This window comes from Ixodes scapularis, unplaced genomic scaffold (genome assembly GCF_016920785.2).
Source record: "Ixodes scapularis isolate PalLabHiFi unplaced genomic scaffold, ASM1692078v2 PGA_scaffold2__306_contigs__length_199485367, whole genome shotgun sequence".
Taxonomy (NCBI): Eukaryota; Metazoa; Arthropoda; class Arachnida; order Ixodida; family Ixodidae; genus Ixodes; species Ixodes scapularis.
The window spans coordinates 77549096-77693274 of NW_024609857.1; the positions used below are offsets into that span (position 1 = coordinate 77549096).

The 144179-nt window shown below is 43.9% G+C and overlaps 1 protein-coding gene across 1 annotated transcript; it reads left to right on the forward strand.

The window, feature by feature from the left end:
• Positions 1 to 14549: 14549 nt before the first annotated feature.
• On the forward strand, positions 14550 to 121162 carry LOC8026575 (glutamate receptor ionotropic, kainate 3). Its single transcript, XM_042291461.1, has 15 exons — positions 14550 to 14568; positions 14664 to 14855; positions 40087 to 40347; positions 43537 to 43724; positions 55835 to 55888; positions 57691 to 57867; positions 64056 to 64220; positions 79088 to 79192; positions 80806 to 80919; positions 82421 to 82624; positions 85961 to 86352; positions 96320 to 96518; positions 97319 to 97532; positions 103934 to 104210; positions 121096 to 121162. The coding sequence occupies exons 1-15, from the start codon at positions 14550 to 14552 to the stop codon at positions 121160 to 121162; spliced, it is 2628 nt and encodes an 875-aa protein (XP_042147395.1).
• The last annotated feature ends 23017 nt before the right edge of the window (positions 121163 to 144179 follow it).

Below are 144179 nucleotides of genomic sequence, written 5' to 3' on the forward strand. Positions count from 1 at the left end.
CGAGGATATACAATACAGTTCCACCGAGGCCAGACGAACAAGCCGGGCCCGCGATTGATCCCTTTACGACCGCGAAACTTTACGTGTTGAGGATCTATTACACATCCTGCCCAGGCAAGACAAACAAGCAGAAAAACAAGCTGGGAAGCTAACGACGCCATGCTTAGTGTGCCTTCATGTGCCATGCTTACTTGTTCCAGTATTCGGCCCGTACAAATGGACGAGTTCACGAGTATGAAAAGCAATCTCGCTGGAAAGTTTGGGTTTAAAGTAAACTCCAGCGGTGAATTTTTTAACTCGAAGGAAGTCCACTGCATCATCTGCAAAGAGCCGTTTTCATACACTGGAAGCGTAAGTTCGCTTCGGTATCACCTACGACCGAAGCACCATGTACGCCGCTGCAGCAAGGACATCCGCCAAAACGCAGACAACAATCAACGCCTTCTCATCGAGGCCCCTTTCCCTGCAAAAAGAAGAAAGCATCACCCAAGCCTTGACTTCTTGTCTTCCTGTCGGAAAATGTGGACAAACTTCTTTGCCTTCGGAAATGAAGCAAAATTATATGTCTTTGAATCGTTGAACTATATGTATCCTCAATTGTAAATGTTTTTTGCGCCGTGTAACAGAGAGCAAAATAAATCTTCAAAGGCAAGACGAGTTGTTTCATTTTTTTAATATATTATTTATAAAATCAACGCAACCGATTAATCGATTAATTAATCGATTAAAGGGTGGCGATTAATCGGGTTAAAATTTTTAATCGACGCCCAGCCCTATAAGGGACCTCATCACTTAATTCCAGAGTCAAAAACCATATCCTGCTTGCGCTAATAAAAAGTTCCTTTTTGAATGTACGCTGGAGAAGGGCCCAGAAATATTTCGCATCCCAGCATAAAATAAATGTATGCTCTACGTTCTCTGGCTTTTTTTCAAAGTAAGCAATCCACTCCCCACTGTACAAGTATGCCCTTTTCTTTGAGCCACACTTTGACGGGGAGGATGGCGTTGAGCAATTTGAAAAAGAAAGACTTTGCAGAGGCGGGCACGTACATCTTTACGCTCACTAGAACGTTTTCGCTATTCCAATTCTGGTACACGCTTCTATAGAGTGGTGGCGGAAAGAGACAGTCAACAATATCCCGCGTTAGTGCTTTGCTATTAACACCTGAAAGGTACACGCGTGAAAATTGTGCGATGAGAAAACGCACGGACTCTGCGCCCTCTTTCAGAGAACCTAAAACATTTGTTTCGCCATGACTATATGCGGTACCAAGAGCAAAAGGATATGGTGCACCGGTATAGTTTGAACAATACAGCTTATAAGCGGATACTCCTGATCGCGCAAGAACATAAAATGGGATACAAGTTGCCTCACGAAGAGGTGCGAGAACCCAAGCCAACCTTTAGAAACACGGCAAAACAGATTTTCGCGGCGCATAGACTCCAGCCGGAACACCAAATAAAGGTTGGAAATACAAACTGAAAAGTTTTAATAGTTATGCGACCGCAATTAAGTACTTGTAAAACATACTTGAGCTCTGCCGTGGGAAAAACATTACAAACTGTTGCTCGGGCGAAGATGGACAGATTGCGGTGCTTACCGCACGCCTGCCCAGGGGCCCTAATCTGGACAATTGGCGAAAAATTCGGCGAGAAATTTGGCGGCAATGACTGGCAGGTGCCAAGGTCAAGTGCAGCGTTGGCCAATGACGGCCGCCAGATTTCTTGCCGACTTTCTTGTCAAGTGTTCAGATTAGAGCCCCAGGTCGGCAGCAACCACCGACCAATACACCCTGCGGTTACGGAACGAGCTTAGTGGCGTGCCGAGGTACCTGTCTGGCTCACAGGTTCAACTGATGCCCTCAAAAGCCGAGAACGTCGTGGTCCTGAAGCCGCGCCAGAAACCGCAGCATTCGTTCGCTGCACCAAGTTGCATCACAAGTGTATCTGGTCAATTCCACCGCCATAGCAACACTTTTCTTATCGCGGCAAAAAATAGCTACATCATCCGCGTACGACAGTACCTTAATATCTACCTTTCGAAATATGTACTCGCAAAACACATTGCACAGGTTTACGCGCAACTGAAAGGGTTCTAGGTATAAAGCGAATAATAAAGGTGAGAGTGGGCAACTTTGCCTTACGGATGAACGGACGGAAATGTTGCGTAACAATGTTTTGCTTACAATTAGCTTAGTGTGGCAATTGGCGTAGGCCATTATGTAACCGTCAATTATGATCTGCCCTCAGTTGACCCAGGACAAGATTCGTCGTAATATATCAAGCCGCGCCCGATCAAAAGCTTTTTCTAAATCTATTTGTAACATGGCCACTTATCCATTTCCTTCCGCACAACACTGAGGTATGCTCCTCGCATAATGAATGTTAGTCTGAATAGAGTCCCTTGAATTCCGCACGTCTGGTAGGGTCCAACTAATTCGCAAATAATGAACTGAAGCCTCCGTGTTAGTATTTTAGAAAAAAAAGTTTGTAATCAACGTTACACAAAGTTATCGGACGGTAACCGCACTCTTACAAAAAAGGGTATGGATAGTCCTCCAGAAGGGGAGGATCGGTCTTGTAACCTAAAGGGAGAAACCTTCGTCCCTAAAGCAGGGGAGCAAATAGTTCCTACGTCGCCTGCATCTCATTATGCCGGCCCTGAATCGAGCAAATGGAGCTCAATAAGGCTTAACGAGGACGCTACGTTTCTTTTACGGGACGAAAGGAACAACTAATAGAAGCGTAACACGAGCTTTCCGCAAACTGTGTTTATTTCCGAAACCAGGTTCCCCCCGCAGGTACAGAAACTTGCGTTTCGAAAGCAGTTACTCGGTCTTCTCGTCGTCAGCATTGCCATGTTAAACGGAGACAACCGATACCCAGTTACTTCGAGCACTTCACGTCTTACCTTTGCTGTTCCTCGAGCCACAATTATTTCGCCAACCGCACATCACAGAGAAATGGCAAACCAATCCGCGAAACGAAAAGCCGCTCTCAAAAGAACCAACTCGAAGCTGCTGTTTACCGCGTAGCGTGAAAGAAGGTTAAATCGCTTGCCACCAGATGGCAGTGTCAAGCAGAGTAATTGCAAGTAGCTAGACTTTGTGGCGCTAGGTACCGCCCAATTCACGTTCTACAAAAACATATTTTTTTTTTATTTCCTTAGGCTACCCTAGCTTGCGCTTCGGGTAGCCTGAGGACCATGCGCACATGTACACACATTACGTAAACGACAAGCACCTGGTGAACATATATTTAGGACATACACACACATGGCACATATAAACGTCAATACAACGGCGCACTAACCCGAACACTACACGCGAGCTCTGCGTTTCGTTCTTTCATACTGGCCGTTTTGAACGTACGGAACTTTTCGGTGACTCTCTAAGCAATAAAACATATTCCCAGCATGTTGATTTTTTCCCAGCAATGTGACACCTCTAAGAGTATTTTTAATGGCTCAGGGGATGAATCTCTTATTAAAAAGTAAACACTCGATCAGGCCGTAATTATTTGAAAGCCAATAAATCAAGCCGCTCCAATACGATTCGAAGCCATGAGCCGCACGGCACGTCGTAGGCGGTATTTCTATTGTAGTGTTTGTTTTTCTATTTGTGCTGTACGCGCACGGCTGGAATTACCGTCTTGAGTTAATCTCTGGAAGAGCGGATATTCAATCAGGTGGAAGTGATGCTTTACGGGCACAGAAATTGCTTTTCAATCAACTTGAATGCAGTCAAAGGCGCGACCTGCGGCAGGTGTTAAGTGTACGGAGCTACGCCGTGGCGAGCTCGAAAACTTCTAGCGCTCATCCCAGCGAGCCACTTGGAGGGCAGTTTCTCCAGGAACTGTAGTATATTTAAACAGCAAAATAAAGAGTAGCTTTTTTTCGGTTTTACGTACTACTCTTTTTTGAAGCTGAAATTCCACACTGTAAATATACGTAATTTCCGTCTTAATTTTGTACTGTTCAGTCCTTTCCCCAGAGCGCAGTCGCTCTCGGGGACCGACAGTCACATTGTCCACTGTACGATAGGAGCTTACCGTTCAAACCAGCGTTCCAACATGACCATCCGCACGTCGATCGATTGCATCTAATCCCTGAAGTGGTCTTAAACTCTTTAAAGTAATGTAAAGCTGCGACACTCGGTCCCCTCCGATCACGGCCTGACCAGCGGCATCAATGCCCAACAGTTTACGTCATCTCATCTTATTGTTACACCACTGATACGCGAACACCCGGTCACATCGGCGATAATTGCAGTCTTCTGTTCACAACGCGCAACACTACCATCACGATGTTACTGCTATGTTGCTGACACGCAGAAATAGGGAGCCACGATGATTGCCGGTTGGCTCTCGGCATCGAAAAACAGAACCGAACTCTGCTCGGAAAGCACCCAGGCAGCCGGCAGCAAAACCTGCCGGTCTTGGACGCAGTTCCTGCGATTTCCATCACGTCAAAAACGTCGACACAGTTCGGCGTGGTTTCACTACTGTAGTTCCGCGTGGCTTTCGCAATCCGGAGATGGCCATGTTACCCAGTGTACGTAGCGCTGCTGGCACTGCTCTGGAACTTCGCTGTTTCTAGCGGCTTCGTTCACTCGGTTCATAAAATTAGAGATAAAAATGACCGCATCTCCATGTGGTGAATGATGTTGATTGGGGCGAAGCTCTAGTGGTGCTGATGATACTGATTTTATTGTTCATAGGTAGTGCTGATGGTGCTGATTTTTTTCATTGCTCATACGTAGTGCTGAGTTCTGGGTTACGTTTCGACTTCATTATTACTGCTTTATGGTCGGTGAAATGCAGAGCCAGTGGTTCTTCTAGCGGGTCAGCTTGGATCCGCTAGAAGCCGTGGAAATGCATCTCCACCACTTAAGTCAACGGTCCATGTCAGAAAGAGAACGTGTGGTGTGGAACGTGGTTATATACGCATTTGACCACAGCGCCCTCTCGTCTGTAAACGTTGAGCCAATACATGCAAAGTTTAACGCGATTATATACGCATTTGACCGCAGCGCCCTGTCCTGTATAGACTTTGAGCGGCTACATGCAACGTTTCATCCATGACAGAAGCCCCAGCTCTTGAGGTACTACCACATCTCAGAACCCCCTACTCGTCCCGCAGTCGTGGCCGAGTGGTTAAGGCGTTGGGCTAGAAATCCTCTGGGGTCTCCCCGCACAAGTTCGGATCCTGTCGACTGTGCAAACATTCTTTTCTGGATAAGGGTGGCGATGTGGGTTTGTTGGTTCATACTGACGAAAAGGCAAGCAGCGCACAGTAAACGGGGACTAAAGGAAGTGCTAACAGGACAAGCGTTGACTCTCAACTGAAATTTAATCACATGAAAACAAAACAAAGAAAATAGCAACTCCGCCCATGTCACATGATACATTCACCACGTGTCCAAAAAAAACATCTCTTTACTACTCAAGCCCAGTGACGTTTGGCTTACGCAGTTCGCGCCTGCTTTTATAATTGCATGCGCCTCTAAAATTTCTCGATTCACTCTGTCCCTTCCATAGCCAATGATACCCGTCTTACTGAAGATAGGTTCACACCAACATCCATGACAATGCAGTGGCAGATGCCCCCCTACAGCTCCCACCACTGATCGCAACGACAAGTCATGCTCCCGCAGTCTGTGATTAACACATCGGCCCGTCCGACCGACGTAGGCTTTCCCACACGTTAGTGGAATCGTGTAAACAACTCTTTTCTTTTGATGTGAGCACGGACGCCGGACGGACGGACGGACGAACCGACAAGACCCTAAGGAGCTTCGCCCCTAAAGCATTAATGCAACCGTGATGTTCTGCACGTTTGGACAAGAAGGCGGAATTACAGGCGGCCTTCGCTGCCGCTGAAGCTCAATTCACTCAACAGCATTTATTAAACAACGTGCCCGAGGTGCTCGAAAGACGAAACCGAAAGAATAGGAGCCGGGACGACGAAAGCTTTCTCCCGTCTGCCTGGAAAAGGAGAAAAACGTTTCGTTCTTCCCTTTTTCTCGTGTCCGCTTGGGGGCGCGTCAGTAGAAGGGAGGAAGACGCGCCGCTGCTACCTTTTTCTTCATTTTTCCTTAGAGTGCGTTTACCAGGGGCAATTGGGCCTTGTCCTCTGATTTATGAATCGGCACCGAGTGCGTCTTTAAGAAAGTTAGCGGGAGTGCGTTGATAGCATATGCTTCGCGAAAAACATTCAGCACAAATACACAATGAACAGTTTAAAAAAATTATAAAATTCCGATCCAATCACATCGGGTCTTGGCGTTTTGCACATCGGCAAATCGTCTACCGCTTGCTCCATTGCATGCAAAGAAATCGGCTGTTCCAGGATTGTTTTCTCGTCTTCCGATATCTGGATATTCTCAGATACTAAGCTGCCGACAATGTGGAAATTCTGTGGTTGTACTTTGTCGCTTAAGAAGGTTGCTGTAATATTCAACAAATATCTCTTTGATTCATTTTATCTATGGTAATGCCGTTGCTGCGCTCGATCACGGTTATTTGCTGCAACGCGGCATGTCTCTTTTCATCGGCAAAAGCGAGCTTCGTGGGTTGTTCACCCAGTAGGTAACGCTGCAACCGTGACCGTACGATAGCACCTTGATAGCGCCTATTGTTAATCTCTTCAAGTCGGGTTTTTATAAAGTCAATATCATCTATGCCGTTTCCGGGGTTTTCGCATTCTGCGATATAAAAATTTGCAGCTGACGCGGCAAAATATCTTCCTCTGCTGGCACAGCGAACATTGTTTCACTTGATCTTTCTATGGCTTTCATTTTCGCTTCTTCCTTGAAGATTTTCCATTGTTCGAAAGTGCTGCGAAGGTTCACTTCCTTAACTTTTGTTAGTAGCTCTTTTATACTTTCCACGCACTTTCCATCTTTTAGTAGTCTTGTGTTAAGCTTTCAAAGCTTCCAGTCTTCTGGTTTTGCCCCCAAGCGTGACGGCTACGAAGCGAGAGCCCCTGAAGGAAATATACTTAACACCGTAAAACGGACACTTTTCTCTCATAGGGTAGTACACGTAAATCCGATCATGTTTGAACGTGACAGTGACTGAGGGTGCGTGTAGCGCATCTCGTTAGGCCGACCGCATATCAATCCTACGCCAATTAGGTTATATTCCTCAATGACTGCTTGCAGGAGAGTGACGCTCCTATCGTTTCGTGAGCTTACAGACATCCTGTCATGAGCCTCGCACACGCAGTTGATGTCGCCTATTAAAACGTTCTCTCTGCGGATATTCAAACGTCTCCTTAGTCCTTGAAAAAAAGCAGCACTCTCGCAGGTTTTACAGGGAGAGTACACACAAATTAAACGTCATTGCATGGTACCTATTACAAAATTACAAATAATAAAACGGCCTTCCCCGTCTGATGTAGCTAATTCGGAGAATTACGCAAACCCTTTGAAAAACATGAAACTGCCTCCTGCCGTACCGACCGCGTGGGTAACACACACTTCATTATTTGCCAAGAAAGGCATTATTGCCCTAGGCACTGGCTCCTCTTCACTCATTTTTTTTTCTTATGCAATGCAAGAATGTCAAAGTATTTCATCTGACAAATGACGTTCCAATGGGAAACGCTTTTCCGTTGAACTTGCCCTATAACTTTGAAAATGAATACGTGGAGTGGCTACAGCATACTGTGAGTCTTTACATGGTGTGTTATGCTAGCAGAAAACCCTTAATAGTGACCACTCGCCTGTATTTTCTTCCCAGGACGCAGTCCTTCCATTCCGGACTGCGTACATAGCCTCTTGGCGTGAAACGCAACATAAGAAAGCGAAAAGACAAACATAGGCACAGCTCTCTCGCGTTCCTCTGAGATCCGCTTGTTCCTGGTGATCTGGTCGGAGGCGGGGCGTCTGGAGGTACCGTCCTCGCTTGGTGACCTCTGGAAGCGGTCGTTGGTGCGTCGGGCAACGATCCTGGACGCCCGGTGTGTCGTCAATACCCCCTGTTGAATATTAGAAGAAGAGGAGAGCCCGGCTACAGCGCGGGCTCGCGAGCCGTCGCACCGGCGATCGAGTTGTTCTTGTAGATAAAATGGACGCAAACGGTACGGAGCGGTTCTAGTCCTTCCTTTAACACCCCCCTTGGTAGACTGGCTCGCGGAATCCATATTTTCGCAGTCACTCTGATTAGGGGCATTCTGTTGGTTGTGTTTCTCGTTCTTTGCGCCAGCCGGTCCCGCTGCCGCCTCGTCGGACGCTTTGGGAATGAAGGTGGGCTCATGAACAGGCTCCTGAAGCGGTCCCTTCTCGATGTCGTTTGTCGTCGCTATCAGAGGGACAACGCCACCCTCTTTAGTCACCGTTGGAATGGTGCCTTCAGCGGCGCGCCCCACCATGCCAGCGTCCGAGTCGAAGATGTTCGCGCCTTTCGACTGCGCTAACATACGTTTTCACACAGTTGTTCGCCTGATGCCCGAAACGGCGGCACTTGGCGCACTAGGCCACGTGGCACTTTTGCCGTATGTGTCCCGCATGCATAGCGGGGTGGGGCCAGGAATAACGAGGAGAAGCGCTGCTAAAGTGATATAGCCTCAAAAGTCGCGCCTTTCTTTTGCTTTATTCGAATGACTGTGCTTGTCGATTAAATGTCTTCAAAACCCTCAGATCGCCAGGTCTCCCTAGCTTTATCGTTTACCTTACCAAAGGGCTCCAGTGCTCGGCGTACTGCGTCATCGGGGATGTGATATGGCACCCAGTAAAGCCTGAGGTGGACCTTGTTGTCATCGGGGTCCACACCTTGAACGGGACGGGGTCTCTCACCTTCAACTCGCGGCAATCCAGCAGTCGCCGCTTCCCCTCTGCGGTCTTGAGCGTCAAAAGTCACAAATGGTTCATATGGAATGACCTTAAACTCGCAACCACCTTTACCACGTCATTCTTCAGCAGTTTTTTTTTAAATTTCATATGCGATGTGGTCGACTTTTGAGGTCACAGTATTATAATTTAAAGCAGCAATACCAGTGGGCATTGGCGGGAAAATAAGTCGATACTCGTCATTGGACAAAGACAAAAAAAAAACTACGGCTGGCAAGGTCCGTGGTCGACGCTTCAGAGGAGCTCATGATCATGCGACCGAAAGCTGCAGTCGGGAAAACATCATAATCGCTACTGCCGTCATCATCATCGCCATTGCCGCCGGGTGGCCCTCAACTCTGCCCGCCGCTTCCGCGCGCGGGCCCTTTCTTCATCAGATTGCGACCAGACACGGCACGACTCACACCTGCCATGGCTATGCTAGAATAAACCTATGCAGTTCAATCGATCTTATCTCGAAACCAGTTGTTCTTCAAAAGTGGGGGAGGTGTCGGGAGATCATCGTAATCGCTACCTCCGCCGGGTGATCTTGGACTCTGCCCGCCGCTTCCGCGCGCGGACCCTCTCTCCACCAGTTCCCGACCAGGCACGGCACGACTCACACCTGCCATTGCTATGCCTACGCAGTTAAGTCAACCTTATCTCAACCACAGCATGATGGCAGCGGTGGGATCTGAACCCAGCTGTTCTTCCAAAGTGGGAAAGGTGTCGGGAGATCATCATCATTGCCACCTCCCTCATCATCACCACCGAGCCGGGTAACCCTGGATTCTGCCAGCTGCTTCCGAGCGCGGACCCTCTCTCCACCAGATCGCGACCAGACACGGTTTGACTCACACCTGTATTGCAACGCTAGAATAAACCTACGCAGTTCATACAACCTTACCTCGACCACGACAAGTGCGAACACAGGAAGCAGAATTCGGCCAGGTACGCGCTCGCTCGGAGACGCGCGTGGCATTACTAACTCCTTTAAAAGAGCATCGTCTCGACGCACGGAAACAAAAGAGAGCAACGTTCTCGAACTTACGAGAACGCCAACTTAAAAGAGTAAATAGAAGAGCATTCTTCCCTTTGGAATCCAACGTGGTACCTCCACGCAGCAAACAGCAGTAACCATTCGGCCACGTATACGCTCTCGCTCGGAGACGCGTGTGGCAATATCATTGGCTCGTTAGCGATCATAAGGGAACGCGTCACGCACTGTGTTCCTTAAAACTATCAGAGATTATAGACATCGAGATGAGCGCCTGCCTTCCACAGGACTCAACCTCTTCTATGGGTAACTATAGTGGACTATCCTAAAAAGAATAAGCGTCTGCTAAATTAACAAGGAGTGAAGGTATGCAGACGAGCTTCATGTTTAGGAAACATTATAATCTAAACACTTTTTTACTTCCTGTTGTCTCAGGGGTGTAGGTTATGATGGTTCTAAATTAAAGCTTTATTTCTTGTTCTAGTCTGATACGTAGGTGCGGTTTATGTATACTATCAAATATTATGTACCCTGCAATTCGAAACACGAAAAAAAAAAAGTGAAAGCCGTTTCCAACTCCCTGTAACGCCAAATTAGAGCGCAGCTCTTGAGGAGGAGGAGGGAAGTGTACTGAGGGTCACGTGTTCTCGGGGGGGGGGGGGGGGGGTCACGTGACCTTGGGGGACACGTGACCCCCCGAGAAATTTTTCCGCTAGATTTAGCGGGGAAACTTTTCCGCTAGATTTAGCGGGAAAATGTTTCCGCTAGATTTAGCGGGGAAATTTGGCCTCCAGATTTAGCGGGGAAATTTTTCCCCTATATTTAGCGGGGAAATTTTTCCCCTAAATTTAGCGGGGAAATTTGTCCGCTAGATTTAGCGGGGAAATTTTACCGCTAGATTTAGCGGGAAATTTTTCTGCTGGATTTAGAGGGGACATTTTTCTGGTTAAATTTAGCGGGGAAATTTTTCCACTAGATTTGGCGGGGGAAATTTACCTCTAATGCAACGCGCGGTTACGCCGACGGCGACGCCGACACCGACACCGACGCCGACTGCGACGGCGCTCAAGCCGGAGACGGGCGCCGAAGAGCTGTGCTCTAATACCGTATTTACTCGAGTAATAGCCGCACTGTTTATGAAGAAAATTCGAGGTTTCACTTTTCCGCGGAGCACGCAGATTGCCAATCACCGGGATGGACAGCATGATTCCAACACTTTACAGGACAGAAAAAGCGTCTTCGTGCGAAGGTACCATCTGTGAAGATTGCATTTGTATTGAGAATCGTGTTCTCGATCTGGTTATTCGCTATGTTATTTATGCGCAACGCAATGATTGGCTGTATATGTGTTATGTGGGAAAGTATACGCAAAGGCCTTGTTCATAAATAGTGCGGCTAGGTATTACTCGAGTAAATACGGTAGTTTTCCTACATCACGTTTCTCCGAGACTCGCTGTCGGGGCAGTACATCGTGAAATCTCGCCCTCTCCAGGGTTACATTTGACCACATTATTATCAGATTCTCTTAAAAAATATATATATTGGAGAGTTTGTACGTCTGGGCAGTGTGGTGAACGCTGAAAATGCGGCAATCACCGAGTGAGTCGCAAAAAGAGAAGTTTTGGCAGACTTTTAGGAGTGTAGAACAATTAGATTATAGGTAGTAAAATATTTTGCTCGAAATAAATATAACTGGTAATTTATAACCCAAAAGGGTATGTTCTATAGCAGCAGCGTTTAAACATTCCACAATATAGTAAATTCGTGTCTTTAAACAAATGTATTGGTGAACGTCGCGTTCAAAAGTATATTCAAATTACATAGTATCAATATTAGCATGATACTCGAAAAATATTGTTATAATATCAATATCAGATAACAACATCTAAGTCTGTGTTTGCATGTCTTTAATACCTTCAGTCTTCTCTAGGCAATATTTCATAAAACTTACTTGCTCCTCGTTATGCGGATGTTCTTGTAAACATGTATATTGCCTCTACATATCGGTCTTAAAGTTGGCCCAGAGAAACCAAATATAAAGCCGGCATTTATAGTGCCTGTTGTGTCTTCTGTTACTTAAAATAAAGCGTTTTATGATCTAGTGTCAAACATCGACTAAACATGGGCTAAAGAACTTCATCTTTACCCTATAAGCTTTGCTCTTTCGAATAGTAAAATATTAATAAAAAAACATACTCGACTTCCTCCCATATCCCTTGCAGGTAAGGCAACCCAATAAATGATATTAATATACAAATATCTGGGAGAACATGATTGCAGTTTATTTTATTTTTATTACGACAGCCAACTGGTGAACATTTGTTAGTGCGTTCATTAATAGGACGAAAGTTACAGGCAACAGAATTTTACCGAGGCGCTCGGTGAACCCGTTACATCAAAAGCGACACTAACATTATGCTCTGTTTTTACTTCTAAAGAGAAATTCGATTGATGACCCCGCAAAAATAGTCACAATACCGCCGCGCCCGCAGCGAGGTTAGCAAGGCATTCGGCTGCCATGTGGAGGAACAAGGTTCGAGTCCCGCTCGGCCCGTTGCTCTATAAAGCCAACCAACCTCAGAAGCCGCGCAAGCACGAAATGTGTAGGACGGTCAGTCCGTAACCTTTAAAGGATTTTAAGAAAGAAAAAAAAAAAAAGACGGCAATCGGTGCAAGGGACCGAACCCCGGTTACCGGCGTGGAAGCCGAGGGTGCTGTTCACTGAACTATAGACCCAGCACGCAGGAGTGGGAGGAACAAAAGCAAGTGGTGTAGGAAAGCGCACAGAGCGGAGAGCGTGGAAAGGGCAAGAAAGAGGAGCAGAAAAAGTGGGCGCAGACAAAATGCGCAGGACGAGGGGGAGTGAAAAGGGGCAGGAAAACGCGCTTTCCTCCTCTTAGTGACCCAGGAAACTTGGTATCCGGTCGGTGCTGAAGGAAAGCTCGTGAAGCGTCACAAAGAAAGAATGGTGCGAAGAAATCTGTTTCCATACAAACCCCTGCCTTAGGCACCACCCCATCTAAGAGCACCGCCCACGCCAGGCACTATAAGATAAAGGGTCATCACGCCCTGGGCACCACCGGAACTACGAGCACAGCGCCTCTTATAATGCATTTAAACGGGTTTGGCTGAATAATGACATATGCAACCATCTTTCTTTCTTTTTATCTTTCTTTCTTTTTATCATTTTTTTTTCTCCTTCTCTTTCCCTCTTATCCTCTGAAAAGTTCCAGCTCACTTTTTGTTCCAATCGTGTATTCTGGTTCTGAATGTACCTCGTTTCAAGTAGCAGCAACGTGCAGCTTCAGGTTAATAGCCCTTCTGTCACAGTCTCAGGATGTACTCCACCCTTCTTGTTTTAGTATATAGCACAATTCCGCCTTGTTAAACTAACTATATATTGAGGCTTACATCCATCACATATTTTATTCGGGACATTACTGCGTTACAAAGGGGCATACCGTAGAATACTCAGCAATTCGAAGGTCAATACAGTTGTGCCAGAAAACCATTCTATAACGTTTCAATTTTTGATTTGCTATAAAGAAAACTAGACGCTGAAAAAATGCGCCGTCCAACAAAGATGTAACAGATTATACATAAAAATAGACGAGAGCAACGCCATAGATTGTCCTTGCAATCTATGGCGTTGCTCTACAATCTCACTTTGGAAAATGTGCTCAGACGAGACACTTATCCCAGTGTAGCTTCCTCTCTAAAAAAAAAAAAAAAAAAGATGAGTTTGTTTTCTAGCAGAACACGGAGACAACCAGTCGCGGCTAACAATAGAAGAGTCACAGCGAATGCAGTGATGGAGCTGGGAATACGATGAGACCAAAATAATGAATGTGCACAGGGACATTGAGTATGACGTTTTTCTTGCTTATCTTCCCAGCGCACATCGCTTTTTTGAAGTGTAATCGTGCTCTCAGCTTCGTCTTTCGCTGGGGTCCCTCTAGAGCTGCCCATGTGTTCTACATGAATGTGAACACAATAATTTTTAGAATTTAGTTCTCTCACTCTTCGGAGCTCACTGTTTGAGAGGATAACAATACTATCAGATAAAATACAATTGATTGCTATGTTGAATTACCTTGTGCGAAATCTAATCTTCCAAGCGCTCCAGATTCGGGAAACACAACTGGTTTAACTCGCGCTTGCTTATTTCGCATACCTGATAATGTATGTAGTGGTCACGAATATATCTTCATTGTCCGTACGCCCGAAATAATATTCATGCTTATTGAGTATTTTGAAAGTAAAGGTCTTGGTAAATCGAAGCTCGTAATGTTCTACGTAAGAAGCAGAGTTGGAATAGCGTTGTGAAATAAACAACTGTCGAATTATAGACAAAAAAAAAGGGAAAAAAAGAAACATATTCCCGCTCCTCTCCTTCATAAAAGAAGCGATTCGAAAATTGTTCACATCTGTAGTCCGATGCAACCTAAGAACGAAGGGCGAGGGTAAGACGGGCCGGGGAGGAGGAATCAGACGGAACGCTCAAGAGAGAAGGAGGTTTCCCCCTCTCTTCTCCAGCGTTCCGTCTGCTTCCTCCTCCCCGGCCCGTCTTACCCTCACCCTTCGTTCTTAGGTTGCAACGGACTATAGTGCGGTACATATATTCTTCGTCGAGGTTTCCCAATTTATTACATAAAAAATCCCTAAACGGTTAGCAAAATACTTTTCGCGTTCACGTCCAGCCTGCCAATGTGCAAAATGTGATGCGACAATTGTATCTACGCTCGTCATGTTTTCTAAGATAAAGAGTGTCACACTTTCGGCTGCAGAGTTCATTTAATCACCTGCGCCTGTCGGTTGTCTTTTTTTCGACGCAGGCGTCTTTTACGACGACACTCAGACGCCGGAAGAAGAGCAGCTGCTACTGCGTGCCGTGGACAGAGCCAACTTGAACGCCAGTGACCATAGAGACGCCTCTTCGGCGGAAGCTGGGGCGTCGAGGATCCCGCATTTAAGTCTAGCCGTGCAGCGGCTGTCTCCAGGCGACGCGTTTCGCTCTTCGAAGAAAGGTCAGCCTCAATCAAAATATTCTAACCCTAAGAAAGAGTTCAGACAACCGTATATACAGAATTTTTTTTTTTTAATTCACGTTTTAATTGCAAGTTCAATAAAACTTCTATATCTAATTTCACACTAACTCTGAGCGCAGGCGGCATCGTCACGACTCTCGTCGTTTTTGAGCGTTTCCTGTCACAGGATAAAGTAATCACGTTCACAAGGAATTAAAACAGCAAGATCTCCGCACATTCACTATGAGTGAGGTGGTTTAGCCGGTCATAGCTTACATAGAAAGAAGACGAGAGCCTATAACATTGAAGGCGCACTTTTGATGCGTCTTGATTTTTCTGTATGAAATCGTATAGTGTCCGCTGTGCTCGAACTTGGTGCGAAACGAAGAGTAGTCTCAGACACTTCCAAACTGCGAGGACGAAACGTGAAAAGCTGAGATTTTGCTACTGAGTTCTTGCCCCATATCGTTGGTGTAATGTTTAACTAAGTAGTTAAACATTTGTGTAAGTTATTTTTTTTTCTTCGGTTCTTATAACATGTTTCTGTGTAACTGAAGCGTTGTTTTTTTAATTGAACGCAAACATGTTTCGAATACTTCGTTTCAGGTAACGTAGAGACGTAGCCAAAGTGCGAGCTAATTAGGCCAATCAAACACCGTCTAAAAGCGCAAGCCACAAGACCCTCTGTGTTTATGATAGGTTCAGCGATGACAGAACACGTATGAAAACATCACGAACACCATGATTGGTGGGCTCTTAACGCTGTCTGATTGATCCCATCAGCACGTAGGTTCGCCGGCAACTGGACTTGAGGTGAAACGAAGTGTGGAATTGAATGATACATTCGAAAAACGTGCTCCATATGTTGGAGATTTTCCATGCACATGAGGCACGTCTCACGCATTTTATGAATGATCGGCCCGTATACTAGTCGCCTAATCTCGTTTCATATCGAGAAAGCCCGATTTCTCCTTCAGACTTTACCGACAAAAACTACATGCACCCCTAGGATGCATATCCCGTAATACCAGACCAAGGACTATTATACAGTAAAACATCTTATAGTAAGAGAGTCTACGCAGAATTCACAATTTGAAATCGGTCAAGACAATCTGGCTTTTCTTACGCACCTATTATAACCATAAAGGAAAATACTGTGGGTGCTGTGCGGTTCTATTTAAATAAGATATAGCTAACTGTATGAGTATTAAATCAGATGGAGGAAAATAATACCATTTATTTGCTATCTGTCAGGAAACGTTTATTAGTAGACGCCATACATCAATTTTACTTCTACATTATTTGTTAAAAAATGCATATACGAGTAGGACCCAAAAGTAGCCGGAATAAATTTCTAGAGGGCAGGGTGTTCGTGGTTCCAGCTTCCGCTACTAGCAGAGCTAAGCGGCACCCCTTCCGAATCAATTTGCCGACCGGTAGTGGACTGCTAAGGTTCTAGCGGCTTGTTGTAATTTTTTCTCAAAGCGCTTCGAAATCATTCTTCATGTTTTGCTTTGCCTGATTTTAACGAGCTTCCCCATTTGCAAAACGATTTCCTTTCAAGACTTTTTTTTCATAAGGGCGAACATAAAAGCGATACACGGGGCGATGTACGGTGAATCGGGGGGTGGAGAAGCGCTGTCATGCCACCTTTTGTTCAAATAGTGTTGCACTGACAGGGCGGTGTGTGCTGGGGCATCGTCGTTATGGAACCACCGGCCCCTCCTTTGCCACCAATCGGGACGTTTCTGCCTCAGTGAGTCGCGCAAGCATCGCATATTTCCCAGGTGAAACACCTCATTAACAGGTTCACTAGGAGGAACAAACTCGAAGTGAAAATGCCCGAACGTTTCGATTTTTTTATGAGTTGAGGAGGTTGGAGTGTCGTCCGGAACGAGGTTGGTCGTCGATCAATAGTTCACCGGCTTTGAAGCGAGCAAACCACTCGTACACCTGTGATTTCTTAATAGCGTCTTCTTTGTACGCTGTCTCAAGCATTGCAAGAGTGTCTGCCGCCGTTTTCAGTAAAAAAAAAAAAAAAAAAACATTTTACGGCCACACTTTGTTTCTTCAAATCTAACATTGCAAAAAAAAATTAAGACAAAAACAAAAAAAATCCCAAAACCACGAAGGTTGATTTTGAGGTGCTTGGGAAAAAATTCACAACATGCCGCTAAAACTTTAGCAGACAACTCTAGTCGGCACACTGACTCGGAAGGGGTGCTGCAAAGCGCTCGTAGCGGCAGAAGCTGGTTCTGCGAACGGTTCGCCCACCAGGAATTCATTTCGGTTACCTTTAGGTTCCCCATCAAATGTCATATATGATTGTTTCATATGGTATAGGTTACTGGTCGCATGGACACGTATGTTCTTTTTTCTTCTAGCCGGCTACTGTGCTAAACCTTGCCGGCATTATTTTAGATACAAGTTCATTTTAAACTTACATTCCGCGTTCGATAATACAATTCACCAAATAACGTAAATGAAACAGGATGACTAATTCTGTTTTTAAACGCGTAAAAATAAATACTTGGGCAATAGAACGGTAAACGATATCAGTGCCTAAAGACAGGGTTTCTCTTTGTAACTGCCGTGTCGGCATCCGGTGGCCTTGACGTCTCGATCGGGTTAACCGGCAGCTACGCCTGTCACACTAATTCCCGAAAAGTCGGTCCCTCTCTTACGCCAAGACGCGGGTGTCGACGTGAGTGCCTTGCTTCGTCGTTGATCTCGATGCGCCGCCTTGGCGGATCGATACGAGAGTTCCGATAGAGGAAACCCGATTTGCCGGGACCTACGCCAAGCGTGACGTCGGATCAAGACGGGAAAGGAGCGGAGTGGGTCAGCCATTAGCGTCCAGTCTCTCGCTCAGTGAGAATTACGCCAAGGGGATAGTTACAAGTACGAGTTGTGAGTTTGGAAGTGAGGGGAACATTGCTCAAGAAGGCCCTTGGTTTGTCACTTGACACCTTTGACTGGATGTTGCTAGCGTTGTAGCGGAGTTTTATGTGCCTTTACAGAAAACGTTTATATAGCTTTACCATTAAAGGTTGCTTCCTAATTACCGACAACTTAAAAGGGAAAAAAAAAACGCTGGGTGTCGTGAGTTTTGGTTATTTTACCACCGCTCAGCAGCAACTGAAGTTGCAGCATCAGTCGATAAGTACACCAAGAAAGGATCACAAAGCAGTAACATCATAGACCACGTAATTAATTTCTGAAGCTGTCAGTGTCTCAACTCATATCTCTTCCATTTAGGAGCAGTTTTTAATATTATAAAAAACGTATTAGTGCGTCTTATATTTCTTGACCACAAGAAACCTGTACAAAAATATACAATGTTGAACGTTGTAATAGTGACTCTAAAAATTTTGCACCTGAAAGAAAGTACGTCGATGTATTGCTGCTCTAAATGACACGTGCGTATTCTAAATACATTTAACGCCGCCTCCATATTGCTTATTTCACGCGGCTTTTCCGCTACCGTATTGGCAACTGCTCGAAATACCTCGATGCATTCAAAATTATTAGTTCAGCCGGTAAGACGATATACCTATTCACGTGTTCCTGAAAATCGTAGAGTATTATCGTGGTTTTGTGTCAGCGCCAAATTTGGTTCAGTCTAAGTTCGTTTCTTTTTTAATATTTTTTATTCACTATACACAGTTAAGCAAAGGATATAAACAAAGATATAATTTGAGTGTTAGTGAAGGTATATCTTGAGAAGACGCGTTCAACCAGCTTTATATACGAGAGAGCGTTTAGATAGTATACTGGCTAGCTTTGAAATTATTATAATACAAAAACATTGGATGCATTGCGAAACGACTGCCGATTTTCTATTTGCAACAGTCGAGTGAGGCATTCACGCATTAAAATAAAGAGCGCCGTAGGTAATATACGTCGTGATTGACGTTCAATATTTGTTATGCGTAGGGGGGCAAGTAGAACAACAAAAAAAATCACGAAACCTAGAAAGCATAATATTTAAATAAAGAACATTAAATGCATTCGATTTTGGCTGGTCTTCATACAGTGAGGTGGTGTCTAATAATATTTCAAGTTAGGCTTTTCTATAAAAGAAACAATATTGGTTTTAACCAAACTGGTGAAGGTTAAAAGGCTGCTGCGCAAACTAAAGCAACTTGACTTTACGAAGCCTTCTGGAATCTATGATAAAGTCATATTTTATTTAATCAGATAGTAAAGAAATCTTTACAATATATACTCACAGCTGAGAAGAACACAGGATAAGGTTAATACACCCCTAGACGTTACGTCCTTGAGACGGTGCAATTTCTTGAGAGTTTTCTAAAAACGATGCCTTTGGCATCGTTATAGCTCCTAAACAATGCCCCCCCCCCCCCCCCCAAACCAACCCCACTATTGTTTTTCTGTTTTTATTCGCATTTTGTGGTCCGCCATGTTGCAGGTCTTCGTGGTTCATTATCCACCATAATTTTCCATGATCTGCCAAAAAGGGTACAAAATATGCAATTTTAGTTCATGCCATGAACTAAAATTGCATATTTTGTACCCTTTTTGGCAGTCTCCAGAAAACTGTCTGTGTTTACAAGGGGACACAATTGTAGCTTAAGTTTTTTTCAATTGATCAAACGACCTTATGCCGAATTAAGTTTTACGAGGAATGCAGCGGACGCTGTCTTTCACCCTGGGCCTTTCTGACACAGACTACCGCGTCCTTTAAAAACGTCGCCGCGTCGCCGTTTTTTCTTTTTTTAGAGCTTCGTTTTGTGTAGTTAACACCGTCTTCTCTTCTGCCTCGTTTGTTTTCTCTTTAGTTGTTGTTTCCGAAAGTTCTTGACAGCTGACCAACTTTATACCCCGTGTCACCTGACGACGTACCAGAACAGACGCAATAAGCCACCATTGCCAATCCAATGCACTACTCGCGCCACATGACATCACACACCGCGCATCGGTCCGCTCAACGGGAAGGTCACGTGACACCATCCGAGCTATACACTCTGAAAAAAGGGTGTCGTCTTACACCCTTTTGTCCTATATAATGCGCCCCCAAAACTTCAGTTCGACGTACACCGCCCTATAGTTAAACAGACGGCCCCAACTTTTACAGTGGTCTTGATTACAGTGCGATATAATTTAATAAACTGCAAAAGTACGTGTCATTGACTACAGAAAGAAAACATTGAGGTTTTGCAGTATCGCCCAGAGAACTCCGATTGTTTTTTATAGTCACTAACACGTACATTAGATATTTTAATAAGTAGTACAACCCGGCTATCAAGCCGCTTGTGAAAGTTGGTACCGCCAGTTTGACGTCAGCACGCTGTACGTCAAACTGAGGTTTTGGGGTGCATTATATGGGACAAAGGATGTAAGACTAAACCCTTTTATTAAGGTTTTAGGTTGGCTCCGGTGCCTAGTAGCATCTGCTGCGGAGCATCCTGATATAAAATAGACCGTACTTCTTTTCACTGTTCCACGCCATGCGCGGAAGTTGTGCTCGAGTTATCAGATTCAGCATCTGCACTCATGTATTTCTGCATGAACAAAATTATGCACTAAAATAAATTAGACAAACGCAATGGTTTTCGCGTTTTCAGAAAGCATATGTTACCAGGCTGCTTCGAAGTTTGTGCCAAGGTTCTAAAAAAATTTGAAAAAAACATGCACTGAATCATAATTTAATGTGGTCAGTGCTAAAAGTTACCACATATAACATTTATCTATCACAAAAGCAAATAACGGAGGAGAATTATGCTCCTTTGCTGGATCAGATACATAGTATTTCTCTCACGACACAAGCTGACGGTCTAGTCGGTTAGACATCCCAAAAACAGTTAGCGCGAAATACAAGGACAAGTAGAAGGCTGGACAGGACAAGCGCTACTTTGAAATCAATCTCTAATTAAAAAAATATGAGACAGAAAAGTGTATGCTAAAAGTTAAAACGGAAAAAAGACGACGAAATATTAGAAGAAAAATTATGAAAAGGTAGCTGAAGTTTTTAAATAGGGGTTGTTAAATAAATTAATTAATAAAAATAACAATAACAAAAAACTAAAGAAATCTAAAAAATAAAGAAATAAAAAAACAGAGAAAAATCAGTAAGTTCAGAAAAATAATTTGCAGGTACTGTAGTTTCTTCGATGACAAGGTCAATGACGGAACACTGGTGCAAGTATCCCCTCAATTAATGTGATGGGCTGTTTCGTGTATTCCGCGTTTTCGCTTGTCATGATACCGTCTTAGGTTCCTTGAGTTGGTAAACAACGGGGTGCATCCACGTGCACGGCGAGATGTGCCGGCGGGTAGGATTTGAGGGACAGAGAAAGCATTGCTCCAATAGCTGAACGTTGACAGAGCGTCCGGACTTGCCACGTCAGAATGGGATCTCATAGACAACACCGCAGAAGTAGTTTGCGGAGATGTGTGCATGTCTCACGCCGCATGCGTCATTTTTGTCACGCTGTGAATTTATTTTGGGGCAGTGACCTTTGGGTTTATCCGTCGCAGAAAGCAACACCCGGAGATCATATTTTAAGGGGACTCTCTTGAAGTTGTGGGTAAATTTGATAAATGTACGGTACGACCTGCGGTCGGTGTCGTTTCTCTGCATTTTGTTTTGTTCCGTTAGATTTATAGAAACATTCAGCAAACATCTGAGAGGATGGAAATAGGGTAACCAGAAGCTTTGAGCCGCAAGATTTGAGCGTCAAAGCTCTCCCTTGTTGAATTAGTACACGACTTTTTCTAGGGCGGCGCTCATAAAACAGGAAACATCTCCTCTACTAAGTTGTTTTGAATGCGCCGTATCATGTTGGAGTAGTCGTTTCTTACTCTTAAGTTTGGTGAATGCATCCAGCATACATGCTTGTTTTGGAAGGTGAACGGATGATTAGTGGGACTTGCTTTATGGTGTTTCATTTAGAAGCACAAGGTTATCGACATATCTAAATACGTGTGTGACCTGGCAGAGCAAATATTATCCTGCCTGATGACCCTGTAACAGCTGGAAAACATAATGGCGCACACAACGTAGCCACGCACGAACCTATATAGATTCCTTTGTTTTCCTTTGCTTTGTTTTCGATATAGGTATCTCCTGAGAACGTGAAAAAAGTGGTGCTCAGGTAAAACGTCAAACACTATAGAAAGGATTTGTCCTCATATGTCACCGTAACTTGAAAAGCAAACTTCTCCATTATACTAAATACACTCACTTAGTGCATCAAACGACTATCTGTGAGGGATTGGTAAACTTCCACGTCCAAGTCCAAAGTGCACTTCCCAGAACTTGTCCCTTAGGTGTTGAATGACGATTCCAGAATTATTCCTCAGGTGACGTCGTTTTCCCCACTAAATTTAGCGGGGAAACTGGATTGGTTCTGAGGTCACGGGGCGTCAATTTTCCAGCTACATTTAGCGGGGAAACTGTGGGAAGTGGGAGGGTATTGAAGAATATAAGAGAATCTGTGGGAGGGGGTATGGGTGTATACGAATGCCTTCGCATTTCTACACGTAAGCAGTCTTAAGTGTCCTGCTGTAATTTTTTCTTTCAATTTTTATTTTTTACTTTCTTCTTTTTATTATTTTATTAAAAAGTTAGATGAAATTATGAAATTAGCGCGTGTCTCGTGCAGTCTTCTACATGTCCTTGTATATTGTGCTAATTGTTTTTTGACGCCAAATAGTATAATCCGGGTAATATTGGTAGGGAGAACATCATAAATATTTTAAGAGCCTAACACAAATGCTATATCTCTTTTATATATTAAGAAAAATACGGGCCACTGGCGCATCGAAATATGAAAGAAATATTGTGGCCTTATAATTATCACGTAATTAAGATGTTGCCTTCACTGGCGCTTCTTACTTGAAGCAAATCGCTCGCAATTAATATGGGAAGATCAGCATCTAAACGTGTCTGCCAGGGAAAAGAACGCAGACAAAACAACCAAAATTAAATTTGTTTTTATGCGCTATCGTTATCGCAATGGATTATCTAAGGCTTTTCCTATAAACTCATCAGCATAGTACATGCCCTTTTTTGGTCCACCAATATTCACTCTAGGGAAGTGTTTTCATTTTTGATCATGGTATTGTGAATACTATAAAAAAAGATAAATTCAATCTTGAAGCGCATACCCTTCCTTTGTGTTCTCCAATTTTGCAGGCACATTCCTCCCAGGAAAGAGAAGTAAGCATACCGGACAGAGGCAAATAAGTGTTCAAAGCGGTCCTTCATTTATATTGTAAAGGGTGGTATGAGAACGATGCTTGCGGGGTTACACTGACTATTTCAGACCCATACGTGCATCCTGGGGAATTCAAATATGTTGCCAGGCAATTTACAAATTCCACAAGAAGCTTCAAAGCAACGTGTTATGTAAAACAGCGCCTGCTTCAGATGCCACAAAATTCAACATAAACTCGGGCAGACTTTTCTGGGCTTTATATTTATAAAAAGTCAGAATTTAACTTTCACATTTGTTTTTGCTGGAAACATCGTAAATATTCAATTTATTTCAAGGCATTTAGAAGTGGGAACGTATGGCTTTGCATACGGTCTTTTATTTGCGAAACAATTACAATGAAAAAAAAATGTTTCTTTTTCTCGATAGCTGCTTTAGGAGGGTCCCATGCATTTTAAGTATTAGGAAGTTTCTTTTTTTATCGATATGTTTCAATTTTCGTGCCTAGGTCTGATGATAGAGCCCAAATTGCTGGAATAAAAGTAGATACCTTATTAGGGCTAAAACCCAAAGTTACCAAAATGTTGGCACATCTATCGGGCTTTACCCTGAAAGACCAGAACGCTCAAGTTATTATATATGAGGTGGAGTTCTTTCAGACTTTCAGAGTCAAAGTATTAAAACCCAGGAAATACAGTCACGAAAAAATTATCATACAGGCTAATTTGAACATAATTTTTTTTAGCGAATAAAATGTTCAAGAGCACGAGTGGAGGGGACCTATCCAGCCTGCGTCTGAGGAATCGTTTAATGCCATCAGGGTGCAAATGGAGGTCCCTAGCAAATTGGGCACATGCAAAGAGCAAGGACAGAGATGCCGTAATTTTTGATAAAAAAACATAGTTCGCAAAAATGCCACTTCAAAAATAGGTGGAAAAGAAAAGGAAAAGTTCTTGAAATGTAAAAAAGGAACGATGGAAAAAAACGACTGTGCTGTTGAACTTACGAAAAAAAAAAAAAAAAACGGAGCTGGTGCAGGTTAAAGAGTATTAATTTACCCGACACTTAATATTTCTAAAAGATAACACATGGATCACTTTCAGGCAAAGGTCAATTTTAATGGGCATAATGAAACCCCTAAAAGGCGTCACAGAACAATAAACAGAAGGGGTCGGCAAAGAAGCTCCTTTCATATGTACTATCACGGACAATATGAGCTGAAACAGCGCTCCGGCAGACGCATGGTACTACCTGCGCCGCCTGTCGCCTTGCTCCGCACACATGGTGCACTCTGAGTACGAGATAAATTCTCACTTGAGCTCGCTGCGCCACTATGCTCTTCCGGCCGTCTGCAAGTGGGATGGCGGGTGCGACAGCGGCAGGTGTATGGTAGGGCGGCTGGAGGAACAAAATATTACACTTGTCGTCCCTCTTTCGGAATTCATTTACTTTACTTTATCGCACAAAATCCCGTAGAAAAAGCGCTAGCTGGGGAAGAAAAAATATTGAAGTGTCTTAAATTTCAGCTGCGATTTTTGTTTTTGAAAGTCACATGAAAAGACGTCGCAGGTTGCTTTTGTTTGATTATAGGTGCATGCACAAAGTAGGACATCGTAAAATATAGGTCAAAATCTGTATGCCGGATTTAATTCGGCTCTAAAGCTGTTTTTTTTCTTTTTTTATTGATTAAAGACGTTTAAGAAAACGGTAGGCGTATACATGTTTTTGAGAAGGTTTTGCAACCTTGATCGGTATGGAAAGGGTCAAAAATATTATTTCTTTATTACTGGACCCACGTGGTTGTTTCAAACAAAACAAGTTAATAACCAAACACCAGTTTTTTTTTTTGCAGGTTTTTAGTCGTAATAAAGTGAGAAAAAAAACAGTAATATATTTCCCAGGAGAGGAAGATTGAAACTTAATCTAAAGAATATTGGCATAGTATAATGTCAGACAATTATTAGTCGGCTTGGAAGGATCGGAATAAAGGAGGCACCACACAAAGTCTGCGTGGTTAACGGTGCCAAACTGTGTCGCAACCGTAGCATCAAGCTTTGTTCCAACCGGCAGAAGTCCGCTTCAGGGGGTCCTGACGCGCGATAATACTTACACTGTAAGTTAATACCGCGTCATTCTCCCCTGACCCGTGACCATGGCTCCCATCCTGTCTGGTAAGAAATCATAGAGCGTGGCAACGAAGTCTCGCTCAGCCCAAAGCCACTCCCATTCACCTCTCATTGCTTTCCAGAATGTGTGGGCAGTTAAGCGGTGGAGGGGACGCCGTGACAAGGCTACCTTGATGCGCCTCCAAATGTTTTCGATGATATTCAGATCGGCTCCTTTTGGAAGCCAAGGCAGCTTCGTCAGGCAGCGCTCCTCGAGGAGATACGAGCATGACAACGCATTTTTTTGCTTCGGCGCTTTCTTGAAATGCACTGAAATGCATGTTAGCTGAAAACCGTGAACATTGGGCTACACGGCACACGCATCTTGAGGGTGGTTCCGTCTGCCAATATTTTCGCTAGCAGACGGCCGGAAGAGCGCAGCGGCGCTGTGAGCGCAAGTGAGAATTTATCTCGGCCTCAGGGTGCGCCTTGTTTAGGGATCGATGCGACAGGCGGCGCAGGTAGTACCGTGCACCCAGAGCCGTTTATCGAGAGAGTTTGGCCATACATTGGTTTGAATAGGCGAGAATCTCGGGGCCAACCACAGGCCGCGAAACAGCCCCTAGTGGTGGTCGTGAGCTCTAAATTTGTGACACGACTAATTCAAGCCGTTTTAGCGTCGCTAGAGTTAAAAGGTGTAACTCTCAGTGACTGAAAACTCTGTGCGTGCGAGGTTTTCGTCACGCCAATATTCAAATGTAGAATAAACGAACGTGCGCTCCAAACCAGGGCCAACTTGCTAGAAACAGCGTCTCAGCTGAGACGGTGAAAGAAAGCACTGCCAAAGCCAGCGCACGAGCCGAGCGGGACACCGCGTCTCCAGACGCTCACGCGCCCCACCCTTTGCACTGTTTTCTTTCTGCCAGTCACAGGACGCTATTCTAACAAGCCAACATGAGCAGTGCAGAGAAAGGTATGGGCACGAGCGCGTGGCTTTGGAAAGTGGCTCCTATGCACGAGTTCTCGTACAAACAAAATCGTTTTGCTGAGCTAGGTTCACGCGCCTGTACCTTTGTCTTCACTGCCGACATTTGTGAGATGGAGCAGAGAGGCCGAGATTGAACGCCTCTATTTCACGCTTTGAATGTCGTTTGCAATATTCTGACATCGCGGTCTCCTGATTGGTCGACGCTGTGTCACAAATTTAGTTTACGCTCTAAGCGCGGGGGGAATATTCGGCGCTGGCGGTGGCCTTTGCTCCGCCTATTGGCCAAACTCTCCCAATACACGGCTCTGCGTGCACCGACCGGAGCGCTGTTTCAGCTCCAACGAGGTAGAGGGGCTTAGAGCGATAAACCGGGGTTCCGGTCTGCACTCGAAAGTGACCCCCATAAGGAGGCTGCCATTGTACGCAAATTTGACCACACGTCACATGACCAAACCAAATACGTGACGTCACAGAAAAGATGGCAGCGCCCATGCAGCGGCTGGCCTCAGCTGGGCCGGAGCTTGTCGGATGCTTTGTTGGTTGTCGTTCGTCTCGGCGAGTTGATTTCAGACGCGGAAGCCGTCATATGAGACCGGTCGAAAGCGCGTTCAGAGTTCAGCGTGGTGTTTGACGTAGGTATAACGTGAAAATACGGAGAAACGGTGTGCATTTCGCTGGTGACCGACCGGGATATTGCCACGGAAGAGACAATCTGACCTACGTTGCTCGGACCTCGGATTGATTCGGATACCACTAGGATATAATTTAAGGCGACGTTTCTGTGCTCTCGTTGACCATCGGAATCTTCGAGGTTTGCAGTGAAGCGTGTGCAATATATTTGGATACACAGTTTAGCGACGGAAATTGCGTGAGTAGTGCTTGGCGGTGTGTAATCGCGGTGCAGCTTCGATCAAATGACCGAGGGCTCACTTCGGCTGTGCGGCGCACCGGAAGACTGCCTTGAAGCTGGTAGTTCCCGTGCCGTGCTGAATGATGGTGTGCTGCTTACAAATTGTTCCGGCGTAGAAGTGCACTTTCACGGAGCACAGGTGTGCGGCGCACCGAAGAGCTGCCTTCAAGCTGGTAGTTCCTGTGCCATGCTTTAGGTGATGCTGTGCTGCTTCCGAAATTGTTCCGGCGTAGACGTGCACTTTCACGGAGCACAGGTGTTGCAGTTGGTATTGATCCCGCTGGTCTGCCGCACGTTTCGTCAACACAAACTTTTCATCCACACTCGTTACGCGAATTGCAAGCTGTCCGGACATTTCACCGAGCGTGTTACGTACCCAGCTCACGCCGCTTTGTGGCAACAGTCTGCAGTGGCTCATTACCAGAAAAGTGGTCCCACATCCATTTTAGTTCAGTTCGTCCACGGCAGTCGCCAAACCCCGAAGGAGAGGATTTATTCGGACAGAATGCCACTAAAGCAATGCAGCTTCTTCAGTGGTCAGGATAGATTCTCTTCTGCTAGTTTTGTTATACTGTCACGGATCCTTGTTCCAGTCCTATCTTCTATCAGTATTCACTATTCTGGGACACTGCAGGTCATGCTCAGCTGTAATCATATGTTCAGGTGGAGGTGCTGGGCACTTTACCCGTAGCCCTTCACTCTGTGTGAACCCGGCGGCTCTTCAGCCGAGTTACCCGATAATGGGACACGGCTGGCGGACTATTCTGCGTCTTATACCCCTGTCGAGCCGTAGGCAAAGTCCTGACCCGAGCCTGGCAGAACAACCGCAAGACGACCGAGTACCACAAGGAGTAACCTCGGAAATACACCACGAAGCACCTGAAATCCGAGCCAGTTGCTGCTACCAGGAAAAACCACCGGAATTCGGTCTCCTGTCAGAAAATCCGAAGCTGACTAAGCCAACAATGACAAACTTGTAGCAGCAAACCGTGTCCCCTCCCACCATTGTTTGCATGCCCGTCGCAAATCACACTCCGACGCTTTTTCACGCAAGCTGTATGAAGACGTCAAGGACTGGATTGAACAATATGACAGTGTCGCCCGCCACATTGGGTGGACAGACAACCAGCTCCTGCAGAACCTATACTTCTCGTGGAAGCAACTGCCGGCGCTGGTCTGAGAACCATGGATCCTCCTTAACGTCATGGGAAGTTTGCAAGATCAAGCTGAAGCGCGCATCCGTCAGCCAACATCAACGAAAGAGAGCCGCATTCTTGATTCTGTCCAAGACACTGCCCCAATGAGAGCGCCACCGCACTCGTGGAGGATGTTCTGCGCTTGATCGAGCGCCCACGCCCACGCCGGCCTTGATGCTACAGAAGCCAAGAACCTAAGAATCCCATGCGCCTCACGTGAGGGACGACACCTTCGGCAGCCTTGTCCGCAACCCCCCAACAACAGTCGAAGTGTTCATATCACTGAGGCTTCCAACATGGAATGTGCACTGCATGCCCGAGCCTGCCACTATGAACAACTTCCCGGCGTCTCGACACTCGAGTTGTCCAGCTACTACTTCGACGCCAGCCTCCCAGGCATCCACGACATCACCCACGACGTTGTCTGGGAGGAGATCAGGACGCTACTTCCTGCCTTCAGTTGCCCGGCTTTTATTTTGATTGCCGAGATTGTTTCAGAACAAGTTTGACAGGTATTTCAACCGAGACTTCTGCGAGCGAAGCGGCATCTGACAAACCAAGGGCAACTTACGCCACAATGGCACGACGACCGCCACCGGCTGCCCCTTAGTATTCAATGCCAATTCAATGAGACACTCTAACGCCGAAGCATTCCCGACATCGTGTGTAGGACTGTGCTCAACAAAGTACACCGAGGAAAACATAGGTGATGCGAATGTGCGACCGAAAACCACTTTGCTACCACTGCATGAAGCCGACCATGTCTACCAAAGCAGCCCGTACCAATGAATTGGTCGGCGAGGGTTCGTGCCAAACGACCCTCGATTACGTCTCGAGGAGCGACCACGGGAGATTAAGGATTACCTTCGGCGATCTTTGTCCCTGGTGCCGAAGGTGCTGAATCGAAGATTCTGAATCCCTGATTACCCCAAAGCTCCTCATGTCCATCACCTCAACAAGAGGTAAGCACGACAAAGCAGGTGAGTGGCGATGCAGTGACAGTGGATTTGGTGTCGGTTGTCGTCCAAGGACAATACCTAAAAATTTGCTGACACCAATTTTCTGTGTCCACTCCACGAAGCACACAATTTCCAACTTTGAGGGAGAATGCCCCTGAGTGACTTGAAGGAATAGAATGGTTGGTTGCCCTCAAAAGTGAACTGCAAGCATCACCAGACTTGGATAGCAAACAAAAATTGTTGCCAGCTTTCAAGTCAACGGTACAGCGAAAGGCACAGCCACGTAAGCAATACATGCCCGAGCTTGCTACATTGATGCCGAAAACTACCAGGAAAATTTTCGGACTAGAAGCCAGCCCTGCAGCTTCAGTGCACATGACGTATGATTACAAGACAGCATCAGTCGGTCAAAGTTGCCACTCGACCAAACTGAACACTGACGTGCCAGGAGCGTCATCCGACAACAAGGTCCACAGGTACTACGACTGAACGCCTGACACGAGACTGTCGCAGAAAGAACTCGTTATGGAACCATTTACTAAGAATCAATAATTATGTAATCAAGTGGAAATAAACATATTTGATACACTAACCAGATAAACATATTTCCGCTTGCCTTCATGCCTTGAGAGTCTACACACCGAGAATTGTGTCCATTGCACGCTCTGGACCTTACGAGGACACTCGCTTCTCTGACTCTTCAGTATTAATTAAGCGGTCATACCAGACTGGCAGACTTCTTGCAAGGGGCTGCACTCGTTCAACCTTTCCTGAACATGTGGTGCATCCGAAAACCAACTGCAGTGATGTGAAAATGTTATTCATTAATTTATTCCTTCCAGGGGCCTTCGTAGGCATTGCAGAGAGGATACTTAAAACGACACACATGATAATAGCATTAAAGCACACTGCTGTAACTTGTTAATTGGAAAAACAAACACACCTCTGAGCATATAGTTTAATAGTATGTGTTGATGCATTGTTATATAGCATGACACTTCCTATATGTATGACACAATAGACCCTTTGCAGAACCTTTTCAAGCAACACAACCGTCACCATTTTTTTCGGCGCAAAGCACACGAATGGGCCCCAGTTCATGTCGAACGCCAATGCAGCATTCGAGTCCAATAGTTGCTGAGCCGAATTCACAGGGATGGCGGACATAACATTCTTGTCGAGCAAATACCCAAAGTATGAAAGCCTGGGGTAATTACAGTAGTAGCTACTGTAATTTGTTTTATCAGAATTTGGCAGACAGCAAAGGCTACGGTCTCGGTGAGTCAATACACACATTGGAGAGAGGCACATGACAGCATATCACCAGAGTGCTCGTCTGCACAGATTTGTCACACACCTTCGCTCCGTCTCTCTGATTGGCTCGAGGGGGCTGTGGCGGTTGGCCTTTTCCAAGTTACGGTGATGCGAAGTATAGACAGCCCACACTTTTAAAAAGAGTCTATTGAAGAGACCGAAAGGAATGGTAGTCAACATTTTTCAACAAGACTGCTCTCCAGGCAAGGGATGAACACAAATATGAATCATCTTATCCAGGTAATTAGAACAATTAAATAATTGACCGACTAATACAATGCACTCTTGATGGAAAAGAGTATAGCTGCAATAAATCCTACAAAACGGAAAAAATGCGCTGCATGCACCAAAACAGTTGTTCTTATAGCAAGTCGAATAGCTTTGAAGCAGGTGCCTGCAACGATTTATTCTTCCCCATACTCAATAAAACGCCAACCTCGTAGCTGAAAATAAGGGTGCACTTCGCACTCACACACACAAAAAAAAAAAAAGGAAGAAAAGCGATCGAATGCAGAATCGTGGATTAGCACAAAAGGTTAAAATCGCAGGAGCTTCCTCGCTAAAAGTTGCTATGGTTGTTCGGTGACGGAGGGCTGAAACAACTTCCCTTAGGCCCTAACGCGACGTATACATTTCGCGTAGATTCTCAGATATTTCAACGTTGAAACAAAGCTAAGAGAATGCGAAAATTTCATGTTAAAAGCACTCAAAGTTCTATCGATCCTCGGACACATCCCGGAATCCAAGCACCGGTACGGCGATGCAGAGCTGATGCTGTCTCACAGGCGTTAATATCCAGATGATCCAGGGCGATCTTGCGCAAAAACGGTATAAAGTCTCATTCCTTCATATTTTCACATTATACCTGCGTCAGCGAGCACGAAGAAGCCCGAAGTCGTCGGAAAGCAGCTGCACATCACGGCTACCGCGCACTGAACAAACTCGCATCCGCCAGCTCTGGGCGCTGCCATCTTACCTGTGACGTCACGGCTCTTGGGAGGTCACGTGACGAGTGGTCACATTTGCGTAAAATATGGCGGCAACCGGGGGGGTGCCACTTCCGAACTTCCGGTTTATCACTCTAAGCCCCTCTACCTCGTTGTTCAGCTCATATTGTCCGCGATAGTACACTTCCGCTACAGCTGTTTGAGACTTCTCTGTGTTTCTGGCAACCTTTAAAAAAAAAAAAGTCTGGAGTAAAGTCGCCACTGTTGTACTTCTTGAATTCCAAGTAACCAACTTGCTCAAGCTTGCTTCTCATCTGAACGATACTGCGGAAGAGTTTGAACAGAGCAGTGGCAATGTTGTCGCCACTCTTTCTCGGTGGTTCGATGAACGCTTAGATCTGTTGCCAAAAATAATGTTTACTTCAATTACTGTGAGGAATAACACCGTGCTCGTTTAATGCTTTACGCTAATTGTCAACCGCTACCGCAAGTAATTTGCGAAATTGTTTTAAAAATGTTGACTGATTACCATTCTGCGCAGAAGAGTAACTTTAATAGGTGGGCTGGAAATCTCAATAAAAAAACCACATATTAATATGGATCGGAAATTTAAAAAAAAGGTTAGCAATATTTACACTATTTCTCAAGCTGGAATGGCTTACCTCGGACAGATAATGCAACACATATCAATGCAATACCTCCCAGGGATGGAACCAACGCTGCGTTAGTAAGACCAGTTTCTTCATAGTCGTGTCGAAAACTTATGTGGCGTTAAGGAATTTATGACTCCGTTAGTAGGAGCTTTAAACCTCGCAACTTTGATTGAAACTATGACTCAGCACATTGAACGCGAGTTGCTTCCAAAACACTGGCACTTCTATTTGGAGGGCACTACAAAGAATGACTCAGCCGTCCCAAATTCACGATCACGACATTTATCGTTTTCCTTCCCTGGCTGTAATGTTCTCATAAAAGAACTGTAGTGAAAATAAGGTATGAGCGGCATTAAACTATACTCTTAAGTTTCAAAAACGCAAGTCTGCCTAAAGATTAGGCGCCCAATGTTCTGTTCCGACTAGCGGTTTCCCCTGTCAAGCAGCGCAAAAATAAACTTTTTCACGACAACGTGTACCTCATCGTTTGCTAACGTCACATGCAAAAAAACAAACAAGAAACACTGGGTTATTTTAGGACAACCAGTTCATTCTTTAGAGTCTTCATTTTTGGTGAACAAATGGGCAAGTGCTAGCGGCCGAGTTGAATTAACATTTATCACAAAACACCACAGGTATGGAAAAATTTTAAAAAGTAGCTTCCTAAAAAGACATATATAAGAGACGCATATTTGTTATACCATAGGAACTCGGCTGAATTCGCTAGTGACCGAAAGAACGAACAGAAATAAATACACTTAAATGATCTTACAGATAGTCACACAACCACAAAACCTAAGTGCTGGAGCAAATTGAAAGCAAGAGCGCCGATGCGGACATGCAGCGCAGTGCATGTTTCATGGCTGTCCGGGCACCGGGAACATTTCTCGCCATGTGCCCGGATAATCGAGTTGCCGGAGCGGATCGGACCGGGGCTGTCCGGCCGGGGACTTGGCTGCCGAGCCCGGCCCCAGAGATGCCGACCGCGGTTTCTACCGGATTAATGGACGGGACCCGTTACGCGGACAGACCGGACCGCCGAAGCCGAGGGAACAGGGCCGCGAATAATTGAGGACGTGCTGCCATACACTGGCCGTACATCACTCCTCACCCCATGAAGAGTATTAGCCTCTTTTAGACGACCTCATTGCCTACTAGCCGAGTACTGCGCCGCCCACAACGAATTTGGTTAGTCTTGTTTTGAGAAATGGGTTTTATTAGGTTACGTCACTTAAATTTATATAATACGAAATATATACACCATTGGAATGTACTACGTGTGTCTATGCGCGACGTCAACAGCAAATACAGTCTGTTTCTTCGCTAAAACGAGTTTAAAGCGGTTATGCAATTTCGAAATATCAAATACAATAAAATTAGGCAACTGGATTATGCCACGTGGGTTTTTTATGGATCTTTCTCTTATAGTAAGAAAAGACTTAGGTTTAAACAAAAAATGCTTTATTCGTAAACGCCCTTCACTTTAACAACCCGCGGTAGTCCTATGATTGGATATGCGTGATGCCACCTGGCGATGCTTTTTTGTCTTTCCGCTTTTTTTTTCACGCTACACACCGACACTTCAGATGTACATATGGTAGCAATAATATGTCAGAAAAGGCGAACGGTAGATCAGGCGTAGCGAGTGCCCATGGTTGAGCCACCCACTGACTGGATTAAGGGTCGGGAGACTCAGGGTGCGCTGGTCACACGATGATAATTGAGAAAATTAGCAAACATCATATTTGAAACCAATAAACTCCAAAAATTGCAAGATATAAATTTGGAAAATGTTTACCTTAATATTTGCAATTAATATATGTTAATAAGTAGTGAAACTTGAATTTTATGTTAAATAACGTACGTAGGAAACATGGGTATTAAGAATAATAAGATTTAAGAAAAAGAAATATACATATATTTCGAATCTTCATTTCATAGTTTTGCTCCATGTAAAATAACTCGCGTAAACTTTATTTCCACTCTTAATTCAGTTCTTTTTGACAGCTGCGCTCCCATTGACATTTTAAAAAAGAACGCACGCAGAAAACCGAAGCTCTTCTACACTGGACTGGAAAGGCACACTGATTTTTTAGAAACGCCCGCCGTAAAAAAGTGACTGTACAATTTCAAATTATACTATTTCTTTCGATAGACTGCTTCGACTAACACCTTATTGTTACTGTTCAATAAAATAAAAATTGACCTACGACATGAAACGCAGCATTGAGATTGCGAAATGTTTATGCTAGACCCTGAGAAAACAAAATCCGTTCTTGAAAGGTTCTTCGACGTTTCAGAAACGCTTTCAGCTCGTGAAAAACGGTTTCACCTCAGGCACTATCGCCCCTCGTGCGATAGAAGAGCAACTGGCCGATGAAGAACTCTTTCGCATAAAAAATGGAGCTGTAAAATGGACCCCTCATAGGTTTTTTTTTTTTTTTTATTTATACAAAACCCTTTTATAGGGTGATTGAAATAACTTTTAGGGTGCAAAATATGGACATGCTGAAAAAACCCTAAAAGTTCTTTTAGGACCAGATTTTTTTTTTTTTTTAGATGGCAGACTTTGAGTGATATGCCAGGTGAGGTTTTAACCCTAACTAGTCCGATCACTAGATTTTTGAGCGACGCGCCAGCATTATTGGTGATAATATTTGCGGCGATTTTACGTACAGAACCCATAAAGAGTATCACTCTTGTTTTTTATAGGCAAATATATAAGCGTGAGAGGGAACGACCGAAGAACAAAGAACGCTGTGAAACAGTTCCGTGCCCGGTTTATACCGCTTTAAACAGAAAAGAAAGTTTCAGGAGCTAATGGACTCGTCCAATTGTTAGATTACGACGTGTTTAGTAAAAGCAAAGCAGGCTATTTGTAACGCTTTTAGCCTTCTCTTTCCACAGTGTTGTATTTCAGGATTATGTGTTCAACTGAAGTAAATTTTACACCACGGTATAGTGTCGGGAGAAAGTGAATGCCGGCAATTTTTGGATTTTGAACGGGATTTCCCTTTATCACCCATTGCTGCTTACCTCGCTACAACTCGCGAACATGAACGCATAAAAAAAAAAAAAATTGCGAACGGACACAAAAGGTGTCCTAGATTTGGCAGCGGAAGCTGCTGCAGTTTTGCAAAACATGGTCTAGAACATTTCTTTCTAATCGATGTGCTTTAGCATATTTGCATGATGACTTTTTTCTTAGTTGAATAGTTGTAGAAAAGTTGTGCTCTAGAAAATGTATGCTTTCTTTTCGTTCTATTTTTACAAGTTGCGGCTCTTCCTCGCAAACATGGGGGTCTTGACGTCTTTGACGCTTTTCGTGCCGCTGTGCGTGTATCCTGCTTAGCGCAGCGCGCTTGCCATTCTCCCTCTTGGAACGGAGAGCGAAGTATTCATGGTCAGACCATGTCCGGGAATGAACTGAGCGAGCGCTAACTGGGGGAACCGTCTTCCTATAGATGACGTGGCGGTGCGAGAGGCGTTCGCGATAGGGCGGCGCGTGCCCAGGGATCACGCGAACTTTTCGAGCGGAGGCCACCGGATTTCGGCGGAGAAGGGCACTAACAGCTACTGGGATAAAAGCCCACATCCCGTTGTTCTGTTATACGCCCCTTTTCGATGCAGCCTTTTGTAAACATCCTAATATCTTTGTGAGCCGCCTCGAAGACTCCGAGGCAAAGCGCCGGCCTACGGATCCCCTGGTGGCAGGTTCGAATCCCGGCCGAGGTGCCCACAATCTGACGGAGGCTTATTGCGGAGAATTCGCCGAGAAACCGAGCTTTTGGTTTCAGGTCAAAAGATCCCCAGACGGTCGACATTTATGCTCAGTCCTCCGCTGGGGCGGGCCAAATACCCTTCATTAGTTTGGCACGTAAAGCCCCAAAATTTCGGTTTAATATCTATGTGCCTCCCAAGTATCGATCATGTCTGATGCGCTCTACAGACAAAATAAACAGAAAACTTCGTTTCTTAGCATTATTTGTGTTCCGATAATCAACTGTTAACCTCGATTTACATACTCTCAGAGGAATATCTTTAACTACGCCGTTGGATGTAGGTGCGAAAGGGGGGAGGGGGTGGAAGGGTTTCGGTTTCTCTTATTATGTATGCATTGCTATGCGTAGTTAGTGTAAGAGAGGAACTGGGCGAGCTGTGAGTGGTTCCAATCAATTCGAATGCTACGCACTGCTGGCGCCTAATTGGGTAGTTCCTACGGCGAGCGAAAGGTTTTGCAACAGATATATCACCATACGCATTAGTTCAAGGCGGAGTAGAGGGTGGAAAAAGTACGGAACTAAGCGAAACCTCCAAGCCCTTGCGCTATGATAATATACAGTTAATTGTCACTGGATTGGAAACTCGTGTGTATCTAGCGATCTTTTACTTCACATTTTTATTGAAATGCTAAACAGAACACGTACGTGCTACGTAATTTTCTCACGAATCGAGTAAAAAAATGCATTTAAAAATTGCAGACATTAATTTTTTTCTCCGGGAAATATTTTCTATAACAAGAGGTCGTCATGTATTTTTCTTTTCTCGTTCACTCCTAAAGATGTGGCTCAAGATTAGAAAGTCTCTTTCCTGATCTTCTTCATCAAATGTTCGGTAGTATTTCTAGACTTTAGATATAAAATACTGATTACAGGACTTACCAGTGTAAATACCGTGCTTTCATACCGACAATAAATTTTGGCCGACGAAATTTTGCTAGCTATCCCAAAATGGGCACAAGGGATAGTGTCGTATCATATTTGAATTGAGATAGTCGTATGTTTTAGGTTGTCATAAGAAACGGAACCTCTGAAATGTTTTAATATATATAAAACGACCTATTAGCTCTTATTAGAGCACAGCTCTTAGGCGCCCGTTTCCCGCTTGAGCGGCGACGTCGTCGCCGTAGCCATCGGCGTAACCGTGCGTTGCATTATGGGACGTTTCCCATATTGACGTCACGAGGGTTACCCTCGTGAGGGGTACGAGGGTTACCCTCACCAGGGTCAGGAGGGTTACCCTCACGAGGGTCACGAGGGTTACCCTCACAAGAACACGAGGGTTACCTTCGTGACGTCACGTGTGACGTCAATATAGGAAACACCTGACGTATGACATCACGTGTAACGCCACATGCATTTAACATTGCCAATATTCCCGCTAAATTTTTCCGGTAAATTTGGCGGAAACATATTTCCGTTAAATTCTACCCTCGTGATCTCACGTGTGACGTCTCGAGGGTATAAGTTTCCCGCTAAATTTAGCGGAAATTTTCCCTCGCTAACTTTTAAGGGGAAGGAAGAGGGCCTACCCTCCTCTCATCCTTCTCAAGAGCTGCGCTCTAGTTCGGCGTTATAAAAACTTTTGAACATCTTTAATTTTATTAAAGAATGTATAAATTAATAGCAATTATAATGACCCAGCATTAAAAATGATCTGCAATTTAGCCTAGTTAATCCCTAAAAAAATTTTATATTTATCTTTTTCTTAAGATAGAATATATTTGGTTCTGCTAGAATGAAGATGAAAATATATATGTGATTTATAATTGCACATTCGAAGTTCTGACCAACACAAATCAAATTATTGCCCTTTAGTTTTGTTTAAACTTTCTGAAACACCACAAGCCGTTCAATTAAAAATATAGGGCATTTTTCATGCACAGCGATATTACAGGAGGCTTCATTTTTATACAAACAGATTACACAAAAGGGATGAATTTAAGACGAGCGCCGTCGGCACCATGCATTTAACAGACCGTTATTTAAGGGAATAATTGTGATGGCAAGTTGACTAGGTTATTAATTTTTTAATGATTGGTTTCCGGGGTCGTGCTGAAACTGCAATCTGACGGCAATTAAAATGAGCGTCCAGAGCAATAAAAGGATTTTGCAAAAATGTAGTATTTTTTTTTAGATATTGATTAAAAAAAAGTACACGTTTTTTTTCGGCCCGATTTAAAAATTGTCCGCCAGAAACGCGCCTCGAGCCCTGACCAAAATGACGCTTAGAAGAGTGACGTAGGCGTTTCAGTAACATCGTCACTTGCGTCGTCTGCAAACCTTCGAAGGACACGCTGCCGGCATAGCGACATCATGATTGAAATAACTACGCACTCTTCTAGGCGTCATTGTGGGCAGGGCTTTAACGAAGTATAGTTAATTAGCCTACTTTCTGTGAGAATTATTTCTTCATCTAATGTCCGTCAAGCCTTATAAAAACATAGTGAAAACGGCACTCATATAACTCTCAAACCTATGAAAAACAAAGTATTGCAAATTACTATCAATCATTGTGTTTATAAAATATGGGCATGCATGATCTTTATGCAGTCATTACCTCATAATGCATCAAAAATGAAGAATAAAATACACCTATTCAAAAGTACAAATTTGATTGATTTCCATAAAAAATAAAGTATACCAGTCCCTCCTCCAATAGTTTCAGGGCAATAAAAATGCATATTTATAATAATTTTGTTTCAACACATTTATGGTGCAGTAAAGGTCGTTCTAAATATTATTGCATACAATTATAAGTTCTCAATTTACAAAAATGTTTCTTGTTTTATTATAGCGCCATGTGTTTAATAAAACCGCGTTTAAACACACTTTTTAGTGGTGTATGCACATTAAGTCTAGAGTGGAGAGCAAGCCGAAATGGCATGTTCAGAATGAATAAAATATAATAACTTGCAAGTTGTTGCACAATTGAATGCCTTTAGTGTTAACGGCGACGGTGACGACGACGGTACCTTCACGGTCGCCGTCATCGTCGGCGTAACCACCCGCGTTGCATTATGGCACTAATGCAAGCGGGCGTAACCGCGCGTTGCATTATGAAAAAATTTCCCGCTGAATTTAGCGGAAAACGTTTCGCGAAATTTCAACACTAAATTTGGCAGGAAATTTCTCCCGCTAAATATAGCGGGATAATTTTAACCCCCTGAATTCCCCTGCGAAATTCAGCAGAAACATTCACCCGCTAAATTTAGCGGAAAGATTTCCACGCTAAACTTAGCGGGAAATTTTTCCGCGAAATTTAGCGTGGAAACTTTTCCGCTAAATTAAGCGCAGAAATAGGGAGTTTTCGTAGGCCGCGTTTACCCCTCCGCTAAGCCTTCCGCAACGAAGAAGCCACTACCGCGGCTGCGCGCCGATCGCCTTGACTGTAGAATTCTGTGCATCGTAGAGGGTTGCGAAGAGCGTTGCCAGACGGCAAAAACCATCTACGAAAACTCCATAATTTTTCCCATAAGTTTAGTGCGAACATTTTTCCGCTAAATTTAGCGGGTAAACGTTTTCGCTGAATTTATCGGGGGAAGTGTTCTGCTAAATTTAGTGGGGAAATTTTTCCGCTACATTTAACGAGAAACTTTTCGTGAAATTTAGCGAGAACATTTTCCCTCTTAGTTTAGAGGGGGAACTTTGCGAAAACTTTTCCGATAAATTTAGCGGGGAAATTTTCCCATAATGCCACGCGTGGTTACGCCCGCTTCTATCATTACCATAATGCAACGGGCGCGGTTACACCGACGCCGACGGCGACGCCGCTCGAGCTGGAAGTGGGAGTCTAAGAGCTGCGCTCTTAAACGCTATTAGAAACACGCACAAGGCAGGCTGCACTGAAAAGTGAGTTGCGGCGTACACAACACACATTAATACGCACAGTACTTATTAAAACTGAATATCACAAGATCAATCGATTGGCCTCAGGATATTCATTACCAAATTACAACTACTCCAACCAATATGGCAATACTAATTCGCCTAGTTATCCTCATAGGTGTCAGGTTTGTAGTACTTTTCATTTCGAATTCACATACAGCGTAGAAGTTAGTTATTTTAGAACATGTGTCTGCTAGATATAATAAGCTTTTTTTCCGGGTTTCTTTCCGTCGTAGAGAGTAGTCGATGCGGTAAACAATAAATAAAAGCTAAATAATTCACGAAGTGACGTAGTTTTTGCCCTTGTCTCAGTTTGCAGTCTGCTGCAGCAAGGCGTCATTGCAGTAATGGGTCCCCCTGATCCGACGACCGCATTGCTAGCGAGAAAAGCCTGCGCCGCACATCGGGTGCCCCACGTGTACATGCACCGAGAACAGCATGGACCGGGACCGCCCTTAGATGGGGCCTCATTTACGCTGACGCCCAGCCCGGAGGAGATAGGAGTGGCGATTAGGGACCTTGTGACCGCTCAGCGATGGAACCATTTCACAATCGTCTACGACAAGCCAGACGGTAAGGTGGGAGAGTGCTATTGTTGAATCTCTAAAACGACATTGTGAAGAGCCTCGTTAAACTCTCATCAATTTCCAATTATTGATCTTCTGTCGTGCTGCGGCTTTCTTTCTTTCTTATGTTAATCGTTCTTGGAACTAAAAATTTCAGCCATAGGTTATGTTGAGGGAACGTTGGGAGCTCTTTAATATATATTAAAAAAAAAGAACGAGTTGAAGCGCGATCAGTAGGATCAGTAAACCATGCAATCAATCGAGGACTGCCTCAGTAATCAATTTAATATTTTTAAACTTACCATGTCTTCCATTTAAGTTGCTTCTGATTAATCTCTATTTGTTTCGGTGTGCGTTCTTACGAAAACGGAAGCTGTTTATGTCCACAGGAAATGAACGAATGATCGAAAAATAAATAAACTAATAAATGAATCAATCAATCAATGAAAGACGTGCTCCAATGTACACGATCCTTACTGTGTAAAAAAAAATCTAGAACTGATCAAAGGCACAGCAACAAAAAAGCAATTGACATAACCGGAAAATAAATTTTAATTGGAATTCCGTCTTTCACACCCACTTGTCAATGTATGATAGCCAGAAATATTTAGGCGATTGCACAGCACCAAACTCCTTAAAATCTAAGATTTTGTGTCGCACAGCCAGATGGCGTCAGGATAAATTACAAAATACACCTATTGCAGGTTATAATTATTCTATCTACATCAACTCATTAGGGGTGTGCGAATAGAGGTTAGAGTTGACTAGTGCTACATCATTAATACTATTTACACTGGAAGGGAAAGCAGCGACGTTTTACAGTGCTGAAGCTAGAAATGGTGCCGCACTTTTTGTTTCTAAGAGATATTCGCACAGCCCTGCAACTAATAAAAATTAACGACGGACCTCTAAAAAGCCAAATATGTTTTCGTTAACAAAATACAGTTACGTGAGAAAAAACTTCTGGAGGCGGCAATACGTGAGGTACAGCTTCGGAGCCCTGTATGTGTTTCCTCGCGCGTTTCTAAGAATTCAGTTATCAGCTTGATTGTTAAAATAAAAATTATAGATTTAAAAATCACGACGGGACGCGGTCAAGGAAGATAGACAGAGGCACGGCGCTATATTTATCGATCATCAACCTGCCCAACTTTCCACCTTTGTCAACTTCCTTTCTAATACATGGGGCTCTAACGTACTGTTTATCTACCTCGACCGTGTCTCGTTACGCTTTTTAAATATTATGAATCACCAACTGGCCCATCTTTCCACCCTTGTAACATTAATTGTTTCAATAAAACAACGGTTGTTATTATGAACTCTGTTTCACATTGCGCTTTATATTGAAGATTAAACTTATTTCACGCGCAAGGTTTTATTAAGCTTTTTTTTTTATATATATAAAGAAAGAGAGAACAGTCTTTGGAGAAGAAAAAAACGCAGATTCTTGCACAAAAATCAACTACGAACTGCGTACAACAAATTTGCTAGAGAGAGAAGCCAGCAGAACATGCCCACATAGAAGTGAGTTGTCAATTTTTGTGTCTACAGTTCTGTTTGCAAAATATGCTCAGTCCGTACGCAGACGCATGAATAAACATAGGTCTACATCGGAGACGTTCCACGCGTTCGTTCGCCAGGCTTTATTAACTCACCTGGAGGCCTACGTGCACAGAAACTAGCATTTGCATATGCAGGGCTTGCATAAATATAATCTCATGTAAAACTGTAAGAGACTTTCTTGTCCTCCGTCGAGTCGACATTATAATTATACTTTTCCCTGTTTTCCGACAGGTAAAAAATGCACGAAATAGAACAAAATAAAAATAGACGACAGGTATGAAATATCAGGAGAGCCAGGGTACCGGTAGGTATTTGATGAACGGAATTAACGGGGTAGGGGGAGTTCAAGGATTGCTTTAATAAAGAGTCAAGCCCACAATGGGGAACAGTTTGGTGCGCAGGAAGTTTTTTAGCGCGAGACAAGAAGAAATGGGGGGAATTCGGGCGTAAGTTTTAATAATAAAATGTACAAACAGCGTATCCCGACATTTTAGTGACGTGGAATAGTCAAAAACATCCGCGTTTAAATATTTTATTAGGTGAGAATGCTTTGTTTTAATTACAAATGTGTAATCGCCATTGCAGGACAGACAGGCGAGAGGGGCATTGGACAGCGTAATATTGAAAGCTATGCTGTCAGAAAGCAAAAAGCATTCAGGGATTTTAGATGCATATTTTTTAGCCAGTACTGTTATGTACAAAAACGCTGTGTGAACGTTTCTTCTTTTCTACTTTCGTGTCTAAAGAGTTTGCACCATACCGTATGTAACTGCGGGTACTTTTTATCGACTACGGCGTATGCATTTACTTTTACACAGACTACATATTTTTAAACATACTTCGCAAACACTTCCAATAATGCTTGTTTTTTTTCGACTAGTTTGTGTCCAACCTTTTACTCGTTTATGATGACTCTATTTTATCTCCACCAAATGTTCAGGATTAATGCGAAATGTATGTGTCCATCGGTGACCCCTTCCATCGGTTCACGAGCTGTTTAGGGGCACCAGAAAAGTCAAATAAATAAATATCGTGTACCTGGTTGTAATTTAACCCATGGGTTTATTGCATTACCCCATAAGATGAGAGACACGAATCATTTTTGACACTATTAGTTATGTTCAAAGCTTCGTCCAACGAATAAAATGGTGACTTATACGGACATATTCTTATCAGCAATTGCATGGTACTCAGTCCTTACCTGACAGATTAATTGTGGAGCAATTACTAATTCTATAAATTTTTCGATACAATATTGGTTAGCAGCGGAGCAGGTTAAATTCTTTCAGATACTGAAGCAATTGACGCGTTAGAAGTTCTTGGGAAGCGGTAATCTCAACAGCACTCATATTTCCGTCAGAATTTCATTATGCTGGCAAAATATTACGATTATTAGGTGTAAGTGTTCATTGAGTGCATTAGGTGCCTTAGGCATTGAGTGAAGTATGTAACGCTGTATAAACTTAATGGGCGAAGTTGAATTTCTGGGGAAAAGTGAGACTTGCACTTTACTTTGCTGCACTGAAAATTGGTTTTGTTTATCCACCTTCAGGAAGAATATAGCATAACCTTCATCACGTTTACACCCTGTCAGAAACGTTTATTGTGCTAAAACTTATTGGTCTTCTGACAGCTCTAATCAGACTTCGAGCCACTGTGGCTCTCTTGGCACCAGCGTCTGGCCCAGCTGTAACTGTGAGCCTTCGAACAATATTCCGGGACCAAGATCCAGCTCCCGTGCTACGAGACATCACCAAATCTGGCGAAAGCAATATCATCCTTGATATTGACGCCACCCGGTTGGGCGACGTGCTCCGACAGGTGAGTGAATCGCCGGCTTCAAAGAACATCTTAACGCTATAGGCATTAAGGAGCTCGTGTCGCAGAAAAGCCAGCGTCGGCGTCATTGGTGTTGTGACGGGAATCCCCTGATTGATCGGTGACGACATCCACATGACCTCGTGCGGGAATTTCAAACAATCAACAACGCTTACTTGAAACGTGACGTCACGCGTAGAATGAAAGTGATTGAAAAGCATGACATTCGATACGAATTAAAGGCCGGCGCATGTCTGAAATAATTTTACTTTGTAAAGTAATTTATTTGACTTAAAGAAAATTTAAAGAATTTCATGCGGGATTTGAACCTACGACCTTTCGGTTGCCAGCCAGAGACGCCAATGACTAGGCAGTGTCCGCCGCTATTTTTTTGTTGTTATTTATTACAAAAACGGAACACAAACAGTCCAATCACTTTAAAAATAAATTACCACACTTTTTGTAGAGACCATTAAAATACTTTTATCCCAAGCAAAGGTTCATAAAGGACTAGCCAGTCGGGCTTCGACTCACAATTTGAAAGAACACTTTCCACTCGCCTCATGAGGCTGAAAAGTAATATCTCAAATCGTTTGCATTGGGTTCAACATGGCGGACCACCATGCGCGACCTCCACATGCTACATAACCCAAGCAACATAATCAAATCAGAAGAAATGCCTTCGTCATTCGTTCTGTTCAACAAGCGAATGCCGGTTTGCCTAACACACAACTGTTTCTTTAGTGTACGCTGGAGGACGTCCTAAAAACGCTGCATTCTAGCAAAACATAACATTTTCGATAGTTTCCGGTTTGTTAAATAGAAGACAGTCAACCGACCCTGTTACGTAAATTCCTTGTTCCCTGAGCCACACCTTGAAAGGCAAAGTGTTGGTGTCGAACTTAAAAAAAGAAGGTTTTAACGGAGGGAGGGATACACATTCCCTTGACCCGCTTAAGCGCGCCTCGGTCACCGTGACAGATGACAGCTCTATAAAGTGGTGTTGGGAACAAACTAATCGATCAAATCACGTGTAAGCGTCTTCTTGTTCGCAGCAGACAGCTAGTCTAAAAGAACGGGTAGACAATAGTTGTACTACGTCAACCACATCTTTAAGATATCCCACGAGGCATTTTGGCTCACTGCCATGTGAGGAAACAAGGAATGACGGCAAGTGTGGTTCAAAAATTGTTTGGATAAACGCACAAATAAATAAATGCTCCGGCTGTCGCAAAAGAAAAAAAAATTGGGAGACTAGTTTTTTAACGAACAAGTGGGAGAGTCCAAGGGCGCCCGTTTGGTGCCCTGTGGGAGAGGTTGTCTGGCCTCATTCGCTCCCAATTTCATCCCCAAATGAACACAGCAAAGACACAGTGGAATTTCTGCACATTGATGCGCGCACAGTGTGTGACTTGCAGAATATACCATAGCTTTGAAATTAGAAATACTGTAAACGACTTAATTTTCGCGGGCTGAAGTTTTCGCGAATTGGGCCAAAGATGAAAATTTTAAATTATTCGCAGGTTCTAATGTTCGCGAATCGAGTGTATTTTCAGTAGCGTTCACATATTGCCCGAATTGTTCGTGGGACGTATTTTTTGCGAATTGTAGGCGATTCAGAAAATTCGCGAAAATTAGGTCTTCGCGAAACTTTTGTCATTTACAGTATATTGCAAACAGTCGTTCTGGCTAATATGAACAGATCGCACTGCTTCCAGAGGGAAGCGCGTGTGCCCAGGTCGGTGACAACTCCCGACCAATATGTTTTGTTCATTAAGGAATAGTGTAGGGGCATTTCGAAGTACGTGCAGGCCACGCAATGCCAAAACACTCCTTCAAATGCTGACGGCGTGGTGCCCCATGCACCGGGCCAAAACCAGCGGCACTTGCTTTAGTTTATGGCTGCAGCGGTCAATAAAGATTTTGCAAAATATAAAAAAAAGAACTGTCCGCAAACACTTCGCTTTTTGCCACAGAAACAATAGAAAGCCGTGTGTATAGCTCATAACTTTTATCTCGGCATCTTCCTGCCGAAATTCCTAACATTGCTCACTATAGATGACACTTAAACGGAACAACTCTAAATACATGTAAAACAATAAAGGCGACATAGGACATCCCGTCGCCCGGACGCTCGCACGCGAATCGGCTTTTCAGTTCCGTTTTAACAATGCGCCTCGAAGTGCAGTCTTAATAGGCCATTTTGGCTTCCTCCTAAATGACCTCGCTCACATTTATGCGTTATAGAACAGGAACAAGAACATCATGCTTTACATGATCAAAAGCCTTCTTGAGGTCAATTTGGAGCATAGCGATATCACGCGTGCTATCGTGACATGCCTCCAGAACGCTGCGAGCAACATGAACATTGGTCAAAATCGATCTGCCTTGAATGTATGGCGCAGGTTCGGTGGTCACCGATAATCCGACAAGCGACGCTCTAGACTCGGCGTGCTAAAATTTTAGCGAAAGCCTTATAATCTGCGTCGCACAGCGTTATTGCGTGGAACCCGTTGATTTGACGTAATTTTGCAACGTCGTCACTTTTAGGGATTGAACAGTGAAAGGACGCACGAATGACACGGCATTTCTTTCCGTTCATACGCTGTACAAACGACTTGAACCAAAACACCAGAGCCGACACTCGTACACTTCTTATAAAATTCAGTACATAACCTATCAGGCCCGGGAACTTTTCAGGTTGGCAACTCATCTCTGGCCGTCTTGATCTCTTGAATGCTGATTGAATGAGCAACACACTCCTGTTCTCCTTCCGTTAGTTGCGGCGAAGACTTTTTTTTTCACATACGGGAAACTCCTTCCGTGACCTTGGCTCTCGAAAAGCAGTCTATAATGTGTCACAAACGCTTTCTGGATAAAAAATTTATTTGTGCTAGTCGTTCCTTGATGCTCTATCTCGCCTATTTCGTTGCGGAGAGCGTATTTTGTCTCGTTTGCTAACGTCCGTTTTGTCGGCTGATCGCCCATTTGATACTTGTCCTATCGAACTCAGACAATGGCTCCGAGATAGCGCTCTTTATTCAGGTCTTCTAGTCGTTTCTTTACTTTTTCTAAAACTTTAGCAGCTACCCCGGGCGTCTCACACTCCGTTCTTGTCAGCGTTTGTAAATCAGCGTTCAAGTTACGTTCTACAGAACGCGCTTGGTATGCTAAAACCGACAACCTTTCAATAGTCAACATCTTGACTTCCTGCTTGAAAGTCTCCCACGCCTGAAAAATATTGCCTTCCGCGCTTTTAAAGTGCGGTCTCAGTTGAGCTTCCACGACTTCCACTCAAACTTCACCTTCGGTAGCGCTGTTCCGCGGATCGACGTAAAAATAAAACAATAGTCAGAAAAAAAATAGAAAACTAGAGTGAACCGTTAATTTTTAGCGTAGTTGCCATGGGGGCTGAAATGTAAACCCCGTCTAAGCACGCGGGCAATGAAGACTGAAAATGAGTAAAACGAATCTCGTACGTTTCGTTCTGCGCGGTTCAAGCGTTCATCAGAAGAAAATCTTCAATTAATTCGGCTAACGCTGACTCGCTCTTATCGTTGTACTGTCTGCATGGCGTCCTATCTATTGCTCTAACGACGGAGTCGAAATGGCCCAGAAGTACGGTTGTTCAATCACAATCCAAAAAACGGCAAAAGCCAAAAAAAAAAAAAAAAACGGTAATTTACCGTATTGAGGGTTTATACGCTGATACGTCGCCAGTGAACTGCTTAAAATAAACAAAATCACACGAAAAGAAAACTACCTTCCATATCGATGGTGACAGCTAACTCCGACAAAATCAACGACTTTTTAATAAACTAAAAATAGCCAGCCGAAAAGCTGACAGTGTGAGAAACACAAATTTTGTACGAAAAAAAAAGAAAAGGTCTTAGCGCGCAAGCTGCCTGCTCATCAGACACCGTGGCTTCTTCCACCGCTATGAAATCGGGTTTGTCATTAGCTAGTAGTTGATATTGTTTTTTTTTTTTTGGCGCACTGAAACCTTGAAAACTCACACCGTCAATCCTGATGAAAACCTATTATAACAACTCATGCCGTGCTTAAGTGGGGCAGTTGCCTTAGCGTCCGCGCGAAATTAGTCGAGAAAAGGCGGTGACCGTCTTACTTTGAGTCGCGTTGGGTCCGCACATCAGGGCGGGGTCAGTACCTTCTTTGTCTCGTCCTTCCTCTTTGTTAGGCTTAGGAGTTACACAACCCCGAGAGGGCCCGAGGTCGTCGAGCCCGCGCTTGATGGAATTGCTGGTCTAATCCATGACACTGGAAAGCTCGAGTGCCTCTTCCTCGGATCGCGGGGAGCAGCCAATGGTTCGGGCTTCGAAGTTCGCGGGTGACACCGCAGCCCAGGAAGCTTGAGCGCCAACCGTCACAGGGTATAGAACCGCCGATTCGTTTCCACTTTTTGCGACCCGGCAGCTGACTTGAGTTCGAAACCACATACCGCAGACTTCGCCTCCCCTGCATCCATGGTGTGCGTTAGACTTCTTGCGTCGCCGGTGCTCCGGTAGCCCGTGCGTAGGCCTTCGGGCATTCTTCTTTGTCGTGTCCGTAACGGAAGCACTCGGAGCACCTCGGCACACGGCATTCGCGCCTGATGTGCCCGGTCTGCTCCCAGTACAAGCAGACCGACGCGCGTCCTGGAATTACGATGAAAGCGCCGAAGACCTGGAAGCGTAGCTGGTAGGGCATCCCGTCTGGCGTCACGACGTTCCTAAGCGTCATGTGTACGATGCGCGTGGTCGACTCGATTCATTCATATCTGCTAAAACGCAACTTCTTTCTGTTGACCTCGATGACCTTGCGGAAGGACTCAAAGATTTGCCGAACAGTGTCGTCCGGCACATCGAAGGCATCGTCCGTCACGTGAAAATGAGTGGCTTTTCTAGAAGCTGTTCATAACAGAGGAATCTGCCGGCGTACAGCAAGGTCACGAACATCGATGAGTGCTTTTATTCAAACATAACGTAATGAAGACGGCAGGATTACTGATGCTTAGCGAAGCGGGCACCCAAGAGGAACGACTGAAGAAAAAGCCCGATTAATTTTTGCTGCAGTTGTGGCAGACCCGTTTCTAAGCGCGAAATATATCATGGAGGCGCTGGTTCTTGATGTGCCTTGCGAGACAGTACAAAGACGGCTAAAAGATGTGAGACTTAGAAACGAGACAAGCACGGCTGAATGTTTTCACGGGAAGTGGAACAGTGGACGGTTGAAGACTGGCGTGAAGTAATTTTCACGATGAGTCTACATTCAGCAGTTGCTCAGCCAAACAGGGGCGCATCTGGCGCCCGATGAACACAAGGGATGGAGAACATTGTCAATTCCGACCAAAATGACTCGGTGAAAAATTTACTGAAATAAAAAGAGGCATTTATTTAAAAATGCTACGATTGCTTGCATACTTGGAGATTTGTGACAGGCAGTATTCTCAACGGCATTTTCAGCCGTAGTTGAAAATATTTATGAACATCTCGCACAATGAATAAACCCCTGCACTCGAGGTTCTACTTCTGTTTAGTAAACATACCATCGTATGTTGATAAGACAACTGCTCTTTACGTACTACCAAAAACGTTTGTGGTAAATCCGTGACTTTCAGATGGCTTAATTGAATATTTCCCACCCTGCTATTTCTCTTGTCTTTAGGGTTCAGCCACGCTAAACTCAAAGCGTGCTCAGCAGTTGCCTTTGTTAGGTCAGTTTTTGGGGCGCAAATATTAAGGATGGTGATGGGTTACTCGTAGGAACTGAGGGACCCTTCACGGTATCGTGGTAGTGCTACCCGCTACCTGGTTCAACGGCACCGCTGCCCCGTCCATACAACTCGAGCAGTGACCATCCTGCTTCAAGAGTGCTCTCTGCGACAGGTGGCGTCGTTGCCGAATGAAGCGGACCTCAACGCCATTGAGGATGTGTGCGGCTACATCAAGAAGAAGCTTTCAGAATAGAGGATTGTCGGTGGCACGGCGGATGCGTGGTGGCTAGCAGCCGCAGATGAAAGGGAGGCGCTGCGTGCACTCCCGAAACAAGTCCCGTCTCTTCGCGAGTCAGTGCCAAGGCCGATTCTTCAAGTCATTGAGAACGACGGCAATTCAGCTCATACTATTCGTAGTTTCAGTTCCAAGAAAACTATTTATTTTAATGCAGCGTGCATGTTTTTGTTGAAGTGTCCCGCGTGTAGAATGGGTATTCACGATGTATTAATTGTATAGAGAACATTTCGTCAAAAAAGTAAGTTTTTAGTTTGTTGGTTTGTTTTCAAGAAATAAACTCACACAAAAGACTTTCACTTTTAAAAGATTTACGTTCTGGTCCCTTAACTAACTGCTTAACAAGACAACCAGCAAAAAAAAGGAATTGCGGTTCTTTGGTTTCTGAGCTGGGCAAAACGATAACGTGCCAGACGGCAGGAGAACAAATTGATATCGCGATTTCTGCCACTCATCGCGCCACCGAGATACAGCTGTGGCACGGCGGCCAACAGCGGCTACCGAAGCGGCGCCCGGTGCCATACTCGTGAAAATGAGAAGACGTCAGCCGGAAGCAGGAGAATTGACATGTCTGTGGATAGCGAAGGACGCGCATGAGCGCACGAGGGGTCTCGACAACGGGCTCCGCACCGCAAGGTAGCATAATGATGGAGCTCGGCCACGGCTCGCGTGGTCCGCAAACCTTTTGTGGCCGACAGTACCCCGGAGCAGGTCGGGTCGATGAAGATGCCCCGCAAGTCTTGACCTTGAGCCTCTTTGTCTCGACGAGGCGCTGCTTCGCCTCCGACGCCCGCAGCGTTACCAACCGCACATGGTTCATTTGGAGATCTCCGAACGATACTATCTCGTTCGAAACATCGAATCGTTTCAGCTCGGTCCGAAGTCCTGGATACGATAGGCACGCCCCTTCAAGTCGCCGTGCACGAGAACAGAGCTCAAAACAGTCGTCCCGTTTGGCGTCGGCGGTAGCACCACCTTATATTCGTCGGCAGCAGCCGCGCCATCAAAAAAGGAACAACGGCCGGTAAGGCCCGTTAACGCACTCCATCGGAGCGACCGTCTCAAGGGGGCGCAGATGCAGAGGCGTCATGTCCGCAGCACTTCCTGCTCATGGGAATAAAGGACGTGAGAAGTGAATGGAGAAGGCGATGTGAACTGGACTCAATAACAGTATTGCTGTCCACTCTTAAAGGCGAAGCCTATGCGTACTCCAAGTTTTGTCAAATACAGCGTCGATAGATCAGCCAAAAACAATGCCAAGTCAAAGGGCATATTAGCAACCTTGGTCTCAAGATTTTTCTAACTCTCGCGTAGGCAAATATATTGCACAATGCATTTCCGAATACGACATCATAAAATAAGGGGAATTGAGACAGTGTTTTTAAAATCGTATGTATTTATTAATGCTGGTCAGAAAAAGGAGCATTAATCATGCTGTATACAATATAATTATGATCGTGATATGTGACCCTATTAAAATTTTGAGTTGCGCAGAATACGTTGCATGAGCTACGGAGCGCAAGATGCCGCAAAGTGGAAATCTGGGCCAGTTGGTTCATGATCAGAATATAAAGCACCAAAAAAAACGACAGGACGAGGAGGAGAGTAAACAGTACGAAGCGCACTCGCAACTAAAGTTTATTTATGAAAGAAAAAAACACATACTATATAGGCCGTTAAAGACGCCTATTCATCACATCAATCGATAAGACCCCTTGATAAAATCAAGCTCTTTCCCTGAGAAAGCAAGGGAAGGTTCACTGACGCATTCGTCTCCCTTTGCCCTAATCTCAAAGGCCTCGTGCACTTCTCGGCATGTTTTATTTTTATCTTTCGCCAGAAGCTTTACATCATGCAGAACTGGTGAGCACGGGCACCGACTACAATGAACAGCTAGATTACCAGACGGGCTTGCCCTCAGAGCTGTCGCATGTTCCCGTGCACAATCATTGACACATCTACCAGTTTGGCCGATGTACACGGAGCCGCAAGTCAGCGGAATTTCGTACACCATTCCGACGGCAGATTCAGCTTATTTGGTCCGGTGTTTTGTGCTGCAATGCTCCATATCTGGCTGGGGATTATTGATTTTGCGGCACCAGCGTACCATTTTTTCCGGGGCTGAAAATACTACGGGTACTCTAAATCGCTGTGCAACTTTCTTTAAATTATGGGACATGGCATGCAAGTACGGAATAATTACCGGTCTCATTTTTGGCTTCTCTCTCGCCCGATTAGTTGCCCCTTTGAATTTTTTTTTTAACAATCCTTCCGCAACCTCAGTCAGGCATCTTCGTGGGAAACCTGCCTGTTGCAGGCGCAAAATCTGTAAATTAAAGCTATTGCGCAGAATGTTCGCACGATCGTTTTAGGACCGCCTCCAAACACGTGCTAGCAATGCCCCATTTTACTAATTTTGAATGGGCAGACTCGTACGGCAGGTAGCGTTTCTTAGATCTTCTGGACGTACATATCACCTTGAAAGGAAACATACGTGTGTGATAGATAGAAAGATAACAGTTCCAAAAAACTTACCGCACTGATGGCACTCGAGTTGGCAAACGACACTTCGCGTTCTGCTCTACGCATTTTCTAACCGCCGAGAAGATATGGTCGTGCGGGATAGAATAAATAAGATCTTCCACATCCAAAGAAAAATCACTACGCATCCCACTAGCGTCTCCCTTCAAATAATCATTAATCGTTTCCGAATTTTTAACCAAGAAAGGGTCGTGTAGTTCCAAGCACGACACGTGTTTGGCAAGTAAGCCGGACAGCTGGGGTTGCCAAGATCCCCTTTCGGTAACAATCGCTCTAAAAGGAATACCCATGTTATGCGTGTTGGCAGAAAAGGAAAGGTCTAAATAGAGTCCCTTGCTAGATTGCACAGATTTCAGAAGACCTGGGAGGTTCATTTCACTGCAAAGTTGCTTACCGCGTGTCTTAGGTTTGGTAAAAGGTCCCGGACTCACTTTCTTGAAGTTCTTGAGAACAGCCTGTTGAGCCTTCTCATGGTACAAGTCCCACGGAGCCACTACAAAGCCACCCTCCATGTCTGACGCGAGCCGTTTTAAGTCTTGGTCTTAAAAGTAGACTACGATGTGCGACGTTTTCTGGCACCTCACAGCGAGGTGCCAGAAAAAACGAGGGGAACCATGGCAAGAACAGGTTGCTACAGTGGGGATGTTGTACTTCCCCCTAACATCAAGTCAGCACTGGACAAGGGACCCAAGTTCAGCCAGGAGCCCAACCTGCGACCGGTCGCCAAGCTGGCACTCTTAAGATGTATAGCGGAGAAAGCAAGCCCTGAATACAAGGAAAAGTGCGTGGTGGACGGAGTTGATGTGCTCTTGCGTACTTCGGGGAAAGCTGTGAGGTGCCAGAAAACGTAACGCATCGTAGACTACTTCAAGAACCAAGACTTCAAAATTGTTTACGTCAAACATGGAGGGTGGCTTTGTAGTGGCTCCGCGGGACTTGAACCATGAGAATGCTCAACAGGCTGTTCTCAAGAACTTCAGGAAAGTAAGTCTGGGACCTTTGACCAAACTTAAGACACGCGCTAAGGAACTTTGCAGTGAAATGAACCTTCCAGGACTTCTGAAATTTGTGCAATCTAGCAAGGGACTCCATTCAGCCACTTTCTTTTCTGGCAAGACGCATAAGACAGGTATTCCTTTTAGAGCGATTTTTACCGAGAGGGGATCTTTGCAATCCCATCTGTCCGGCTTTCTTGCTAAACACCTGTCGTGCTTGGAAAGGGACACGCTAGTGGGATGCGTTAGTGCTTTTTCTTTGGATGAGGAAGATCGTTTTGATTCTATCCCGCACGAGTCACGACCATATCTTTTCGGCAGTTAGAAAATGCATAGAGCAGAACGGCGAAGCGTCGTTTGCCAACTCGAAGTGGCATCAGTATGGAGAGTTTTTTGGAACTGTTATCTTTCTATCTATCGCACACGTATGTTTCCTTTCAAGGTGATATGTACGTCCAGAAGAAGGGCGTCTGCATCGGGTCGTGTGTCGCGCCGGTGCTATTCGATATTTTCTTAAGTAAATGTGACAACAACGTTGCGGAGAGGCTGGGGCACGACAACAGGATGAAGATTTATAGGTACATTGATGATTACCTTGTGTTCAGCGAATCGGCAGAGGGATCGCTGGATGGCGCTGTATCCCAGATGCTCGACGTGTTTTTCTCGTGTTCTGGAAGGCTGAGGTTTACTCACGAGAAGCCGGTAGAAGGGACACTATAGTTCCTAGACCTAGAACTACGCTTTCTGGAGAGCCACATATGTTGGGCGTACGAGCCAAGATCTAAGAAACGCATCCTGCCGTACGAGTCTGCCCATTCAAAATTAGTAAAAAGGGGCTTTGCTAGCACGTGTTTGGAGGCGGCCCTAAGACGACCTTGCGAACCTTCTGAGCAATACAGCTTTAATTTACAGATTTCGCGCCTGCAGAAGGCAGATTTTCCATAAAGATGCCTGACTGAGGTTGCGGAAGGATTGTTAAAAAAATTCAAAGGGGCAACTAATCGGGCGAGAGAGCAGCCAAAAATAAGACCGGTAATTATTCCGTACTTGCATGCCAAGTCCCATAATTTAAAGAAAGTTGCACAGCGGTTTAGAGTACCCGTAGTATTTTCAAGCACAGAAAAATATGGCACGCTTGTGCCGCAGAATCAATAATCCCCAGCCAGACATGAAGCATTGCAGCAAAAAACACCGGACCAAATATGCTGAGTGTGCCGTCGGAGTGGTGTACGAAATCCCACTGACTTGCGGCTCCGTGTACATCGGCAAGACTGGTAGATGTGTCAATGATCGTCCACGGGAACTTGCGGCAGCTATGAGATCAAGCCCGTCTGGTAATCTAGCTGCTCATTGTAGTCGGTGCCCGTGCTCACCAGTTCTGCATGATGTGAAGCTTCTGGCGAAAGATAAAGATAAAATATGCCGAGAAGTGCACGAGGCGTTTGAGATTAGGGAAAGGGAGACGAATACGTCAGTGAACCTTCCCTTGCCCTCCCAGGGAAAGAGTTTGATTTTATCAAGGGGTCTTATCGATTGACGTAATGAATAGGCGTCTTTAACGGCCTATATATTATGTGTTTTTTTCATAAATAAACTTTAGTTGCGTGCACCTCGTCCTGTTTACTCTGCTCTTTGTCCTGTCGTTTTTTTGGCGCTTTATATTCTGAGCGCAAGATGCTTATGATGGGGCAATGGTTAATAAAGAGTATGTGCTAAAACTTAATTGCCTCTAAATTGCGGTTTGGGGCTGTGTACTGGAGCATACTGAAACAAAATACTTATTTTTTATTCGTAGTTAGCCTAAAAAATTAAGCATGTTGAATAATAGCTATCTTCTCACATGATATTTATTCGTGGAAATTTATCGTTTTTATTTTTTTGCGCTCGTTTTGTTGTGAGATTGCTTGCGGCACCGTAGCACTAGCATGAACTAAATATATTTTACAGTATCTTGAATATTGTAGGCACAATGTGTTTACTAGGATATTCGGAGTGTGTCACTTAGTATAATAGATCTAACTCAATTAAATATCTTTACTGAATATCTGCCATACACCCCAAGTGCGAACACGATCTTGAGTTAGGGGGTTCTTAATTGCTAATAAAACTTCCATCAGTTTTTAATAGGACATATGTGAAAGAAATGTGAAAATGTATCGTGAAACTTTAACAGTCAGCGTAGAACCTTTCCAGAATAAAGCTTTGAGTAAATTTAGATTTTATTAGAAAAACGGAACAAAACTCTTAGTAAACATGAGGAAGATACATAACACGCTCGTTTTGTACTTAGAACTCGAAGTATTTCTAAGACCAATCTAAACCAGAAAAACTACCTTACAAGTAGTTTTTTGTAACTATTTTTATTGATTGATAACTCTAATACTCTCGGTTTCAGTTTGGACCGTATGAGCCCTGTTCTGTCAGAAATGTCAGGAAATCTATATTTGCCAGAAAAGGTTCCGTGCTTGCCCTTATATATTTCAGGGACACAATTCAACAAATGAACCATAAAATTAGAATTGTATTAGAAGTCTGTTATTTAATACATTTTGTATTGTTCATTGCTTAGGCTCAGAAGATTGGAATGTTGACGGAATACCACAACTACATTGTAACAACCCTGGTAAGTCTACTTTCTGTGGCAACAAGCAAAGGCTATTGTGCTCTTCAAAAACCCTTTCTGTAATTTACAAGGGAGGCAATTTGGCAGCTATAAGAATCTGTAAATGTTTGACATGAGGAGCTGTCTTTCTTCCGTATTAACAGCTATGATATACTAAGTAATAGTAACAGTCTAACCTGTTCTGCATGCTTAAAAAAACAAAAAAAAAAAACATTGAGAACAGGAGTCATTTTGAATCTCGCATTATCGAGATAGTATTAGGTCAATATCTAAGGACTTCTTCGGTACATATTCTTGCGAAATGAAGTAATAATGCGAAAGCATTAACTGTTTCATGGAGCGAAGCCGGCGTTATCTGATATCTGTAGCAGCGAAAAACGTTGTTCGTTGTTCTGTTCGTTTTTTTTTTTTCTCATTCCTACGTCTCAGGGCTACTTTGGATATCTAAATACCGATTGGCCGAGCGAAGCGGCACCTAAATTCCAATTGGCTGAGCGGAACGGCACCTAAATTCCCATTGGCCGCGAGGCGTCATCTGGTTTCATAGCAACGGCGTCACCGTTGCTAAGCAGCGAACCGAACTGCTCACCGCGCGGCGGAAGGGGGCGGGGGGACGCGGGTATGCGCTGGGCTGACGTAAAGCAGGGAACGCATGAGCGGTAAAAACGGGCGTTGCGCGTTGATTCCCATAGAAACTGCCCATGACGCTGTGACGTGGACCTATGCCAAGCCGCCAGGTCACAGCGTGCGCGCAAGTTGCCGTGGAACCTGCCTCGGGGGTGACCGTTTTTGTTGCTCATGTGTTCGCTGCTTTAAGCATGGAACACATGAGCGGGTAAACTATGCGCCGCGCGGCGTTCGGCGCTCGTCCCTAGGCGCGTCGCAGGCGCACCGCGCGGTTTTGTATCCACCAGATCCGAGAGGCGCGGCGCCTCGTGGAAGCGACGTAGGGACACCAGCACCGGTTACTATGATACTGCCGCGCGGCGCCAGTTTTCATCGCTCATGTGTCCCCTGCTTTATGCCTAACGTTAGTCCTATCATTACGCTTTGAAGTCTAACATCGTCAACCGGTACGCGCAACTGTTTGACGTGAGGGGGGAAGGAGGGAATGCGCTGGCCTGACGTTAGGACTAACGTTACGCTTTGAGGTTTAACGTCGTCAACCGGTACCCGCAGCTACGACGATGATGGTGATGACGTGAAGACACGTGATTTGAGCACGCGCCGCGCCGAGCTTCGCGCTCCCGCGGCTCCGTCACCCAGCGGCGCAGGAGTCACAAGCGAGGAACTCTCAGCGTCGTTCAAATGGACATTAATGCGTTCGCATTCACAACTCAGAAAAAGTGCTTAGGTTTCCTCGGATTCTTTTTTTTTTTTATTTCACCAGAAGTAAAGAAAATAGGATAAATACAGTGCGATGATTATCATTGCGTTCATCCATTGCAGAGTGCAGAGTGTTCCATCTAATATGTTCAACATCTTGAAAATCAGAGACTTAGTAACAAATAAAAAACAACACACACAGGTGAAGTCTCAGATTTTCAAGATGTGAAAAATTCAACAGCTAGCGTATATTTTTTGTTATTTCTAACCTGTTGAAATTTTTGTTCATTCCACTTAGCCTTCCAATGGGTTGCCTCGTGAATATCTCGGAAAATATTACCAGCAGTGTAAAGCGAATATTCTCAGAGGCAATAGGAACATACAGTCTCTCGTATGGATATAAGTGTGGTAATTTTTGTATTTGACGGTTCATTTAACTATAAATTGATACAATAATTCCTAAACTGTAAATGTAGGACCTCCACACTGTGGATCTCTCTGAGTTTCGTTACTCCCGCACCAATCTGAGCGGATTTGAGCTTCTGGACCGAGACCTCTGGCAGCAAGATCTTGGACTGACCAAAGAGGCTTACGCGAAGACCGGCATTTATCCACTCTTCATCAGAAGCAGACCAACGAGAAGGCCATTGAGTGTGAGTAGCCGCCATATTGATTGCAGTACAAATGTAGTGATGTTTGTTTTCCTCCCCTCGCGATTGCTAACGGTACTACCGCATAATCTGATCTCTAAGTCGCAATTTTGCAGAAGTTGCACCCTGCTACAAGCGGCTGTTTTTTTTTATTAAAGGAGCTTTGCAACAATTTTAGCGTTGAAAGAATTGGCATCTTCTACTTTTGACATTGATCACCTTGTCACAAATGACAGAAAACACACCTGTTTTAATCGAAATGTTGCGATTCCGCCGCGTAATAGCGAGGCAAAAATTAGAATATTCCCCGACCTGCAGCCACGAGCGGCGGCCCTGAGAAACACGCGGCATGACGTCAATGGGGGTCTTGCAGAAAGACATCAAGTTGTGCGAATACCTGCTCGATAAACGGTAACGTTTCTATATATCTTGTCGCTCCAACATAAATATAAATGCGTCAAACACCTGGTATCATCGAGAAAACTTTTATTATACAGGGTTTTAGTGGCGCCATCTATCCTAGGTCCACAAAACAGTCAGCTCTATCTGCTACCGCGAACAGCCGCCAGAAGCCGGCGGTGGAGGGGGACAGGGCCGGACGGGTAAGGCCGGACCCGGATGAGACATTCCCCCTTTCACCACATTGTTCGCGCAGCGTCCGCCAGCACGTGGTCACGCGGTCGCGAGCGGATGAGTTCTCGCTGCTCACTGATGGCTCTAGAGAGAGAACTTTACGGGAACCCCGCGCCAACCCCATCGACGTCACTGCGCACGTGACCCGGAAGACGATGAACGAGTTGAGAAGTGGCAAAAACCTGGACCTTTTTCATTTTTTAAATAAAAACTAGGGTATCCAGGCGAAATCTGTTTTCTGTAGTTCACTTCAGAACTGTCAGGCATCAACTTCCACAATTACTTAAGCAAAGCCCTGAAATTGTTGCACAGCGCCTTTAAAAGAAGAGTTGGTACATAGGTCGCACGTATATATATATATTTGTATGGTCGGCGCGTCGAAACTGCAATAAAAACCCCTATGTATTGTAATCGCAAAGTGTGTGCAATCGACAGCAAGTTTCAATATTATCGCCAACAAACCGAACGAAGGGTATAACTTTAGTGGCAAATTTCCGAAATTAAGTTTCAAACATACGAAAAAAATCCATATAAGTCACGCCGTTGTACACTACACACGAACAAAAAGCTATGAAAAAAAGCGCGACTCATACATTGGAAAGTGCAGTAGCTGTGCGCGATAGCCTGGAAAGATAACGCGCGGACAGTGCTTTCTGCCAGACAGCTCTTTTTCAATGTTCGTCTCTTCATTCGTTCAGACTCTCTAGCCTTTTTCCATGTAGCGCGTGCGGGAGCTACTCCAGCGGCTTACCGCATAAAGGGAAGGGTGTTTTCCTTCCTTGGGAGGGGGTGGGGATGGAGCAACGAAGTGGCTCTTCCCTTTCTTCTGCCGGCCTTTGCTATTTATTGCTTGTTAATACAATTAATGTTGCTGCTAATTTAGGTAGAAAAAAGTTCACGCACTTAGACGGGTCAATACGCCAAAAAGTAAAGCAAAACGCTGAGGTGGAGCTCATACAATGTCTACCCAAAAGTGATCAATATCTGCGAATTTACTAAAATCCAACTGCTAGGATTTTGTTTTGAACAAAAATGTAAAAAAGAATAAAAACAAAACAGTATCAAAATTTTCACATATAGCATTTCGAAGCAAACACTAAAAAACGCTACCTACAAAAAAAAAAACACGTCTGTACGTTTGTGCCGTTCCTTCACGCAGTCAGCACGATCGAACCAGTTATCATGCTCACTCAACGTTTTGCAAAAAAAAAAAAAAAATGCAATGCAACTTTTTAATGGCGATGTATCAAACATACTTTGATCCGACGTACATTTTTTTTTTTGAAGGTTAGTATCATCTTGCATTATTTGTGATGACGGATCAATACAAACCACATCAATTAGCTGTTGGTTTTAACAGATTTTTAGCAGTGTTTTTACTGAGAAGAACGTGTTTCCACATCCTGATGCCATTATCTCAATTACCGAAAATATAATGAACGCTCTTGCCATTTATAGTTACAGAGTTGAGTGTGCCATAGTTCGCTTGGAAACTAACTCTAGCCCAGGTCCCGACGGAATCTTTACTAAGCTTTTAAAATTAACCAAACAAGTACCTGGAGTTCTACTGTGCAGGCTGCTCCAACAGTCCCTCTTTAGTGGTCAACTACCTGATGTCTGGAAAGTCGCTTCTATTATTTAAATTTTCAAAGCCTGAGATATAAATAATTTCGATAACCACACACCCATATCGCTCACTTCCGTTTCATGTAAAATTTTAGTACATATACTTTCATCCAAGTTTCTGACCGGCACATCTAGTAACAGCCTTATTTTTTCCAATCAGCATGTGTCCTACCGATGCTAATTTTTATTAATCTTGCTAAAGCTTTTGATCGAGTTCCCCATAAGAGACTAATGTACAAATTAGAAACTGTGAATACAAATGCTTGTGTTATTCAGGGGATAAGTGGATTATTAACGAACCGCTCTCAATTCGTTGTAATTAACAACTGTGTCTCCTTTCCTATGCCGTTAAAGTCTGGCACCCCTCGGTCCGGTATTGTTTCTTCTATAAAAAAACGACCTTCACTGTACCATTCAATCTACCATACGTTTCTTCGCGGATGATTGTGCCATTTATCGGGTCATTTCAAACCCTTTCGATTTTCGCATCCTCCAGCGGTACCTAAACATAATCCAGCATATGTGCACCACATGGTTAATTGAAAAAAACACTAATAAAACTAAAGCTGTCACTTTTACAACGAAATTACACATCACTCGTCACGTGTACATGATTGGAAAGGACCGCAATAAAAACGCTACGCGAATTAAATACATCGGCGTCCACCTAACAGCTAACTGATCATGGAACCCTCATATTGAACATATAACCCACAAAGCATCCAGGAATCTTGGTTTTTTTCTACGCTCTTTATTTCAAGCTATCGAAGAAACAAAACTCATCTCCTATGCTACTCTCGTCAGGTCGCATTCTGAAATTTGCATCCAATATATGGCACCTTCATCGGCTCTACTTAACTAACCATATTGAGGCACTTCAGAATAAAGCTGCAAGATTTATAGCCCGCGACTTCTCCCGCGCTTCCAGTGTGTCTAACATAAAACGTAACCTCAACCAAACCCAGCTGTACTACAGAAGAGGTATTGCTCCCATGTCATTTTTGCAAAAGCTCTATCATGAATTATCTCCCTTTAGGGCCTCATTCATTCAGCCTGATTATCGTATTTTGTCTCGCACAGATTATCACTTTAAAGCATCGCCCATCTTCGCCCAAACTAACTTGCTCAAAAACTCCTCTCTGGTTCTTCCCATCTTCGTATGGAACAGCCTGCCTAGAGAAATCGCGTTCATCACTTCACCTGATATGTTCATTACTTATTTTAGTATATGTATAGACTGATCAAGTGCTGCTTTGTGTTATGTTTCCACCCAGTGTTCTCGTTATTCATATCGTTTATTGCTTGTTTGACTTTGTCTATGCCAACGATGTAATCGTTTTTTTTTTTCTTTTTTTCTACTTGACCCAATTGTACCAAACTTTATACTATCGCTTTCCCTTCTATTTAAGGCCCATAAGGGCCTTTAGGGTAAATAAATAAATACATACGACTGAATGTATGGTGTTATGTTAAAATATGCACGTATTTAATTTTTTTTTCTGCTGAATATTTACTTTATAACATTGTACCACTAAGAGGCGGAGAAGGCATGTATTTATCATTATTGTGAGACACATAATATTATAAGTTGAACGCATGAGTGGAAAAAACATCCAGTATATGTCGTTCTGAAATTGCAGAACAACTAATGTCTCGTTTTATTGAGTGGCCTTTCGCATACAAGGATCGTTATTTATGCTTTAACAGTCGGGAGACGTTTCCATATTTCTGCATTGCAAACTTACTGCTAAATTACTCTGAAAATATGATACCTACATTTCTAACGAGGAGTGCCAGATTTGTATTCTCTCACTAGGTTCAAGTGAAGGAAAGTTTGAATTGATATGATAAAGCAGCCATAATTAACAAGGAACAAGGAATAACAAGGTTCAAGTGAAGGAAAAGAAGGAACAACGAACATAATTAACAATTTTCTAAGAAATCTCAGAAATGAAATCTGAACCACAATCGCGCATTGTGATTCAGTTTGGATGAAGTAGGAAATGAGTTAACGATATTTTATATTACGCACTACTAAATTCAATTAAGAACTCCGCGAGGGTTGAATAATGTAGCACACACTCTTAGCAAAAAAAAAATTGAGTTTTCTTTGCTCGCATTTATCCTAAACGTCAAACGATTTCTTGACCATGCCTGCAATGCATGCATAAAAAGACGGTTTTACATCAGAAGTTTATTTATGAGTATACAGGGTTTACAGTAGCGATAGACTCGTGTCTTATGAACAAGGCCCGCCCGCGCGTCTACTATCCCGCAGAGAACATCGGCGCTACATCCACTCGTTCGGTAGTAAAATCCTCGCGAAAAAAGGGATCTGCGCGGATAGCACTTTACGTGAGGACGCTATCTTTTTCCAATAAGTCGCTGGAATACTTCTGTCAAGCTCAATGATTGGATATTCGCGTTTTTAGTCTAGAAAGTGGATACGCGGGCTTTGTTCATAACACAGTGCGTCTCTTATTTAAGTAAATACGGTAACGGAAATAATTGATGCCACCTTTCACAGGCATCTGTCAAGCTGAGGCTCAATCTCGTCTGCAATCTTCAAGTGGGCGCACACTCTGTGTCCGACCACTCCTTAGCGGAGGAAGTAAGATTAAGTCCCTTTCAGTCACGGTCGTTGCTATAGCTACGCTGCAACGTACGCATTAGGGCTGATGCCACGCTTATCCGCTAATGGATTTATGGCAAAGCTTAGGCTTAGGCGCAATCAATAGCGTCTGCGTGAAAGGGCAGCCTTCGTCCTACTCATAATGAGGAAAGCAAAACACGTTATTGGGGAAACACTCGAACGGTCATTATATCGCAGAGGAGAACTGCTGTAAAGAGATCATGTTCATCAAAAAGCCGGATACAATTTTTTTTGTTGTGTGAATTATTGAAATACGGACGTCGTGCTTTTCAAACAAAATGTCTTCTTGCAGATGCAATCGCTTTATTTGAAAGGAGTGGCATAAATCGGCGATACTTCGGATAAACATTAAGGTCTCTTTTCAAAACATGCTACATGGTACATGTAATCAACAAGATATGCGAGGCACATAGAATGCAACGATATACGTGCAAATAATAGAAGGAATGTGTAAAAGGACACAATAGAAAAACCCAATACTAATTTATAATCAATATTAAAGATTATGCCACAGTAGCATATTGTGTGACCTACATTCGACACAATATTTGAGTTTGAGAAAGCAATGATGTGTCTTTAGTCCACAATAAATGAATTGTCGATCTCCCTAAAATAATTTAAAATAGTTGTCTATTAAAATGTGAAAGCCTGACGTCTGCACGATTTTTTGTGTTGCAAAAGAGTGTAACATGATTATTTCTCATATAATTAAACAGTCAGTCGATCATGGTTTCCACAAGCCAGACATATTGTTTATGACGTTAATTATGGCACATGTTTTTTCTTTGGCTCAAAACAGTAACAATGGTATTCTATCTTGTAAACTAAGTGCAAAATAAACAAAAAAAAAACTTCTAGACTTAATTATAGACAGACCATTAAAAAAATGTCCATGCTTAATGGGATAAAACGCTCGTCCAACAGATAGTGGCAAATACAAATTGCTGCCGAGATGTCGATCGATTGGATATATACAATATCTAAATCCTAGAAATGCGGAATGCATAACAAGTTTAACTAACACCGATACGCAATTCAAATCTCTATCAGAATTAAAAGAAACATGAAACGTTATTTTTTCTTCTAATCTTTGATGATACGGGTGATTTTGCAACTAGCTTTAGCGTAAAATAAGACATGTTTGCATTTTTCTACAAAACACCATAAATATATAACCCATAGGTTATATATTTATGCCTTGTTCCCCACTAAATTTGTATCTACGCGTATAAGTATGTAACAATCACAGTATTGCTTAGTTTTTTGTTTGCCTTTGCAGCTTAATTCAGCGCTGTCCCAGGATGCCCTGTATCTGTTTGTGGGTGCCCTACAAACCCTGGCAAGGAAGAAATCTCTAGAAAATCCTCCCGGCGTGCGTTGCGATGCCGAGTTTGTTTCTAGATCTAGGACGCAAGCTAGGTCACTCGTTGAAGTTGTAAAAAAGGTAAGTTTTCTTGTAAGCAGTGCAGCTATTGTCGGTCGATTCTTATTTAAACGATAATTTAGTTTGCATAGCTTATTTCACGCGGCAACGTTAAAATGTTTAGAGCCATTATGATTTTAATGGTACGTTTAAAATGTGACCGAAATGCTCAGACAACTATTCAACAAAGAGTATCTCACTTGACTTTACGATTCAGTTCGGCTAACTTTCGCCATTTGTGTGTGGTCGTCGTGATCCAAGCAAAGGCGAACTGTGGCCCATTTTTAACTAATCGCGGTAGCACTCTGTCGCATGCCGTTCTCGCTGGTCAATTTGTTTTCCTTATGCTTTTCGCTTGTTTTATGTGCGGCAGGTTATTAATATGTGTATTTTATTATCTTTGTGAATATTCTAGTAAGAACAAGAACGGACTGGACGGCTCCGCGAGGAATCGCGTGAGCGACAGATTTATATGTACTACCGGAGTCCAAGAGTGGGCGCTGAATCATGTGGAAATGAAAAGAGCGTTTCTATATGTATATTATGACCTCACTATGTTGGTAATAATATGCGTAATACATGTTTGTTCACTTGGTAGGCTGTACACGACAGCAACTGGAATATTTCGTTATCAAAGATAAATAACAATTAAACAAACATCTATATCTTATAGACAAAATGCACAGTCCAACATAGTTGAAAAAAATAAACGGAGTAATATGTAGCGTCCAGAAAACAAATGAAATTTTAAAACCCTCTGCCCGGATCTGCAACCTCACTATGTACAGAGAGGCAGTTCTAATGGGTACGAGCACATCGTAAAGCGTTTGCGTTGCGCTATGGGTTCAAGTATAAACACCTCCGTTTGTTGACACCACTGAATGTATTCATCGGAACAATTTGGCACGGTAGCATTTAGCGAGGTTCATTCTTTTTTTATTGACATTTGGATTCAATAAATACTCGGAGAATGAGGCTGTTTGCGGAGGTATTTTATATATTCGTGTATACTGCCAGGATACAACCGAACGGTAACGAAGGATAGCATGAAAATAAACAGAAGGCACGAAATTTGATAAACTATAAACACACAGCACTGGAATTATAACTACTGAATAATAAAGTTCTTCATAAGCGCTTCTCTATTCAAATGGTCAGTACCAACCAAAGCCGAGTTAAGGAGTCATGATAAAAAACATTTAAGATAAATATTATTATTAAAATCTTCGTAACTGTTTTAATATATACACACCACGCTTCACGATGTTTAAGACTCTAGTTATTCGAAGAATGCTTGTATGAACGCTAATCAATTGAGTCTGGTAACAGAAAACACTTAAAGGAATCTAATGTTACCCGCCCATAGTGACCCACGCAGGTGTCTATAAGCTCCCTGATCTAAAAGACAAACTATCTTATTATTAATTGGCTTGCTACCCCTACTTGTCAGGTGTATTGATACTAATCGTGAGGAAAGCTAAGTACTGCTAGTTAGAGCGGAGCTAGGTGGGGCATATTTTTAAGTGGTGCCAGCTGCACACTAATAGACAGAAATTTACAACCGCAGGACAATCCACTATATTGATGCCTTCTTCTTCCTTCACCATTATCAGTGTTTACAACCTGGACTGAAGCCCTCTCCTTCTTTATTTACAAACAGAATTTAAGCCTTCTTCCTCTGCTTCTATACCTATTTACAAATGAGGAGCTAATTCGTGCCCTTCAGGACCCCCGCAGAAACTTTTTTCTCGCTTGTGCAGCTCCAGGGAAGGCGCACTGACACATTCATCTTCTTATCGATGGCCAATCAGGGAGACATCTACCAATCCATTGTCGATAATGCCGGTGCACGGCAGTGTAAAAAACATCAAGGTTTCGGAAAAAAAGAAAAAAACTGGCTCGTGAAAACTTTGAGGCATTGGCCATCGATGGAAAAGAAGATGAATGTGTCAGCGCGCCTTCCCTGGCGTTGCACAAGCGGGAAAAACTGTTTCTGCGGGGGTCATGAAGGACACGAAGCAGCTCCGCGTTTGTAAATAGGTACAAGAAGAAGAAGGCTTTAATCCAGTTTGTAAATAAGGAAGAAGAGGGCTTCAGTCCAGGGTATAAATACTGATAGTAGTGAAGAAGAAGGCTTTAATATATATGATAGTCCAGCGGTTCAAAGTTTGTGTCTTTTAGTGTTGAGCTGGCACCACCCAAGGAAGCTAAGTACTCTCGCTGTCTGTACCTACCAATTGCACCAATTTATTTATGCACCGATTTTTTTTTCTGGAGCATTAGGTGATTTCTTATTCCGTGAGCCAAGCCCAACTTTCTGCTGGCTCAAAACATGACACAGAAGTGTTCGGAAGAGGCTGGGCGCTGCGCCACCCTGCCGTTAGGGGACGCTGGCGGGGTGTGCCCAGATGAAGTCACGGTCCACGGACGCTTACAATCCGGCGGCCATACAGGTTGGGCGAATCCCAAGCTCAAGGATTAAATTAAATTTATCACCGAAACGAACGTGTTGCTTACCTGTAGAGCAAATATGTAGACACAAGCAATGAATTCGGGCGTCATGGTCGTTTTAGAATTTATTCTTTGTGTGTCATGACACCTTTGACAATAATTTGTAAACGCATGAAGGGTTGTCGAAAGCAATTTCTTCTCCCGTGATTCAAAATTTTCAAGTAAACTAATTATGTCTATAGACGTATGAAATATAAGAGGCGCTGTAAAGTATTTATTGACTTTTGTGAGATGAAAGTGAGAGGATGGACTGCCCTCATATATTATTGCTTCAGATGTGGGTTGATACAAAGACACGCTATTGTAGTCCCTGTGCAGGTGACCTCACTTCACGCCACAAAAATTGTGCGGTCGAATATAGATGTTTTGACAGACCTTTGTATAATTTAAGGCTTTGTGGAAATGTTAGAAATGCGTGAGCATTAGTTCTTCCGGCGACGGCGACGGCACAGCGGCAACTCAGCTCGCCCGCACTACAAAGGGCCTTCCTCGCGGGGCCTCCTGCTCTGTGGCTCCGCGCCAGCTGTGCGACGCTTGCATTGGTCCGAAGTGATGACGTCAGCACACGTCACCCTCCCCCTCTCTCCCCTTCTCGTGACTTCATGCATGCCACTGACAAACAAACTCACCGACTGACATCGGCACGTTTTCGTCGAAGCGAGCGTTCTAATGCTCACGCATTAAGAAAAACGAGGGTCATAGCCTCCTCTATATAGGGCCGGGGGGGGGGGGGGGGGGCTGCATTCTCAAGGGCGGAACCGGCCGAAAAAACTGAGACAGAACGACAGAACATGATAGATTGATGATAGAAAGGCGGTGGCGCGCTCAGGGATCCACGGACGCTTCGAAAACTCTCCTAAATATCTCGATTGATTCTTGTTTGCGATAACAACACAAAAGTTGCACGTCTTTTTTTCCGTAATTCATTCATACATACGACTGGCCTCTCCCTCTCTCTGAGCGCATCCTCTTACTCCTACAAGGAAAGGAGTGTAAGCAGTCGCTTTTATATTTAATGTCTCCTGCAAAATACAAAAAGAGTGGTTAGCCTTACTGCAACTGTGCGGCGCTCTCTTGCTTTACTTGTCGCCTTCTGTTCCTGCTATTTATTCCTCTGGAGTAATGGGCGCAGGCCTTTCCCTCATATGGGAAGCTATGTCAGGACTCACCACTTTCTACTCTTCCTAAATAAACACTGAACTCCTGAAAATTTTATTTGATTGGACAGATGATGTATAGTGCTCAACGAAACGAAATGGGCCAGCGTAGCGCGTGGCCACGCCAGAGGCGCATATGTAGAGTTTGGTCATTAACTGTAAAGAGTAGCGCAAAACAAGGACACGTCAATGGCCGGAATTGTTTCAATGACCTTGGGTGCGATGATTGACAGCTTTTGTTACCAACCACTGGCCACAAAAGTTCCACTATAGCGGAGCCAGTGAGCTTAACAAATACCCTCCAATCGCAATTTTTAGGTGAGGATGCATTCAAGTATTTCTTTTCAGCTTGCTAGGGTTGAAATTAGCGACTCTTTGTAACTGAAACAGCAACGCACGTGGCGTTGCCGTCACGACAACATTCAGATTTTGGTTGCACTCACGGCCACTGCAACTGCCACGACGGACTAGGGCGGTCAAAAGTGCGGACTCGGCTCCCTGGGAATTTGACCCCAACCCCGAACGAGCAACCCACATTCGCAGTTGCTTTTCTTTTTTCAGAAAAACTTCTCGTCACTGCCACTTTTTTGTCTCAGTAAACGCACTCAGCACCTTGAAACTCTATTTCTCGAGGTGCTCATTTCTTTATAACTTTAACCTTTGGAAGTCGTAATTCTTTTTCCAATAACTTTGTTTTCGGAGGATGATGATTTGGTGACAAACGACTTTTCCGGTAGCTAAAAAAAAAATATTTTTGTGTGCAGGACTTTGGCATTCATTGACGCTTTCACTAAATATAGGTTACACATTTTTTTTTCACTGAGACAAGCATATAAGTACTTTGAGAGGAATTTATATTTCGGCCAAGTTATTCATGTCATAGCGCTGGATCGGTCCCGTAATGACTACCTTAAATTACTTAGTGCGTAACCAAGACTCGTCGCCTTGAAAGTCGCTCGTTTCTTGACAGTTCGCGTGCACCGCAGTGTCTCCTTTTTAGGGGTGAGTATTAAAATGTCCATGTGGGCAAGTTGGTTTGTGACTGAAGAAATTATTATGTAGAGTGCAAAACACAAAGACCAATGTATTAGAGTATACTACATTAGAAACCCTAAAGGTCCTAAAAACCCTTAATGAATTTAAATATGTCGGTGTATACTTTACATCCGATCTGCGATAGAATGCGAATGTTAGCTATATTTTCTTGAAAGCTTCACGGATGCTAGGTTTTCTGCGTCGAAAGTTCAAAACTGTACCTGAGTTGCTCAAAGAAACAATTTACTTTTCACACGTTCGTTCTATTCTGAAATATGCTTGAGCTGTCTGGGATCCTTACACCGCCTTTTCTATAAAAAGCTTGAAAAAATGCAAAGTTTGACTTTGAGATTTGTTTCAAATGATTACGATTAGCGACTAAGTCTGACTGAGGGGAAACATTAGTTTAACTGGCAATGATAAGAAGATCGCAGAAAGCTCCTCGTCTCGAATGTTTTCACAATATTTATTACGGTGAAGCCGGTGTAGAAAAGAATTAATAAAGGAAAGCGTTTTCTTACGTATCCCGTAGGAACGAGCGTGCTTTAAAAAGTAGAGCAGTTCCTTTTAAGGGTGATGTGCTGCGACACTCCTTTTTTGTGGAAACCGCGCGCGACTGGAACTCCCTTCCCTCGCGCTTTCTCTCAATGCGGAGGGCAAGTTCGTCTGCTTCTTGCGCAGGGGGTAGCGGTGACGTCAGAACGCCGAGCCCTGATTGGCTGATCGCGGCCCCCCTATCTGAGCTTCGTCTGCTCCTTTGCAACGTCGTCTGCTCGCAACGTCGTCTGCGTCTGTCTTACCTTTCCTGCGACTTTCGGAAGTGCAGGCGACGATCTTACGCCAAAAATGTGCGTAAGACATAACTTAAGAACAAATCCGTATTCACGAAACGAAATTTCCGTAAGTTTTGCGCAGGTTACGACGAAATCCTACGACAGCTCCGAAGCTGTCTTACACACTTCTCACGATCAAATGAGCATGGCCGACTGCGTCGCGGTCGCGACGACCCACGGACGTTTATTTTTCTACGTGCGCTTCTCACGCGTCCTGACTTCAAGCAGCAAGAAAAAAGTAAAAAGTACTTGAAACAGACCACGACGAACAAGAACGCTGGATCCACAAACACCCGGGATAAGCTCCAACAGCCACGATTCCACCGAACGCGACCAACCGAGCACGGCAGTTAGGCCTAGCAGGCAATCCGCGACTCGGCGACCGTCTGCAAACGACCGGCTGGTGTGCTGAATGGAATATGCCCGTGCGACCATTGTGAACCCTTCCCGCATTATACTTTGATCGCTGACCTCAGTTTTAGATTAAGAGGTCAATTTCTTCTTCTTGTTATCTCCTTGTTTCCCGAGGCAACGGTGACTCTCGCCGGTGAAAAAGCGGTGAATCTCCCACAGACGCGGGAAAGGTAAAGCAGTCATCGCTTTGACTAGCAGACGTAAAGCAGACGACGTTAACTGCGCCAACCCGCCGACGCCGTTAAAGAATGAAGGGTCTCGCCGCCCACGAAAGGAGCGAAAAAGTATTTGGGAGGGAACTTGCGGACACTAACACGCTCACCTCTCGGTTCTTAGCAAACAAACCTCGACGCTTCGGGACACCTCGCCAGTGAGTCATTTGACTTCCCTCCTTGATGCGCGTCTGCTAGTCGTTAGACAAAAACAACGTTCCGAAGTCGAGCTCGCTCGTAAAGACCTGCACTTTCGAAAGTCGCAGGAAAGGTAAGACAGACGCAGACGACGTTGCGAGCAGACGACGTTGCAAAGGAGCAGACGACGCTGGGATAGGGGGTCGCGATCAGCCAATCAGGGCTCGGCGTTCTGACGTCACCGCTACTACCTTTCTCATGCGCAGAAGACGAAAATGAGCCCACTTGCGAGGCGTTATCTTCCATGACGCCTTTTTTTACGCACTGAACATGGGAGTTTTTGTGTTTCTGTATATAGCTTCACCCCCCCCCCCCCCCCACACACACACACTCACACACACTGCTGTGCCTGATGGCGAAGCGGGTACCTGAATGAAGATAAAGACAAAGATAAAGACCAAAGTAGCAGTAGTAGAAATCGGAGGCGGAGCCAGATACACTTATTCTAGGGAACTGTTCGAGCCCTAGGAAATAACAGAATTAGGCGCAGAGTGCGGATACAGTCAGTCTGCAACCTACCTGCATAAAAAATAGGTCAATTATATTGACAAGTAGTCCTGATTATGAGGTTTTGTAATGTTTGTTTAGTGAATTCGGGGTTTTGCTGCGGTTGCTATGCTGAATTTTCCTTCGATCGAAAATCGGCAGTATTCAGTTAGCACTCGCCCTGTCTACTTACACTACGTTGGTCTTTGTGTTTCACACGTTCTCTATTATATTCTTTAGTTAACACTGAGACCAGGAAAATGAATAACATGTTTTATCGGATTGAAACGTGGGGCAAGTTAATTGATACGAATCTTTGGCAGAAAGGAGCCCGACAAGGTACACAGGACCAGGAAGTAAAGCTTGCAAGATAAAGTTGTGGCAATAAACTGAGAATTTATTTTAAAATGCATATACAACATATCATTCCTGCTCTATGTGTTTAAAACCAACTTCCGGAGCAGAAGTGGTGAGGTGTGTTCATTTTCAAGCAAATATTCAGTTTGTAGTCAGCGCTCCGTCATGTCAGTTTGTCTCTCGTCTTCTCTAATTTTCGCGTTGTTTTTTCAGTTAAAGCATTTTTAATACGGAGAATGTAAAGAGTAAAACTGAGGGATCAGAGTTGAATTAAGAAAGTGAATGCGGTAATGCCGAGGCCACAAGGACCCCGAGAGCAATATCTCGATTTCAGCGCGACTGCAAGAGGACTCACGGTGAAATTAACCTGAGAAAGGGAAGGCGTAAGTTTAGCTCGCTCAACCTGCTTGTATGAGCTCCAAGAGGGGTCCTCGGTCTTTAGGAGAGGCCGCCTTTATGGCGTCTAATGGCCCTTTCGTGTTTAAAAACACAAGCCAGCTCTTGCTTCCTATGCGACTTCCGGTAACTCCGTTTCGGCAGTCACTTAGAGCTTATTTCTTCGACAATTGCTAGGATGCTTACGTCCTACAAAAACAACGAGGGCGGAGATAAACAAAAAAGAATAAAAGGTCAAGCAGATATTTAGTTAGCTCACCCTTTATCAAATCATCGGAAAATATTGGTGATGAAATATCATACTGGCGCTGTAATGTGCACATTGCTTCTCCTCATTCCAACCGAAAGTTCGCATAAACCTATAGTGCAATAGTGGCGCCTTTGTGCTAAATGCGTCCATATTAATTTATTTTACGCGGGCATCGCCATCTCGAATCGCGGAAACTTCCTGCATGCGGGAGAGCATCGGTATTTTCTCGCACCGTCACTGGCAGGTGTTCGCGTTCTAATGGCAACTTTCGCTTGACTCTTGTATATTTTAGACTTGTTCAATGCTGAATTGTATTGCTTCAATTTTGTTTTTCCCGGATATTGGATATACAAAATGCGTGGCTGTGGAGCAGAGTAAACAAGAGAAATACTTTACTCTTTGACAGGTTAAGAAAGGCAAATGAGGGGGAGTGGGCGCATTTTGCTCTCCCGTCTCCAAAAAGAACTTCCTGGGATCAATAACACATCGGGGTTCCTTTGAGTTGCAGGCGGACATGCATGCACAGACAAAGCCCTACAGAAGCTAACAAACGTGTGCTGAAGGCTAGGCATCCGAAACATGTGCCATGTGTGTCTTGCCGTATCTTTAACTAAAAAAAACATGTAGCACGATAATCATAACGTAGGTAAAACAGCGCAGAACGACACAGACTAGAAGGAAGGCACACCCAAGACGGGAGAGGTGCTACTTCGCGGCTGAAGGTTTTATTACATAAAACATCAAAAGTAAACAGATAACACAGCACTTTAGACATGCGCCAACCTTCCTTCCTCATTACATAGGGCGCATGTGTAGATTGCTGCCTTATGTGATTACTTTTGACGTTTTCTGTAATAAAACCTTTAGTTGCGAGTCAGCGCCTGTACCGTCTTGGTTGCGCCTTCCTTCTAGTCTTTGTCGTTCTGCGCTGTTTTACCTACATTATGTTTAGCCTACGCACACTAGCCTAGCTTTTAACTTTGGTCTAGCAGGAAATTTTCAGAAGGCTAATATTACAGTAAAAAATAAGAAAACATTGTGTCTAATTGCAAAACAAATATCGGCTGCACTTCACGTCAATGTCGGACTCATACTGGCCTTAAATTAATTCTCTGAGTGCTAAATTACCCATGCCAGATTTAACATATGTTCTACCTTTTCGTGAACCTTCCTTTCTCAAGTTTTTGTTGTGTAGGTCTTCAGGCTTTAGCTTATACTAAAACTGTACTACCTCTTAGCATTAAAATAAAAACATAACAAGGTATGCATAAAGTGTGCTTTGCTCCGCTTTATAAACTAGCATTACTACTTCGTTTGCTCTAGAACCGTCGGCGAGGAAGCTATATATAGGTGAACTTTTACTTCCGTCTTGGTCACACATTTTCACCAACCCAGTGAATCTGGCTCGGTGGGAATGAGGTCCAATGAAGATGGTACGTATTGGATAGTTTTGATAAGGTGTGCAGTCGGCACTAAACAATTTAGCACAAGCGATCGACGGCCGAAGCGGTAAAATCGCGACACGTGACGCTGCATATTCGCGAATACACCGAGGGCGAGGGTGATTGGGCCATTCCCACCTTTCAGTCTCGGGGGTTATCGACAGGTATTCATTGTTTGCAAATATTGTATTTAATGTAGATACTGTCGTTTATTATACTTATCGGTTGGGCGTCTTAAACCACCCGTGAGCTTAAACCAGTGTATGAAAAAACAGCAACACATAACCCTGTTTTCAACTAGCAAGCAAAATAAGACCCCTTTTGCACAGTCATGCATGGCCGGCGAAAGGACGAAAAAAAGCGATGGTCCTTCAAAAGCGTATTTTGGAAACGGCGCTTGTCTATCGACCTTCCCTGTGTTGCAAGTATGGCACCCACCGGGCAATATTATCCCCACTGTGCTTCCGTCACTGCAGAGACACGTGTCGCTCGTCAGTCGGCCCGGCAGTCCCTCCTTTGTAATAAACGTTCCTAGGGACGAATGTACAGATAATCAATCCATCCTACGATCTCGGTTAGATTATAGGGTATATCAACCAGCTAGGCAAGTGTACCTCATCGCATCTGGAAAAGTCTAGCTGACGTAATAAATTATGTTCTTATATATTTTGCAGAAATATTTATGTTGCCACGCGCATGACAGAGAAGGAACGCTTCTCCGTAGATCTAGAAGTTTCGTCTTCATTCTTACCTCGAATGTAAAAGATAAAGAGGTCAGAATGGGACCTTGCTATTGTCAGTCTCGCCCTAACTCACTCCCGAACGATATTTGTCGAATGTTCGAGAGACCGAACATATTAGATAAAGAGCTCAGAGCATTCTTGCCGACTCACTTAGACTCTCCCGACGACGACACACTCTTTCGCCAGCGCTCTACTTTGCGTTTTAGCCGGATCCGATACCCGCTTTGCTCTGTACTTCTCTTAATTTACTCCTTATATTTGTTTGTTTGTTTTGGGCAAAAGTTCGCCCCATTAAACGTTCATTTTCATTACTCATCTCTCTTCGCCTTCAATTGTGACAATATACTTCTCTATAAGCGTTGCTTACCTTTCATTTTCATAACAAATTTTCACGTGGCCTAGGACAACTCTGTAGAAGTGAGATTTTGGGCTACTTAGAGTAAAAGTACCAACCGATCCAAGAAATTAATAAATTTAGCTTTCCAATTGAGGCTAATGTTTTAAATTTTAGACCTTATATTTCCTCAACTTTCTTTTACTTCCTCGTGGTGCTTTGCGCAGAGTTGATGAGCATCTCCACAAATTAATACGAGCATATTATTTTCTTCTCTAGAATTTGAAATGCCTAAATTACCGCTTTCGCGTTTAGGCTATTTGTGTCATATCGTCAATACATTATTTTGCAGAAGAATTAGGCGTTCCCTGAAAGGTCCGGCATCTATACAAGGCCGAAAAGCTTGCTGGCGGAACATGATCCAGTACCCCACAAGCAGAAAACAAAATTGCGATTATATATTATAAAAGGAAATGTGGTTTTATTTCTATAAAACCTCGTGGTTTTACATCTTTTGAACACACAAACTGCAGCGTGGACATTTTAGCAATATTTTTAATACCACAAAGAAAAAAGAGATTCCTAGTTCTTTTAAATACGCTTCTGAAATGAGCTATTCGTGGTAAAAATTATAATAATTATTTTGTTTATGAATATGCCTTTTACGGAAATGCCTCCAATTGTATGTTTCGAGAAGGAAACAGTTCTGCAGTCCTGTTTACTTAATATTGCCACGAATAAAATATTACATGAATGTAGAAACGTAGAAGTGAAAATAAATATTTAATGAGGCGAACTTGTGAGTGTAAGACATACAAAAATAGGTACCGCGCTGCGACAACGACAATGAAACGACATTGCGCATTTTTGTTTAGGAATGTTCTGAACAAGAACACACAATGACGGTTGAGAATCGGCTGCAAGTTTGCTAAGCAAAGATTGATGAAAGACAAAAGCTGAGCGGAGTTTGCACTCCGTTCCATGGCCGGCCGTTGGGGTGGGCGACCTGTGCAGCCGCACAGGGTGCCATTCATAGAGGGGAGGGGGGGGGGGGGCGCCGAAAGGGCCGCCAGGTCATGCAGGGCTCAAACATCGAGGGATAAAATCAAAAGCAAAGAACGACCACATCGCGAAGAGCGCCCCCCCCCCCCCCCCCCCCCTTCCCGTTCACGTAGAGAAAGGTGGTGGCGCTGGCCGTTCGGCATTTCGGCCGCAAACCCAACGACTAAGTTCCCGATATAACTGGCGTCCATCAACTCGCAGCCACTTGCGAATATGTTTTACTATAGAAAACCTCTCCTCCATGAGATTGAAAGCGCCATGGAATGAATCATGAACGACTAGGCAAACGATCACGTCCGCACGGCTCTCAAATTACGAGCGGAGCAAAACCTGACTCGCAAAAAGCGATGGAGCCAGCATGCCGTACTCTTAGCGCAACTTACCAAACGATGGCGCCAAACTCATCGGCGAGCAAAGCAGTGTGTCGGAGCGAGTCACGGGACAAAATGCTATTGGAACGGATTTTTGCTCTTAATTATCACGTGCTCCGTTCAGAGTCTCTGATTGGCTCGCAGAAAATGCAGCTTTGCCCTTTGCCAAGTTATTCTGAGCCGAAGAATGCTTTTACTCAGGAGGTCTGTCTGGGGGGTAAAATGAACCTGATTCCTCCCGACATTCGAGGTGCAATTTGGGCAACGCTCGCTGTGGAGTCTCTTGCAGTATGCTCAACGAACCCATACCCCCTCGGCATTCGGTGAGTCTCTGTGCCCAGAGGCTTCAACCGGACTGAAAATAATATGTGTAAAGAACTTTGGATCCGCAACTCTTTCTTTTTTTTTTGTGTGTGAGCAACCAGCGATGACTCCGGACTCGCAATGCCGAATACAGTGTTGCCAACTCAAAATTCAGAAACCCGCCGCAAGAATCCCGAACTTGCGCAACTAATGTTGCGCAAGAATGGCCGAATCACAGCAGGCAGACCCTGGCTTCCGACATGAAGCTCGAACTCTTGCAGGGCAGCTCACGGACCTTAAGTTTCTAGTTTACATTGTTATGTGTTACGACATTCTTTTTTCAAGTTAATGATGTAAGCCAGAACATGCAATGTAAAATGAAAGACATCGTAGCAACCACACAGCTGATGAAAGCACGCAGCGATTACATCGACAATTATAGCGATGTCGGGTACGAAACTGCACATGGCAACTGCGAACGGTCTTCCCGAGAGCATGGGTGTTGACAGTGTGATGAAACCGGCCCCTCGACTGCGGCGGAAAAAGCGCCAATTCTGTTATGAGTGCCAAGACGAGGTTGATGATGTAGAGACAAAATTCAAGCGAGAGTTCTTCTACGAGATGATTGACACCGTAAGATGTCGTTAAAAAAACGCTTCACGCATATGGAGCAGCACGTGAGCTTCTGGGGGTTCCTTTACGGCCTTACCCGACTTCCCGACAAAGCAGAACGTCTTAAACTTTTCCAAGGCCTTGACCATGAACTGAGAGTCTGAGACACCTAAAAAGTGCAGATATCGACGGTACAAATCTCTGCGAGGAGCTGATCTAACCATGCAGCCTGCTGCCCACTGGTTGCAGTGCTCGCCAGTACGCCCTCCAGCTCATTCTGGACAACCATCTGTGTGACAAATTCCCTTATACGTGGGTGTCATTGAGGGTCTTCCTCACTTTGCCAGGGTCAGTGGCCACCGCTGAGAGGAGTTTATCAAAATGACAGGATATCTTGACGTCATTGGCAATTTTGTCCATTAAAAACAGGATAGCATCTAGCCTGGATATGTCGCAAGACGTAGCCCGATTTGCGATGTTGAAGGCTCGGAAGGTTTCCTTCTAGGGCATTTAGCATGGTTAAGTTGTGCTTTTGTTTTCTCTGCTCATCAGACGTTAGCTTGCTATGGGAGACCCACAGCTGAAGTTTGGTTAATCTAAGAAATAAATGATTCTTGAACCTTTGAACACGGTGCCGACAAAACTCTCAATGCTTGCGAAAGTCGTTCATTTTAGTATGTGGTTGTCGACAAACAACGACAAAATCGCGACCATTCGCGCTGGGTCACTGTGGCATATATGTTTGCTAACAACGTGATTTTGGGTGCGAAAATAGTTGATGGGGTAGGGGGGGGGGGGGGGCGCCACGGCTGCAGTTTGCCAGGGCGCTTGCTGCTCTAAGGCCGGCCCTGCTTCGTTCCTCCGAGTGCCAACTACGTGCGTTGCAAACTGCGCCACGCACGTGACAATATTTCCTAAATAATTGCATGATTGCTTAAAGCAATATTAAAACTTTAAAGAATGCAAAAAAGTTGTACAGATAGACAGATATATTTAAGTGAATTATTTTATTTAAAACATAATGCAGACCAAGATGGTCCAAGCAGGAGTGAATCTTACAGTAAATTACACGCCGTACATGACAATATACAAGCAACAGCTTCAGCAGGAAGCACAGATACATAACTATCATACAGAGCATAAAAAGCCACCTGCAGCAGAAGAAAATGTAGCACTGAAGACCTATGAAGTCATGAACTGGGAGAAAACGGCTAACTCAGTGGGAAGAGAATTCCAGTGTCTAATTGTCCTGGGGAAAAAGAAAATTTATAAAGATTGGTGCGAGAAAAGTAAGGTGCCAGTAAGTGTGGCTGATAATGTCTGGTCTGTCTCGTAGCAACGGGTTGTAGGTATGAGTGCCGATTAATAGAAAGCCCTATCATCTGCAAAAGGATACAAAAACTTCAGCCTAGCCTTTTTCCTTCTTTCCCCTAACAAACAAATTTGGTTTATTCACAATGATGTCTTCGTTCTCAGTGCTAAAGAAACTATGAACACGAAATTTCAAAATATAATTTACCTGAAACAAATTCTAATTTATTTACAGTTGCTAAATATTTAACAACACGTTAACATTTCGCCTTCTACAGAAAGATGTTTGAACGCCACCAGAAACAAAAAGTATAGCAGAATTGTAAATAAGACCGCCACAAAAATATAAATTTTTAAGTGCAATATTTTAAACCTATGTATATGTACCACCCAGAAGCTAGTTCTGAACCTATTTTCGTAGCATTATATCAAATAATCAAGATGTATGAACAACGAAGAATATTGTAGAAATCTTTGTAAAAAATTATCGAAGTAATGCGCACCAGCTGGTGTTCATATTAAGGTCAGTAATAACAGTTGAACATACAGAGGGGTATATTTTTATATTCAATTGATTTTACTAAAGATTACGTGTGAGTTAAAAACTCGTTTCGGCATATATTGCCTCTAGCACACCGTGCGAAAAGTATTGACACCTGGGGAAACTGATAATTTTGGTATCGTGGAATAAATGTTGGGTGAGAAAGCATGTGTTTGCATATTCGATTTTGCAACTGGAAGTAAAAATTCCTCATTGCTTGTTTTGAAAAGGAACGACTGGTCGCTCTTAACCCTTTTTCAGCAGAAACCGTTCTTTATGCGTTGGGTGGGCACTCAAAATATGTTTGTCTCTCTATGCAGATACAGTTCTTTGGACTGACAGGCCCCGTTCATTTGGACCGCTTCGGCCGACGCGAGAATATTACACTCCACGTCGTACAATTGAAAAAGGCTGGACTCGCCTCGGTAAGAATGATTATGTTTGCAATTATTTTAATTAATTTTAGCTGTTGACGGTTGTACCTTTCCAAATTATTGCTTAACAAGTGAATTGGTAATAATGTTGTTTCAAAATTCATTATCATTTTGAAATATATATGGGGACGCCTGCTATTTGTCGAGAAAAGCATTGTTAAATATTTAAAGCACACTGGACGCAGAATCACTGTGTGTGTGGGGGGGGGGGGTGATTATTAATTTTTCTGCAGCGGGCGCTTTCCGGCCAATTTATCCTTGCATTTCCTTTGGTGTTTAAACCGGAGCTTTTGAATATTCAATGAAAACGTTTCATATCACGAAGAACCCGCAATAGATGGTGTTGCACACTCGAACACTGCACCCTTCCAGAGTCAGGTTAACAAATATTATCGTTTAAGTCTATATCAAAATTAATTTCGTTTCAAGAAATTGGGTGGGGGCAATGATATCACATACTCGTGCATTCTGCCGGCTCAAATATGCAGCAAAAGCGCTGCAGCAGAGATGTTTTGTACTAAATCGACAATTAGTCACCACTTTAAATAAAAAAGGTGTCATTGTATTAGAGATAGTAATAACAAAAATTTGATTTATGATGTATCTTAATGGTTAGTTTTAGATCACGCATAGGCAGCATCAAAGCCTTTGTGCATTTGTTCACTTTCATCGTTGTGTGCATGATATATATACGACACCACGACACACTCTTGAGAGCGTGTATGATCTATATCTACACAATATTATGCGCACTCTCCTATTAAGAAAAAGTTTTATATAAGTATGATTGCTATTCAGAGATAAGACAAAGGGAATTCTGAAAGCACGTGTCGTGACTTATCTACACAATATCATGCGCCTTGTCATAAATAGAAAAACATATCATGATGATTGAATTTCAGACATAAGAAATAAATGGCCATGAAAAAGCAAGTGTAATGACTCCGGTTTCGTGTTCAGATACTACTTAATTTTCCGAATCGAAGATATAATGTAGCGCCATTGCGTAATGAGAAAACATACAATGTTCTCGACTTGTCTAGCCTTCGAAATATTTCATGCACTTGGGGCTAAGACACATGGAGCTAATACTTACCCGCAGTACAGGCAAGTAGTAGGAACAGTATTGCGCCACTGATGCGACAGGCAGATTGAGCTACGCTCCGTTTACAGAGCATATTTTAGTAAAGACTATGCGTAATGCAGGATAAGAACACCGAGACTTAGTGTTGGTTTACGTTTCTCTATAAATTATCATCTTATTCCACAAACTGTCCAGGCAAAACTTTGATCTTATGAAACATATCTTGAACAGTAATGCTGCTACATCCATGACTGCATGCGTCGCAATTCGGATGCGGCATTGAAATAGGGCATAATTCGTAATATTCATACTGTAAAATCGTTTTGTTTACAAAAACTGAGGAAATTCATACTCTGTGCGTTTTGAACATTTTGTTCTCAATTTTCTGAGATTAGAGTAACGGATTGTTTATGACGTTAAAACGGGTTTATCTTAAGTTCCTTATAGGAAACATACCATATGAACCTTGAACTAAGGATGTAAGCACTAAAAGTTTTTGGTGGTCAAATTTGTCGTGCAGATAGGAACCTGGTCATTAAAAGCCGGTCTAAAAATAACCCGCACAACGTCCGTGGTTCAGGAGGAGATCTTGGATACGCTCAAAAGAAAAACCTTCCGGATCACAACCCTCATAGTGAGTACGTTATTCTTATTTTCTCTGCTTTTTTTCGTGTTAATATGGCAGCGGTAGGCACTTTTTTCACAAAGGCATACGGTAAGATTTCAAAGTTTCGGAACATGGTAAATATTGATTACTCGATGGTACAAAAATATTTCGCTGGAGTTGAATAATATTGCATAGTTTAACGTGTTCAAACAAACTAAAAATACATTGTTTTGCGATTAAAGATTTTTTAGCAAGTATACTAAGCATTCTGGTTATAAAAATATTTTGACTTTTAGAGCTACAACTTCTCAGGAGGAACCGACGGCTCTCTGCAGAGTAGGCTGCTTACCAATTACTTTCTAACAATAAACAATTCTGTGCATAGTGCCAGGAAAGCAAGGATCCGTGTTTGCCAGATACTGCTTATCATGAACGTTTTGATGCTACAGTCATGAGTAGAATCTTAAAGAGGTCTTATGAAAAATATGGCGGGTGAAGCTATAAATTATTTTGTGCTGAAGAAGGTAGCGCAATTACAAGGACATTTGCATAAAATGCAAGGTGTTTCTTGAAAACAACAGGTATTTAAGATTATTGGGCCTCCTTCCGCGGTCAATTTTTTTAAGCGTGCCAGGTCTAGCACTAAGACTTAATTTAACGACCAATAAAAGTTTCATATCACGAGCATATTATTTGACTGAATTTTATATTCCGACAGATGCATACATTTTTGATTATTTAAGTTTATTGGATCCCCGATTGAACTCTTCGTACTACACATGATCCTTCAATAAGAAAAATAATTTGCGATAATTACACCTCTCCAAATATTAATCTAAAGTTGATATTTTTTTCAAAAAAAGATATGACTCACAATGATCACACATAAACTGCTTGCTTCTTACTCTTGAGTTAGACTTTACATCTCACTCCATTCAAGATACAGATCTCGCCATTTCCTAAGGTCACAGCAACCACGCGCTAGCGGTTTCATTTGACTTATTTTGCTGAGTAATATTTTTGCACAATTTAAAAAGAGGTTAAACAACTTGGGGGGCGCTTAAGCTTCGCCTTTAAGAGTGGAACGCGATAGCGTTATCGGACCCCGTTCGAAAAGCCGCCTCATTAAAGTCGCGCGCGTTCCCAAGCCACGCAAGCGGGTGTGCGTGGTCTAGTCAGTAGCGTCACGTGTTTTCATTGAAACTTTCCAGCCAAATTTGGCGGGAAAAGTCTCCGTGGCATTGGGCTAGAAAATTATGCGGGTTGAAAGGGGCCTGACGGGAAGGCCACGTGTGACGTCACACGTGACGTGACTACGCGCGCTCACCGACGGCGATGTCGACGCCGACGCCGACGCCAGATTGTTTGCCACACGAGCTCCTAAACGCAGTGAAGTAAAAAGTTCTATTGTTGCTCCATTCATGAAGTCTCTTGACTGGCAACTCCTACATCGTTTCGCGGGTTTATATTCAGCCGGCACACTTGTGCGACCACTAATTAAGGCTCCCTTCCCTCCGTGTGTCCACAGAATTCTCCGTACGTGATGCTAAAGAAGTCGGCGTCCCTACTAAGTGGCAATGACCGGTTTGAGGGCTTCTGCGTGGACTTAGTGCGGGAACTTTCCCTGCTCCTCGGATTCCGCTACCAGCTCCGTCTTGTAAGAGACGGAGCCTACGGGACCAAAGATTCTACAGGGCGATGGAATGGGATGGTGCGCGAACTTGTCGACAGGGTAAGTCCCCTTGGGCATTTAGCATCTCTTCCGGCAGTAGCCAATGTTGGCCAAGCTTCGCAGCGTAACATGTGTGTTCCGTGTACGGACGTCTTGACTCGCGAAAATTTGCAGGGAATTTATCCGCAAAATTTAAATCACGGTTTCGTGACATATTGACGTCTCTGTGTCAGCTGATGTTATGTCACATAACGTCATAGTTTTCCCGCTAAATTTCAAGGTGGATTCTTTTAGACAAATTGGGCCGGATACTTTCTCCGCTAAATTGAGCCGGGTACGTCTCCGCTAAATTTAGTAGGGAATTTAGTGTCACGGACGTCATGGTGCCGCTTCACGTCACAATGTTATAATATGTCACGGTGTCACGTGACATCACAGTGGGAGGTGAGTATGTTCGCTAAATTTAGCACAACGTAAGTTCGCTGGTTATAAACATGGCAATGTCATCGCGCGCAGAAGGGTGCCGCGTTTCGGCTGCCGGAGCAACTGATTTGCTCGACACCGCAAGGAAACGCTAATTCTTTCAGAGCTCAAGAGTGGGCTTCAATAGCTGTATATTGTCTTGCTTAATGCTTAGAAAGTATTAACGCCCCCCTCTGGTATTTGCGGGATTCGAAACATAAATTGTAGCTTTGAGAAGTCAGTAGCACATTATTGTAATAATGATTGCTTCTTTTTCTACACTTGAACTTGGAGGCTGTCTTGTATAGATATTACGAATTGGACTAGGAAACAACTCAACCCAGTTCTTTCTGAATTCTGTCTTCAATATATATCATAATAGAAATAAAATAAATAAACTACAAAATTACGTGTAGGTCTTTATTGTCACAAAATAATTTTGTGGCCTGGTTGGTCGAGGGTCATAAAAATATTAACGCGAAAGAAAAAGGACAAGGGAGGACAAGAGAGGACAAACGCTACTTTATACTGACGTTCTAATGAAAGAAACAGAAAGAAAAGGACCAAGAAATTTGGCCTGCCCTCTCCTTTCTTGTCCATCGTCCTATTTTTTTTTTCTCTGCTCCCTTCTCTTTTTTTGTTCGCACTAATATTTTTATGATCTCCTTATTATCACTTATCTACTTTAGTATGATATACAAAAGTCTTTTCCGAGGAAGGGTGCATACTCATGCCGGAGATGACATGTCTACAAAATGAACGTGTTCCCTTGCTTGCTGAATCAGGAGCGTGATGGGTCATTTTTTTTCGGTCATGGTATAGTTGACATAATAATAATTATCTTCAAGTTAGGAGAAACGTTAGAAGCAAAGCTTTTATTATTGGCTGCAACTCGTGCTACACAGTACACACATTCATAACCCAGTCTCCACTTTCCATCGGTATCTTCCCCAATTAAAATGTCCGATGACACCTAAGCACTTCTTATGAGTTCTGAACGCGAAAGCATGAATGTCGTTCTTCCGCTCCCTTAGTTCGTCTGCGGCTTGGTGGCGTGGACGGCCGAGCGCGCGCTTTGTCGAAGTGACCGCGCCGCGCTGAGCTCGGCCGTGCAACCCCTTCGTAGTTTGCCCGAGCGGGCTGTGCGGCCAGGCCCGCACCGCTACACCTCTTACCGGCGGCCGGGCCGCTGCGTGCGTTACGCCGCATTGGAGAGGGCTTCGCTGGTGGCGTCCCCTGGAACTACGCCGCGCGAGAGCCAATGGGAACCTCGTTCCTTGATGACGCGCGCCAGCCAATGGGAACCTATCCATCAGATTTTTGTTACAGACGACAGGCTTCGCTCCATTGGGACAGGGGAAGGTGCCGTTTGGCGCGGCTTCAAAGCTGATGATGTCGGTTCACTCCATGGGACAGTTAATGCCTTCGCAGTAAACAAAGAAATGTTTCCCCGTAGAACAGTACGAGAACATGGTTTTTGCAGTCTTTGGAGGGAAATCAGGAAATTATTAGTCCAAAATGTCGTTTTGGCATAAAATCGTAATCTGCGATGTAACAAGGGACATGACGCAGAAATGCAGAATGTGATGGGCAAAACTTCTTATCAAACTTCCTTCTTAGGTCAAAATATTTTGCCAACATTGCCATTCAACGAACTCCGTTCGAATTCAGCAGCGAAAGGCACTGCGCAAGAGCAGACTCGTGGGCATTTCGCGGCGACCCTGCCCGTCGTGTTTAAAGCGTCCTGAATACTGAGCTTGGTGATGTCATTAACGGGAAACGTTCTTTGGTTATGTGTTCCGCATTTCGAGAAGCCTGGATCAAGCTGAAGCCTGGTAAAAACTTGGCGTTTTGTGTGAGGAGAGGATGCCATCGCTGTAAAAAAGTGTTTGCCCGAGGCGGGAATTGAACCCAGACTGTATAGATTATTAAGCGAGTGCCTTTTCAGCATATCACGATGATTTTTCTTTTTCTTGATTAAATGTCACATCGTATCCCCACGAGTCGAGGTGCCATTTAGCGTTGAGGCCCTGCGTGGGAGCCGCACTGCGTCCGGTTGATTGCAAGTTCACACCCTGTCACACGTTTTAACGTGACACATTCTTTGGCAGGTGTTCGGAATTTCGCGAAGCCCAGATAAAAGTTATTTCTGTTTAAAAGCGAGGCCGCGGCTCCACACTGCTTATCGTCGTTATCGGGTGGGAGAGGAGGAGTGAGCTGCTCGAAGCGGATCGGTTAACCTAACCTAACCTTACCTTACCTAACCTATCCTAACCGGGGAGGTAAGCGTCGAGGAGCTCGACCACCTGTGCGCACTGAGAGAGAGATTCTCGAGAATATGGAAGGCTGTCGAAGATCGCCAGGTTTATCAGCCCGAATAGTGGTAGTGTCGCTTCATCCTAGGACCAACTATCAAGGGCACATATGTCACTCGTTAAATTATCTGATGAAAAGCGCCATAAATATAGGTGCCTGCAAGTATCGATAAACGTTTGTGATGCAAGAACGTCTCACGTATCCAATCCAATTACCTATCAATTTGCAATAATATTTTTATAATGAGCAGTTCAATTTTCAGGCTGTATACTTTAGGCCGATGTTCTACTATACGGTTTTATTGCTTCAAGCATGTTTTTATCAAGCCGATGTTCTACTATGCGGTTTAACTGCTTTAAGCATACGAACATGGCGACCGCCATGGCGGTCGCCATGTTCGTATGGACGACTGGTCAATGAGGGGAATGGCAATACGAACACTGCAGTGTTCGTATTGCCATTTCTCTCATTGACCAGTCGTCTTGCATTGCTCATAATTTTATATACATCTGAATACTTTTTTTTTCTGCTGTTTGTGAGCTGGACATACGACTGAACACAGTTCGAGAATTAAACGAACAAGGTTGAGCGCCTGAAAGCAGCGCTGTTATTTTTCAGGAGGCCGACCTTGCGTTGGGTGACCTGACCATCACGTACGTAAGGGAAGAGGCGGTGGACTTTACAATGCCCTTCATGACCTTGGGCATCGGGATTCTGTTCCGCAAGCCCCAGGGTGATCGGACGCTGTTCTTCTTTCTCTCGCCGTTGTCTTCGGACGTGTGGCTCTGTGTCGCCGTGTCGTACCTCGGTGTGAGTTTCCTCCTGTGCCTTCTAGCCCGCTTTAGTCCAGCGGAGTCGGGCCTCAAGAGACGATCGTGTTGCTGTGAAGAGACCTTGTCACCTTGCGGGCATTCTAAAGAGAGTGAACTGAAGAATCAATTCACGCTCCTCAACAGCCTTTGGTTCACTATAAGTGCCATCATGCAGCAGGGCTGCGACGCTTCACCAAGGTGAGTTTGGGGTTGCTATTTTATTGGTTTCCACTAGAGTGTTTTTTTCCAGAGGCCCTCGAAAATCGGTAAGGTATTTCAGACCCCCAAAATAATTTGTTCTACGATCTTGACCTGCGGCAAAAAATGAGCAACGCGCGAACAAAGAGATCTAAGCAACACTTATTTAAAATAATAATAATCAATCGCAAGTCTTTCATCAACCAAGCCAAAGGCGCACACAAAAGCGTCCACTGAAGTTAACTAATATACAACGTCAACGATAGTACTACGGAGCAAAGAAGCATTACCCACCTGTTATGTTATTTGGAGACGTCGATAGTAAGCATTTTAAATATGCAGGTCTATAGTTGTTGATGCGATATCATTATTTTAACTTGTTGAAACTGTTCTTTTAATTTTTCATTTATATAGATATAATGCACATTGGGGCGTTTTAGTAGGTCGAACCTTTAGTGGAACGATAGTCGCACCACGGAATGTGCTGCCATTCTGAAGCGTGCTTAATATGGCGGGCCCAGAGGTGTAGCGGGTATGGTAAAATAATTTGGAAGAACTATCTATTACAGAAAAATGAAATTGTTTCGCACATCACCACGACAACCAGTGACTTTAAAAATGTCTTCTCTTACACAACGATTTCCCTCGAACACTACTATTAGAAATATTTTGCAATTCATATTTGTTCGTTAGTGCTCACTATAGATAAGTATGTCTCACCATTTTATTGCTGAATTACTGAAGTTCTGAAGCCGTGACTTCGTAAGTGAAAAATCTCACACCTACTTTGTAAAACAATAAAAAAAGAATACCACGTAAAATGTTGCATTGCATTTTTCTTCAGTTGGAAAACAACTAAAACCAATAGCAGTTTAGAATTATGAAAATTTTATTTCTCTAAAACAGGAAAACCCAGGAACTTCTCTAGAAGTTTGTATTTATGTTTCTAATATTACCGCACATAATCAAAACACAATTTACACGCGTTTATTTAGCTTTTCTGGACAGAGACTGTGGAGGACAATTGGGAAATTCTGGAACTGGACAGAGACCATTGAGGTTCGCCTCTCAATATTTACATGTCAACAGGCGAAATAAAGTTCGGAGTTCATTCTCACAATGAGACAAAAAAGAATCCGCAAACATTCTCTTCAAACGCCGCGACTTGCAGTTTGAACGAGACCTCACATCTTTCAATGCCCTCGGACGGCGATTCCAAGAGCGTGCCTCTTGCAACGAAGTCCATATTGCAATTCCCATTCTAACGCCTTGCACGTGTGGTCTACTCTTGACGAGCGCACGCTTGTTCGTGGTGTCCGTTTGCTGGCGGGTGCTGTGTCCAAAAGCAAAGACCTTTGCCTTGGCCCAGCAATTGCGAATCATTCACCCAACGCCGCACAAGGAGCGACTTGGCGATCGCCGATAGCAAAATAAGGCAATAATTAGAAGTGTTGCGAAGTCCTTACAACTTATGGCCAATTCGTCTTTGCCCGCATGGCTCCGGTTCAGTGCGGTTCGTGGTACAGGGAAGGCTAGAGGAGAGAGGGGTGCTTTCCTCTATTCCCACCAGCCTTCCGTGTACTAGAGTGGAAAAAGTTTAGTGCACTGCACAGATGCGGTGTGACCCAGACGAATCGGCTATTATAGGTTATTTGAACGCACCTTCTAAGCGTATATGGAACTTTTAGAAACCACAACCACAACTTTCGGGTTCCTTTGGTTTCTTGTAGATAGAAGGAGTCGTATTACTTGTCGCAGTATTGAAAGTTGAAGCCGACGCACACAAGCTGTGGGAATGTCAAAAAACAAAACACTTTCCAATTAGGCGTTAAGGTTAACTGGTAGCAGTGATTCATATGAGTCCACATTCGAAAGGGGTTCCAGGTCACACGTTTTGAAACCATAGTTAAGGCGGCCTGCAGCTAGCATTCACACATTTGTAAAAGTTGCGATGAATGAACTTAAGAATAAATTTCCTTAGAAATTTTTATTGTTCATGGGCACGGACGGACATCTAAAGATATAAATGTTAGTCAATAATTTCTGTTAGCACGGTTTCATGAATATTTGGTGTCAAGCCTCTTACATCAAATCTGTGTGTTGCAAATATTCAGTGTGTTTCCGGAAACGGGAGCTAAATCGCTCATGTGAAAACTACGGATCGCGAAGAAGAAAACGTTGATGCCGTAGTGTTCTTTGTCAAAGGCCCCATTTAGAAAAAAATTAGTAACGTTCAAAATAATAGGGTAATTATTTAACTTTGAGTAACTAAATTTTTTTGCTGGGTAATTGGCTGAATTACCTACTGATTAATTGATTAATGCTTTAATCTCGATTAATAATGTTTGACTGGTTAGTCGATAAAATTTTGTCGAACCAAATAAAAGTAAGAACTAAACGATTTGACCACGCAGACATGAACGAGAACACCTGCGTGAAGGGCACATTTTAGGTGAAGTTTCAACCTAAAGTAAACTGTAGGCAAAAGATGCGCAATTCCAGACAAGTGAAGAGGGTTACTGGTATCACGGCCGCTTCAACCCCGTGAGAGTGTCCGTTTAAGAGAACAGAGACTATTGTGAACAATCAAACGAGGTCCTGCTTGCCGGAGATGATCAACGAACCTCTTCGCCTTACGTAGCTGAAGTAATAATCCGTGAGTGTGAGTGCTTTGAACTTTTCGCAACTAAACATTGAGTTTGATTCCTATTCGAAATCGTTTATTGCGCCATTTGTCACATTATAAACAAACGCAAGCGAAAATTGTAATTTTGATTTTTTTTAAATATTATGCAAGCGAAAATTATAATTTTGAGTTTTAAAGTATTATGCGGGGAATTAAACGAGACCGAATAATAAAATAATTAATCGATTAAAGAGTGGTGATTAATCAAATAAAAAATTTAGGTGACTCCCAGCCCTCACTAAATTGTTTGATATTGATTTTAAATGTATGGTTTCAATTAGATTTTTCCTGAGATTATAGAAAACACCTAAAAACATCCCCGTTAAAGTGACATAAGGCACGTGCATCATTTTACGGTGTTAAGAAAAAAAGCTAAATTTGGACGTGTTTCTGGGTTTCGGTGTTTATCGGAGCGCATCTCCGCGCGGGCAATCCCTCCTCCAGCGTCTAAAACGCGAAACGTGAGTGCGCCCACAAGCGTCGCACGTAGAAGAGGCCAGATAAGAACGGGCCGCAACATGGGGTTTGCCTCTTTGACGTCGGTGCAAATGTGAAGACGCACCTTCACGTGCGATGCGTGGGGGCGCATGCACGCAACGCGTTTTAATTAGACCCAAGGGGAGGGGGGGGGGGGCGGCTAGATTGCCTGCGCGGAAATGCGCTTCGATGAAAACCCGAAACCCGGAAACGCGTCCAAATTGACAATTTTTTTCAGAACAACACCTGAATGCTGCACGTGCATTAATTGTGTCGTTCTAATGTAGGTGCGTTTAGTAGTTTTCGATGATGCCCAGTAAGATTCAAATTTGAAACCATGCCTTTGAAATCAGTAATAAATTATTTCAATATGAAAAAAATATTTAACTACCGAATTGTATTAAAACCTAATAATTTTTCTTAATAGACCCTTTGACGTACACAACTAAGGGATCAGCGTTTTTCCCTTACAATGCGTCGTTTTCGCAGGAGCGAATTTGCTCGTGTTTCCGGAAACAACCGGTATATAATTACATGTAAAGTACACAATTTTATACTAAACTTCGCACACAATTTCAACTGTCATGTGTCGTTCACGCCGCGGAAACAGTTTTAAACCATTCATAAAAAATATAATATTTAAAAAAGTATTCGTTCTTTCACAAGGTCAGGTATATTTATTTATAGTTAGCGCAAACACACTAAATGAGATATCTACCGGGATAGGTATGGCATAGAGGTGAATTCTGAATATAATTCCTCGGTTTTGTTTGCACATTACCGAATAATCATGATTCAATAAGCTAAAACTAAAACACAAAAAGCACGACTGTACTCAATGGTGCGAGTACAGGTAAAATGAACAATATCACATTTGGCAGTAACATAACGTAAAATTTAGGAACCGTGTAGTTTTGGGAATTATAGAAAAATATGCAAATCATCATGCTAATATACACATAAAGAAAAAAATATTCACAAACATAAATTAAACTCGCTAAATCAATAAACCTGATATTTAAAAAAATGACAAGGTGCGTGCTGTGTTTACTGAAGGCGAGAACGATGATTTGCTACGCAATAAGCATACTTACCTTCTGATGTTCTCACAGACACCGAAATGTATTGTGAATTTAGAAAGCTCCTTCTAGATGACCTTCTTGAAATTCTAAGGACACACAAAGGAGCACTCTATTAGCATTGCAGTATCTATAGTGGAGTTAATTTCCACACTTGTTAGCACACACCGCAATAACAGTAATGCATAGTTTTTCTTATTGCGACTAAGGTAGTTCATTGCGCCTTGCGTGTTTCTATGCAAACATTATGGTTCTTACGACACACCTCTGTTATTCCAGCGGTTAAATTAAATACGTCAATGAGAGGCACGTGCGTTCCAACACGGCGAAAATCAAGAAGCAGCACATAGTTTCAGCCTGCAATTAAGCGTCTTAATGCATTGAAACAGTTTCATAATCCAAATTAACAAATTTGCCTCTCTGCGGCGTGGTAACAAAAGTCTCATATTAGAGAATGGATTTTGGTTTATAAAAAACAAAACAAAAACTTATCTGACATTGGCCGGTATTTTGTTATTACAGAGTGTGTACCGCGGGCTGGTATGGCATTAATATAGGTATCAATGGCCGGAAGTTTGTGGTAATTATTGAACTAAAACCTCCAATCGTCGCTGAAATAATTTTTTCCGTAAAGTGGCATCACCATCGGGATTGTTATATTCTGCCGGAGTCAAACTCTTATGAACATATATGCCGTAATTATTAGATACTTCTGTGTTTATTGTAATGCCATTAACCGGTTTGAAGATATCACACAGGTTCTGTTTCATTATTTTCACTTCACTCAAGGAAACTCTAACAATCTCTGCAAGCATTTCTTCAATCTAATCCACTTGCTTAAAATACATTCTACTGAGCTTTTATAGCCACGCCGAAGGGCAAGATTCAGCTGGACTTCAGTAAGATGGTAACTTTTGTTTAATCAGACTGTCGAAAACCGGCAGATGTGTGAAAAACATTAATTCTGACCATGGAAACAGTAGTGATCATACGTTGACACATTTTATTGTGTATATTCTGGATTAACCTGAATAATCAGCCACGCTGTGGCCGTAAGGCACATCCGAGCCCAAGCTCTTTTTACGGCCTCCAGAAATTTCCTTCCGATGGGATGCGAACGACGGCTGCAACTCACCCATGAGCTTAATAGACATGCGTACACTATTAGTGAGTAGCCGCAATAGAGTGTTACTAACAATTGTTGCATGGGTGCAAGGCTAATGTTTGTGATACGCATTTTTCTCGCCATCATTGTGATTGAATTCCGCTGGCTAAAAGCAAGGATGCCTGTCTAATTAAGCATGCAGACGAACATTTCATTTTATGCTTGTGAATAAATTGAAAGCCTATTGTATACTAAGGTGCATCTCATTCTCACCATATGTGAGCTTTAAGATTGTCTAACATCGCCTCAACGCAAATAAGATATAAATAAAATTGATTTTTCTGGCAACTGTGTCGTGGAACTCGCAGTATCATGACGCCGCATGAGGCGCTCACACGGTATTACAATGTTTTATACAAGCGCGGCACGATCATTTTCGAGCGGGCTCGAAGTCTTCAACAAGAAAACTGAAAAAGCGTTGAAACGTGGTCTGTTTATGCGCTCTGTGTGTTAGTTTTTTCATGTCCCCTTCGCCCTGTGGTTTCGTCGCTTTCGTCTTTCCAGACTCGTTGTAATTTCAGTATCTCCTCTTGTGCCGGTCTAAAGCTTTTTTTTTTTTTTAACTTCTTGAACATTCGAGTTTCCTTACGTCGAGAGTCATTGGTAAAAATGTCACGTCGTGGAAGTGAAATGGTTTCTTTTTAAGTTTTTCTTCCCCCCGAAGGTGATTTTAGAGCTCGCAAAGTTGCACGCAATAAAATAGTTTCGAATTGAAAGCGAAACGATGCTTTGGGATATTAGTTACATTCATTTGAAGGCGTTCGCTAGTCATATTATTGCCTATTAAAAATGGAATTTCGTTTTAACGTTTTATTTTCGTGGGAAACGGCTTGCTGAAGTTTTTTGAAGTCTAGTCGAAGATAGCAACTTTCAGTGTCGTACGTAAAGTCTCCAGAAAATACTTCGTTCAATTGACACTCGACATTCTTCCCTTCTTAAAATTAATTAATCAAGCGGAAATGACAACATTATGACACGAATACGATTTTCGACAAGATGCATATAAAATACTACTTGAACGAAATTTTTAAGCTCGGGTTTTTACAAAATTGAAATACTGTAAACGACTTATATTTCGCGGGTTTAATTTTCTGCAATAAATCGCGGGTTCTAATTTTCGCGACACCGTGGGATCTCAATATAGATTTCAATGTGTTCACATTTTACGGGAATTGTTCGCGGGACCTATTTTTCGCGAATGGTACGCGATTCGCGACATTCGCCAAAATGATTTCATCGCAAAAATTAAGTCGTTTACAATATATCCATTTTTTTCGTATAATATATAAGCTGAGTGGGTGTTGCAGTTTTTTTTTTCTTTAATAACAGACTGTATCTACGACGATCACACGACGTGATCTGTTTAGTCAGCGTCAGCTGTGCTGCTTATTCAACGATATGACGATGTTGATCGATTGACATAGCGTCAATCGTACGTCATTCGGAAATATGACATTGAAATGATGTTGAGCTGATCTAGGTTTGATACGTTGTAGATGAATAAATGATTTAAGGTCGTGATGTGTCTTCCCGCCATATTTAGAGGGGAAACTTGATTGGTGCATAGGGCACGTGACGTGAAGTCTTCCGCTAAATTTAACGGGGAACCTCAATTTGTTCGTACGTCCCGTGGCGTTAAGACACCTGACATTAATTTTTCCGCTAAATTTCGCAAGGAAACTTAATTGGCGCAAAGGTTTCGTGACGCGGATGTTTTCGCTAAATTCAGCGGGGACACTTATTTGGTGCATAGATCACGTGACATCAGTTCTTCTGCTAAATTTAGTGGGGAAACATAATTGGTGCATAGGCCGCGTGACGTCACTTCTGCCGCTAAATTTAGCTGAAAAACGTTTCGTTCACTCACACTCCATAGAAAAACAGGGAAACGGTCCACTTACAGCTGAGGCTGTAAAATTACTTGGGTAGTTACAAGAAAATTAAAATGACAGAAACTAGCTAAACACCTTTGCGTTGTCACACATTCGGCACGTTTCAATGATTGGAGGGTTAGAGCGAAGCGGCTGACCGCTTGGCGGGGACTTAGGTTTATGGCTGCTATGACGAGCACGTGCACGCGTTGTCGCTAAAGCCCCTCACATCGCCGTAGCTGTAGGCTTTGAATACAAAAGGCGTTACCAATGGACTGTTTATACTTCCGTCGGCTAACCCAACGCGCGCCGGTGCCGAACAACGCTCGTCGTTCACTTCGCTACGCCACGCCGAGCTGACAAGAGCAGGACCAAAAGTGGTTAGAGTCCAGCGCTGTGGTGTGATCAAAGCAGCGATACGAGATGAGGAGTTGCACCATGTATTGCTTGAAGAACAAGCAAATAATAGAAAGAACCTGTGAAAATAAGCATTTATTTCCTCCCAAGTGTCACAGAAGTGTGCGCGAAAGCAATTTTACAATACCCCGTCCATCAAAGCATCTGTTGGCTGGCTGCAACAGACGCGATGGACTCGCGTTTCGCAGCAACCTTCTCTGAAATGGCCTGGGTACAAACACTGCAGCTAGCCTTCAACGTTGACTTACGTATAACATTGAAAGAAAAAAAAAAACATTCATAAATTGCGCCGTGCACACGCTTGAAATTGTAGCGCACTTCAAAGATGCATTCCGTACTTCAACTTTGTTTTCACCACACATCGCTACTATCGTTTACACTTGGCGTTCGTTATTTTAAAGTGGGAACGGATGTCGGCGAGCACGACTAGAGGAATATAATACGTAGCTGATTCATGTGGTCGGTCTCAGTTTTAATTAACTCTTGCTTTGGTTCGTCATCGTGCATCAAGCTTTTTTCGGCACACACTGAAAGCGCGCATCCGGCTCGAAAGTCCTAACCAGGAATAAGAAGCTTTTTGGATAGCGCGTCCTCGTAGAGCCGCGCCCACTTCTGCGTCTAGATTCGCCCAATTGAAACGGACATGCAATCCAACACAAAAAGGCGGGACAGGCCAAACTGGACGGCGATAATTGCACACGACACACGTCACAGACCTCATATTCAAACGGCAGAAATAAGCGTTCCGCACATCACCCCGACTAGTCCCAACTTCTCAATTTTCGAATGAGGTGCCAACAACAGGACTTCCGCTCATTGCACTGGGGCACCTTCGTGCCGCCGGTTCGCCCATCTGGCTGGTTCTGCCGTTGGAAGGCAGGTGTGCCGTGTCTTTTTCCGCGTTTCAGTACATTTTAAACACGCCATTTTTTCTATGTTCGATTTTCTCACTCTAAAAAAAGAATTTCTTGAAATAATAACGATGGTTTACCAAAGAGTATATTTTACTGCCCAATGAAAAGAAAAACAAAAAAACTCACGGCTCTTGCCAACACCGCTAATTACAAAACTGTGATTAGCAGTGTCGGCCACTAGCCTCGCCTTTCTACACAATGTGGCGCCACAAGACGCTGAGCTGTTTCTGATGGATGAAATTAAAATATGATGCGTTAATATTTCCTGGCTACTACGTGTTTTCTGAGCAGCCCGATCCAACCGTGAGGTTAGAACATAAAGAAGGGAGAAGCTCGCGTAGCATTAGATAGCCCCTTTAATAATCTTTGGTCAGATTTGGGGTACAGAGGCTCAAAATGTCTAAACAAGTGCCAAAGTTATAAACTTTGCTCTCCGGTTGTTTGGTTGTCAATTGCAGCGCTCTCTTTGGACCTGTTTCGGAGCAAATGTCAGAGTTAAGACCCGTTCACATTCTTGCATGTGCTTGGCACCGAGCTCTTCTAACATCTTACAACGAGAGGATACGCTGGCATGCTGGTGTCATCTATAAGGTGGTTCTGACTCTGCATTTTACTGGAGCGAAGGTTCTGCACTTCTGGGGAATTAAATGTACCTTCTATCATGAGAATGGTCGTTTATTAGAGCGTCAGATAGGTTTTAAGTAAAAAAAACACATATATGATGCTAAACAAATATAGACAATATAGAAAAACTGAATGCCTGAACGGCTTCCCGATAGACGGCGGGAGTTTGTTGTCTGGTCGGAAGATATTTAAAAGATTCTAAGAAACACGGTCATAAGCGATCGTAAGTTTGTGCACATGCCCTTAAGCTTCAGTTCTTAGTTGTTGGATTGTCACATCGAATATTTGGCTCATATCAGGCGGTTTGGTAATTCTTCGGCAAAAAGGGTAAAAAGCCAAACTTTGCAATTCTCTGGCGATTTAGGGCTGAAGAAATCACCTTTTGACCTAACTAACGTTTTGGATCAAAACCTCATTATCCTCAATTTAGGCCCATAGCATCGCAAAGCTTGAGCCAAGTTAGGACCTAGGCAACGCGCCCTCCGGCATAGTGTCTGGGTTATATATGCAGACTTAGCACCGCGTTTCCATTGAACATGCCACGTAAAGGCACTGTCCTAATGGAATCATCCAAATATTCACAGTGGAAGCCCTAAAGTTACCCTGGGCTTAGCCGAGCAGTAAATACTTCGAACCCTAGCAATACCTACTTAAACGAGTGTGTTTTGCTAAACATCATTCGGTTGTCGCACCGTAATTCGTTCAATGTTTTTGCTGCTTTTCTATCATGTCAGGTCGGCATCTGGGCGGCTGCTGGCGGCCTCCTGGTGGTTCTTCTCCTTTGTTGCAATCTCTACGTACACGGCCAACCTGGCGTCGTTTCTCACTCGCGAGAGGCTCCGCTCGCCCATTCAAAGCGCCGAAGACCTGGTCAAGCAGTCGGATGTTCGCTACGGCTGCGTCCGATCGGGATCTACGGAGGCCTTCTTTAAGGCAAGTGCCGAGTATTTATAATTTAGTAATATTCACTAAAAAGTGTTTCTTCAAATAGTATTCTAAATGAGGGCTGTTTATCTTTGCAGTCTACGTTTCTTTTTGATAAACATTGTACAGCCCAAAAGCGTAAAGTATCTTGCCGTTAAAAAAAAAAAAAAAAGTGGAAGAAAGCGAGAAGTGTTGCCAAGAACCAAAACAAACTACCCATATGTTTGGGGACGAACCTCCTTTCGCATTCGAAGAAACCACTGAGCTTTGAATAGCTGCTCCTCAAGTCAAGTATCATATACACTCCTCACACTAGTGTTAACATCGCCTTCTGCAGGTGCACACTGAGCGAAATATTTCGTGCAAAGAAAACAAGGGGTTGGTATTTTTTTTATAATTTTTATATACAAAATGTGAACAAAATTTACTATACGCGTCGATGTGGTGGCTTCAGAGGAGCCTATTTCACCAGATTTGTAGTTATGATGAAATAGTATTGCTCGTGACAAAACTACAAAAAAATGTGTGATTATGTGCATGCGAGTAGAATAAAACAACCGTAAATATTCACATCATTATAAACAACATCCAAATAAATACATGAGCAATTTAGCAACTCTCGGTTAACGAAACAGATCAGTAAATTACACTGTAGATTTACAATTGAGCGTTTCGTGAACGACACATATATTTATTTATTGCTGACTTGGATTAATCCCACTTGCCATTTTCAAAAGACAAAGGCGTGTTCACCTCAGACGATAGATCATCAGCGTAACAAAATGCGCGCGTACGATTGCACTGTGCAGGAATCTAAGTTGGAGACTTACGAGCGAATGTGGCAGGCGATGAAGCACTCGATGGTAGATTCCAACTCGGAGGGTGTGTCCCGGGTGTTGAGCGAAGCCTACGCCTTCCTCATGGAATCTACTAGCATCGAGTACGTCGCACAAAGACACTGCCAGCTAAATCAAGTTGGGGGCCTCCTGGACTCCAAGGGATACGGTATTGCCACGCCCACAGGTGAGAATTTCAGTGAGCAATAGCTGAATCCCTTTATATAAGTCAACACGAAACACATTTAACAACTTTTAACTCTTTCAGGAAAGAGACACGCGCATACGGATAAATATTGTGATGCTGCATTTTTAATGCTCCAACTACAGTATTTGATTACGCCGCAGAGAGCAGAACTTCCCCGGGCAATTTAACGTTGGCCAAGTCTTTCAATCACATTTAGATGCCAGCGGGTTTTTCGAAGGTCGAAAAAATCTTGACTGTGTTAGTGGCGTTGCCTTTGCGTGTGAACCTGATTGAATGTATATTTGTGTGTTTATCTCTGCGTATGTGGACGCGTGTGCACGCCCGTGTACGTATATATATGTGTGTATGTGTGTTCGCCCTTGTTCGTGCGTATATTTTATGTGTTTGTGTGCGTCTGTGTGTGAATATTCGCGAGCGTGTACGTGTTTCGATGTGTGTGTATGCGCGAGAATATGTGTTTCTTTTTTTCGTTACGCACAGTAGGTTTTTGTTATGTTTAAGATTCACCCACTCGCCTACGCACTCACTGCACTTTTAAGTTTAAACAACGTTGATATTGAATACTTAAATTATCATGGTTCAATCGCACCAACTCAAGTTCGACACTGACCTCATGTTTAGTTGCCCTTTTTAGGTTAGAAGTATTTTGAGTCTTTGCAAATCCTGGATTCGTAAAATGCTGTTGGCCAGCTGCGCCATAGCTAGGCACAAATAGCCTTCACGAACCAAGAATTAGAGAAGAATTTGCTTTAATTTTGAAATATTTTGAAAGCTGTTACCTCATTTTCCTGTATGTAAAGATTTTGCCGCAAGAGGAATCGCTAACGTGCATGAACACTTAAAAAACCTGTAGATGATGTGTAATTGTTATTTTGTTTCGTTATTTTACAATTTAATTTGATTGCTATTTCGGTATTATTATATTTTAAAGTTATATAGACGAGTTAAGGTACTAAAGTTGTGCTCTGTTTCCTGTAGCTGAAGTGACAGGTATCTTTCTTGCGAATTTCTCCCGCATGGCAGCCTAGAACGCATTCGGTTGATTAAGGCCCAAAGAAACGTTTGTTATGTTTTATTTCGCTGTTATAGCTCCATGTCAATTTATAATTTACCAAAAGGAAGCAGACAATCGTAATAAGTTTTATTTTGTTGTGTTCGTATGCACACGTCGTTGGTTCTCTGGACAACCACCCCTTCCTTTCAAACATTCTGTGTAGTTAGCAATTTAACAATTATTTTTTGATGTATATCACGTTGGGAACGCTTGAAAAAGTGTCTTAGCGGAACATTAAACATATATAGCAATTATAGGTATAAACCGTCTTTTCTATACATGATCAACAATTAAGCTCTTGTTAGGGAAGAGCTGTGTAAACATCTGAATGGACAGATGTGCGGTTGATAGCAATAAACATTTCCAGAAGCCTTCGTAAAAAAACAAGAAATAATTATTTGAAAGCCAACATTTTCTTAAGCATGACATATACGTCAAGTCAGACTGTGGTGAAGAACTACAATATGTCACTTCAAAGTTGCAATATAACCTAGACAGGATGTTTCGTTTTAATTCAAACAGATTTCTTATAATAATTCTATAAATGGTAATATAATGTGGTTTGTGCATGGAAGTCATACGACCGGGGAAACATTATAAAGGCGGCTAATTTTCAAAATGGGTACAATAATTATTTGCGTTCTGTCATACCTAATTGATTATTAAAGATACGCATGTGGCTTTAATTAAAAACTTGCTGAGCGTCATCGAAAACCACTACATTAGTCAATTTGTTATGGATTAGAAGCACATGCAAAACGCGGGGGTGCATCAATGTTACCATTTGTGCAGCATGTACGAAGCAAACCACATGTGTATTTTCAATAATTATATTTAATTAGAATATTTTAGGTAAATATTTGACTTATCATGACTAGCATTTTACATGATGTCTCTGGCTATATAGCTCACCTGCAAATGCCAAATTAATGTAGCTTTTATGGATTGCTTTGTGATAAATATGTTAAAATTAAAATCATATACCGTGTATATCTAAAATGCAGTTTTCTAACAAAAGCTATAATTCTGACTCGCACAATGAGTTAAAAAACAAAATTTCGAGGTTATGCTGCACATTCTAAGCCAAGCCTTGGATTATTTTCAAACGTATTATAGATTGGTTACATTTTTTTAAATAGCAGTCATCTGCATAAATATTTATTATATACCTTTACTAAAACAGAAATATTTGATGTAACGAAAAAATTCCGGACTCCAGAATGGTGCTGTATCATACACACACGTAACCACAAAAATATAGAGCCTAATCTATTCTGTCCTACGGACCGGTCAGGATATTACTTTGAAACGCTAATCGTACACGCTATCTTGATTCCAACAAACCACAAAATATCCAATTTTCTTTAGCAAAATCGTGCTTTTTATTAATTTTTTTTGGATTCTACGCATTTCTAGAAGGAAACAAATGTTTAAGTTTCTGGACAGAGAGATAGAGTGTGATGAATCCGCCAAAACATATGCAATCCCCTGTGTTAAGATTCAACATGGGCTTTCGTTCTTAGTTTTACTTTCACCATGCAACGTAAAAATGCGAAGAAAGATGCAATATTTTTAAACTCTCCGAAATTCAGGTTGAGACATGTCGACGGAAATGCACGTTTCACTATGAAGCTCATCCATCTTACTATGCGTCATTTCAAATTTGCAATATCGCCTATACAGGGTATTTCATTTTAATCGAACAGATCTTTACAAAAAAAAATTAACGTGCACATTAATGCGGTTTATGCAGGTAAGTTTTACAGCATTGAAGACCTTATTAGGTGGCCAATCTTGAGAATGAGTCAGATAAGTAACTTATTTTTTTAATTTATTTTCAAGTAGTAAGAATACACATGTGGCTTTAATTAGAAACTCACTGAGCATCATCAAAAACTACTAGAACAGTTAATTTTAGAATGGCTTGAAGGATGTGAAAGGTGCGGGGGGTGGGGGAGCGCCTATGTTACCACTCGTGCAGCAGGTGCAAAGCTTGCGGTGGGAGAAGGCAAATAACAATATAATCTGAGATTCCCCACCGCTAGCTTTGCACCTGCTGTACAAATGATAACTTTAATGCACGCTCGCTTTTTCCAGGTGCTTCAAATCGTTCGATACTTTGACTGATTTTTTGTTGTTGATGACGCTCAGCGAGACTTTAACTAAAACCACAGTGCACTTTCAATATTAAAAAGTTAATTAAGATATTTTAGTTCATTATCGGACTTATCGTAACGATTAGATTATTATGTCCTCCTCGCCACATACCTCATCTGCAAATACAACATTAGGGTACCTCTTACAGGTATTTCTTTGTAACAAATATGTCCAAATTAAAATAGTACACCCTGTATATCTAAAACATAGAGTCCAGAAAATAGCTTTCCCATGAAATTTATAAGTCTGACGCGTACGATCAGTCAAAAAAAAAGTAAAACACATTAAACAAACATTAAAACGCTGCACATGCCAAGTCAAGCCTGGGATTAGTTTCCAACATATTTCAAATTCTCGCTTTAATCTCTTACATGGCGGGGATCTTCATATATATGTATATATATATATGTATATATATCTTAGATACCCTTATTTCAACAGAAATATTTTACCTGACGAAAATAGTGAGGACTGCAGAATGAGCACATGTAACCACAAAATATAGAGTATGCTGTATTTTTGCTTACGGACCGGTTACGATATTATCTTGAAACTATAATCGTACCCGCAATCTTGATCAACCACAAGATATCTACTTCTGTTTAAAAGATTGTGTTTTTATTTAATTTTTGCTTTCTTGAGTATTTAACGTATTCCTAGAAGGAAAGAAAGAAATGTTTACGTTAGTGCACAGAAATGTGGAGTCTGATGAATCCGCAGAAAGTATGCGCACTCCTCGATTATAAGATTCGGCATGGGATTTCCCTCTGAATTGTGCTTCTACCATGGAACGGAAGAATGTAAAGAAATGCAAATACCGGTCCAGACATGTCGACGCAAATGCACGTTCCTCCATACGGCTCATCCATCTTACTCTGCGTCAGCCAATAATGAAACTCAAAGCTAAACTTTCAGTACCAAGAAATTTCGTATTATGTGTTCTATTTAAACACTCAAGAGCACTATTTATTTATCAATTTATTTTTTTGTTCACTTTGTCATAATTTCTAATCTGACTCCTGAAGTAAACTCCTTGAAACACGAGTAGTCAAGTATAAAAATATATTTTATCTTATAAAAACTGAATGAACTCTTGTTTCAAAATCCAAATCCCGGGATATTTTGCGTGCACGATATTTCGAGAAAGTGGGTTTGTGGAGTATGTTTGTCACGACAAGAAATATATTCTTGGAATATATTTCCCCGATATTATTCAGGTCACGAAATTCGCAAAAAACTGATTATCGCGAAAAATAAGCTGTTTACAATAATCATTAGATTATCGCATTGTACTCTAACTTAGAGCCTCACACTAAATGCGCCAGTGTCTAAAGAATATTACGGGATCTAAAGCAATAATTTCTTCCGCAGTATTTACGTCTGTTGGGCGAACCACCTGTCTGTAAAGGCGTGGTTGCCTAAGAAAATTGCTGCTTATAATATATTTAGAACTCTGCACTTTGAGTATAGCAAATGAATATGTTATATGTAGTGCAATCTCTAATTTTCACCAGTGACTTCTATAGGGTAGCACCTGGGCCTTTTTTTAATTATTGATTAGGAGAAGTTATTTTTGTTCCAATCCTCCGTAGCAATAACATATAAACAAAACAAAAAAACGTTTACAAATCTTTGGGATGCGAAATTAGAGCACAGCGCTTGAGGGGGAGGAGGGGGAGGTATGCCCCTCCTGCTCCTCCGTACGTTCTCCTCCTCTCCCCGTGCACCTCCTCGTCAGTCCCCTCCTCCTCCTTTCAGTTTCCCTTCTAAATTTAGCGGGGAAATTGACGTCATATGGGTTGGTGTCAGGTCACCTATGAACAAGTTCAGTTTCTTCGCGAGATTTAGCGGGAAAATTGATGTGACGTGACCTCAACACCTATTTAGTTCCCCGCTAAATTTCGGGGAATATAATTGGTGTTGAGGTCACGTGACCTTAATTTTCCCGCTAAATCTAGCGGAAAAACTAAATTCCCCCACTAAATTTAGCGGGGAGTTAAATTGGTTTGAGGCCGCGTGATGTCAATTTTCCCGCTAAATATAGCGCGGTTACGCCTACGCCGACGCCGCTCCACCCGGAAACGGGCGCCTAAGAGCTGCGCTTTTAAAAACTAATATTTTTCTGACTTCCTTCAATCATTGAAGCAATCATGTTTTTATTGCGCGTTTCCAAACACTTGTTAGGCCTAAATAAGGGTACACTTTTCAGTGGTACACTATTTGCTAGATCCTTCTCCTGTGTGACTGCCCCTCCATCAATAATATTTTTCCTTCTAAAACAAACTGTGTAGAAGCGGGGTTGGATAGTCCATTGTAAATTCATTATTTTTGGTTCAGGTGCTATTTTAGTTTCAGAGGACAAACATCGTATTTTCGCCTTCTATAGATGAAGTGGAGACGAAGATGCAACATGTCGCCATGTTAGCTGGACAAGCAGACAATTGCATACGTTGGTGTGAATAGATGAAGTACTGAGTCTGAGATATGTTAGTACTCCAGATACTGCTTTAGCATGCAGGCACCATAAGCTCAATACAGATAGCAGTCGCTGTCACGACCGTATTCCAGAGTTGACAATCTTCCGATGATAATTTCGCTCAGGGTCTCTGTAGAACACAGATACTACAAGGGACAGTCATTATATTAGTTGATATCATCCTGGTTTCACTAAAAATTTCGTGGAGAATACTTTCAATTCTTTTTGCTGCAATATCCCATTGAAAGGTTAATTACTTTCACACTAAACCGAAATTACTGATCAGAAGTAATAAAAGTTAATAATGAACAATGGATAAGACCGTCTGACATTTTCTAATCATTTTTTTAGTTTTTTTTATTATACATTTTTTGTTTAAAATGACCTCACATAAAGGCAGTTATACGTCGTCCTGTAATACACATTTTATGCAGAACATTTCATTGAAAGCAAAATGAGGAGTTCCGTCATTTTGGTTACAAAACTTGTCGCCGACAAAATATAGAAATGAGAAGAACTGAACAGAGTTTCATTTTTCTTGTGGTTTATGATGCAATTTAGAGCTGTGGCATGTAACACAATGAAGCAAGCACTCACGGCGGTTCTCTTCAGAAAGGACTGTGCATTCGAATTTTTGCGCAGAATTGATCGCTGACGTCTGAAACAGGAATGCGGCAACTTATTTCACCGCAGGTTCTCCGTATCGGAACCTCTTGTCGTCGGCCATCCTGAGACTACAAGAGAGCGGAACCCTGCAGCTACTCAAGGAAAGATGGTGGAATGTCGATACACGTGGAAGGTGTCCTGAGGACGCGGGCAGTGGGGTCTCTAGCTTAAGTGCAGCGAGCGAGCTGGGACTTTCTAAGGTTGGCGGCGTTTTCGTCGTCCTCCTGGCGGGACTTGGCTTCGCTTGCATCATCGCTGTGGTTGAGTACCTCTGCAAGGCTCGCCCTCTCCGAAGCAAAAGAAGGTACCGAAGGAGTATAAAACCGGTAAGCCATTTAGTCAGGAAGTTTTTGTGCTGATGGTACCGTATATATGGACTATAGATTGCAGAATATGCATGTTTAAATGCTGAAACTTTAGGCAGCACGAACTACACGCTTTCATCTTGCTTCAGTGGTTCACAAGTGGGGGTCCGCGAAGGCGTGCCTCATCAGACTAGCCCGGCAATAAATGTTGTATTTTTTTTTTTCCGGTTGAAAAGATACGTTCTAATTTATGGGCGAGTTTTCTCGAGTGTATGTAAATGAGCAAAGTCTACTTTACGCTATCCCTTAGTTATATCCGTTTATTAAATCATTATTTTAATTAACCTCTACCTTTACCCTCCCCTCACCACAATCGGGGTCCTCTATGACCTCCGCCAATCCACAAGGGGTCCGCGAAACATCAATGGTTGAGAACCTCTGTTCTAGATCATGTATTACGATGTCACGCAAATAATTTAATGAATGACAAAGTATGTTAAGAATTATTTATGCCGAATTCAAGCTTTTATTAGGCGCTAATAAGAAAGGTTTGTGTAAAACTGTGCTTTGTATACACTTTTTTACGTGCAAATTAGGCTTACGTGCACCGGTTGAGGGCAATCTAAGTAGACACTTTTTTAAAATGAAATTTAGCCCTGCGGACTATATACCGGGTGCAAACTATAGTTCAGAACAACATGACTCAGTTTCGACATTCATTCCAAATGAAACCAAGGAAGCACCTAACACTGTGTTTTTTAGGCAGCGACTAATTCACCTCAATGCTTGACATCAGATTGAAGAAATGAAGACATCGTGACTTTTGTATTCAGTGCATGAATTCGAACTACAGCTTTCCCGACCCAACTTGTTTTTGATTCTATGATTTCTTACAGTTGCAAGACGACACATTTTGATGCAAACAACTGCGATTAAGGTAAGAACAGATTATGCTAATTTTGTATAAGGTAAATTCAGCTCTTAAGAATAAGTTTTTTTGTGGCTTTATTTTAACTCAATAACACTGGTTGAAATTAAAAACAAGATCTCGATCTATGAATTGCCTGCTTTTAATTATAACATAAAGTTCCAAAGTAACAAGTCAGAGGAACGCCCAACTCGGTACTAGTTTGACAATCCTAGGGGCCTCGCTTGGGCCTCATACTGTTTTGCTTTATGGCATTAGTAGTGCTTGAGGCTTGACTTTTGTGATTTCGTGGCTTTTCATTAGCTCGCCACATAAATGCCAAAGTGCGAGACATAAACCAAAGATGCCGCCTGAAGCCCGAACAACCAGAAGTGAAGCCAAACTCTGGCACTTGTTTGAATATTTAGGCCCAAGAATCTCAGATGACAGCAGAGCTGCCCACATTGAAGTGTAACGTTGGAACTTGTTTGGTGAATTAGGGCAAATACACCCATACTCTGGCCAAAGAAGGACAAGTTAGGCCTTCCTTGGCTAGTTCGAGTTTTTTCAATGCCTTAATTTCCAAGACAAAACCAAACTTTGACCTAAAGTACCATGCTACCTTGGTTGCCTTTGCTAGTCCCATTCTCTCGAACACTTCCCAAGAGGAGCCGGCAATACCTAAGGCTTGTTAATTGTGCTTAGCAAATATTTGATTTTTTTTAATGACGTACGGGCAATAATGTCGTTTTCTTTCATGGAGTGATAAAGTGCTAATTTATTAGAGATTCAACATGGGCTGGAAGTTCAGAAGCGAAGCGGCACACCGGCATCATAAGGAAGAAATAAGGAAGGCAGACGGTAGAAAGGAAAGGGATCGAACATGCTGATGAAGTCCCCTTTGTTGTTACATAGTATTGTTTTATAAATTTACGGTGTTTTTGGATCCCAAAAATATTTATATTCAAAGCCGCTAAAATCTTTTCTATCTGTTCATAGAACACAGAAAGGTGCACCAGGTGGCACGGCACGCCGGGATGAAGCGTCATGCAACAAGCTTCAGACATGATGTTACCCAACAAAAACTGCTTCCTGAAGAACATGGTAATTATATATATGTATATATAACTGGGAAAAAAGAACCCTTGGTGAAAACAGCAACAACGGACGATTTATTCTTCGACGTTTTGGTCGGAGTCCGGCCGAAACGTCGAAGAATATATTGCCCGTTGTTGCTGTTTTCACCACGGTTTTTTTCTTCCCAGTTATATACCCGCCACCATGCCCGTTATATATATATATATATATATATATATATATATATATATATATATATATATATATATATATATATATATATATATATATATATATATGCGTGTGTGTGTATGTGTTTGTGTGTGTGCTCTACTGAACTGGACGCAAAATCGTAACAGGAAAAATTGTTAACATGTTTATATTCACTGTATTCATTGTTTCTCAGATCAAAGTAGAACTGATGCATGGTAGAGAATTAAGATCTTGCTGCCTCTTGAGTTGTAGAACCATGGACGGTAGAGGCCTGTCGTTTCTTGTCTGGCCCGTCTGGTAAGGGGGGCAATCGCCTGGCAACATTTCTGCACCTTTCGGTGCGTGAAAACGTTAAAATAACGAAAGTAAATATTGATTTAGTATGTTAAACTGGGATGGCCAAACTTTCTCGTGACATTTGACATAGTACCATGCAATATAGTAGTTAGGAAAAGGAAATGGACCATTTTCGAGGTACAAGAAATTCTGGTTTAAAAAATACGTAAGCATTTTTATGGATGAGGGGGGGGGGGGGGTGGAGGAGCGTCTTAGAGCGAACTTGTGGGCGAAAAATAAGCCACAGTAGGGGAAAAGGGAGACATTGGTGGAGTTCATTCTATATCACTGCAGCTCAATAGATCGAGCCGAATCTTGCTTCCGTGATTGAGGGAGTGCCCGCGCTTGCTAGCTAGAGCAAGTGTGATCGTACTTTCATATCAGAACCTCCTGAACACCGTTTCCTGCCAGGTGGTGACAGTTATTTCTAAAAAGGTGCATTGGTTTGCAAGGGAACGTAATTTCAACGTATGTCAAAGCAGAAACTCACATTGAACTAGTAGGCCACGAATAACTCTTCTCTTCAACTCTCTATTGAATCCTCGGCCCACACATAATTCAGCGACTCTACGTTGAAATGGTAATGTTTATATTCGAATTATATTGTCCTGTTTCTATCACATTTTCACAATTAACCTGAGATATGCAAGAGCGTATATGTTCACAAATTCTAAACTTCTTGTCATTTCGGACTAAAGCAGCTCTCCCTAAAACTGCTTCATTCTTAAATTCGAGCTGCAGCCTGTATAGTTTATGTACTCCTGTGTAACTTGAGCTGACACCATGGCTTTTTGCTTCGATTGACAGGTTTTTATTTTACTCTCTTTTTTATGTGCGCCTATCACATAAAAGTTGAAATTCTGCAAAATATTGATATTGTAAACGTGGCTTAAATTTGGATCTCTATGTTCTACTGATCTTGCATAACGGTTCTCCTCTGTAATCTCGGAAAGGTTTATAGGGTACTTAAATATATACGAAGGTGAATTGGGCTAATGTATGTGCATTTTCTACAGCTTGTTGTCATGAATCATAATTATTATTTATTTCGGAGTCCTTCGCAACGTATATCATATATATAAGTAGGAATTGCTCTTCCAACATAAGCTTGACACGTTTTCTTATGCTAAATAAAGAGTACTCACGTATGGATTGTTTTTTTTTCTTTCTTACAGAACAGTTGAAGCTAGCAGCAGGCGGCAATATGTTTTTTGCCCCCTCGGAAAGAGGAGTCTGCAACGGTTATCGAAAAACATAGTTTGGAGCCTTTCGAAATAAATTTGGCATCTTTTGAAATATTTTATTTTACTAGTCTGCCGACTCTGCAGAAATCTGTCGGGAACTTTTTTTTTTTTAAATAACATTTGTGAAAGCCGCCGAGAGTGGGATGGCGCCAATGATTTATATTCCGGTGAACATCCGATCGGAATTGGTAATGCATGCAGTTTGCACGTCTCTTTCTTTACTCAATATTTGTTGTGGAAAGTTTCACTCAATTCTCGGATGTCACCGTATGTTCTGCTTTGAAATATTAATGAACGTACTTCACGAAGAAAGGCAGTTTTGCGCGTGTCTTTGGCGAGTCGCCCTTTCGTCGATGACGCATGATGCGTTGGTCCATTACCTTTAAGTTTTTTGGCGCGAGTTCGCCTCATCAAACATTTATTTTTAACCATCCGCAAACTGTCGCCGCGAAGCGGCTTGAAGGAAGGTAGTGGAGGTTAACACTCTCCCCAGCAGTGGCCGACGTTGCGCTTTACCTTGGGGCCGGCTAATTACTGGCGCCCCCTTTCTCGCCGATTTTTTTCGCCATGTGTTCAGGTTGGGGCCCTTGATCTGCTTGCACCAAAAAGTGTGGGGGTTTCGGGAATGTTCACCTCGCGGAAGAGTGCTTAGAGGCTGAATTCACCGTGCTTTGTTATATATAACCGCTGCGCAAAATTCTCACGCAATTTTTTGATAGTCACGCGGCGGCAGCAGCGATTTTTGGAGCAGTTACGATATCCACCACATCAAATTGCAGTCATACTAGCCTGCCTCCAATAACAGCGCGGAGCGCTGCCTACAAAGAGTGGAAAGAGAAATGTTCAGACGCCTCCTGGTTGAACAAAACAGCGGCTTGACGAAGGTTCTTCAACATCTCATCGACCAGTTTTTGTTCAGTTAGAGAAGCACCCCAACGGAGACAACATATGAAATACCGCTCAGCTGTTGCTGTCATGGAAGCCCAAAACAAGGTGGAGCCATCTGCACCCTGACATCGAGCAAAGGATAAAAAATGCACAAGCGAACCAAGGAGTCTTTAGACTAGAACAGGGGAACCTGGCAGGAGGTTTCAGAAAATTACCTGGTTAATGGTGAAGGACCCGGCGATGGCAAAGGGCTGACGGGAACTGTGTGCACGTGTGTGAACGCTGCTACATATCGGCTTCGTGTTGGGGCGGAAGAGCGGTACGTTCATGCCGGCAACCTACGTCCACGATCATTCCAGGAGCATCCGGGGCGCCTGAGCTACCGGTACAGACTTCGAAGTTCGACCTCTCCTTAACTTCAACTGACGTCGATTCACCTGGCAACAACCATGACCCAGCAGCTTGGGGCAGAGCTGCGACACGGACGCCGGCCCCAGAAGAAATCCTGTCCAGCTCCGCTAATGCGGCTTCCACTGCCCGTCATCTATTAATTCATTCATTCATTTGCTTTATTTTTATTGCCACACAAACAGCTATACGCCTTCTTAGTGGTGCACTACGTCTAAATAAAAAGAATTCGCATCTCAAGAACAAATGTTGACATGTCAGAGCGAAAGGAAGACATCGATGCACTTTCTAAATGTTCGTTCGCACCTAAAAATATCAATACCAAGTTCATCTAAGTTGGATTCGAATTTGTTAAAAACCAGTTGCAGTCGGGTCATAGGGCCAGCGTTGTGTAAAATGGAAGGATAGAACATTGAGCGTATGCGAATAGACCGTTGAGGAACACGCAAATATACACTGTTCAGTAACGCTGCGCGGTCAACAACACCATTAACAACTTTATGGAAAAACAGGAAATCACACGTCATTCGCCTATTACACAAGGAGCCTAAGCCAATTTGTTTACATATTCTCTCATAGTCATAAAATACCTTGGACTGCAAGTGACGATCATAAAAGACACGTATAAATTTTCTTTGCACTCGCTCAATACTATATAAGTTAGATTCTCCAATGCTCTTCCATACAACTGAAGAAAACTCGAGGCGGTTTAGCACAAGAGAGCGAAATAACATAAAAAACACTGAGGATTTCTAAAATTGATCGATATACGGGTTATGATACCAAAAACACTTAGAGACGAGTTTACAATATTCATAACCTGATGATTAAACAAAATTTCAGTGTCTAAATATACACCCAAATTCTTATCAGAGACACACGGCTGATAACAGTTGTGTCTAAAGCCTAGCAAGATTGCAAAACGTAATGTTTCCCGCTGAGAGAAATAATTTTTGTTTTCGATTCGTTTAACACAAGGCCATTGGTCAAGCACCACAAAGAAATAGAGCATACGTCACGCTGAAGCAAAACACAGTCCTCCACAGTATTTGTCCGTCGATACAATTTTATGTCGTCGGCAAATAACAACATTTTTGAGTATTTCACACAAGCAGTGAGGTAATTTACGAAAATTTAAAAGAGAAGAGGCCCAAGATTGCTTCCCTGTGGGACGCCCGACGTAGCCAAGAAAGGATTCGATAGGCAAATGGACACACGTACCAAGTTCTCGCGTTTAGACAAGTAACTCTCAAAAAGCTTGCAATACTTGGGGCATAAACCATACATATCTAACTTGGCCAATAAATGCCGGTGATCGACTTTGTCAAATGCCTTCGTCATGTCAAAGTAGACAACATCAGCTTGCTCCCGGTTATGAACAATGGGCACAACATCATGCAGAAAAGAACACAAATTCGTCTCCACCGAACGACCTTTCAAAAATCCGTGCTGTTCGGGTACAGTTTTCTGACGGAAATCGACGGGTCATCTATGAACAAAGACTTCAAACAAGAGAGGCCGACGGCTTCTTAACCCCTGCTTTGACGCAGCACACGATAGAGCCGACTTCCGGAAGCCACAAGCCGTAGCGATTTCGAACGTGGTAAAGAGGAAGCAATACTGTCATTGTGTCTGAGCCGGAGAGCCGCGATTCGGAGAGAGTGTAACGTAACCCCTTCTTGTGATTGCGCGGCTACTATGTTAGAAGAAGCAGCCGCGCATGTGACTGACCCCGTAAGTGAGACGTCACTACTCCAAACAAACCTTTGCTAAGGGCATTGTTATGGGCGAATACATGAGACTGGATTTCGCTGCGAAACGACGATCGGTCAAAAATCGGGCGTAGAATTGAAACGTCTAATAAGAATAGATCGAGGAAGCCGGGATTTCGCATTTACCACAACAGAGGTTTGCCGGGAATCGGCTGTTTCTAAGATATTTGCTACGACAACTTCCGGTTCTCAAGACGTCTCGAGATGCCTGTTGCAAACGACGAACCATGACGAACGCACACGGCATGACTGAAGTATTCTGTCTGCAACCGTTTCAATCGTTGGCAGAATGATACGATTTGTTTTAAATTTATTTAGGACATTGCAGGTCTAACGAAACTCATCGCGTTTATAAAAACGAATTGTATATGCGTTGAATACTGGATAGTCTTTAATGAAAATTGTAGCACGCACGGAGACCTGCTAAATATACTGTGAGAAAAACATCTGTTTGGAACATAATATCAAAGCCGCATATGGCCTTTATTTCTTTTTTTTTCAGTTGACGTGCGTTGTAAAAAAGGAGGAATTATTTTGACTCTAATATGAGCAGTTCCAGAGGACAAACTTCGCTTTTCAGGCGCGCAATATCTGTGTTTTTGGTACCTGCTTGTAATTAATAGACTGAGAAAACATCTTACTGATGCTTCAGTTTTAAGTAAGACCACAACTTGGGAAGGAGTGTGAAAATAACTTGTAGTAAGTTTATATATATATATATATTACAGGCAATTCGTTTAATAATACAAATATGCACTGAAGCAACGCCTGTGCTGTCAGGACTCCTTGAAATGTGCGCTGGCGTACACTTCGATCTCGATCCACTTCACGTCGTCATCGTACGTGATTCAGCTTCACAGTGTTTTCACCTTCTCGAATATTGCGGAAGGGAGCTTCACGGGAAGGCGTTCGCTCGCTCGTCCACTTCGAACGTCGATCAAAGCTGTGCACGGGCACACTTCGCTTCCGAAATCACACAGAATGTTGACCCCGAGAGGGGAAGTTCCGTCTATCATCACCAACTTGATTCAACGCACTCACGTACTCCCACATAGAAAACCAGTGAACCCGCGAAGCCATCTGCCGTCTGCTAGCAAGGCGAAACCATAGTGAAACTTTATTACTTTCTTTTGTCGTCGCTTTTTGGTACTGGGACGATAAAAAAAAAGCCTTCGTGACCAGATATTCAGGAGACACAATGCTTTAAAAAAATTCAGTACTTTTTTATCAGTTAATTTATAGCCTAACGTCGAGCCCCCGTGCATTTGTCCATGACAACGGCGCTAGCAATGGGTTGCTTGGAGCAGAGCGCCACGTTGTGGCGTCATAACTTACGGTGTTAATTCTCGTTCTCTCGGTTTCATTGAAAGTCTCAATACACTTCCCGTGAGCGTGCTCTTCGGACTGAAGTTACTACCCACAAGAAACAAGAAACCTCCGGACAGGCTGTCTCCGTACAAATATTTACTACGAGGGGTGGATGGCGTTCTGTCTGTAAGCTGTTCTTCGCCGATGAGAAAAAGGACAATGAGGGAAACGAGATGTCGGACAGAGCGCGAAAACAAAAGGAGGTATTTTTTTCTTTTTTTTTGTGTGCTGAGCATGGCATAGATGCTCCGGTGTTTAAACACAACTGACTCCAATAGTGGCCTATCTAACTTGCATCCAATATGCTTTTGCTCCAAAGAGTTATTTATTGACAGTGTACTTTTCCTTGGCTTATTTTTCTTGATTCACCAAGTAATCGTCATGGTGCTATACTTGAGCCAAAGATTCCACGTATGTACCGAACATGGCGGTAGAAAGCTTCTGGAGGCGTCATGACGCCACCAGAGGTAAGCCAGAAGTGTAGAGGGAAACGCCACTCAACAGCCGTTTTGTCATCGTTGGAGGGGGGGGGGGGGGGGGGGGCGGGGGCGAGCCCCTCTACTGTTGTGGATTTACCTCTGGCGGCGTCATGTCCCTCCAGAAACTTCCAACCTCCATGGTACAGAAGGACCTGAAGTTAAGCCTATATCCAACATTTGTTTGGTGGTTTAGTCCCAAAGACGCCGGGTGGCAGCCAAGCTACCAGCAGTCAGGCCTAACTTTGGCTCTTATTTAGCGAAGGGCGAAGGTACCCAGAATATCGCCAACGAAGGTGAAGCTTGGCTCTACCTCGGCTTCCTCGGGCTTTCTAAAGCTTTACATTTCCAGACAAAGAACACATATTTACCAAAAAAATTAGTGCTACAGAGGCGTTGAGTGATATCCAGAAGACAATAAAGCAATTAGGACGCATCCTGGTCGTCAGTGTTGGGGACAAAACAATGTCACATCAAACGGCAAAATGTGCTAACTAAGATCAGTCTTCTATATATACAGGTATATGCAATATTTATAGTTTTGTTGATTTAAACTTTATTACTGCATGCTGAGATCCAGGGCAATACCTTCCAGAATACATAAGGGCTGACGAGTGGGAGGCATAATGGTTGCGACTTGCGCGTGTTACAAATTATGCGAAGCGCAACTTCCTCTTCATTTCGCGCAGGGGTTGCACTGACGTCAGAAGGCCGAGCTGTGATTAGATCTGATGAAGCGATATTGGGTAGACCTCAGTGCTAGCTGCCTTGAGGTCTAACTGCTATGTTTTCAATCGGAGCCAACCGTTTTGATGGCACCGCAACCCCCGCTCAAGAAGCAGACGAACTTGAGCTCCGCATTGCTTTTAGACTCAGAGGCCTGTTCTCCGCTCAGGGGGATGTACTGAAAGAACCCGCAAAGCTGACGACCCGGATGTTAGCTGCCGCAGACCTGAAAAAAAAAAATATATATATATATATAAATATGTAAGCGTCACAACGTTTTCGCTCAGGCTAGAAAAGGGAATCAGCCTAATATATATTATTTCTTTACTGAAATTGCAAATTGACCCCTCAAAACTTACATCCATGAGCCAATCAACAAAGCATGGTTCTTATCTAAATGGTTATTTCCGTCATCATAGTATCAAATGTTAGCCAGCCATGATAAGTTCCAAGCTGAAATGATATCGGTGTAACCGTAACCCCTTTTGTAAGTCTCTGAATGCTAAAAGCAGACCGTGTGTAGTCGTCGAGGTATTTCGATCCTAACAAAGTTAACTATTTATTTACATACATGGTGTTTCTTCTTTAAGCTTTACATATGTGTTTAAAAAAAAAGCCATGAAAATTACACTTATGTGGATGTGGAGGTGAGTTATACGGCCAGGGGGACATAATGTGAGTGGCTAATCTTTGCGATTAGTCGGCAAACCAATTGAAATTTTTTAATTAACTTTTTGAATAGTGAAAATAGACATATAGTTCCAAAGAGAAACTTCATTAGCGTCATCGAAAATCAATAAATCAACTCTTTTTAGAAAGACTCGGGGGAAACTCGGGGGCGCATCAAAGTTACCACTTCTGCAGCAGGCGCAAAGCTAGCATTGGCGGAACGCGATGTTAATCTAATCATCCGTGTTCCTCAACTGCTAGCCTTGTATACCTGCTCCGCGAGTGGTAAATTTAGTATACTACTACTATACTCACGCGCTAAAAGTCTTTCTGAAAACTACTGTTTTAGTGATTTTCGAAAACGCTCAGCAAATTTCTAATTGGAACCATATATCTATAATCAATATTTAAAAAGTTAATTAACAACTTTTAATTAATTCGCTGACTGATTGTTGCGATTAGCTCCCCATACTATGTCCCCTTTCCGTGTAACACGCCTGCACAAACCGCATAAGTCTAACCTTCACGGCTTTTTTACAGAAATCTCTAAAGCTTAAAAAAACACCCTGCCTATACAGGATTGCCTAATATGAGGGCCACACACACAAAAGAAGGGTATATCCTTACACACCTCGTCACATATAATACACTCCAAAACTTCAGTTCGACGTACAGCGCACTGACGTTGAACCAACGGTCCCAACTTTGACGAGTCGCTTGATAGCCAAGTTGTACAACTTACTAAAATGTGACCGACTGCAAACAAAAAAAAAGCTTTTTTTTTTTCTTTTACAAAGCAATCTTGATGTTTTGGGGGGTTTTGATACCTACTTTAGTTGTTTGATATGGCCTACCGGTCATCAAGCCTCTGGTAAAAGTTGGGGCCCTCAGTCTGGCGTCAGTGGGCTGTACGTCGAACTGAAAGTTCAGTGTGTCTTATATGTGAGAAGGGCTGTAATGGATACACCCTTTCTTCCTAGAGTACAGATCGTGGATGCTATCTCGCTCCGAGATGCACGAGCAACCTCACGGTAGGTGCGCCGCCATATGCAACAGTACCGGTAGCTAGACGAGTATAAAAATATACTTGCATGTATGTATCCTTACGATACTCTCTTCATTTTGTCTTTCTATGAAACGTTTTACTAAAAGAGGGCGAGAGACAAGAGGGGAAAGGGCTACCGGCGCGTTCCCCCTTGCTGGGGCGTTAGAAAGAGTGAAAGTCCCGGATAAGAGGCTTCACCGGTGTTGGGTGCATGCGTTGCCAAAACTTCGTTCGTGCTTCTCTGTTTTAAACTCCCAAACTTAATTGCAGCCACGGGCTTGGATGGTGACACTCGCCCGGTTATCGAGAAACCATTGCTTGGTTATAGGGTGCGCGAATAACAACAGAAAGCGTCGAATACTGTCGGAGGACCTATGTAACTTGCACGGAATCCGGCAAGGCGAGTGCGGGTGCAATGTCTGTAAAGGGGCCCTGCAATTATATTTAAGCGTCTACCTTAATTGCGGCTTCCACATCTCTTGGGGTACGGGCAAGCCAGCGGGCACGGAAAGAGTAGCTGAACATCAGTGCGTCATATTTTAACCGGACGACGCGGAAACCTTCTCCACCTAAGGGGGCAACACGCGGTGCCGAAAGCGCGCGATATGTGAAGTCTTTGGTCCTAGGCTTACTAGTGGTTAGAGTCGCAAGAAGCTTCTTTGTAGTCGAAATACAAAATATAAGTGGCGCGAACCGTTTCAATTATTTATGAAAGTAGTTTTTGTTCAGCATTTTACATCGGAAAAGAAACAAATGTAGTTTATAAAGTACGGAAACAACAAATGACTCGTCGACATTCCCGCCACTAAGCGATGGAAAAGGCGGCGCATACTAGAAAGGTGCAGTAGGTTCAGGCACCGACGAGCGGTGAGCGTAGAAAGGTCCCGGATGTAAGCGGCGGCGCTGCGGTGTATACGGGCTCCAGGGTCCGACCGGTTTCGAGCGTTCCGAAGGTGGGCAGCTTTGGCTTACGGTTATGCATTTTGGCGGTATGGCAGCCCGAAGTGGCTCCCGTCCTGAAGTGATATTTACCCCGTGTTTTCTGTCGTTTGTGGTCAATGAAGTGTCATGCCAAACTGGTGTTTAATCGTGCAGCAAATGCAATGCGAGCCGCCCTGGCTGCCCGCTTCATACAGCCTATCCAAGACATGCTTTAGTGTCGCGCTCTCGAGCTGTCAACACGAAGTGCGGCAGCCGTGAGCGCTCGCTGAGCTCACTACCCCTTCTCTAGTTCACGGCCACTCATGCGACCAACGACGTCATAAAGGAGGCTATTTTTTGCGTGTTTTTGTAATTTTAATTTGCCTATCACTTTTAAAATAAAACGAAATTCGAGAAAATAAAAGTTTGATTAAGTTACTACGTTTAGTGCGCTCAGGTTCGGTGCAAATTAAGAACCAGTAAAAAAGTACTTGCAGGGCCCCTTTAAGCTCCATCGCTTTCTACATGACCCCGATCTGCGGCGGCGGTTGGTTGCGTCCGTAAACCGAAAGTACGTTTCCCCAACGCCATACTCTCGTCTTTGCTCGGAACATTTTGTGAATGGAGCGCGCACCGCACTTAACGCCGTAATGTCGATGAGGATGGGGTACGCTCGCAAAATGCGTGAAAATCTTTTTTTTTTTTAGCAATTGCTGTCTCAGCTAACTTTTTGTAACTGAATTTATCTTAGTGTTGATATATTGAAGTCGTGATACTGACTCCAGTTTATGATCTACAACACTTAGTTGAAGACTCATTTACGCTGCGGGTGTGTCTGGAACTTGTCGAAAAGTTAGTTCTCTCGGTTTTCCTGAACAGCGATCTCCTGCGCTATAGCAGGGAGACGTGAACCTATGCTGACCATCACAACGCGACTAGATATTCTTCTTAGTTTCAAGATTAGTACGTAATGTAGCTGAAAAGAAACCTTAAATTTCTGTTACTGAATGTTGAAACATGATGATGCATCGATTTTTTATAAACGTTGAAACATCCTCGTGCATCGGGGTTTATAAACGTTCTTTTTGGGGATCCCGTGCCGACGAGTGTGTCTTTTGTCGAGAACTGAAAACAGGAAACTCGGGAAAGTCGAGATGGACCTATTGTCAGAGCGAATCGATCAATGATTCAGCGGTTCGAAATCGATGGATCGGCATGTTTTACAATTCAGCAACAGAAATGGAAGATTTTTTCCAGCTACATTATGTACTAATTTAAAAATTAAAAAAAAAAATAATAATAATTTAGTCGCGTTTTGACAGTCATCATAGGTTCACGGCTCTCCGGTATCCCGCGGGAGATGGCGATTCAGGGACACCGACAGAACTAACTTTTCGACAATTTCTAGCCACACCCGGCGGCGGAAATGAGCCTTCAACTAAGTGTTGCAGATGATAAACTTGAGTCAGTGTCACCACTCCAAAAATGTTAATAGTAAGATGAATACAGTTACAAAAAAGATGAAAGCTGAAAGACAATAACGTTTCAGCTTGTAACTTTCTGTAACTGTAACCGAGAAAACTTGCACGCACCTTCTGAGCGTACCCCATGTTCACCGGAGGTACAGCGTTCGGTGCGCGCTCCATTCACAAAATGTTCAGAGAACATTCGAGAGGATAGCGTTCAGGAAAAGTATTTTCGGTTTACGAACGCAACCCATTGCCACCGGAGACCGGGGTCGGAAAGCGATGGCGCTTAAAGACAGCCGCAATTGCCGAAAACAAGCGCCGAAAAAACTAGACAGGGACAGCAGGTGGACTTAAACAATGGCGCACTCGCAAGTACCATTTATGTGGTAGTCGTACCTTGTTTGGTTCTACGCCCCCTAGGTTAGCTTAGCAATTTGTGTTGGTATTGGCATTATACGAGTCCTAAAAAGGACTAGTTGTAGGTCTGACTCCTGGAGCTGTTTGTCCCCGGGTCTGTTCATCTTGCTCTTGTCTAGAGTCACACCGCGAGTCCCGTATTGCGGAGAAACTGTAGGAGCACCTTGGAAACCTTCCGGCACACTCTTTCTGCGCCTTGCGGAAACAACACCTCTTCTGTTGTTCTTTCGCTTCCGATGGCCGGCTTGCCATGCATTATTTCGCGGCTTCTGTCATATGCAGGACACTCTGTTATGACCTGCTGCAATATTTCAACAAATGGGCAGTTGTGGCACTCAGAGCTACGCAGTTTTTCCACCTTCTGCAGGTAGTTTGTGAAAGCCGTTCTCGTACGCAGGCGACGCATCACGGTAGTTTCTGTTCGTGTCAGTCCTGTAAGCGCCCCTTTTTCTATCGCCGCTTCATTTTCCCATTCCAGAAAATGCAATCATATACATTGTCCCCGAGTGCTGTTCTTGCTGCTATGGTGGCTGATCTACTTGTGCTACGTTCATTATCCTCAGCAGCGCCCCTCAGGAGTCTGCGATTACTACCATTCGCTGTGGCACTGTTACGTTTCCGGCGGTTCGACGACGGAACGGCTGCCGAAGGAACAGAAAGGCTCTCTCTGCTGCTGGAAGACGATGTGTCTTTATTATAAAAGCAAACTGGCTTTTAAGGATTCTGTATCCAATCAGGACCGGAAAAAAAAAGAAATACAACCCCGCGCCGCTCCTACTATACTTCGTTTCAGCTTCGGTCCGAGCGCGGCCGATGTTATGAGCCGAAGGGCCAATCAAACAGTGAAAGAGGCACAACGTCATGGCGTGCTGTCTGCAGTTGATAGGACCAGCCGGAATTCGCGTCTCTCTGTGCGTGCTCCTCCGCCGCCTAGTCTTATCAAGCGCAGAGAGCACGCTATGACGCCGCGCTTTTTGCGGTGTTTGATTGGCCCTTCGGCTCATAACATCGGCCGCGCTCGGATTGAAGCTGAAACGAAGTATAATCTTATCAGGAAGCCGAGAAAACGTATAGCGGAGCCCAGCACCGCGATTGTTACAGCTCGGTCAATGCTACCCAGTTCGGAGGCTGGTAAACAGGCTGACGCCTCTTGAGTAACTGAAGACGTAGAAGCTGTCGAAGCATCTAAAATGGCGAGAGCCGACTTGGGTGGTCGTTTCATTTCGACGTAGTCCGTGCTGCCTGGAGGAGTAGGAGAGAGGCATGTAGCACGCTGAAGGCCTTGGTCGACGACGACTTCATAGAAGTACGCTTGTGCGTCTTGGCAAGTGACCAGGCTAGAAGGACCCAGTCGCCAGGTCTTGGAAGGGTCGCTTGGGCTAGGGTGCTGAAGTGCGGACGCCGTTCTGTTCTCGGGCAAGAGGGTTGAAGCGCAAGACGCCGCTGTGTGTCCGAAGCTCCGGAGCGGCGGGACAAGGGGTTGAACGAAGAAGGCAGCCGTAAAGGACCCAGATATTCAGGCAGTCTGCAGCTCGGGCAGGATAGCAGCAAGCCGAAGAGCTGAAATGACTTGGTAGACGAGCGGCCGAAACGACATCGGAAGCAGTCCGGCGCCACGACTCAGCAAGGCCAGACCCCTTGAAATCATTAGGAGCGGAATAATGCAACGCACTTTCTCGACGAAGTTAAGTGCAGCCATAAGCCTTAACATCGCAAAAACGCCAATTAAAATTAGTAAAAACAAAATTTCTGTGGGGACTTTCTCGCTGAACTAGAGGAACACTAAGGAATGCGGCTCAGACAATCGGCATTAGCGTGATTTTTGCCCTTCTTGTGCCGCACCGTGAAAGTAAATTGTTGGAGTGCGAGGCTCCACCTCATTAAACAACCTTTTTGTTTGACATCAGATTAAGCCACACGAGGGGGCGGTGGTCAGTCTCGAAAATAAATGAAGATCCTTTGAGGTAGCACGAGAGTTTTTCGATAGCCCATACCATACAAGCACACACATTTTCTACTGTGCTCTGTGCTTGTTCGCCTGTTGTTAGTTTTCTGCTGGCGTATACAACAGGATGTTCCTTGACCTTCTCGTTTACCTGACTGAGGACAACGCCCAAACCACGGCTGCTCGCGTCGCACTGCACTATGAAGGTGCGCGTGTAGTCTGGTGAAGCCAGCACAAGATCGCTCGCTAAAAGCTCCTTGATCAGGAGAAAGGCGTTCTTATGTTCCTCGGTCCAGCGCACGACATTCGCCTCTGCCTTGCGAAGAGCATCTGTGCGTGGGCCAGCGATATGCGCAAAATTAGGAATGTAATTTCGGTAATAATCGGGCTAAACCGATGAAAAAATGCATGTCCGTCTTTGTTTTCGGCTAGGAAATTTTTTTTATGGCCATAACCTTTACTTCGGACGGGCGTCGCTTCCCTTGGCCCACAACGTGACCCAGATACTGAACGTCAGCCTTGGCGAGATGACATTTGGCCATTTTCAGAGTTAAACCTGCTTTCTGTATTCTAGCGAATACTTCCTGTAGGTGCTGCAAGTGGTGTTCCCAGGTACTGGAAAAAATAGCCACGTAATCGAGGTAGGGAACTGCGAAAGACTCGGCACCCTTGAGCACTTCGCTCATTAGCTTGGAAAAAACAAAGGGCGCGTTCTTAAGTTCAAAACAAAGGACAAGCGGGCGGAACGTTCCGAGAGAGGTAATAAAAGCTGCCAGCCTACTAGCGTTCTCCGTGAGATGCACTTGCCAGTAGCCCCGCACGAGGTCTAGAGTTGACACGTACCACGCCTCCGACACTTTTTCAAGGAGTGCCTCAACATTCAGGATGGGAAACACTTTTGTCTTGGTTACCGCGTCGAGTTTTCGGTAGTTTATGCATTGCCGCGGTTCTTTACGGGCGCTCTTGACAATGAACATCTGAGATGTGTAATCACTTTCTCCAGGCTCAATTATACCCACGTCCAGCATGTTTTGGACGGATTCATTCAACAGCTTTTCATGACGGTGTGAAATTCTGCGCACTCGTGTACGGAAAGGTTTGTCAGAGGTCTACTCGATGTCAAGCTATAACAGGTTCGTTTTACCTGGACGCGGGCTAAGCAAGGCCCTGTACGAGTCTAGCACCTCTTTTAATTCTTCCTTTTGCTGTGCATTCAACCGTGCACCTCCACTTGTCCCCGTTAATATCTCTTCTGTAGAAGGAAGCGAGCACGGGGATGGGAGTGGTGGGCTTGGTATGACAACTTCAGGTTCATTTAGAGCGATACTAATGACCTCGGTGCGTTCGAGAAAAGGCTTCATTTAATTACAGTAATAAATTATCGCCTCATTCCGTCTGCCAGGAGACGTCACGAAGTAGTTAGTGTATGAAATCGTTTGTTGCACCACCATGCTATTTCCAGCGTATTTGCCTTTGACGTCGAGAATCAGTACTTTGTCACCTTCTTTGAACGTTCGTTTCCGAGCGTTCCTGTCGTAGTACTTTTTCGCACGCTGCTGGGCTTGTTTCATGTTCAGCTCGACTAATTCCTGCGATTCGCGCAAGCGCTTCAACAGGGTGAGCACATACTCGACGACCGTTTTGTCGATGAATTTGTCTTCCCACTTGTCTTTCAATAAGGTTAACGGAGATCTCAGTGCGCGCCAGTAAACCAATTCTGCTGGAGTAAATCCAGTTGCCTCGTAGCTGACAGAGCGCAATGCGAAAAGCATTGCTGGAACAGCTGTGTCCCAATCCGTTTTCGTTTTGTAACAAAGCGCACGCAAAATGCGCTTCATTACCGAGTGAAATTTCACAGAATTGCTCTGCGGATGGTACACGGAGCTGTGGTGGATGGCTATGCCACATATCTCTAGGAAGGTTGTGGTCAGCGCAATGGTAAAGACGGAACCCTGATCACATTGGATTTCGCTTGGAAATCCGACTCTCGAAAAGACGCCGAGCAGCGAGTTAACGACTGCTGTAAAGCTTAGCTCTGGTAAAACGACTGCTTCCGGGAACTCTGCTGCAGGACAAAGTAGCTCCAGCAGGTACTTGTTTCCTGCTGCAGTTGGTGGTAACGGGCCAACAATGTCTACCACCAACCTACGGAATGGTTCACTAATTATGGGTACCTGAACCAAAGGTGCCTTGACCTTCTCATTTGGTCGACCCGTCCTTTGGCAAACATTGCATGAGCGTACCCAGTTCTCAGTGTCTTTGAAGCACATCGGCCAGTAGTAGGAGTTTAGCAATCTACTGTTGGTTTTGTTTATTCCTAAATGACCAGCACACCTTTCACTCTAAACCAATCCCAGTAGCGCTGTACGATACTTCTGGCTAACCGCGGCTAAAGTTAGCCGCAGTACCTAGCAGAGGAATTTTGAAATCACGTGACTCGCTCGGTAGGGATGCAGGAATACATGGCGGTGCCCCGGTGAGTGTGCGCCCCTCGCTTTGGAACTAATATGTCGTTGTAGCTGCAATATCGGGCGCGTTAGTCAGCAACGAATGGTACAGGAGGCATTCGCTTTGCCTTACCTAACTTAAATCGCAAAGCATGAGCAATGACCTCGCCGCATTTTTTTATATAGTCTTTCGATTCTGGCCATTCCTAAGCCTAAATCAACGCGATAATTGTCGGCATGGCAACGTCTTTGGAAAGTGGAATGCCTTGACTCAGGCCGGGTATTGATAACACATAAAAGCAGACAGCGTCCCAACAGACCTTTTCTGAATTTCCCAAGCACCGAGGCGCATGCTACGAGTGTAGTCACATAAGTTGCACGTGCTGGCGTCTGCAGTTGTAATTCTTCTAAAGAAAAACGTTCAAAACGAAATTTGCTTTGCACGCGCGTTCGTCAAAGCCTTAATATGTTTATTTACTTCAAATCTTTCAAAAGAAGAAGGCCAGCGCGCGGGGACGGTAGAATTACACTTCCAGCGTTCTCCTCGATGCTTGGGTACTTTAAAAAAAGGTCTATTGGGACGCTGTCTGCATTTGTGTGCTATCAATACCTGGCCGATTGAGTCAAGGCCATCCGCTTTCCAAAGACGTTGCCATGCCGACAATTATCGCGTTCATTTAGGCTTAGGAATGGGCGGAATCGGAAGACTATCTAAAAAATGAGGCGAGGTCATTGCTCATGCTTTGCGATTTAAGTGAGGTAAGGCAAAGCGAAAGCCTCCTGCGCCATTCGTCGCTGACTAACGCGGCCGATATTGCAGCTACAACCTATTAGTTCCAAAGCGAGCGGCGCTCACTCACCGGGGTGCCGCCATGTTTCCCCGCATCCCTACCGAGCCTGTCACGTGATTTCAAAATCCGTCTCCCAGACACTGCGGCTAACTTTAGCCGCTGTTAGCGCCTCAAGCAAACGGGCCCAGCTATTCGAAAGAACGGCCTTGCTTGTTCTTGAACAGTCGGCGCAAAATACCGTATTTCATAACAAAAGAAATTCTGCCTTTGCGTTTACATCCATTTTTTTCCCGGCACGATAGCACTGACGCATCTTCTGCCTGTTCGTTTCTTAGCATGTGTTGTCAACCTTCGCCAAAAGCTGAAAGTTTTCGCTGACAGGGCTTATCAGCTCTGGATTTGATTGAGAAGTTGCGGTCTCATCGTCGCGTTCTGGTTCAGACGCGGACGGAACGGCGCTGAATGTCTCGCTCGCCTCATTTACTTCCGATACCACGACAGCATCCGTCACGGTAGCTTCCTGCATTCGCTTCGTGTGCGCTTTTGTTATCACCATGACGGGCCTTACATCTAGCTCCATCCCTGCATTTTGTAATTCCCGCATTGACTTGTTGGAAAAAAATGTAAGGAATTTTCTGAGTGAGCTTATCGGAAACGGCTGCTTCCGTCTGGAACTTGCCGAAGGTGCCTTCCATCTCGACTTTCGCTACCGGCAAGCACTTTGTGTCTGGTTCGAGTGCCTGCCGAATCCATACACATGCACCTGTGAAATGTTCCGGCTGATCGAATGACGGGTGAGGAACATCGAAAGTTTCACCCGTGTCTCGCAACACTTTGCAGCTGCTCCGTTCACAGTCATATGATATGTGTAAGGCTGAAGAAAATCACTCTCTTCCGTTAGCAGATTAACAGACATACTTGCTTGCCGGCAGCCCACGGTGATATGTCCTGGCTGTTGGCACTTATAGCAAATTAACGGTCTTTTTCCTTCGAACTTGGAGCTTTTTACTTCCTCTTTCTTGCCGTTTGGGGCTGCTCTGCCTTCTCGGACGCGTTCGCCGAGCTCGTTTCCTTTGAGCCTTTTTGAAACTTTCTGAACGGTCCCGAACGTTTTTTTGCAGTTCCTCCGAGCTATCCTGCCAACGGGAGCAGTACTCTTCAGCTAGATTCAATTCAATTCAATTCAACTTTATTGACTCCAGTTTGGAGAAGGAGACAGGGAAAAAAGCTACATTGCGTAGCTTGACAAGTCCCTGCCTCCCATACAGACTTGGGCAAATTAGTCGGCACTTGCAAAAAAAAAAAATAAGAAAAGAAAACATACAGAACATTATACAGCTTTTGATATGCTGAACAGCACAGAACATTTAAAATATTATTTGTCGTTAAAATACAATTGTCTAATTTGGTTATTTGACATATTTTTTATGTGAATATTATTTTTTATGAGTTCATTAATGGTAGACGGTACAGTATACTGGAGCATTTGACATCTGTAATTGGTTCTGGGATGCGGCACTCTCCAGTGCTCTGGACTACGCGTATGATAAAACGAAGAGTTTTCTTCCAGCGAAGCTAAGGAAAGGAATGATTTGTTATTATAATAAATACTATCTTTATATTTCTTTATTAATGTCTGTGTATATAAGTCAAAAATACTTGTTACCTTAAATTTTGAGAATAAAATATCGGCATGACTACTATATGGTACATTGGCTACTAAACGTAAGATCTTTTTTGTGCGATATATAATCTGTCTAGGTTTAATTTTGTCGTATTGCCCCATACAAGTTGGCAGCACTTTAAATGTGAAGCAAACAATGTGTGATATAATATAATCGTGACCCTTTCTGGTAAACAAAAACGATGTCTATAAATAATACCTGTTATTTTTTATACTTTAGACATAACATGTTCTACGTGTTCGTTCCAACTCATGTATTGGTTAAAGAACACCCCCAGTATTTTTACCGTTGGAACAACTTGTATGGTTGATCTATCTAGCTTAAGTGGTATATCTATTTGCCCGACAGAACTTTTAGGGCGAAATAGAACGGCCTTTGTTTTATTGCTATTGATTTTTAACGAATTTGCCGTTGCCCACGAACTAAGCACATTGAGAAAACTATTCACTTCAGATGAAATAATATTTATGTCCGTTCCTTGAAAAAATATGCCCGTATTGTCCACATAAGTTATTATCTGGGCATTATGTGAAATATTTATGATGTCGTTAATGTATAGGTTGAATAAAATAGGTCCCAAAACACTTCCTTGTGGTACACCTGCCTGTAGTTGTTTTAGATCAGAGAAGTGGCCATTGAGGTGAATGCACTGAAAACGGACGCTCAAATGACTTCTTATTAACGCCGCCGCATTTCCACGAATGCCATAATTGTAACGTTTACTCATTAATGTGTCATGATTTAACCGATCGAAGGCTTTTGAAAAGTCTATAAAAATTCCTACCGTTAAAATTTTATTTTCAAAATTTTTCAGAATTATTTCTCTCATATTCAACAGCGCAAGTTCAGTCGATCGCCCTTTTCTGAATCCAAACTGAGAATCTGTAACAACTGAAAATTTTTCACAAAACTGGTTTAATCGAAAATGTATCAGTTTTTCTAAACCCTTTGAAAATATCGGAAGTACAGAAACCGGTCTACAATTTGATAAATCATTTTTATGTCCAGATTTGTAAAGTATCGACACTTTTGCTATTTGCATTTTTTTAGGAAAAATACCCTGTGATAACGATAGATTAAACAAATGAGTTAATATAGGTGCAATTTGCGCAATCACATATTTAACGGGCTTTATTTGAATGCCATCAATATCGCAACTTTTACCATTGTTAAGGTTACAAAACACAGAGCTGACCTCACGATCATCCGTAGGATAAAAGAAGATACCTTCATCTATAAATCTCGATACATATAGCGGTGCTTCATTCACTCTACTGCGATCATTACTGACTAAGTTAATAAAATAATCATTAAATTTGTTGGCTAGTTCAGCTCCTCCGAGTTCTTGTCCGTTTATTTTTATTGTTTTAGTTCTAGAAGAGGCTGACGTTTTTCCTAAAATTGAGTTGAGGTTTTTTCATATACTGGTACTGGTACTTAAGTTGCTAAACATGTTAAAGTAATAGGTAGATTTTGCTCGTCTAATTAAGTTCGTTACCTCATTACGACATTTCTTAAAAAGATGTAGTATTTCTGGATGTTTTGTACGAACAAATTGCTTAAAAAGTTTATTTTTCTTGTTTATTTTTTTTTAGAATTTCGCCCGTCACCCAGGGTTTGCGAGAGCCTTTTGGGGCCCGACGTGTCTTATATTTAAAATTGTTCTTGTAAATTGTAGTGAATATCATTATAAAGCAGTCATATGCGTCATCAACAGACTCCGCAGAGAATACCGCATCCCAGTTCGCATGTTCAATTTCATACTTAAATCTTTCTAAAGCGGTAAATGACATGTCTTGAAATGTAAATGAAAGAGCATCATTTATGCTTACCTTGGGCAAATTCCGATGCACAAAAATGTATATGGGTAGATGATCACTGATTGAACAGCCCACAACACCACTTTGTAACAGTGAGGCATCAACGTTTGTAAGAAAGAGATCTATAAGTGTGCTAGAGTTTGAAGTCACACGAGTAGCGAAATTGATAGTATTAGAAAATCCAAAGCACTCAATCAACATACTAAACTCTCTTTTTTGTTTTGAATCACTTAACATATCAATGTTGAAATCTCCCCCCAAAATTATTCTTAGGCCGTTGTCTCCTACGAAACAAAATAGGGACTCAATAAATGTAGTAAACTGAGCAATATTACCGCCTGGTGGGCGGTAAAGAACTGAAAACAAAAAGTCGTTATTTTTTAAAGTCAATATCTCATGGTCCTCATTAATCACAGAAAACTGTTCTACGAGTTTGCGCTCGATACTATTTTTCGCTTGAATACACACACCGCCACCACGTCTAGCAGAGCGATTTAAATAAAATGTTTTGTAGTTCTCCAAGTGTATAACGTCACCTTCTTCATAATACCATGTTTCAGTGAACATTTGAATGTCAAAATTAAACCCAAAGTTGTTTAGTAAAATACTAAGTTCATCCTCTTTATTACGTGCAGATTGTAAGTTAAGATGAAATACACTATATATCTCATGTTTAGTTGTGTTGAATATTTTCTTAACTTGTTCTGGCAGTAATTTTCGTCAGTCATTTTAACACGAACTCAATAACGAGACGCGATTCAACACTTATTTAATCTTCTCGAGGTCGTCCGCGTGCGTGACTTCCAGTACAGGGTGTTGTCAGTTTTCCTGGCAAAGATCCTGCCATTTCGGACCCACACAAACTTCCATTTATGTTCATGTTTTTTTTGCCACTGACATCCCAAGCAGTCGTTTCAAGACTGCTTGGGAACGCTGTTCGTTTATGTAGATCGGGGCGGTACTAGTGAACCCCAGATATTTGTTTGTTATGCGCTTCTTTTTTGCAGCTTCCAGAACAGCGTATCGTCGCGCCCGGCTTCGGAATTGAATGATGATGTTGCTTTCCTTATTTCGTGTCGGCACGCGGTGACACACTTCTATCTCATTCACTGCTATCGGCGACCCGATAAGGTCGCCGATCTTCTGTACAGTATCTGTCACATTTTCATTTTCTTGTTTCGGAATTCCCTTTATCTCTAGATTTGCGTTCCTCGAGTAGTGTTCACAGTGAACGAGACGCATTTCTGTTTCTTTGATCGCCTGCAGCAGCGTTTCATGCGATTGTTGCAGACTCGTATTTACCCGCTTAAGCTCTACGTTTTCTTTTGAGAGCCCCTCAAACTCTTTCTTTATATCTTCGAATGCCTTGTTTATGAAATCCATTCCTTTTTTCACTTCCCTCACATCAGTTCTTAGTTCGCGAATCTCTGTTCTAAGCTCCCTTTCGAGTGATTCCTTGAACGTCTTAAATTCATGTTTCAAGTCTTCCTTCAATTCATTGCACACTTTAGCAATGCTCTTAGCCATGCTCACAACCAGAAAGATGCTTGGCAGCAGCGACAGCAAGTCCACTGAATAATTTTGTAAATGTTTTTGTACTAATCTGTAAGGGTTTGCGTGCGATTAGGACCGTGCCGTGCCGCCGCTACTGCCAAGTGCCCGGCCGTCGCTTCGTTGTCCTTTTTATAAGTGAGCAGCGGTTGTGACGTATGAGGCGCTGGCCAATCTGCGCCGATGTCCTGTAGTGTCGCGCTGGACGTCGCGAAGGCGTCAGCCGCTGTTCCCCGCCCGGCGTATCCTCCTCGCGTGACGTGCCTTCCTTGCCTGCTCAACTTCGCTGGCTGTGGTGACAATGCAGAACTGGGTGTCTGTTCAGCGCGGATCACCTGTAAGGGTTTGCGTGCGATTAGGACCGTGCCGTGCCGCCGCTACTGCCAAGTCATTCCTGCCATTTGCAAACATTTGGCTTATCCTGAATCCACAAGCACATCGGTTCCGGAAGAGTTCCGTAGAACTGTTCAAGTGCAATCATCTGAATAACACTCTGTTTATCGTCATACGCGCTCGCGCTTTTGAGCCATTCCTCCAGAAAGCTCATGGCTTTGTACGCAAACTCGGAGTATGACTCCCCTTGCTGACGCCTTGATTTACGAAACTTCGGTCTTGAGGCTTCCGTGGACAAACTATATCTTTGCCTAAGATGAAGTTTCACTCTTCCGTAGTCACGCGCCTCTTCGACGGCCATTCGTGCGATTACGTCTGCAGCCACGTTTGGGAGCAGCGTCAGGAGGCGTTGCGACCAAGTGTCCTTCCCAAACCCTGCATTTGCACATGTCTTTTCGAAGTTCACGAGGTACAAACTGATGTCGTTGCCAACAGAAAATGGCTGCATGAAACCGCGCATGCCGAAGTTTTCGCGGCGTGTGGCTACCTCAGATGCGGCCGCACCTTCAAGTTTGTGCAGTTGAAACTCTTTTAACTTTAACTCAACTTCACGCTCTCTTAATTCAAAAGAGACCGCTTTCCAGCATTCCTCTATTTCATCGTCTGCTGACCCGCATTTGTATATTGCGTCAACAATTTCCTGCTTGTGCATTGCCTTCTGGACGGTTATGCCTAGCTCTTGAGCCAGCATAACGAACTCGGGTTTCGCTAGCAACGTGAGATTCATGACTGCCTAGTCTTTGAAAAGTCAAAGATCACACTACCACTAATTTAAACCAGCTAAGGTTCCCAATGGTAACAAGGAAATCGTCCGCTCACCAAATCGGGCAACAGGCCGCCGCCGACGTGCGCTCCATACCGCTGCCACCGCTGCCACCAGATGTTACGTTTCCGGCGGTTCGACGACGGAACGGCTGCCGAAGAAACAGACAGACTCTCTTTCTGCTGCTGGAAGACGATGTGTCTTTATTATAAAAGAAAACTGGCTTTTAAGGATTCTGTATGCAATCAGGACCGGAAAAAAAAGAAAGAAATGCAACCCCGCGCCGCTCCTACTAATCTTACCAGGAAGCCGAGAAAACGCATAGCGTAGCCCTGCACCGCAATTGCCACCTCTCGGTGTTATGTAAAGTCCTTTCAATTGCAACCCTCTCCGTTGCAGTCGAAGACGCTGGTGCCGAGAACATTCCGTTCCACTCTAGACCTGTATTAGGAGTGTACACGGCTACTGTACTCCATGCTCTTGTCCTGTTAGGACTTCCCCCTGTCTACGCCTGCAGCCTATCCGAGTGGTTTTCTTCCAAGTGATTCTCAACCACGGCCCTGGTCTGGTGTATCGCTCCGTCTTTTTTGACCTCAGGTACTTGATATTTGTGTCGCAGTCCACTCTGACAATGTGCCATTGTGCTACCTTTACATGCTTTGTCACCTTGAGCAGTGGCCAAGTTAACTTTGTAAACTCTTCTACCGTGCTCTTCCACAAGGTCTTTTTTCCGATTCTGAATCCTTTCTAGAAACCACCTCCCTGAGGTTGTGGTCGCTAGTCTCACCAGCTGAGGAATCGTGTTCTGCCGGCCTGTTTCGTGAGAGGCGTCTCCGCCGCTTCTCTGAGGGCCGCTTCGTTCTCCGCGATTCCTGAGACTCCCAGTGCTGTCAACAGTACCTTCCTGTGCATGGCTTCCAGCTTTCGGACATCCGACTGCGATGGTGTCATATAGGGCAGCCTGTATAACGCCCTTGATGTCTCCAGGGCTGTGTTCAACGTGAGGATGGTTTTCTCCAAGCTTCCCGGGGACGTTCCAGTCAGCTTGCGGATTGCATTAGCTGCGGGCCGACAGGCCTCAAACACCCCCTTTGTAGTATGGGCCCAGTGAAGCTGGTTCTGAATTGTAATCCCAAGGAATCGTTGCTTTGGGACTCGCTTGATGCGCCTTCCTGTCAGCGTTATGTCACGTGGGCGGAATTGCCTTCTATTTCCTCGTACTGCCATGGACATTGCTTTTCCCTTGGATACAGAGAGATCGGACTTCACAAGATTGTCCTCCACCGCGTCGATTGCTTCTGGGATGGTGCAGGTGATATGGCTTGTGTAGATTCCTACTGTCCACAGGCACACGTCGTCTGCCTAACTTGATGCCTGACACGCAGTGTTGTTCTGGGAATCGCTTCTGGGAGCCGGGCCTTTACAATGTTGAACAATACGGGGCTTAGTACCTTCCATTGTGGTAGTCCTTCGTGTAGGGTCCTTGGTGTAGACGGGGTGTGACCGGCCTTTACTTGGATGACCCGGCCCGAGAGAACGCTGTCCAGGAAACCGTCCATCCTGCCTGTGAGTCCGATTTTTGTAAGCCTCTTCAAAATGACCGATATCTGGACACAGTCGTACGCTTTTTCCACGTACAAAAACATCACCATCGTGCGCCGCCTACTGTTCTTTTTCTCTTTGAGGTCACTGGTTAAGTCCAAAATACTGTCTGTGCTGTTAATCACTTCCTGAACCACGTCATACACGTTAGGAGGACTTGATGCTCTTTTATAAACGAGCTCAGTCTCACCTAGACCAGTCTTTCAAAGAGCTCGTATACACATGATGTTAGTGCTACTGGCCGATATGACATGGTCTTTGTTTGGGGTTTTCCTGCCTTTAAAATCGGTATGATGCTTGCGGTCTCCCAAGTTTTCGGAACCTCCCCTTGTTCCCAGATGCTGTTGAAACAGTTCACCAGTGGTTCCAATAAGTCATTTTCTATATTTATTAGGGCCTGATATGGTACCCCGTCGGGCCACGCCGCACTATTTTTTCTGCATTTCCTCCGAACACGCTGCAGTGCAGCTCCTAAAAGCTAAAGCCGCATCCAGGGGTCCCTTGGTCCTATTCAGTACTCCTGGTCGTTGGGGTGCTTCTGTCGTAGCATACAGTCTACGGAACTCGTCGGCCACTTCTTCAGTTGTCTTTTTTAACGCCAGTGCTATTGTCAGGAGAGGGTGTCTCGACCTTTCTTTCCCCTTCATTGAGTTTGATGCCTGCCAGGTCTTCGCCAATAAAGTGTGCTCGTTAGAAATCTGACACATCAAAGCCCAATACTTCCTTATTAGCGCCTTTGAATTCCTTCTCATCCCCGCAGACGACAAGTTAAAGGTGGTCTTATCTTCTGTTTCCCCCCGTTCGCCGGTACTTTCGCCGAGCTCTGTTCCTTGATGCTTCCATTCTTAGCTGCGTGACGTCTAGCGTGGGAAAGATTCTGGTAGTGTGATCCATCGTCGCCTCTTCCAAGTCTTGCTTGATTACCTCCTGTACGTTTGCTTCTATCAAGGTAAGAGCTTGGCGCAAGTTGTCCGAGTTTGTACTTAGCCTCTAAAAGTTTCTAGTCCTTTAGCACCCATTGCTGGTGATGTGAATCAGAAGGTGGTCGCTTACTCCGGTGTTCGTGGCCGCGTCCCAACTCAGTTTATCGACGGCGCGTGTGCTGTGACATCAATGGAACTGGAGCTGTCGGTGGCCTTATAAACGTAGGGCCTCCATCGTTAGCTATTACTAGCTCGAGGTCCTCAAAAGCGTTCATAAGCGCTTCCCCTCTTTTGTCTGCTCTGGTACCTTCCCATACCGTGTTATGGTAGTTAAAATCTCCGCAGGTGATCAACTCATCCATATACTCCTCTCCCCAGTTTCGAACTTCATGTGCCGGCATTGGCGTGCCGTCCGGCCGTACGTACCCCAGAAGTATGGCTAGTGTCGACCCCCGACACATACTCTCGCAGCAACAAATACTGCTGACAGGGTACACAGTCCGCTTGTTTCCAGCTGCTCATGAGGAAACTCCTTGCTTATAAAAAGCGCCGAACTCCCATGAGGGAAGCTTGGGATGGACTACGTAGTTAGTTTGATGTTTCCGGAAGCGACCGTTTGCCAGAACGCCCGCCCCGGTCAATGCCAGCACTGGATATGGATTGCTCTTTAAGTGAATGCTGACTTCAGCGTGATTTTCGGCTAGTCCCCTACAGTTCCGCTGCAGCACCTTAATAGGTCTCTCCTGTGGCCCACTCTCTTTTCTTGCCGCTGGCTTTCTAGAAACCTCTGTTGTGCAGTCATCTTAGTTGCCTACGGCTTTTCTAGTGGAACTTAAGAAAAAACAAAGTGGCGGATCATTTCTTCTTCATTGTCTGTGACGTAAACCATCTGTTCGGTCCAGTTTTGCGGCATGCAGTTGATTTAGCAAGTCCCTGACGCCTTTCATATCCGTTATAATGAAATCCGGTATCGAGGGTGCTTGTGAGCTGGTACCCCTTGTCGACATTCCCATCGTCCCTGCGTAGCCCTGCTATAGTCGTATTTTGCTCCAGGAATTACCTGTGTTCCACTGCTGTTTGGCTCTGGACTCCCTCTTTCTGTGTTCCGCTGCTCCGGATCAGTCCCTTTCCCTGTTCCCTCTGCCTCACGGCTGCCGTGTTGAACTTGCTTCTCCATCGTTTTTTTTTTTCATTTCCCTTACGATCCCCTTGTGCCTTCTTTCTGTTGGCGCGTACTTGCTTGGCGGCTTCCCTGAAAGTTAGGTTTTGGCTTGACTTCACGCAGCATATGTTCTTTTCGTCTTGACGTTTCGGACATTCCGTTGCCGTCGCGCTGTGCGGTTCCTTAGAATTGACCCATCTTCGGGATCAGTCGCATATCCCTTCTGTGTTTCTTTTTTTAACATCCACGCATACGGCTTCATTTATGCTTGTTGCCGCAACTAGCCGGATCCGGAAACATTTTTGAGACGAGTGACCTCGGTGCAAACGGCTTTACGCTGTGCTTCACTAGTCCGATTTTGCCGTGCGCCAGGAGTGTCGCCCTCAAATGAATCTTTTACGCTCTCGACATACAACACCGTCGCGCATACACGACATGCAATCCGCTGTCGATCAACTACATTAGCTTCTACAAGCACGTACTGGGATTCCGCAAATCGTGTTCGCAATTAAGAGGTTCAGCACTGCAGCTTCCGTTCTCCTTTCAATAGTGATTATGTTCTTTTTTAAGTTGACCGTAATTTCCTTTATAAGCTTCGGCGCCATCGTCTCCATTTCATCTGACAGGCGTTGCCTTTTGAGCTTCCTTAGGTTCATCTCCGCCGGGCTTGGGACGACCAGGGCCGTTCGTGACGATTCGGAAAAGTGCACGTTACCTAGGCTGTGTTGTGAGCTGCGCTTAGCCTTTTTTTATCTGCTGTCGACCGTTTTGAGGTCGTCAGCATTGCCCTCCGTGTGGCCCATGCTTCCGCTCTAGTTGCCATCCTCGCCCTCAGACGGGCTGCTGTAGCTTCCACTGAGCTGCTGCTTCGTCGGGATGGCCGTTACAACCTCCGTCGCCATTACCAAAGTAGACTATCACTGCCCGTAATTTCTGCCGGCCGCCCACCACGGGGGCGTTATAGCTAGCCCTCGACTCTTCGCGTCATGACCGCTCCGTGAGCGCCCAAAGCAGCGTCACCGACTCGGCCACCCGTTCACGTGTCGGCCCCTTCACCGCCGTCCCCACCGCCTTTGAAGCATCGCAGCCGTCCGTTGCGCCGAACACAACTTGTCACGACCGATGCCACAAACCGACTATCCGCGATTATCTCCTTTGCGGCTGGCGCTTTATATCGCAGCAGATACCGTCGAACATTTATTGAAAAAAAAAAACAAACAATGTCTTATATAGCCGTGAAAAACGTCCGTCGTGGCTACAGCCGGTGTGGCCATCTATGAAGAAATTCATATTCTTTTGCCACTAAGGTTTTGGTTGTGTCACTTCCACACCTCTTGTCTTCGGATTTAATCTCAAACGCCTCGTGTAGCTATGTTGAATCTAGATAGCTACACCAGACGTTTGTAGATAATTTATCTGGGTATCTGGCCAAAACTTTGGTGTCATCAAATGACGGGGAGCAAGGGCAGCGGCTGCAGTGCGTGGCCAGATGTCCTGATGTGGTTGCTGGTGTAGTCGCGTCATGTTCGCAGCCGCGGCAAAATGATGTTTTAACGATCGCGCCCGCGAACATGACGCGGCAACACGAGCAACCCTATCAGGAGATCTGGTCCCGCACGGCAGCCTCTTCCTTTGCTCCCGGTCATTTGGGGACTCCAACGATTTGGCCAGATACTCAGATAAAATCTCCAGAGAGCTACACGAGGCGTTTGATGTTAAAGCCAAAGACATGAGGTATGCAAGTGACACAACAATATCCTTATTGGCAAAATAATATAAATGTTTTAATAGATGGCTATACACCACTTGCAATCATGCCTGACGTTTTTTCCGCCCAAATCGTAGATTTTTTTTGCAATAAATGTTAGTTGAAAGTACGTCGGTGTTTACGTCTACTTGTTGTCCCTGTTTATTGTTTCGGCGCTTTTGTACGAACGTAAATACCTCTCCAATGCATCGGTTCTTCTCTGCACGCTAATATTTGACAAAATAAAAGTTATTTTTGTCAAATGAATCCAAATATGCCTGAATTTAATTATCGTAATCACAAAGTACCCGTTACCTCCCTAGAGAGTGTTACGCAACAGTTTTTGCACATCCGATACGGTACAATGGGGTCTCTGGTACAAACTGCGCACGTGCTACCACAGAAGATTCGCACATGCGCTGTTCGTACCGGAGGGCTCATCGTACCGTATCGAATGTGCAAAAACGACTTCAAAAACCTCTCTTATGGTACGTTTACACTTGAGGTTCCGCTAGCGAATCCGCCCAGCTCTTGCCGCTGTGGCGAAACGCTGGGCGGAAAAGGCGGCGGCGAGCCGTATAGGTCCAGGACCTATTTCTGCCGCCGAACGAGGTGTTTCGCTGACCGGAAGTGACATTCTTGCGCAGTGCAAGGCTGCCAACGTAACGATCACGCGTTCGTCCTGTTTGTTTTTGGCAATGGCGTCGACGGCATCGAAGACATCTAGCGTCACTGGCATGGCTGGCAACAAAGACACTTCCAAAAACCAAAAAAAAACAGCGAGACTGGGGAGCAGCAACGGCCGGGAGAGACAGCCGAGGTGGGAACTCTCGCGCCTTCTCGTCATATTTGACGGTATGATACGAGAACACCTGCCGCAGCCGGCGCCGCGGCCGCCGCTCGAAGGAAATAGATGTAAACACAACCCGCTCATCGCCGCCACCACCAGGAGCGTTTCCGCGCCCGCGGCAGCGTATTTGTTCTCACGTGTAAACATACCATTTACAGAGTTTTGGCAAACCGTTTTTTTTTTATATCTGATACGGCACGAGGGCAGAGTTTTAGGTAAACCTTTTTGTACATCCAGTACGGGACGATGTGCCCTCTGGTACGAACTGCGCACGTGCTACCGCAGCAGACGCACGAGCGCAGTTGGTAACGGAGGGCTCTTTGTACCGTAGCGGATGTGCGAAAATGGTTCCCTAAAACTCCATACTAATGTCACCTACCGGACCATGCGCGGGGTACAAATTGGAGATTAGTGTTGCCTCTGCGGTAAGCTGGAACTCATGTTTTCACTGATTGATCACGACTTTCAACACGACCTCCAGCACGAGTTCAGCGACCGGCCATCTGCAGAACTCCTCACTAAGCTCCGTGTTTCTAATGTGAGTGCGTAGTAGGATTAATCTGTCGTTGAGGTCGACGTTAGAATTTAAAGTAAGCAGACTTCTTAGGTACACAAACCCCATCAATGTTTCTCTCTGAGGGAGCTTATATAATAATGTCAAATCCGCTTTGCATTTACAGCCAAATGCAAGGGTCAACAATTCCACTCAAAAACGTGCTTTATAGCAAATGACAACGCTAATCCCAGGTAGCACACATAAGGGCCCAACTTTGGCGCAGTTAGGTTTTTGCACCATGGCACTCATCAGTGCCAAAGTACGGTGCCTAACTATAGCCTTAGTTGGGCGATCCTAGGGCAAGCCAAAGTTCGGCTCTTCTCTGGTGCGCCAGAGGAGTGCCAAAGTTGGTGCCATACTTGAGCCATAACTGCCATAGTAAATCCTAATCTGGGAATTCGGGGCATGCCAAGGTATGGCGTTTCTCTGGTCCGCCAGAGGAGCGCCAAATTTGGTGCCATACTTCAGCCATAGCTGCCAGAGCAACGCCTAATTTCGGTATTTGGGACGTGCCGAAGTTTGGCTTTTCTCGGGTCCGCCACAGGATTGCCGAAGTAGTGCGACACTAGAGCTATAACGGTCAGAGCAAGGCCCAATTTGGGTATTTTGGACATGCCAAAGTTTGGCGTTGCTCTGGTCCGCCAGAGGAGCGCCAAAGTTGGTGCCAGACTTGGGCCATACTTGCCATAGTAAATCCTAATCTGGGAATTCGGGGCATGCCAAAGTTTGGCGTTTCTCTGGTCCGCCAGAGGAGCGCCAAAGTTGGTGCCATAATTCAGCCATAACTGCCAGAGCACCGCCTAATTTGGGTATCTCGGACACGCCCACATTTGGCGTTTCTCTGGTACGCCACAGGAGTGCCGAACTGTGCCATATTTGAGCCATAACTACCAAAGCAATGCCTAATTTCGGTATTTCGGCCTCGCCGAGTTTGGCTTTTCTCTGGTCCGCCACAGTTGTGCCAAAGTAAGTGCCAGACTTGAGCCATCACTGCCGCAGTAAATCTTAATTTGTCGATTCGGGGCATGCCGACGTTTTTCTCTTCTCCGGCTACCCACTGAAGTGCCAAATAAATGCCAAAAGTAGTAAAGAAAGCCGAGAGGCCAGCCCAAGTTTCGAATATCTCTGGTGTGTCACAGAAGTGCTCTTTCACGCGTCCCAGAAGAGAAATAAATTAAATAAGCGTTGGAAACACGATGGTAAGATGTCATCACCTCCGTTCCCAAGCAGCACGGCAATACTTTGCAGTATCGTGCCGGTGCCGGCAGAAAGTCGGTTCCAATATCGCTCAACTGTCAAGTTTTGCACCACCGCTTGTTACCCGGCAGGTATTCCCGTACAGCTGTTTCGCCCCGGCCTAGCGTTCGCGCAATATTGTGCGAAAACTCTACGATGCGTCTACTCCGTATTGGCCGCACGTCGTGCAAGTATGTGTACGTTGCATGTCAATTGTTGCATATCCAATCACTTATACGGACAAACAATTTTTTTTCGATCGCTCCCAGAAGTTTATTAAACAACTATCATTACACACAGTGTATTCTCAACATATTTACAAAGGTCACACTTCTCTGTAAAGCGAAAAGCAAATTATAAAATACAATTACCACTGTCCTCATGTCAATCAAAACCCATCACACAAAAACCACGTAGATTGAGAGGAAATCAGGACGACTATCAGAGTCATGCTTGCAGTGCACTTACTAGTGAAAGAGCGATATCATGTAATCCTTGATAGATGCATAATCCCAACTCAGGCGCCCCACAAACACATTCGAGGAAGAAGGTTGCACACATTCAACTGACGCCTCGTCAACGGCGAAGAGCAGTTTTTGTCGAAGCGTGTTCAACAAACACATCACAAGCATTCCACGAACTCCGGTGAAAAAAATGGCTGTTACTGAAAAATTGGCATGGACGTATTCCGACTGTTTCCGACGAAAAAAACACGGCCGCGTCTGCAACGCACGATAGCAACAGTACACTGAAGAGCGCAGTTCGAAAACCGTACCTACGTGGCCCGCTTATTTCTATAACTAGGCAAACGGCGAAAACGACAGCCCCAGAGATCCCATCAGCGTGACAGAGAAAGTCACGTGACAAATTTTTGTCCAAACGTTTTTGTCCTACGCGTCCTACGTAGAGAGGTCGTGCTGGGTCACGCGTTTCGCTTCACCCTTTTGATTTGCTTAAAGACCGACCAACGAAATCATTTTCCGCAAGGTAGGAAAATGGCCCTCGCGCCCTCCTCTTTTCACCCTCTCCCAAAACTCACGTGACGGCAGGGCTCGTTTTGTGTCGGCTTTTTCTGTAGGGATAATCCTCAAAAACCGCGAAATGAGCGGCTAGCTGCGAGCGCAACAACGACCTTGAGACGTCCGGGTGTCTTCCCTCGTTGACGCGGGCACGCTCAATCCGCGAGATTGAGGAAGCCAGCGCGACCGAACGCTTTTTCCCATGAGCTGCAGGTCCGAGGCCGCTCGGTCGGTGGAGATCGAGGGGTCTTGGTATGCTGTGTCCGTTCCAGCAGCCGCTTCCTGGCATCGCACGGCTGTTGGAACCATTCCCGTGTCTGCACAAGGATTGGCTTGCGCAATAAAGGGTTCAGGTCGTTGATAATACTTTTATTTTCTAAACTTATAAATCAAGTGGCTTTCCCTAATCTCTTCATTACTGTTTGAAACACATCTCCTCTCATAGGTTGTTCATCCTATTTTGGACTCTTTTGCATATTTATTCGTCCTTACCTCTGCTTGATGACTGTGTGATAACTTGATAAAGACCTTTAAATATTAGCGCGGGCTTGCGCGATCAACGCTGTCTCGGATTTACCCGAAATTGGAAAGATTGGCGTCAGGAGGAGTTGAAGAAGCAAACCGAAAATCTTGCTTCTAATGAAGATGGCACAATCGTAAGATAGGTCTTTGCTTCACTTTCATCCACAACACCCCATCGTTTGCACTATCGCAACTTCTCAGTAACACAGCCTATGGGGCCACATCTATAGTACTATAGATGTGGCCCCATAGGCTCTCCCGTTATGAGCGAGTCGACTTTTTAACGACCGGCGACTCTCCTGAGTGAGAATAAATATTATCAGTAAACTTGAGGAAGAAAACGAGAAAGGACGGACAAACACAAGCTTCCAACTGGCAACAACAATATTATCACCTTCCCACAACATCCACCCCTTTCTCCCCCCTCCCTTTCCCGAGTTGGGGAGATATCAGGCCACTCCAGGGAGCAGCCTGCAGACTGCGCTTTTCGGCTGCTCATTCTCAACACATTCGAACGTGGAAGTAAGCACATCGCATGAACGACGCCCAGTTGATTTGCAACCTAAATAATGTGGCTGTATACTGTTGGGACCCAATCAATTTCATCATCAATCATTATTTGTTATGATTTCATGGTGAAAGTGTGTTCGTCGTGATGCCACAAAAGTGATCGATTCAAAGTTTTGTTGAAATACTCGCTCCTGTGACGCTCTAGTGCGTAAGGTCAAAGCACCCGAGGCAGTGCGTAATACTTTTCAACTGTCGTTGACGATAAAACATTTGTGGGAAGTGCGCAAAAATTGTTTACGCACTTCCCACAAAATTGTTAAAATCAGCTTGCGAAAACCGTTGCTTCCCCCCCCCCTCTCTCTCTCTCTCTCTTTCTTTTTTTTTTCGCGCCACTGCAAAAAATAGCGGCCGAGCAACGAAATTCTATCAAAACCTCGCTTCTTAAAGAAAGGACACCAGGCTATAGGGTACTGAATCTGCCAGGGAGTTTGTAGAAATAAAGGGCGACCATTGAATCTAGCCTTCTGCACATCATGCCCGGGATATTTCCATTTTCCTTCCACGCGATTAGAAGGCAAGACGCTGGGGGAATTTGTGTGCACTAACATGCTACTTCTAAAAGAAAGTACCAGATTTCTTGTGCATGTCAATCAACATGTAAATAGTTGAATCAGTGTGCACAAACATTCCCGGCCTGGAGGATGACATGGAAGCATGGCGGAAAGCAGCTTGCTGGAAATATAAGTCTCTATTGCACTGCACTGGTGTGAAAAATTATTACGTATTTTTGTTTTATTTTTGTGCAAAAATAAAAACAGCGTTTAGAAACCGAACACTGTGTGTTTCGAGGTGCGCCGAAAGGACATAGAAAACCGGGACAACCTGAACAATACGAGGCGCCTTGCGCCACTCAGCTTTTCCTGGTTTCTTGTTTTTCCGGAGCCTTTCAAAAGGGGATGAAAAATTATGAACCGATTGACCCGACTTGCCACATTAGAGCAGTTCATTTTCATTACGACAGGCTCTCTTAGAGCGTCCTGCATAGTTCAGCTTGTACTGGTCCGTTTTTATTTTCGGTTCTTTTCAAAATGTGAGCTCTAAGCTACTGGACCAACCTACAACATTCAAACTTTACGGAAGTGGAGAAGTGGTTGGGAGGGCCAAGCGGGCAAGGGTTGCACGCCCCTCGAACCACCGTCCGTTACCTTTGCTTAGCGGCTGGGCTTTGCGAGCAGAATGCGAGCTTGCTCGAGTAACTTAAATCCGTTCAGAAGATAATCCCCTCTAAACAACCATCTCCGCCGCCTGGGAAGAACGTAAGCGGGCGAACGAGACGCCTGTGGGTTTTGCGTCACGCTTGCATTTCAAGGGTCAGACTTACTGGTTCCCGACACCAGCACGATTGATGGCACCGCCCGCGTCTTTGAGTGTATATTGATACGGAAAAGGAGAAGAGCGCGACGGCCCGCGGCCGTAGTGCGTTAATTCTGGCTCGCACTCTGGCGGGCAATCAGATTAAAAAACTACCGCTGAGAACCACCCCGTGTACATACTCGAAAACATGATAAGCATCGAATGGGAGTGAACGTAAACGTATAATGATCCGATACAAAGTTTCGCTTGATTCCTAAACGAATAATGCCATAGCCAAGTACACCTTCACATCAAATTGTTAGACAGAATTGAAGAGAAGATTGTGTGTTTCTTGAAAGAGATTTCGGCCCCCTTCTATCCAGTCCGCTTTTCTATAGGCCCCAAATAACGTGGGCGAATCTTTCCTTTTATTGCATTTCCACTTCTCCGCTTCCGCAGTTAATGAATGTGGTAGTTTGGTCCAGTGGCTTAGAGCCCACGTTTTGAAAGGAACCGAAAATAAAAACGGACCAGTACAAGCTGGACTATGCAAGACGCTTGAAGACAGCCTGTCGCAATGGAAATGAACTGCTCTAATGTGGTAAGTCGGGTCAGTCCATAATTTTCATCCCCTTTTGAAAGGCTCCGAACAAACAAGGAACCAGGACAAGCTCTGGCTGTCCCGGTTTTTTATGTCCTTTCGGCGCTCCTCAAAAAGGACAGGGATCGGTTTCTAAACGCTGTTTTTATTTTGGCACGGAAGTAAGACAAACATACGTAATAATTCTTCACACCAGTGCAATGCAACAGAGACTTCTATTTTCAGCAAGCTGCTTTCCGCCATGCTTCCATGTCATCCTCCAGGCCGCGAATGTTTGTGCACAGTGATTAAACTATTTACATCTAAATTGACATGCACTATAAATCTGGTAATTTCTTTTAGAAGCAGCATGTTAGTGCACATGAATTCTCCTTCGAATCGCGTGGAAGGAAAATGGAAATATCCCGGGCATGATTTGTGCAGAAGGGTAGGTTCAATGGTCGCCTATTATTTCTACAAACTCCCTGGGAGATTCACTACCATATAGCCTACTGTCCTTTCTCCAAGAAGCGAGGTTTTGATGGAATTTTGTTGCTCGGCCGCTATCTTTTGTAGTGGCGCGAAAAAGAGAGAGAGAGAGAGAGGAAAGCAACGGTTTTTTCGAGCTGATTTTTTTTATTATTTTTTTTTTCAGCCATTTCGATATTTTGTTGTCTCTCGGTATGCTTTTGTGGTGTAAACAATTTTACGCACTTCTCACAAATATTTCATCGTCAACGACAGTTTTAAACTATTACGCACTGCCTCGGGTGCGTTGACCTTGCGCACTAGAGCGTCACAGGAGCGCATATTTCCGCAAAATAAATACGAGGACCTATTTCTACCTCTGAATCGACCACTTTTGTGGCATCACGACGAACACATTTTCACCATGAAGTCGTAACAAAAAATGATTGGTGATGAAATTGATTGGGCCCCAACAGTAGAGCCACATTATTGAGGTTGCAAATAAACTGGGCGTCGTTGATGCAATGCGTTTACTTCCACGTTCGAATATGCTGAGAATGAGTAGCCGAAAAGCGCAGTCTGCAGGCTGCTTCCTGGAGTGGCCTGATATTTCCCCAACTCGGGAAAGGGAGGGGAGGGGGGGGGAGGTGAGAAAGGTGTGGATGTTGTGGGAAGGCGATAATATTTATTCTCACTCAGGAGAGTCGCCGGTCGTTACAAAGTCGACTCGCAGATACCGGGAAAGCCTGTGGGGCCACATCTATAGTAACCATGAGTAAAATGTGGTATACAGCTATGTTACTGAGAAGTTGCGATAGTGCAAACGATGGGGTGTTGTGGATGAAAGTGAAGCAAAGACCTATCTTACGATTGTGCCATCTTCATTAGAAGCAAGATTTTCGGTTTGCTTCTTCAACTCCTCCTGACGCCAATCTTTCCAATTTCGGGTAAATCCGGGACAGCGTTGATCGCGCAAGCCCGCGCTAATATTTAAAGGTCTTTAGCAAGTTATCACACAGTCATCAAGCAGAGGTAAGGACGAATAAATATGCAAAAGAGTCCAAAATGGGATGAACAACCTATGAGAGGAGATGTGTTTCAAACAGTAATGAAGAGGTTAGGGAAAGCCACTTGATTTATAAGTTTAGAAAATAAAAGTATTATCAACGACCTGAACCCTTTATTGCCCAAGCCAATCCTTGTGCAGACACGGGAATGGTTCCAACAGCCGTGCGATGCCAGAAAGCGGCTGCTGGAACGGACACAGCATACCAAGACCCCTCGATCTCCACCGACCGAGCGGCCTCGGACCTGCAGCTCATGGGAAAAAGCGTTCGGTCGCGCTGGCTTCCTCAATCTCGCGGATTGAGCGTGCCCGCGTCAACGAGGGAAGACACCCGGACGTCTCAAGGTCGTTGTTCCGCTCGCAGCTAGCCGCTCATTTCGCGGTTTTTGAGGATTATCCCTACAGAAAAAGCCGACACAAAACGAGCCCCTGCCGTCACGTGATTCTTGGGAGAGGGTGAAAAGAGAAGGGCACGAGGGCCATTTTCCTACCTTGCGGAAAATGGGTTCGTTGGTCGGTCTTTAAAGCGGCTGTCGCGCTCGCTGACAGCCACACGAAGACACAAAAGCAGGTGGGGAGGATTTGCAAAAGGCGAGGTCGAAGGTGAATCAACAACGCATAAAAGGAAAGGCCCCTTCTGCCGGTGACCTTGTCGCCTTGCCTAGTCTGTCAGCGTTAGGCTTCCATTGATGGCCTCAGAAAGATAATCTCCTTTCTTGAGAGCGAAATGGACGGGGTGGTTATGTTTTCCGGGCTTGTCGCCATCCAATAGGCCTCAATTATGTCTCTCCCCCCTCGCTCGCAGTGGCCTCCCGTGGCTGTCGGGCCGGTGAAATTAGGAGCGTAAAAATACTCCAGAAGCCTGGCGAAGACATGATAAATGTAAAAACAAAAACGGCTTGACATAACAAATATGACAATTTAATAAAACGTTTTGCCTCCCATGCGGGAGGCATCTTCAGTAGAGCGCAGAGCCAGTGAGAGTCGCGCAAAAAAGTTCGGCTATTCAGGCATAAAGTTTGTGTACAGGTCCGGCAGGGGGC

Coding starts and splice junctions, on each gene's coding strand:
- LOC8026575 (XM_042291461.1), top strand. Junction 43,725..55,834: donor TGGGCGACGTGCTCCGACAG/GTGAGTGAATCG, acceptor TTCATTGCTTAG/GCTCAGAAGATTGGAATGTT. Junction 82,625..85,960: donor TGCGCGAACTTGTCGACAGG/GTAAGTCCCCTT, acceptor GTTATTTTTCAG/GAGGCCGACCTTGCGTTGGG.